At 42.1% G+C, this 141,268-nt stretch overlaps 5 protein-coding genes across 18 annotated transcripts in view; 4 read left to right on the top strand and 1 right to left on the bottom strand.

Moving 5' to 3' along the window:
• The window catches only part of susd5 (sushi domain containing 5), a gene marked incomplete at both ends in the record, with an annotated part of 8,345 nt that extends 1,525 nt beyond the window's left edge, over nucleotides 1–6,820 (bottom strand). The window contains 5 exons of the mRNA XM_080045859.1: nucleotides 1–328; nucleotides 1,774–1,962; nucleotides 2,737–2,846; nucleotides 5,486–5,663; nucleotides 6,733–6,820. The exon at nucleotides 1–328 is cut by the window's left edge and continues 1,525 nt beyond it. Coding sequence (XP_079901985.1) covers nucleotides 1–328; nucleotides 1,774–1,962; nucleotides 2,737–2,846; nucleotides 5,486–5,663; nucleotides 6,733–6,820 — 893 coding nt within the window. The remainder of the gene's footprint in view (nucleotides 329–1,773; nucleotides 1,963–2,736; nucleotides 2,847–5,485; nucleotides 5,664–6,732) is intronic.
• A 6,371-nt stretch (nucleotides 6,821–13,191) lies between these two features.
• fbxl2 (F-box and leucine-rich repeat protein 2) lies at nucleotides 13,192–29,743 on the top strand. Its single transcript, XM_080045565.1, has 14 exons — nucleotides 13,192–13,682; nucleotides 19,070–19,131; nucleotides 22,077–22,131; nucleotides 22,639–22,713; nucleotides 22,985–23,079; nucleotides 23,479–23,643; nucleotides 23,884–24,010; nucleotides 27,722–27,796; nucleotides 27,909–28,039; nucleotides 28,154–28,214; nucleotides 28,337–28,381; nucleotides 28,777–28,833; nucleotides 28,957–29,169; nucleotides 29,602–29,743. The coding sequence occupies exons 1-14, from the start codon at nucleotides 13,653–13,655 to the stop codon at nucleotides 29,707–29,709; spliced, it is 1,299 nt and encodes a 432-aa protein (XP_079901691.1). The 5' UTR covers nucleotides 13,192–13,652; the 3' UTR covers nucleotides 29,710–29,743.
• Nucleotides 29,744–32,202: 2,459 nt separating this feature from the next.
• Nucleotides 32,203–98,785, top strand: clasp2 (cytoplasmic linker associated protein 2). Of its 8 annotated transcripts, XM_080045319.1 has the most exons (40): nucleotides 32,203–33,119; nucleotides 45,802–45,880; nucleotides 49,609–49,712; nucleotides 50,273–50,364; nucleotides 52,087–52,162; nucleotides 54,485–54,582; nucleotides 59,041–59,111; nucleotides 71,367–71,498; nucleotides 74,095–74,168; nucleotides 74,340–74,432; nucleotides 74,513–74,658; nucleotides 75,210–75,345; nucleotides 75,485–75,555; nucleotides 75,749–75,808; nucleotides 75,955–76,032; nucleotides 76,194–76,361; nucleotides 76,830–76,870; nucleotides 77,271–77,423; nucleotides 79,261–79,362; nucleotides 82,252–82,425; nucleotides 82,712–82,756; nucleotides 84,049–84,156; nucleotides 84,480–84,542; nucleotides 85,060–85,166; nucleotides 85,556–85,711; nucleotides 86,170–86,261; nucleotides 86,366–86,429; nucleotides 87,116–87,175; nucleotides 88,264–88,427; nucleotides 88,755–88,833; nucleotides 91,466–91,609; nucleotides 91,776–91,919; nucleotides 92,032–92,138; nucleotides 92,586–92,727; nucleotides 94,980–95,175; nucleotides 95,275–95,468; nucleotides 95,545–95,673; nucleotides 95,803–96,009; nucleotides 96,570–96,686; nucleotides 97,343–98,785. In XM_080045319.1, exons 1-40 carry the CDS (start codon nucleotides 32,922–32,924, stop codon nucleotides 97,418–97,420), a joined length of 4,542 nt encoding a protein of 1,513 aa, XP_079901445.1. In that variant the 5' UTR covers nucleotides 32,203–32,921; the 3' UTR covers nucleotides 97,421–98,785. The 8 variants fall into 8 exon arrangements, with proteins under 8 accessions (XP_079901445.1, XP_079901438.1, XP_079901440.1 ...); XM_080045312.1 differs by lacking the exon at nucleotides 87,116–87,175; XM_080045314.1 differs by lacking the exons at nucleotides 84,480–84,542; nucleotides 87,116–87,175.
• A 1,719-nt stretch (nucleotides 98,786–100,504) lies between these two features.
• Nucleotides 100,505–113,312, top strand: ubp1 (upstream binding protein 1). Of its 4 annotated transcripts, XM_080045746.1 has the most exons (17): nucleotides 100,505–100,679; nucleotides 100,993–101,377; nucleotides 104,462–104,613; nucleotides 106,556–106,632; nucleotides 106,716–106,821; nucleotides 106,921–107,027; nucleotides 107,114–107,266; nucleotides 107,364–107,474; nucleotides 108,238–108,345; nucleotides 108,652–108,755; nucleotides 108,836–108,890; nucleotides 109,572–109,665; nucleotides 109,770–109,860; nucleotides 110,125–110,243; nucleotides 110,365–110,507; nucleotides 110,844–110,895; nucleotides 111,004–113,312. In XM_080045746.1, exons 2-17 carry the CDS (start codon nucleotides 101,262–101,264, stop codon nucleotides 111,039–111,041), a joined length of 1,626 nt encoding a protein of 541 aa, XP_079901872.1. In that variant the 5' UTR covers nucleotides 100,505–100,679; nucleotides 100,993–101,261; the 3' UTR covers nucleotides 111,042–113,312. The 4 variants fall into 4 exon arrangements, with proteins under 4 accessions (XP_079901872.1, XP_079901871.1, XP_079901873.1 ...); XM_080045745.1 differs by having other exon boundaries at nucleotides 100,505–101,377; XM_080045747.1 differs by having other exon boundaries at nucleotides 100,505–101,377; nucleotides 109,575–109,665.
• A 1,062-nt stretch (nucleotides 113,313–114,374) lies between these two features.
• Nucleotides 114,375–130,503, top strand: pdcd6ip (programmed cell death 6 interacting protein). 4 transcript variants are annotated; one of them, XM_080045643.1, is made up of 18 exons: nucleotides 114,375–114,670; nucleotides 118,783–118,837; nucleotides 118,928–118,997; nucleotides 119,691–119,818; nucleotides 120,988–121,141; nucleotides 121,811–121,911; nucleotides 123,191–123,322; nucleotides 123,546–123,768; nucleotides 123,996–124,119; nucleotides 124,483–124,660; nucleotides 125,430–125,541; nucleotides 125,724–125,893; nucleotides 126,338–126,586; nucleotides 126,966–127,100; nucleotides 127,275–127,369; nucleotides 127,555–127,669; nucleotides 127,780–127,976; nucleotides 129,375–130,503. In XM_080045643.1, exons 1-18 carry the CDS (start codon nucleotides 114,465–114,467, stop codon nucleotides 129,586–129,588), a joined length of 2,658 nt encoding a protein of 885 aa, XP_079901769.1. In that variant the 5' UTR covers nucleotides 114,375–114,464; the 3' UTR covers nucleotides 129,589–130,503. The 4 variants fall into 4 exon arrangements, with proteins under 4 accessions (XP_079901769.1, XP_079901770.1, XP_079901771.1 ...); XM_080045644.1 differs by having other exon boundaries at nucleotides 127,783–127,976; XM_080045645.1 differs by having other exon boundaries at nucleotides 123,206–123,322.
• The last annotated feature ends 10,765 nt before the right edge of the window (nucleotides 130,504–141,268 follow it).

Raw genomic sequence — 141,268 nt, forward strand, 5'->3', positions numbered from 1 at the left:
TCCTGCTCCCACCTCGGATGACCAACAAAGTCCTCAACAGCCCGTTCCTCTGCTTTTTGTTCTACTTCTGCAGCTCCTTCAAATTTTCTACTGATAACTTCTCCTCCTCCTCCATGCTGTCCATGTTGGTCTTGATGTCCATCCTGAACTTTAACATGGAAGCTCGTTTCTTGACTCTCGGGACTCGTTTTCCCCCCCGGATATGCGGCTCCATGCACCTGCTCGTACACCTCACCATGAGCCTCCTCTGGTCTCTCGTGGTTGTGCTCTGTCTCTCCATAGGAATCTGTGAACTTCTCTTCATAGTCGACATGACTTTCAGTTTCATCTGCAGAAACAAAACCAGGACATGTATTTGATAAGGTGTCAAAGTTAAATCATCTCTCCACATTCATGTTCATATAACTCAACCCAAAAAAATCAAAGAGGCATCGTATATAGTATTTTAAATCAATGGTTCCCAAAAGTTTTGGATTATGAGCTCTTATTAGAATAGACATTTTGGGAACTACAATTGATTTCTTTTTATTCGGGACACAGATAAGAAGATTGATGCCATTTGTCAATACTCGAAATACAAAGCAATAGCCATCAACTAGTTAGCTTATTTAAGCAGGGGACAAATCTAGTCCAAAGGTCAGTAAATCAGCCTACCAGCACCTCTTAATTCCATTATTCCAGAAAACCAACACACACTTCAGGAATTCACTTGTCCTAGCCAACAAATAGTCTAATCCGTAACACTGCAACATTTTTGGTGTTGGTGTAGGAGTAGCTAGGCTTGGGATAGCTGTGTGTTTATGTGTGTGTGTGTGTGTGTGTGTGTGTGTGTGTGTGTGTGTGTGTGTGTGTGTGTGTGTGTGTGTGTGTGTGTGTGTGTGTGTGTGTGTGTGTGTGTGTGTGTGTGTGTGTGTGTGTGTGTGTGTGTGTGTGTGTGTGTGCGTATGTGTGTGTCTGTGCGTATGTGTGTGTGTTTTAATGAACCCCTTGAAAATGACATGCTTTTTCTCAAGGAGTTTATCCTTGTAACAAACTAATAATTGAGTTTTTGTAAGGATAACCAGATATAACTTTAACGGTTACATTATTATTATTATTATTATTATTATTGTTATTATTATTATTATTATTATTATTATTATTATTATTATTATTATTATTATTATTATTATTATTATTATTATTATTATTATTATTATTATCATTATTATTGTTGTAGTTGTTGTTGTGGTCAATCGTTCACTAACATTCTCAGCAACCTTCTTTTATCTCGACCGGGTAAAAGTATCCAGTATATTAAACGGTTGTGTGAAAAGTTATTATTATTTTTTTTTTACAGAAATCAGTTTGTTTTCTCTCTGAAGTCTTTAAATCATAGATTAGGTCAGAAACCACTGCTGTAGATCACAAAAATGACCACAACACTAGTAGCTAACCATGAACATAGGCTTAGCGTCTTGCATACATAGACAACTCTTGCCCCTTTCTCCCTCCGCTATGAGCTGGGCAACACTGTGGCATGTCACACTGGGGTGTCATAGCAGACTTTTTCGTCCCAACTCACAACTGATGCTGTTTTCTCAAAGCCAGGAATCAAACCCATAATAACACTGAAAGCTAACAAGCAAGACGTGAGGAGGTTGACCTCAGAGTGGTCTCCTGTCTGGGTCAAAGCTCAAAGCTTTGAAGAGGGTGAGTAAAGAGTGGCTTCTTCTTTCTGCCTCTTCCCAGTTCTGTCCCACTCACATATGAACAGTTAAAACACCTTCTTACCTTTGACACATATCTCCACCAGTCCATACCACTCTCCACAGCTGTCGCACAGCAGACTGAAGGCTCTGTGCCCACTGGGCATTAAATAACCGGGCACACATGTGTACAGCAGCTCATCTCCCATCTCATACCCAGAGTGCCCTTGTATACGAGAATTAGGAAAGGATGGAGGGTCCCCACACGGCACATCTGTCAACCATAATCACAGAGATGCATGTTATCTTAAAAGACTACACTTAACATACAAAGTGTAAGATTCATTATGAAACAAACTATAACATGAAGTAAATGCAATCCCTATTAAATATTTCAGTGTTCAGTGTAAAACAAGTCTTTATTCTCATGCAGCTTAACAGAGTCAAAATCCTGTTTTTAAACAGAAATAGATAAGAATGACTCTAGGGACAGGAAGCAGTGGGGTTGTTGGAAAATGTGTATGCAATTTTGAGAAATGCGACCACAATGCCACTGGGATGAGATAAAGGGTGATGCATTGTCATGACTCTGGTCTAATCTTTTATGGTAATTACTGCAACAAAACACAGTTTATTTTACCATTATAGCATGCCTGTAAAACCATGTCATTGCTTTCCAATGCTTTAAGGGGATATGTTCTTTTCGTTTTTCCCACATCAGAGAGTTTGTTCCAGCTTTAGGGTGTTTAGTAAACAGCCACAGTAGCTCTACTGTTTATGAGGAAGGACTAGATCTCCTCTGGGTGGCAACCAAAACCAGCCACAGACTGGCCCCCTTCCCCTCCTTAGATCCAGGCTAGTGCAATAGGTGTGTGGAATTTAGCTTCAGCTCCATTTGGGCTTGTGTATATTCATGGATCAAGTTAAATCATCAGAAGGCAAAGATTGGTATATCACAGTAGATATGAGTAAAGAAGACAATGAGGTGGCACATCGTTACGTACGGGTTTAAAAAAGTGTATGAATCTGTGTTTGTGTGTTAACTGACCTTTGTCTTTGATACAGAAGGCATCCATATGTGCAGCGTCCTCTGTACCATTTTCTGTTCTCACACCCACTGCTTTCAGTGTGCTGCCCACAACGTTACACACTGTGGTCCTAAAAAAACAATAAACTAATGGATAAGATTGATCAAATCACGATAGAGAATTTAACATTCACATACCTCATGGTATATATAAAATAAATCAGACTGGCCCCACGCTACGAAAGTAAAATGCTGCTTACACATTAATGCATCAAAATGAACAATTTAATAATGTTTAATATATTGTTATATCAGTCAAAGGGGCATTTTTTTCTGCTGGACAAGTACTTTTACTTTTGATACTATAAGTACATTTAGCTTTTACTTAGAATGGAGTATTGTTAGATTGTATATTGGTGATTTCACAAATACACAACAAATAAGAGAGATTTCTGTTGAGTAATATCACAAGTAAAGCTGCAGCTCTGGTTTATATATGAACATCATGGTTTATATATAATTATCATGACGACAAACAAAGACAGATATGTTCAGTACTCGCTGTTCTCTCCGTCACTGATTTGTTGGTTAATCAAATATTATTATAGCATGACATCAGAGTCCAGGAACACATATCATGGCTCAGACATGCTGCAGTATCAGTGGTTGTAGCCTCTGGCAGAGTATTATCACACTATAGCACATTACGCATAGAGGTTCCCATGCAGAAGCACTAAGTTACAGCCAGCTTCATATAGAACAATCACAACATTAGGGACTTGGTATAATACGCATTCCACAGGGACCAAATGAATATGATGTGGTCAGTGCAGAACGCCTACAATCTGCAGTGGCAAAAAATGCTGAGTAAATAGTCTATTTTTGTCATCCAAATGCACCAGATAAGACCGACTCAAGCTTCTGACTGATTCAAGCTTCCCAGGCCTATCAAATTGTGTTCCCATAGCAGCTCCCGACACCAGTCAAAGTTTGAGGTCAGACACATCAATAAAGTCTGACACACTTTTCATTAAAAACATGTTTGAACATTAATATAATTAATAAGGCTTCATAAAATAGAAAAGGTATCTGTGTGTGTGTGTGTGTGTGTGTGTGTGTGTGTGTGTGTGTGTGTGTGTGTGTGTGTGTGTGTGTGTGTGTGTGTGTGTGTGTGTGTTAGCGCACTCCCGTAACAAAGTTAATCAAAGCATAAGTGATTGGAAATAATTTTGACTGCCAGCACAGGCAGACTGAGAAGCGGTGTGAGTCATACTGTGTGATTATACCACACGAACTTCAGCTTATAAGGACAAAAGTCTAAGGGGGACAGAAAAGCAGGCAAAAAAGCAGCTCAGAGGACTATATGGTGGTTGATTAGCACTCTCACTAGAGCGTTACCTTCCTGAAAAAGTGTAAAATAAATAAATGAATAAAAAACACAATTTACACCATGTAGAAATAAGTAAAAGAAACAATTATTCTTCGAACATTCATTGTGTTCTTCAATACCTGCTCTTAACCTCCTGTATTTCTGTGATATGTTCTGCTCGCTTGTGATTGTTGTGTTTAAGTTGAGTGGGAGAGGGAGTGGGTGTTGTGGAAGAGAGGGACAGAAAAAGAGAAACGAGGATGGATGGAAAATTGAACTTTTAAATTCAAAATGTTAAATCAGAAAACCCCCTGCACAGCTTGCTCACTTGTTTGCCTTCAATTGAAGGATGCCACAAAGGTGTTGCATGAAAGGCATTACGGCCTCCACACACATCCTGCGTCTACCTCTGGAGCGCGTCGCGTTCCGTTACTGCTGCCTCTCTCTGACTTTTCTCGGCCACACATGGAACGTCTCAGCAGCTGCTGCTGCTGCAGCGCTGCTTCTAAAAGCCCTATCTTTCTACATAGAGTTTTCATAGATAATTCCAATTAAGTTCTTTCATGTCATTTATGATGCATATGAAAAAAATAGGCGAGTCTCCTGAGGTAAAGGGGAGCGTCGCTGCAGACGTGCCTCCGACGGGCATCAGCAGTGCGTCTGAGGTTGGATGTGTGGCCGCTCTAGGTTGATTACACGGTCGGTGAAAAAAAGTCAGACGCAGACGCACAGTAGACGCGCAGTAGACGCGCAGTAGACGCGCAGTAGACGCGCAGTAGAGGTAGGATTTGTGTTACTCTTTATGAACTAAATTCTCTCAATGTTTTAAAAACAGACTGTTCACCTTTGACAAATTAGCAAGCACCGCACCTCCATCCATGCTTAAAATCACCTTACATTTAAAACCACTTAGGTCAGCAGCACGACTGCAATACTTCTTCTGCGATTAATGCTAGTGGTACAAGTTGTCAATCAAACCTTTGACTGTCGGTGCACCTATCTTTCTCCAGGGCCAAATCAGCTGTCTCTCTGCCTGCCTTTCTGTCACTTTCTGTCTCTACTAGGTGCTGAAGCTGTGTGCCATGTTACCATGGAGATGAGAGTTGTAAATGGAGGCGGTTGTCGAGATGACACCCCGGCTCAGAATTCCCTCCTCCTCCAGGAAGGAACAGAGGAGTCTTTCTCCGTCTCTTCCTCTCTCTTTTTTCTCTTCCCCCCTAAAATGTGTCACTCTCTTCCCACTCTCTCTATAACTGCCACCGCTGCCTTAACTTCCTGTCTCTTTCCCCCATTCCCGCAACCTCAGTCGCTTGACACACAGAAGCACACACCGAAAATGACCTTTGACATCTCTCAAATCTCCCTACACATCCCTTTAAACAAATACTCCTCTACTCTTACCCCACTGTGCCACCATAGAGCCACCCACGGGTGCATGAAGAGAAGAAGCACTCCACCACGGAGTGACGGAGCTCCTCTGCTGATGCCAGGCGGGCATGTCGTGAGGCACACGCCTGTTCAGCGTCCCTGAAGCCCTGCAGGCCAGAGGAGTTCCTCATGTCCAACACGAACACTCGACCTGGAAAGACAGAGGGAGAGATAGAGCAGGGAGTCAGAAGAAAACTTCATTTTACCTGTTATTAACATTTCGATATTGCATAAAAGGTTTCATGATCACTGCTGTACTGTATGAAGCCACTTGGTAGTGGCAGGGCCTACACAATTGGTTACAATAAAATCCAAACAATGTTCATTTGTCTTCCCTGTATTATGAACTAAAGAGATATAAGATGACTGGGAGGTGATAGAATGCTAATCTTAAGGGCCAGTTATTGATCTCAGGGGAACTAGACTCCAGCTGCCATCGGCCCCAAGTTGAGATGATGGATCAGTTTTATTTAAGGGATATGCACTTTAGAGTTACAATGCACAAATATGAACTTTGAGGCTGATAAATCTGTATCCTAATTTTGTTTGCCAAGACACAGACTTTCATTCCAGTACAAAAATGCAGGTTTAAATAATCAATTAATCAATACACGTTTACCCTAATTAAGGAAAATAATTATTAACACATCAAATGCCAGTTACTAATGTTGCACAATAAAATAGAATAAATATTAATAATAAAGCAATTTTTTTCCACTCTATCTGCAGTGTTACACTTGCATAAGCGGAGAGGTTTGATACTGTATATGTGGTCATTTGATTGCTAAATTGGCCACAAGTGTGATCCATTTACAGCATCACAGGAGCACACTGTCCCGCACATTATCACACATTAGCTGGAGTTCGAAAACATGCAAGAAAAGCTACTTTTATGTTTAAAATCTTCTATTTTGGACGCATAGCCATTACCCATAGCTCTACTAAACGTTTGAGGCTTGATAGATATCAAACAAAATAATTATTTTAGAGGAATAAAGAAATACTAAGAGGAAACGCGCTCTCTGCGATTATTTCGAGACGCACGAGACTGCAACGCAGGTGCCAATATCCGCGCGCGCTCCGAGTAACGGTCAGTGCGTCACCCTGTGAAACCTATTTTATACTGCATTAAAAACGTATAAACCGTGAATTTATAATGAAGTTTATAGTTGTGTTGTCACATTTGTTTAAGTATCTCAAACTTAGAAAAGTTGACTTACCGTCTGCGTCTACAACAGTGGTCACCACAAGACAAGCCAGGCATCCAAAGAACAACGATGGAACAATGTGGTTAAAACGATCAACCATTATTTATTTTTTTCCTGCGCCTTCGGCTATGGGTGTCCAAAGAAACTTCCACACGACTCAGTGTTCACAGTCCAGCGGGTCAAAGTGACGGTGGAAAGCAAACTCCGCTATTTCCCTCCTGGTGGACAGAGGTGGACTGAGCAGGAGGAAGGTGAGGCTTGTTGACAAGTGCGGGAAGATGACGGGAAGAAAACTCCGACAAGGCACAAGAGCAGTTTATCTCCCCCAAATAGTCGCCCTCGCAACCAGATGAAGCACCGGTGTGAAAACTCGCGTGTCCCCGTTAGCAAATACGTCACAGCTCAAACTCTTGAGGCTGGGCAAAGACGGTCAGATATACACAGCAGGACTGCTCCTTTATAGGGAGCCAGAGTAATAGAGAGAGAGGGGGGGAGAAAAGCTGCTGCTTAAGTGTTCTCATAACTTGGGAGCTTGCATGGATCTAAAGCTCCTGCTAAATGTTAAAAAGTGTGTGTTTGTGATTAAGGATAACATACTGCCACTGCATTGCTATTTAAAGACAATTTTAACACCAAGTGCCTAATAAGGAACCTCAGGTTCAGTACATCCAAAACTGAGCCGATCCTCTGAGCATTTAAATCTTAATTAAGGTTTACCGTCCCCTCTGCTTTGGGCCAAACATACCTCTGGCCTTGTGTGTGTGTGTGTGTGTGTGTGTGTGTGTGTGTGTGTGTGTGTGTGTGTGTGTGTGTGTGTGTGTGTGTGCAACCGGGTTGCAGTGTGTGTGTGTGTGTGTGTGTGTGTGTGTGTGTGTGTGTGTGTGTGTCCCATTTGCTGAGAGAGATAAAGGCTTAATACACACAGAGAGCTTGTGCATTGTTCCAGTGAGTCTGCAGGTGAAGATAACCCAACCCACATACTGCCAGAACATCAGGAGCAGAACCACTAAACCATGAAGCATCTTTATAACCTGTGAACACATGTAAAAACACAAAAAATAAGAGTTATCACTGTGTGCACATGCTTTTTTGATATAAATAAATGCAGTTAGGGCCTGTCATTTCCCTCTCATCCGTGCATCTCACATGCAAAAGGATGGAGTGCTAGATTTGCAGTGTGACAGTTGTCCTCCTCATGAGTGACTGTTTGGGGCATTTTCTCAAATGCAAGTGACAAGAATGGAATGTTTAAATTATATATTAATATTTATTTATTCATTCATTCATGGCCATGGAAACAGTAAATGATTGAGCAATCTCACCACAATGCCAGTTTAGTTTCTATAATATACAAGTAATCTCAATCAGTAGATGGATTTTCTCATGGAACTTTAGGAAATTTCACAGATTTTTCTCTTCAACATTTCAAAATCAGTGGAATTTGATCAAGTAAACCCGGGCTGGGCAAATCCAGAGCAGCCACACCATTAACCCTTGTAGTAAGGTTGTCGTTGCTGTAAGAAACATTCACATCCTTTACGTAAGTTAACGTAAGCAGAACAACCCTGTAAAAATACAGCAAGTCTTGAAAGAACACCTATGAAAATGTTGCTTAAGTAAAAGCGCAGAAATATTATCAGCAGCATTACACTGTTTTACTGAATTTGACGCAGGACTTTGTCATCATAGATTAACCTGCTGATTATTTCCCACTCAATTAATTGATAGATTGTTTTTTCTGTAAAATAGCAGAAAGTAATGTGTACCACAATTTCCCAGAGCAAAAACTGACATCTTCCAAACCCCCAAATTATTCAATTTACAGTCTTTCTAGACGAGGAAAAACATAAAATCCTCACATTATAGAAGCTGAAATAGTTTAGGCTTTAATTGTTTTTAGCCTACTGTTAGATCATTTAATCTATAAATGTGAAATCTATATTTCAGTGTTTTACTACTGAAGTACAGTCGTTGCATAAATGCACTTAGTTACACTCCATAACTGGAGAATGTTTCGTCAAAAACGTGAGTTCTTCTGTTTGCACCAAAGAGATGAAATAAGTGCAAAAGGATGAGAGGAAGATAAAGAGTCAGCAGACAAAAATGAAAACACAGGGAGAAAGGGACAGAGAGAAAGATGAAGGGTCTGATTTCAAACAGTGGTCAGCTGGGGGACTATGTGTGTGTGAATTCAGGATGTTTTCTTCAATTTGAATGAGATAAACCAAATACTGATATAGAAATTCCTTAAGGAGTGACATTTAATGAGAATTCACACTTACTCATCCCTCTCCACTTTATGTCTCCCACACCCCACCTTTTACAGTTCCATAATTCTCCATGTTCCCTCCGGCCCAGTGGAGTCCTCCATACTACTGCTTTTGCAGCATTGTGGATTTAAATCCTCCGAAGTCTTCTTTTTTTTCATTTCTGTCCTCCTCCTCACTTTCCCTGTAACATTTTCCCCCCTGCTCTGACACCTCTTCCACCTGGTGGTAAGGTAGACTGGGATCATGACTCGTGGAATATGGGGGGCTATTTCTTGAGAGAGAGAGGGGGGGGGGGGGGTGTAGTGAGATGTGGAGGGGACTGGCGAGCAGCAGCGAGACAGTGATTCACACCTGCACCATTTTGAGCGAGGCTGGTGAGAATGATGTTCGCTCCAGGTGTCCTGCTCCGCTAGAGGACGGACACACATCCAGACTTCACACAGGTGTGTAATCTCTCAGGACTTCCAGTACACACCCCATCAGACAATCTGTGCCGTGGACGCAAACACATACACACGCACACACACGCACACACACACACACACACACACACACACACACACACACACACACACACACACACACACACACACACACACACACACACACACACACACACACACACACGTATACCACAGTTGCTCTGACTATGTGCGATACCAGTGACTTCCCCCTGTGAGACATGTGCTGTCAGAATGAGGTGTAGTGCAGGTATGTGACTGACTCAGAGGAACACATTGGTCATACCAGTGTAGCCTGGGGACAAGAGAGGAACTATGACATTGTCTCCATGGCAACAGCCTCCTTTAAATCCTACATGAGTAATGGAGCCCACAGATCAACAATAAAATGACTTCGAAAGCCAAGAGTTGAATCTGCATTCAGGGAAAAAAATATTTTTAGAGTGATGACTAATGTGTGTGTTGAGTTGTTCTGTGAAAACCACGTATCTCCAAAATGTAAATTATCTTTTTAGATAAATCATTGTATTTTAAGAGGGTTTGTTTGGGTTTTCCACATTTTAAAAGCAACACTTTATCACAGAGGAGAGTGGAGCAGTGTAAATACTCACAGTCAAGGTTATGAAACAGGCATAAGCCAAAGAAAATCAGATTACTACAAAGTTGGAAGAGGATTTAAATAATGACCATGAGAACAGGGCCATCACTACGTAATAAGTATTCAATTACATTGGATGAGGCACAGAAGGTCATAGTGTGTTTAAACCCATTATATCTTCATAAACATACCGGATCAATCGTTTCCGTTTGGAAGACAGAAACATTATGTGTTTAACAGAGATGACCTCGCTTGGCATCCATGCCACTGCCGTCATCAGGACACATTCAACACCAAGTTGTCAGCCACCACAGAGCCAGGACGAGAAGGGCACAGAGCTATTCCAGGAGCTGAGATAATTAATTTGAATTTTGATGAGGGATTGTTAATTACTGTGCAATTCAGTGAGATTGGGTGGCACAAGGATAAAAAATGTGTGGCACGCAGATGAAAGACACACATTTTAGCACCAGCATCATAAAACCTTGTGTATTCGTGCCAACACGCACAAACAAAGTGTTTCCTCTATCAGAGTTCATATTTATGTTGCATGTTAACAGATGTAGTCATCTACAGTCATAAATGATTCCTGAGGCGCATACACTGGGTTAACATCAGGCGGCAAAGGGCCTGAGTCGGAGTCAAACCCTGGCCGCTGTAAGAAGGACTCAGCCTTAATGGAATGCACTCTACCCTGTGAGCCACCAGGGTGCCCAGGTCGCAGTTACCTTTGACCTTTGAGCTCCAAGTAAAGGTTGTGCTCACAAGATTTCAGATCAGTGACCTTTGACCTATGACCTCAAAAATCAATGTATCCTTGAGTCAGAGATGACATTTGTGCAAGCTTTTAAGATAAACCCTCAAAGTGTTCTTGAGATATTGCGCTCACAATACGTGAAATCTCAGTGGCATTGACCTTTGACCTCCAAAATCCAAACAGTTCATCCCTGAGTCCAAGTTTGAGTTTGTGCCAAATTTGATGGAAAATCCCTCAAAGCATTCTATAGATATTGTGTTCACAAGAATGACCTGGATGGATGTAGGGATGGACGCAACCCGAAAACATAATGCCTTCGGCTATCGCCGGCGGGACAAAAGGTAAATATGTTATGCCATCAATACATCTCTCAACTTATTCTCTTGTGATGAGAAACAGTTAGGCCCTACATATCAGGATTTGTTCATGCACTACTTAACATAAGTATGACATTCCTGTTCAAATATCCATCCACTAACATTCCTCACTTTTAACAAAACAGTCTAATAACAACCCTGTGAAAGTTCAGTGGCTGGCAGGCCGACCAAGCAGTCAGGCTGCACAAAGAGCTCCACATATCAATAAATAAACAGCAAGGTTATTATTTCTGCTATGGTTAGGTTTATTGTTTATATGTTGATAGCGAAATAGAAGGGGTTTGAGTCCTTGACATGTGTCACTAAAACATTCTAGTGAACCAGCAATCACAACACTAGGGCCCCAAAACCAGCACACCTGAATATAATTCAGACAATAATGTTTTAAACTTTTGTACCTTAAGTAAGCTAAATATACTATCTATAAATTTACTTTCTCCATCACTGATTATTGGACTATCATACTGATGTGTTTACTCAAAAGCAGCATTTTAATGTCATAGGTGGTCGAGGTGGAACCATAGACTGAATATAAAAAGTGGAACTCATTTTGACAGTTTTTTTGCACCGATTAGTAACTCAATCTATAGCTATGTATGTATCATACCGAAATATAAGTGTTTACTTGTAAGTAAAAATTGTATTTGCAAAGTAGCTCTAGCTGTCAGATAACTGTAAAAAGTTAAATGTTCCCCCTGTGAGTAGAAGTAGTCGTATAGTAGTATAAAGTTGAAGAGAATGAAAACCACAGAGAAATGTGCAAAAAAGAAAACCTTCACACTAGTACAGTACAAGGGCATGCATAGTGCTATAATACAAGGGTAAACGTGTGTGTACTGTTCATTGTGCTGTAACAGGATGAACAGAGATGAGGCTGCTTGCATAAGAGCGCCCCCTAGCTGTGGATGTTGAGAACGACTGTAAAGATATTTCACTGGATGTGTAACTCACACTACTCACATATGTCTGCTGCCTGAGGCCAACCCCTGCAATAAGTGTTATAAGTTTTTTCTGTCTATAATTGAGTCTATAAAACCTTAATAACAAGTACAACAAATCTGTTACCCTATTTCCAATATAAATTGAGCTTTTCAAAAAAAGGAAATGCATGTCGGTATCTTGAAACAATATGCGCAGATGGATGCATTAAAATGATTAGAAATTAAATATTGTTTTACAAAATAAGTCAATTTGTATTAGAAGCAGGTCAGACCATTTTAGTTAAATATTTAATATTGTTTTAGTGGAACAAAACAACCTGTTTTAAAAGCTGGTTAGGGCCTTTCCCTTTTTTTATTAAACCATTGCTGTATAATAAATTAATTGCAGAAGTAGCCTACAATATTTCCCTTTGAAAAGTAGCAGAGTAGAAATATTTAATACAATTACAACATAATGAAAGGGGAAATTTGTGATAGCCAAAGTAGTAACTAGGCCTAGTCTATTTTTACTTTTGTTACTTTAAGTAGCTAGCTTACATTTTGCTGATAACACTTCAATGCAGGACTGTGTGTTAGGCCTACGTGTATTTTAACATTGTTTATGCCTACTGCTGCCTACATACGGCAGGAGTGACAGAGAAGTCAGCCCAGCAATTAATTTGGGGTCAAGGTGTGTTTCTACAGGCTGAAGCCACACTGTGACGGTGTTACACATCTCCAGTGTGGAGAAACTCAATTGGCTCCTTGATGAGTCGTTCACCGACGCAGAGGTGTTTCCTTCCCTTAACCAGACTGACCCGCGCAGGGTTCGTGTCAGGTCACGTCCCGCTTGAGGGTTGTACCCGAGGCCACTGTGAACGCGGCCAGTAGAAATAAAAGACCCCTTTGTCGGTGATTCCCTAAAGATTTGTCCTCAGAGACCACCGACAATCAAAACAAATCGACCACGCGTGCTTTTCCCGCAGCAATGACGTCACATAAGCCCTCCCATTTCTCCGCAAGTAAACACAGAGAACCGAGGAACAAAACGTCTGTGTGTGCGTGCGATGCGGGGGCGACACGCCGCGAGACATGATAGTGGACGCTAACTTCGCGTTTCCCGGGGTGTTTCTTTTGCTCAAGCAAACTTGAGAGATTTGGGGAGCCAGCTGACTCGCTCTCGAGCGATGAAGGGAAAGGCGGAAGTGAAGTCACTTGACAGACCGTCCATGCTATTATTGTTATTTTGGTAGCCCTGCTGTGATGAGACGGGCTGCGGAGCCGCTACTCTCAGAGACACCGAGCGTTCGCGGTACCGAAGGCCGTCCCGGACCAACAACACCCTCGCTGACCCGGAGACGGGAGCCTCGCTGACGGCTGGGGGTTGGGGGGGAGTCGGCGTAGGAGGAGGGTGTGAGGACCCAGCTCCCAGCTCTCGGCTCCTACACTCTGGCCGACCAAAAATAAAACGGCGACAAAAACAACGGTGTTCGTCAAACGGCTCGACTGGTGCACGCGTGGCGTGTAGCAGGGACGTGCCGCCGCAGACATGAACGGTATCACCAAGGGCCGGTTCGAGGTAAGTAGGGAGTGGACCACCAGTGGTTAAACTGTTTGTCTCTATTAGATGTGTGTGTGTGTGTGTGTGTGTGTGTGTGTGTGTGTGTGTGTGTGTGTGTGTGTGTGTGTGTGTGTGTGTGTGTGTGTGTGTGTGTGTGTGTGTGTGTGTGTGGTCAACCGTGCTCCTAATTTTACATGGAGCCAAGGCGTTTTGTTGGTCAAGGGTAATCCAAAATCCTGTTATTGTCCTGCCGCACCAGCAGACAGCGACATCATGGGAGCTCACTCAGCTCAGGACTGCGGGGCAGGAGGCTGTGGCTCAGGATAGTCTATTTATCAGGGCCGAGGCTTGCTGGCTCTGTCGCCTCAGGTTACAGGCTTTCAGGAGTGTGTTTGTGTGTGTGTGTGGGGGGGGGGGGGGGGCTGGGTCTGCAGATGGAGAGTAATGTAAATACAAAGACTACCATCAGCGTATAGCAGCATTCATTGCAGACACATGTAAATGGCAGGTGCCACTGGGGGGTAGGGTAGGGTAGGGGGCACACTGCAGCTGGTCATTTTGTTTTTGTGTCCAAGAATCATTAGTAGGCTAATAGGCCTAATGCATGTAGCCTACCTAACATGATGGCCGTGAATTGAAAGTCCCACACCCTTTCCATAGTTCCTTAATGCTGATGATTGTGCAGGAATGTAGTGAACACACACAACCTTTCATACGTGTTGTAGAGCTCCGTGCTGAGTGGTGGGGGATCAGATCTTTAACCTAAGTGTACAATTGCAATATTTTAAGCTGCAAATGAAAAATACGTCAGTGTGAGTATGCATTTCAAATGTAGTGCAAGAGTATGTAGAGCAAAATATACTCACCGTATCAAAAGTAATAATAGTCAGAAAGAATCATCCCTGCAGTGTTTAACTAAGTGAATGATTTTACTGCTGTATTATAGTATGTAGAATTGTATGTTGTAGCAGGGGGAGGTAAAGCGATTCTCTAGGCTACTGCTTTACATAGCCTACTCTGGGGTAGTTTAATCTATGTCGGTACATCATATTTTATAATATGATTATCTGCTTGTGCTTTGTATTTAAAACCCTTCATTTTCAAAAATAATGACTACAGCATAAATTAGCATTTAGGGGAGAACGGGGTTATATGTCACACGTGTTGGTTGTCACAATCGTTATATCGCGGAACCAGAAGGCGCTGTCTGTGAAATTTTGGTATGTAAATATCCAGAATTATGATCAGAGGTCACCGACATAGTCTTCCTTGGAGTTAGACTGCTGAATTTGAGGTGAGAGGACTCTGTTTGTGTTTTTCATGTCTAATTGAAAATATTTAGCTCCTCTGTATTTTTCTTCTAGGCTTTTACACAATGGGTTTATAACAAAACACTTGTTACCCTAAAAAGTGTGAAGAGTAAGCTATAGTTTAGATTGTTGTTAGCAAGCTAGTTAGTTGTCAGATGGTTGTTGGCCTTGATGCTAGCAAGAAATTCAAGTTGGGGTTGGTCGTCACATTTTTTGGGGGGTTGGTTGGTTGTCACATGTTATCCAAACACTGCAGCCAGAAAAGGAACCCAATAACGAAATAAATTGTGAAGCTGTTTCCTCACTGACACCCCAGAGAAGGAAAGAATATAGCAGGAAAAGGCAGCTAGCATGCAAAAGAAAAAAGGGCAGCAAAATCAAAATAACCCAGTGCATTCCAAACTAGACCAGCTGCCAAGGCTACTGCACATCGGTGCACTCCACCCCAGCTGGAGAAGAAACGGTTAGTTATGTAGGCCTATTTGTCAACTAATTAAACTTTCAAATTTAGTTCTGCCTTCTTGCCTTCTTTTTAAGATTATTCCCATTAAGATAACATTGTTACAAACAACCCCATAGTGTGTGACCCCTTGATTGGGTTGGTTGTCACAATGTGTAACTTTGATGGGTGTCTTTGATGATTAATTTTTTCTTTATGACAATAAGTTGGAAAATGAGAGGGATACACATTTCAAGCCAACACATTTCAAGCCAAACCTTCAATTTAATGTAGGAATGACTATTGGAAGATGTTTAGGTGATGAGCAATTCTCACTAGAATAAAAACTGTGCCTACTAGCCCCGGTGTCCCCTACATGTAGACCTACCTCAAAAATTTTTTTAAGTACACAACTTGAATGAACATACTTGGTTACGCTCCACCACTGCTCACTCACCCGCGTGCAGCTTTACAGGTTTCTTTGAAGTGCGACTCGGTTCCCAAACCTTTGATTCATGCTTAACACTTGTGTTAAAACAATGACCATGTTTTGCTGTGTCAACGTTTCCTTGACTACAGCTGTTTATCAGCTCTCGTCGAACTGGTTCCCCTCAGCTTTGAGCATTGCTTATCTGAAATATCACTCACGCATTGTTGAGATTCTTTGGAGGTTCGACTTGATTGTACTTGACTTCCAAAGTCAGATGGTTGGCCGCTTTGAGCTTGTCAGTACAGTACAAGAAAATATGCGTCTCTACCTGTGAGCTAATGAGAGCAAAAGGCGGAAGTGGTGCTGATGTGGGTTGCCATGTCATTGGATTTCTCAACAGAGTTGTAAGCTTCTTAGATGCAGATGAAATGCAGTGTATGGTGGGAAACAGGCTGCTGTGTGTCAGAGAGCGAGAGACTGAAGAGTAAGGGGTAACAGAGTAAGACTGCTGGCCCTGAGATGATGCTTAAAAACGAAATACCTGGCACAAGCCCCTTGTTGCATTGCAGGCAAGGAATTGAACGCATAATATGAACAGGATCTAATTTCCCCATAGCTGCTTAAATGTGGCAAAGAAACTCGAAACCTGAGCCGTGAATGTTCAAAAACCAGATTTGAATATCCACCCTGTTGCACACTGCCTAGGAATAGGAGTATGACAGCAGAGAGGAACTCCCTGCTTGGGAATGCTGCCCTGCTGCCAAACAGAACGAGAGCACCAGAACGCTGAGGTGATACTCTAACGAAGCGTTCATACCAGAGGCCGCTTTGAACCTTGCTGTCATAATGCAATATTATCATCTCAGATTAGTAACATAATACTGCACTCGCCACATTATCATAGACTACTGTAAATTGGGGTTCTTTTGTGTTCTGCAACAACAACTTTATGCCCATTAACAAGGAAATTAAATTTTCACTGGAAATGTGTTAATATTTGGTCAAATTGCGTGTTTTGTATGTGCAGGAGTCATTTTAGAAAAGTTTTTAGAATTAGTCGGTTTGTCAAGCGACAGAAATTTTATAAGCAACTATTTTCATAATACACTAGGACATAGGCTTGACAGCTTTTACAGTTTTATGGTGTTTTGTAGACCCAAAAGTTATAAATCAATTGAAAAAATAATCAGCAAAATATATTAATAAAGAAAATTATTATTAAACAGCCTAAACCATATAAAAGAGAACAGGCTTTGACCAGCAGATATTTGGCAATTTTTGCTAATAAATGATTATTTAAAGCAATTACTCAATTATGAAAATGCAGTTTCCCTTGATGGCCTTATTGATAAACTGTTGCCATTATACAGTTAAACTTGCATTTCAGTTTGTAAGTTTAGACCCAAAAATTATGTTGCCAGGTTTGATTCCAGCATGTTAAGTAATGAAAATATGTGTCTTTTGAATGAAAGGTCAGAGGTGAGTGATGTGTTACAGAGGTGGTTTGGAATTAAATCTATATTTAGTCCTAAATCCTAAGCCACCTCTGGCTTTAAAGAGACACTGAGTTAATGTACTATGCACCCCGTCTGTTGACTGGTTCAGGTTCTTACCATTCAAAGTTTACTCAATTGACAGCTCTACAAAAAAATAAACGACTGACACTGAATCCCATGTTAGGGCTTTATTATTCGTGTGTTAATTCAGACTATTTGTATTGCCTTCATTGAGCTTCTCATAGACGTAGCTGCCTTCAACCCTCATGGGCAGATTTTGAAAATGTGTTATTCACTACAAGGGTTTGTGGGAACCCATGATGGAACACAATTGAACTTTATCCTGGAGCTATTATAGGATATACAGTTAACCAATAGGTTCAGCTCTGTGTTTAAAAACACTCGGTCTGTGCTATCGTTACCTGGGCGTGAACATTCATACCACCTTAGTTAATCTTTCTCTGGACTAACTGTCATTTTGACCCCATTTCCTCTCAAATGGCCTTGACTTCCTCACTCTCCGTTGTTATAGCACTTTTTGTTCATATTTTCCCTGTAGGCTTTGATTGTAGGACAATTTCTTTATTTGTATCCTTCTCTTTCATCCACCCTCTCCTCCCTTTCCCCCCCTTTTCTCATATCTTCCCTTCTCCTTCATTGCTTCCTCTTTCGGGTAGCTTGCATCTGTTTGTGGAGCTAGTTGGATGCGTTTTCCTTATCAAGCTTTGGCTCCTGGTGTGCCTTTCCTTGCTCCTCTTAGTCTGTTTGTTTTTCACATTTCAGCATTTGAGTTTGCATGTGACACAGCAGGGTGTCCCCCTCATTAGGTAGTATACATTTTGAGGATACAAGTGTATCACCGGCAGGACGCGTGTCTGCAGAGGCACTGGGTGTTTTGCCGTGATTTATATTCATAGCTGAATCCAGCCCACTTGATCTACAATGTTCTGCCTCTGTTCTTCACACAGAGAGGTCTGACTTGAATCACCTGTAAATGTGCAAGTGTGTGTGTGTGTGTGTGTGTCTGTGTGTGTGCGCGTGTCCCACTTAGCAGATGGCAAGACATTCAGCAAGTAGCCTAATTGAGCTAAGCGTGCCAACAAGCTGACCAGACTAACAGAATTATAAGCTTGTAAGGAGACTAAAACAGCCCAAAGTGGCTCTGGCTGGTTTAGTAGCATAGCTTAAGAAAGCAATATCTTTCCTAATAGTAGTAAGAGAATAGCCAAATATATTTTTTTAGAGTAATAAACCAAAAGCCATGTGCTTTTACATACATTTTTTTGAAGTTACCATTCCCCTTGTACTGGCTAAAAGGAGATCCCTCTCTAAAGTGACTAAAGAGACTGACTCTGAAAGAGACCCATTTCCATTTTTACTAACTTATACTTATTTTTCCAGCCAGTATGTACAGAAGGAACCAATAAAGTGACTAAAAGTGCTTTGAATGTATACAGTATATGTGGATATTAGGCATGTTTTGAGATTTACTTGAAAAAATGTTAACTTATCTTTTGAATTAATTTTGAGTTGAAACAAAATAATGATGTAATGTTCTTGTGACGGTGATAATGATGCTCTGTGCTTTGTTTTGCTCTATCTTTCCATTGTTACCGCTTGGGTCTTGTTTTTGTCTCCTTGCTCTTGACCACCTCAAACACACACATGCAACTTCTCATGCACAAATACACACGCTAATTGTTGTTGTTGTGTATCTTGTGTCTCCGCAGGTGTTCTCAAACAGTGATGAAGCCCCCATTAACAAGAAGCTCCCCAAAGAGCTTCTTCTTAGGTAAGATTAATAATAAAGAACATCCCAATCCTACACACACACACACACACACACACACACACACACACACACACACACACACACACACACACACACACACACACACACACACACACACACACACACACACACACACACACACACACACACACACACACACACACACACACACACACACACACACACACACACACACACACTGTTTTATTTCTGCATGTTTGTGTGTGTGCGCGTGTGTGAAATGCTCCTGGGCCTATGCAAACTGTACGTCTGTGTATGTGTGCTATAAATAGCTTGTCGTAGCTGGTGGGGAATTCCGCAGTGCTGTGCTCTTCTGCTGCTCCAGCTGTGCTCCACAGACACTACCAGTACACCCATTAACACCAGCAATCATTTCACCGGTGGACAGAGAAACATATACACTCGCATTCACTCGCTTGCTGCAACACATGATCTGATACTGTCACACGTGTCATGTTGAGACACTTGCACAACATCGGTTGGGAGAATTGAATGCTCATTGTCACCACAGTAAATCTTGTTTTTAAACCATGGAAAGTGGTTTGGCTAGAGTCCTTTTTTTGTAACTATAATTTTGTTGTTCCCCGTCACCTTGGTACTCACACACATTGAGGGAGATTATGTTGTTCCAGTGCATTTATATTATGCAAGGATAAATCTGTGTGCAGACATTTTGAAACACAATATAGACATAGATATAGACATAGAAAACCAGTTCATACCAATTTCAGATTGTGGATTGAATTAAAATATAGAGTAAATCAGAGGAGTGGGGCCCTTGCAAGAGGTTCCTCAGATGTATTATGGGACAGAAATGAAGAACAATAATTAGATACTTTCTTTCCTGAAGTTTCTCTGATCAGTGCTTTAAGTTTCACCTCTTCAGTCGATACACTTATTTTTTTAAATGCAAAAAAGAGTGAAAGGATTATTTTTATGGATGAATCTGTTGATTATTGTCTTGATGAATCAATTCATCATTTTGTCAATAAACAACAAAGACAAACTAAGGAAATAGTGAAAAGTGCATGCTATGAATTCCCTTAGCCAACATCTAACATAATGAAATAATCGATTAATCGACTAATTGTGTAATGAAGCGATTGGAGAGTTTTACAGGATAAACTTATTCTTTGTTTAAACTGTTTACAACTCATACATATAGTGACCGGTGAAGAGAGAAGAGCTTTTGGAAACTCTGGAGTACATCAACCATGATGTCTATTTTGCAAAACAAATACTTGCTTATTAATCTGTTAATAAGATTTACTAGTTTTGTCATCAGAATTAGCGTTAAAGTTTCCTGTATCGTTGTGGCAGAGCCCGAGTACCTGCCTTGTTTTCGAGTGTGTCTGCCTTTTCGGTGCTGCATTGTAAACAGCTGTTATGTAGGGCAATGCAGCACGGATATAGGCGGTGAAAACTGTGCCGTGATGTAGTCAGACCTCACCTGACAGACAGACGAGCCACAGAGAGAGAGTTCAGCGTGGTTCAGGGTCTCCTTACCCAGAAGCACTGACTCAGCACCTTCCATACCACCACTCAAATTCATGTCTAACTGGTGTTACTATGGCAACCAGTCCTAGACTCATGGTGAGGCTTGACTCTCTCTTATCTAACCGTGCTCGACGGGCCAGGTGAACATTTTGTCAACAAATAGAACTGTGCACCATTTAAAATCCCATTATGCACCTATCAAAAAAACAAGCATACCCGGCAAGATTTGATGGAACAATCACAGGCTTCTAAAATATTTTCTGTTGGGTCTGCGTTCAGAGGCAACATTTTGACTTCCTCTTGTGAAGCAGAATGAAACACATACTCTTGCTGTTTTCAGCTCTAATATATCATCTCCTCCCATTATTTATGGTTGTTAGCTATAGTCCATCATGGATGTATTCAACAAACTGTATTTATCTAAGACAGCAGGGCAGTTCTCAACTATAATGCTTTTATTATGAAGTGCAAATATCAAATAGGTTAGCAGGATTCAAAAGACGGCTCACCAAATCAGATTCCCTGTGAGTATGATTAAGATGAGGGGCCTTTTAGCAACCACAGAAGAATTATGCTGTGGTCAGGAAAAGGCCTCTCTCTCACACATAATGGAAAACCTCATTGTGTTTGATTAAAACAGACAGTCAATCAATGATCAGCGTCACCAGCCATTAACCAGTTCTTAGAAAGGAGATCGATGGGCAGGCTGCTTGATTGGTCAGCTTTTGTGGTGGTATGCGATCACTCCAAGAACTGAGCCTGTCTGTGGGTGTCTTCGCATCACTTTGTCGATTGTATGGATGTCCTCCCTTACACAAGACTCCTGTATAGATTACACAGGGCCATGTCCCAACATGCCCTGGCCGAACTCACATCAAAACACACAGCCTTTGTCTGCGTCTATATGAAGGAAACAATGGCCGGCTCCTGTTTCCTAGGGTTAAAAGGACATTCAGACCCCAGCTGCAAAGCTTTGGCACCATGACAATTCTCTAAATACCTCACTTTTTCCATAGGTTGGCCCTTTAAGGCACGTCTATGAGAGTAACAGGGGCCATTTAAGCAATGGTAACCCAGACGGTGTATACATGTCTGGATGAATGTATGTGTGTCCGTCTGTATACGGTATATGTTTGTCTGTATGTGGCCTTCACTGCCCGAGTGCCAGAGATTACTCATTGGCAGATTAATGGATTGAGCTGACCCAGTAGCCTGCTGCATGCAGCCCTTTGTGGCTGACCGGCCCACAGCTCTAACACTGCCTGTCTGTGGGGCTCTCCTGCTTCTAACCAAACACAGGGGATTGTTCTTTTTTTACACAGCAAAAAAACATTTATTGAATAATACAAAAGGAAAGATGTTAATATATAGTTCAGTGAAGAAACTGAGCTCTTTATCTAAAGGTCTTTTTTGGTCTCTCTTTGCAGAATATTCTCCTATCTAGATGTGGTTACGCTCTGTAGGTGTGCCCAGGTATCCAAGGTAAGCACTTCCCCCTCTACACCTCCACGTCACCCACTGTGGACCAACACACTCACTGTTAAATACAATAACGGATTCATGTCATTCTTAACTGTGGCATGGTTCATTTTAAACTGGTTCACCATTATTGAATTCTATAGAAATGTCTGTAATACAGTGCCACCTGCTGGTTCTGTGTAGGTGGACCGCCGTTTAGCACTGCAGCTGAAAGCCATTTATGAATGAGCTATCTGTGAATAATAGCAAGGGCTTGGCAGGTGTAATGTGATTGCAGAGCTGTGTTGATGGCTTCTCTTAAAACAGCTCTGAAGCACATCTAATAGGAGAATATTATGTTTCTTTCCCTGTGATGAATCACAAAGAACAGGTTCATCTTTTTCTATGTATTTGTTATAAAAAAAGTAAAAATAAATAAAGTTAAGTCATAAAAGTGAATTCCTTTTAATGATATAGTATTTTCTCATCTTTTGAGCTTTTCTGTCCACAACCTGTCTGTCACCCTCTCAGGCGTGGAATGTCCTGGCTTTGGATGGCAGTAACTGGCAGAAAATTGACTTGTTCAACTTCCAGACGGATATAGAGGTGAGAGTTGCCTTTTGGAGAGAAAGAAAAGGAGAAGAAAGATGTGGTAGAATGGATAGTAATTATGTGTGTGTGCGCTTGACTATTTGTGTGCTTGTTGAGGAGCATTATCCGGCCCAAAGCTTAGTGCTGGGTCAACTGGCTTTGGTGCCGACTGTGACGTCACAGCTGATCCTCTGTCCTATGGCCCAAGTCATATTACTCTCTCTCTCTCTCTCTCTCTCTCTATCTCTCTCTCTCTTTTTTTTCTCTCTGTCCCTGTGTCTCTCAGGGGCGGGTGGTAGAGAACATTTCGAAACGTTGTGGAGGCTTTCTGAGGCAGCTGAGCCTCAGGGGCTGCCTGAGCGTGGGAGATGCCTCCATGAAGTGAGATTATCTGCTTTGACTTAAACCAAAAGTCATTCTCTCATTAGTTTTTGTATACTTGCTGTGACTTATTGACAGTGTGAGCGTGTGATCACGTTTAAAATGTTAAAGGGATTGTGCCTCTTCAGCCACAGGTCTCAAGAGATCTGTTCATTTACACAAATTCACTTGAACATTTCTATCCCCTCTACAAACAACTGATTTAAAGCACTACAAGCTGTCCTTTGGAGATAAAAAAGACTAAAAAGTAAATATACAGTAGCTGTACATCAACCTCCCCAAGGGCCTGTTGACGGCTCTGTTAATTGGCTCCTGAGCAGCTCCCAGCATCTGACACTTCAATGAAGCGATTCTTGACTAATTCCCTTTCTCCCTCTCTGCTCCTTAACCGTTTCCCAGGACATTTGCTCAGAACTGCAGAAACATCGAAGTGTTAAACCTGAACGGCTGCACCAAGATCACAGACAGCACCTGTCTCAGCCTCAGCAAGTTTTGCTCCAAACTCAAACAGCTAGATCTCACCTCCTGTGTGTCCATCAGCAACCACTCCCTCAAGGCTCTCAGGTAGCACCTGAAACTTGGTATTGCCTTGGCTACTAGAACTCATACCCATAACCCCCATGAGCTCATTTAAGAAATGACTTCTCAATACTTCACACATACTATATTGTGCACACCGATTTTTTTTAAACTCTTTAAAATATAAAGGCACACAGGTTATATAATAAGACTTATTTCCATTTGGTTCACTTGTCCTGTGTGTTTTGTCTTTATCTTCACATTGTGTATTGTGTGCTTGTTCAGTGATGGCTGCAGAATGCTGGAGACGTTGAACCTGTCATGGTGTGACCAGATCACACGTGATGGCATTGAGGCTCTGGCCAGAGGCTGCAATGGTTTACGAGCACTGTTCCTCAGAGGCTGCACACAGGTAAAGAAATAATAGAATTCCAAGATTTCTGAAAGGGAGTAGATTACTTAGAAATATGTTAAGGCTGACTTATTTTACTCAGTTTGCAACAGTTACACATGTTGTGTTATCTTCTGGAAGAGGACATTGCTCTCAACCTTTCACTGTAAAGAGAGTCCTACAACTCCAAAACAAAGGCCTATTAATTCCCAGATCATTGACAATAATAACCAAAACCATTATAAACACTATACACGCCACACTTTCCAACTGCTGAAGAATGAAAGCAGGCTGTATGAAGAGAAATAGGCCCTTTTTCCAGACTTGCTGTTCCCAACACGGTCAATTTTCCATCCCATAAAATTTGAGTTTCTTACTTGTATTTGTATCTCATTGGTTGTTTTCTCCACAGATTGAATATTTAGTTTAGGCTGTGTGCTTAGTTTCCGTCTTCTTTTTTTTTCTCCCAAAGTCTTATTTTTGGCCTTCAAAAAATAACATTATACCCCTATGAATCTTCTTTTGGGGCTCACGGCAGATATAAGTGATTGAAATAATTGGAAACCAGGGTGAAAATGAGTATAGTTTCCTCCCATTTTATCTTCCAAGAGTCATACAATCTCAAGTCCTGGGGCCGGTTTCCCGATAACGTCATCTCTTAGCGAGCTACGAAGACTCCTACGTTATGACTTACCAAAGTTGTTTACCTCTGTAGTCGTGGTTCCCGAACGGTCTCTTAGGAGAAACACTCCATACGTCGTACGTACACTGCTGAAATCGATTGCTCAGAGTTAGATTTTCCATTTCCTGCTTATTTCATGCGAAGCTGCATGACAAGTCTTTGCGAATAAAAGATTACTAGAAATCCTTCTAAGCCGAAACATTTATTTAACACCTCTTGCTTTATAATCTAAGTATCTTTAAGAACAATAATCACGTTTCGTGGTGGGTCAGTAAGGAAACTGAAAGTAGAATATCGCCAATGGCCTATATCAATAAAAACAGACGGCCCAAACAGCATCCAAATGAGCTAAAATCCTAAATACAATAAACAGTAACATGGCACACTTATTTTAAGGTAAGCTTTAATTGATTATTCATTAATTTTTTCACACGTTTACATGTTTTGAGGCGGAGAATCCGACGCACACTGCGGAGCTGTCAGCTGAGCCGGCTCAGCTGACAGCTCCGCAGTGTGTGGAACACAGTGCGATGGTTCTAGTGTTAACCTTGGTCGAACGTATTACCATAGCCTATAGGCCTACTGATTTAAAAAAAGGTAGCCAAGGCTATAGAAAAATATAGAAACAGCGGAGGAGATTAAGATTGTTTCCAGCAATTATTTTCTTCATGAATGACTTGTGGCAGTTCCATGCGCAACAGGGATGTCACTCGTGTCCGTTTTACGCATGGTGCTTACGGAAGGAAATGTGGGGGTCTGTAGTAGCCAAGCCTATCTCTGGCGATGCCACAGCGATCGCAGGGACTTCACTTGTTATTAAACTTATACATCTGACTGTATTTCATATCAAAGGGACACAGCGATGACTGTATTAAATATCAAACTGATAAAAACGATCCGACTGTAGGCTGTAGTGTATCACGTATAAAGTAGCCTATTTTCATATTGACGGACATCGCATCCAATCAGTTAATGCTGATTGTCAAGTCAGTTAGATGACTATGTAGGCTACTTATAGTTTGAACACTTTGTGAATCAGAGTGAATGGTATTCTGCTAAAATATATAGCTTACTTTAAATGTGATATGTACGCTATATACAGTTATCGTTTTTAACAGTTTGTTATTTAATACAGTCATCTGTGTCCGTTTGATATGAAATACAGTCAGATTTATTAGTTAAATGACACAAATGAGAGCTGAAACATCCCTACGGTAGAGCTAAGAAGGCTCTGAGGGCGCTCCAGACCAACCTTACCAACGTAGGACGTACGAAAGAGATTCGTAGCAAAGAACGTTTCGGGAAACAGGCGAAATGTTAAGTAGGAACTCTACGTAGGGGTTACGAATGACGTAGCGTTAAGAATGCTCTACGAAGGCTTTGGGAAACCGGCCCCTGGTTGATTGTTAGCAGACACACATAAGAATACTCACATACAGTGTGTTCCAAATTATTATGCAAATTATATTTTTCTCAGATTTTCCTAAATAGTCGATGCAAATGACAGTCAGTATAATTTTCAAGTCATCAACCGTTAGAGTATGATTCAAATTTTATTGAACAAACCTCCCAATGATAACAGTATTTTTTTTTTAAATAAAAAACTCAAAATGCACCGTTCCAAATTATTATGCACAACATAGTTTCAAAACATTGCATAGGTTGTAAAGAACTACAAATGGTCATTTGTTGAATTTGCAGAATGTGGAAGTCATATTTAGTGAAATCAAAAGCTATTTCAATCAAAAACATCTTAACAGGCCAAGTTACATGTCAACATAGGACCCCCTCTTTTATTTCACCTTCACAATTATTGCATGCATTGAACTTGTGAGTTTTTGGAGAGTTTCTTCTTGAATATCTTTGCAGGATGCCAGAATAGCCTCCCATAACTGCTGTTTTGATGTCAACTGCCTCCCAACCTCATAGATCTTTTGCTCAAGGATGCTCCAAAGGTTCTCAATAGGGTTGAGGTCAGGGGTAGATTGGGGCCATACCATGAGGTTCTCTCCTTTTATGCCCATAGCAGCCAATGACACAGAGGTATTCTTTGCAGCATGAGATGGTGCATTGTCATTCATGAAGATGATTTTACTACGGAAGGCACTGTTCTTCTTTTTGTACCACGGAAGAAAGTGGTCAGTCAGAAACTCAACATACTTTGCAGAGGTCATTTTCACACCGTCAGGGACCCTGAAGGGGCCAACCTGCTCTCTCCCCATGATTCCGGCCCAAAACACTACTCCGCCACCTCCTGTCTGACGTCGCAACCTTATTGGGACATGGTGGCCATTCACCAACCATCCACTACTCCATCCATCTGGACCATCCAGGGTTGCACGGCACTCATCAGTAAACAAGACTGTTTGAAAATTAGTCTTCATGTATTTCTGAGCCTAGTGCAACCGTTTCTGCTTGTGAGCAGGGGTGGCCGAATAATAGGTTTATACACAGCTGCAAACCTCTGGAGCATCATACACCTTGAGGTTCGCGGGACTCCAGCGGCACCAGCATTCTCAAATACCTGTCTGCTGCTTTGTAATGGCATTTTAGCAGCTGCTCTCCTAATCCAATGAATTTGTCTGGCAGAAATCTTCCTCATTATGCCTTTATCTGCACAAACCCGTTTGTGCTCTGAATCAGCCACAAAACTCTTCACAGTACGATGATCACGCTTCAGTTTCTTTGAAATATCTATTGTTTTCATACCTTGTCCAAGGTATTGCACTATTTGACGCTTTTCGGCAGCAGAGAGATCCTTTTTCTTTCCCATATTGCTTGAAACATGTGGCCTGCTTAATAATGTGGAACGTCCTTCTTAAGTAGATATCCTTTGATTGGGCTCACATGGCAAACTAATTATCACAGGTGTCTGAGATTGATTTCAATGATCCAAGGCGTCCTGAGACACAATATCATACATGAGTTTAATTGAAAAACAAAACATTCATGACACTTCAATCCAATTTGCATAATAATTTGGAACACGGTGTACATACATGACTGAACAAGGTCATTCACAATATTGTGCATATTTTATTGTCACCCAGATGGAAGATGGAGCGTTGAAACACCTTCAGAAACACTGCCCAGAACTCACCACCATCAATATACAGTCCTGCACAGTAAGACAAACATTTGGTTGTGGGGACAGAGGGACTCAAAATAATGCATGAGGGATATGCCTGTATGCTTCAGTGATTATTGTAATTTGTCTTGTGTGTTTGTTGCCTCCAGCAAATAACAGATGAGGGCCTGGTTAGTATGTGCCGAGGATGCCACAATCTACAGATCCTTTGTGTGTCTGGCTGTGGTAACATCACCGATGCCTCCCTCACTGCAATGGGACTCAACTGTCCCCGACTCAAGTAAGAAAAACATACGCATATATGCACATTTATTATTTTATATCATTTCATTACCCATTCGCTAGCTGATGATTTTGATAAATCTTGGTTGTTTCTGTTTTTTTTTTTTGCCAGGATCCTTGAAGCTGCACGATGTTCCCATGTTACGGACGCTGGGTTCACTGTGCTGGCCAGGGTCAGTTTCATTTAGCTCTTTTTGTCTTGTTGTCTTTTCTGTTAAACCTTTCGTTGGGTCAAGGAACCATTCTACTACAACATCTCTGAGTTTAATTGAATGGTTTCTGTTTTTCTTCACAGAATTGTCATGAGCTTGAAAAAATGGACTTAGAAGAATGTATTTTGGTAAGACAATTTGTGGTTTTCCTATTTATTCCCAACATCATGCTCATGGTGTTACTTAGGTTGAATCTGATATAATGACAATTATATGGCTGAGCATGGTGTGTAGGGTATGTTAACTGCCAAGAGGGCAGCTCTCAAGCTAACCAATGAAGTCAGTATTGAAATTGATTTCCGAGATTGGAAAATAAGTTCTAGTAGGATATAAATGTATAAACAAACGTGCAAAAAAATGTCCGTTTCAATTAAAGACTTGCTATAAACATTTGCTATCAGCTTGTTGTGTGTTTAATGTATTTGCATTGTTTATTGTGTGGGTCATCCCTTAATTGATCTCTTGAGTATAAATAGAGTTTAAATGAAATGAAATTAGTTCATCAATATTCTCCTCTGCACAGGTGACAGATAACACTCTGGTTCAGCTGTCAATCCACTGTCCTCGCCTGCAAGCACTGGTAAACATTTACACCCCCGCAATTCTGATTGTGGGCCAGGTTCTGCCTCAGCCTCGTTCACAGAGCATTAATCCATCTACTGTACCTGTGTGTCTTCACCCCTGTCTGCTGTGCCCCTGACAGTCCCTGTCCCACTGCGAGCTGATCACAGACGATGGCATCAGAGCTCTCAGCAGCAGCACCTGTGGCCAAGAATGCCTCAACGTGGTGGAGCTGGACAACTGCCCCCTCATCACCGACGTGACCCTGGAACACCTGAAGAGCTGCCATCGTCTGGAGCACATTGAGCTCTACGACTGTCAGCAAGTCACCAGGGCTGGCATCAAACGCATCCGGGTCAGTGGCATAAATCATACAGAACTAAAGTCTGTGTTTTTTCGATCACATAGCATCTAAGTAGGTACGCCAGGTCTAGCAAAAAAAGAACAAGAAAAATGTTGAATAAGGTGGACTGGCTCCATCCAAAGGTTAAATAACTTATTCTACAAGCAACTCTAAAGCTGACTGATAAACATGTCACGTCTTTATTGTGGGTAATATTGGATTTGGATGAGGATAATGGAAATTACTATAACTGTTATACTCTTATTACATATGAGAGTGGCATTACTCTTGTCATCAAACACTCGACAAGTAGGCATAATATTGTGTATTCTAACTATCCCTTAAAGTTTAAGGACAAGTAAAATGATTCATTTAAAAAAAAAATAATAATCTTGAACTCGATCTTTTCATGCCCTTGTATTAACACATCTCTTCCCCACACAGGCCCACCTTCCAGAGATCAAGGTCCATGCCTACTTTGCCCCAGTGACACCCCCTCCCTCTGTGCATGGAGGTGGGCAGCGCTTGTGCCGCTGCTGCATCATCCTCTGACAGTGGAGGGCCAGGGGGGGCCACCTCTGTCTACAGGTCCTGCTGCTCTGAAATGGGCTGAAACAGGGTGGGGCTGGGGAGGGGACTGTGGGAGTTGTAGGGGGAGAGGAGAGGAGGGGCTGGACCCACTCGCTGCTCTTGATCACTGATCAACACATATAGACTGATCGCCACTGATCCATGATCAGTTAAGCCCACCTCTCCTCTCTCCTGTTGCTCACCAAATTGCATATTGTGAAATTGCAGCGTTTCTGGGTTGGGGTGTGAAGAGGTAGTTGGAAAGAACATCGACGGAGAAACTCGTTTTTCTTTCTTGGTCTCATCCTCTCTTTCTCACTGAAAAGACAGAAACAGGATCTCCCCTCCCTTGTGCTCCTCTCTACCCCTGACTCCCCCACCTGTGAGTGTATGGTAACTGCATCTGGACAGCTGGAGATGGGGGGAGAGGAGGAGTATGAACTCGCGGAACTAGAATGCAATATGATCAATTTAAGGGGAAAACATTTGAAAAAATATGACAATATTGGCATCCTGTACAGCAGTTTGCTCCCTGTGGATTATCAACTCAACCAATCACATGACACCTGTATGTGACCATCCTGTGATCCATTCTGCTTTGACCAATTAAACTGGCAGCATGGAGGGAGAGGAGAGCCAGGTTATGGTGGGATGCAGATCTTCTCGATATAAACATTGACGCTTAAACACAGCCGGCTCAACTCTCCAGTCTGGAGGAGTTGAAAGGACAAATTCAGAACGTGACATGTGACATAGGTGTGCATCAGAGAAACTTTTGTTAAGATTTTGATTCTGTTCGTACAGAGAAATGTTTTGCAATGGGAAAAAGAATTACACTTATGGCAACTCACTCAAAATTGGGGTAGGCCAACAATAATTATTTCTTTCAGTGCTTATTGTAATTGTCCATGCCTGTCTGTTCAGAGAGGGAGATAGGTTTGTCATTCGTTCATTCGTTTTGAAATGAAAAAGAAGAAACTGTTGCTTTTTCACACAAAAAAAGGACCTATGATTCAGACCCTGTGCGTTTCAAAGCGCTATATCGACTCTGAATGCTACTAGGATGAGTGGTCTCTCCTGTTTACTGCGTGGTTACGTTGGCCCTGATCCAATCCTGTCAGCAGCTCTGTGCACTAGCTCCTACTTGAACACTTAAGCATTTGTTTACATCCTGGATTAAGTTAGCACCACAGACACATTTGTTTACATCAGGTTGCCAATCTCCCTACTATTCAAAGAGTTAAGTTACACTAATACAACTGTGGTATACTCACTGCTTTTCACTGGACTCTGGTGTCCATTGTTCAAATGTATTGCTGTGTATATTGGATAATAATCAGGGCTCACAATGGTGCAACAGTGCTTTAAAATGAAAATTGAATTTGCTCAAAATTAGAATAATAGGTATGAGAATGTGAGCAAAGGCACCTCAACTCTTTGACAATCACTTGAATTTACATATTTGTGTAGGTCTGTGTAATTGGCAATTTACTGATGGTATAGGATATGATCAATTATATGTATTCAATATATCGCTTAATGAATCAAGAAATGATTAAGAATTATTTTATAATAGCATTTGACACATGAATGGTGTGATCTTTGTATTTAATTGATCAGCAACAAATTCCATTCCTGATGTCATATGCAGTAAAATGAGAAGCCCCAGAACCAACTTTTTGTTTTACTTTCATAGACACTCCTACAGCAGGCCCATGGTGCATGAAATACTGATCAAAGCACTGAAAACTGCTCAAAGCACTGAAAACACAACAAAGCAGCTCGCAATATTGCGCTAAACAAGAGACTAGAAAGTGCTGTGTAGTGCCAAGTGCTCAAAGACTGAGGTGATTGGCAGGACTATAGATAGGATTGAAACAAGGAGAGCAGACAGAAATACGAAAAAAGACTCAGATACATGGCTGACTTGACTGGCTGTGATACTAATGCCCTCTCTTTGACAACTGTGTTAACAATTTTATGTTTATGAAAGTAAAGAAATAAATTAAAAAATAAAACAAATTAATAAATAAATAAAAGTGACAAATAGTAAATGTGCTTTGTCTCTCCAGTCTGAGATTTTGTCTCAAAGTGTCTATGAAGTAGCCTACTTTGCTTGCTGCGGCAAACTGAATACAGGCCACACTGCTCCTGGACCGCTAGATGTCACGCAAGAGCCATGTAGACGCAGACACACCCACATAAACAGTGCGGTGTGTTTGAGTCATGACTGTTACAGAAAATTATTATGAAGCCATAAGGAATAACACAAATAAAGCTTAACTTACAACTAACGTACTACTGGTGTACTTAGTATCTCTCTCTTTAAGCACAAGGGTGGTCCACGGCGCACATGATAATTATGCATTTTAGATCAGGCATTATGCTGGCAAGCTGTGCGGTGCACGAAGACCCGTCGGCCTGATCGTTGATCGGCAGCGCCTCCTGGTGAACTGCAGTCCCCGGCATCTCCAGTTCAGCGCCACTTAACGGGTTTATCAGCAGCAGCGGAGGCGGTTATTCCTGGATTAAAAGAAAACCAGTAAACGCGGGACTGGAGCTGAGCGCTTATTGTAGAAGTCTTGGTGCAACTTTCCAGCTGAAGGAGTGTGCAGTTTAAAGCTCCGCAGAGTTCCCGTCCCGCAGGCATGGATTAAACAGCGGAGCGGAGCCCGGCGTTAGGCCTGCGGGTAACTGACGTTAGCGAACCAAGCTAGCTGAGGAGGAGGAGGAGCGGGCTAGCGTTGTTTGGGTTTCTGTGCTAACTAGCTGCGTGCTATTTTGTTAGCATAACAGATAGCCAAATATTGCTTTAATTGTGGATACATTTAAGTAGCCAGCTGGCGTCCACTATTATTCCACGGTTACTGAACTTTCCCGAAGTTTTGAGTTAACCCTCGAAGCTAACGCTGTGTGTAGTAGCTGAGCTAGCGGGCTAACGTTACGTCTTTGTCATACAAAGTTGAGCGTTTTGATTTGGACAGAAGGGTGGTTTGTGTCTTAAATTAGGCTGTATTTTATGACAAGCGGTTGCATGTTGAGAATCAAACATCAGCCAGACGCAGTCCACTCCACACCGTGTCTCTGCTCCTCCACGGGACCACAGATAAAGTATTTTCTTGACCTGGTCCTCCCACCGCTGTCTCCTGTCTGCAGCCGGCTTCAGCGGCTTGCCACACGGCGCCGAGTGCCCAATGGAGGGACATGAAAACATGGATTATTTTTACCAGCAGGTAGTTCAGAAAGACGTTAGCCGTAGGCTGCAGGTCGGTCCGGACCTCATTGACTACCTGAGCGACCCGCAGCGTTCCTCGGACGTGGACCAGGACAAATCCCGGCTGGATAAGACCGTGGACGAGCTGACGGGATGGGTGAACTCAAGCAATTTCAAGGTGAGAGATCTTGGCCTGTCACGGCAGGTCTGGTGGTATCGGCAGCATCACTGCAGCATCCACCCCTTCGCCCTGGTCATGAATTATTTGTTCACCAGTTTACCCAGTGAATAGGAGCAGAGAGGGGAGCAATGGAATTTTTAGGGCCCGAGCACCGAGTGGTGCGAAGCCCTATTGAAACCGCTAGGATTTTTATTCTTTTTATTAGGGCCCGAGCACCGAGTGGTGCGAAGCCCTATTGAAACCGCTAGGATTTTTATTCTTTTTATTATTAGGGCCCGAGCACCGAGTGGTGCGAAGCCCTATTGAAACCGCTAGGATTTTTATTCTTTTTATTATTATTATTATTCTTATTTGTAGTCATTTTTGGCACTTTTCACCCCCTTCCCATCGAAAAAAAACCGGAAAACCTTTGCAGACAGGTCAGACCTGCAAAAAATTGCAACTTATCAGTGGTTTCGGGATTTGTGCATTAAAATTGCGCCCCCTATGGCCACAAACAGTTTTTCAGGAAATGCATGCTCAAAAATTGGGCTAGAAGCCTAAAATTTTAGGACAACATGTAATGGCCCAAGGCGCACATAAATGCAATGTTATGTCATTAGCCAAAATCAACAGGAAGTCGGCCATGTTGGATTTAGTGCCTAAAATCGCCAAAACCATAATTTCGCATTTCGACGAACTCGTCCTAGAGTTTTTACGCCAGGGACGTCAAACCACTGCTCAAGTACTCAAAACGCTTGCCCGATGTTAGATTGCGAAAAGATTTCAACAGCACAGTAGTGCCAGTGTTCTATTGGGGGTCAAAGTTGACGTAAACATCATAATTAACGAACCTCATGAAACTTTAATTCATCATAACTCAGGCTGTGTTATACCTAGCTGCACCAAATTAATAACCCAAGTGTATCTTTGCAGGCCCCACAAAAAAGCCTCTTGAAGCCCCGCCCCAAAATCAACAGGATTTTTTTTAAAGTGAAATATGTGTATTTCTGGCTCTCAAATTATCAAAATGTTCAAAAATTAATAACTCCTAGCAGGAACATATTTAGCAAAACGACCACTGTAGGGACACTCATCTATCATGGAATATACACCACAAAAAATTTTGTTTGATTCCGAATAACTATGACGAGATGGGAGCCGATATTCGCCAAAATGGCGCCAAAAGTCAGAACTCCACATTACTCTGCAGGATTGCAGAGCAAAGTGGACTCATAACAACTTTTTGTGCAAAAAAAAACATGATAGGGTACGTCCTCCGACATGGAAGATGATATACCCGAAAGCTTGTTTTATCCGGATTAACCGTCTTGCAGCACCGGCTCCACATTCGCCAACAAACATCAAAAACGAACCTCATGAACCCTTTGATTGATCATAACTCAGGCTGTGTTATACTTAGAACCACACAATTGTATACAGCAATGTACAATCCCAGTACAAACAAAAGAGCCTCTTTACGCCCCGCCCCAAAATCAACAGGAAGACTTTTATCTTGAAGTATTCGCCAAAAAACATCAAAAACGGACCTCATGAACCCTTTCATTGATCATAACTCATGCTGTGTTACACCTAGATGCCCAATATTTTATACAGAAATGTATAATCCCAGGACAAACAAAAAAGCCTCTTGAAGCCCCGCCCCAAAATCAACAGGAAGACTTTTAAATGGACCTCATGAACCCTTTCATTGATCATAACTCATGCTGTGTTACACCTAGATGCCCAATATTTTATACAGAAATGTATAATCCCAGGACAAACAAAAAAGCCTCTTGAAGCCCCGCCCCAAAATTAACAGGAAGACTTTTAAATTGAAATATTCACAATTTTTTCAACTTTTCTCTACATGGACCTATAAAGAAAGGGCTGCACACTAGATGACAGTATTACATTAAGTAGGAAGACATTGCCACCTGCTGGACAATATAAATACTGCATGTTGCTGCATTTACCTACACATCCTACAAACTTGGATCAAATCAAACTCAAAGCAGCTCAGGGAGGTCTAGAGACAGCCACCATGATAGCACAGGAAGCTGGTTCCATTGGCTGAAACGCCTTCGCCGTAGCTTGGCGTCTACGCCACTAAACAGGAAGTCGCTGTAACTTCACTATTCTCCGTCTGATCATCTCAAAATTGTATATAGTTAATGAGACCCAAGGCCTGAGGATGCCCACACGCTAATATTCATATAAAGTGAGAGCGCCACCCGCTGGGCAAAGTAAATATTGCATGTTGGTTATTTAGCTATATGTCCGTCAAACTTTTATCAAATCAACCTCAAAGCAGCTCAGGGAGGTCTACAGACATCCACCGTGATAAAACTGGAAGCTGGTTTCATTGGCTGAAAGGCCTTCGCCATAGCTTGGCGTCTTATTCACTAAACAGGAAGTCGCTGTAACTTCACTGTACTTTGTCTGATCATCTCAAATTTCTTATGGTTAATGAGACCCAAGGCCTGAGGAAGCCTGCACGCTAATATTCATACAAAGTGAGAGTGCCACCTGTCAAAACGCCTTCGCCGTTGCTTGGCGTCTTCGCCAGTAAACAGGAAGTAGCTGTAACTCCAGTATACTCAGTCTGATCTTCTCAACATTTGATATGCTTAATGAGACCCAAGGCCTGAGTAAGCCCACACAATAATATTAAGAAAAAGTGAGAGCGCCAACTGCTGGGCAAAGTAAATATTGCATGCTAGTTATTTACCTTCAAGTCCTACACACTTGATCAAATCAACCTCAAAGCAGCTCAGGGAGGTCCAGAGACAACGATAACACGGGAAGCCGGTTCAATCAGCTCCATGGCCTTAGTAGGTTCAATCAGCTCCATGGCCTTAGTAGTTTCTCGGCGTCGTCGCCACGAAGCAGGAAGTCGCTGTAATTTCGCTATGCGCTGTCCCACGCGCTCCAAACTTCACCCGCCTGGTAAGAGCCCAGGCCCGAGGACTTCCTCGCATCCGCATCGAGCGCGTAGCGGCAACTTCCACGCTTCCAGCGACAGGTATTACTGTGCCGCGCACTCCGAAGAAGAGGAGACCGCAGCGCGTTCTCTCACGCGGTCGCCCGGAGCGCCGAGGACGGCCGGGACGGCGAGCAGCACGGAGGTGCGAGGGCCCGGTCATCACTGCTTGCAGTTTTAATTATTATTATTCTTATTTGTAGTCATTTTTGGCACTTTTCACCCCCTTCCCATCGAAAAAAAACGGAAAACCTTTGCAGACAGGTCAGACCTGCAAAAAATTGCAACTTATCAGTGGTTTCGGGATTTGTGCATTAAAATTGCGCCCCCTATGGCCACAAACAGTTTTTCAGGAAATGCATGCTCAAAAATTGGGCTAGAAGCCTAAAATTTTAGGACAACATGTAATGGCCCAAGGCGCACATAAATGCAATGTTATGTCATTAGCCAAAATCAACAGGAAGTCGGCCATGTTGGATTTAGTGCCTAAAATCGCCAAAACCATAATTTCGCATTTCGACGAACTCGTCCTAGAGTTTTTACGCCAGGGACGTCAAACCACTGCTCAAGTACTCAAAACGCTTGCCCGATGTTAGATTGCGAAAAGATTTCAACAGCACAGTAGTGCCAGTGTTCTATTGGGGGTCAAAGTTGACGTAAACATCATAATTAACGAACCTCATGAAACTTTAATTCATCATAACTCAGGCTGTGTTATACCTAGCTGCACCAAATTAATAACCCAAGTGTATCTTTGCAGGCCCCACAAAAAAGCCTCTTGAAGCCCCGCCCCAAAATCAACAGGATTTTTTTTAAAGTGAAATATGTGTATTTCTGGCTCTCAAATTATCAAAATGTTCAAAAATTAATAACTCCTAGCAGGAACATATTTAGAAAAACGACCACTGTAGGGACACTCATCTATCATGGAATATACACCACAAAAAATTTTGTTTGATTCCGAATAACTATGACGAGATGGGAGCCGATATTCGCCAAAATGGCGCCAAAAGTCAGAACTCCACATTACTCTGCAGGATTGCAGAGCAAAGTGGACTCATAACAACTTTTTGTGCAAAAAAAAACATGATAGGGTACGTCCTCCGACATGGAAGATGATATACCCGAAAGCTTGTTTTATCCGGATTAACCGTCTTGCAGCACCGGCTCCACATTCGCCAACAAACATCAAAAACGAACCTCATGAACCCTTTGATTGATCATAACTCAGGCTGTGTTATACTTAGAACCACACAATTGTATACAGCAATGTACAATCCCAGTACAAACAAAAGAGCCTCTTTACGCCCCGCCCCAAAATCAACAGGAAGACTTTTATCTTGAAGTATTCGCCAAAAAACATCAAAAACGGACCTCATGAACCCTTTCATTGATCATAACTCATGCTGTGTTACACCTAGATGCCCAATATTTTATACAGAAATGTATAATCCCAGGACAAACAAAAAAGCCTCTTGAAGCCCCGCCCCAAAATCAACAGGAAGACTTTTAAATTGAAATATTCACAATTTTTTCAACTTTTCTCTACATGGACCTATAAAGAAAGGGCTGCACACTAGATGACAGTATTACATTAAGTAGGAAGACATTGCCACCTGCTGGACAATATAAATACTGCATGTTGCTGCATTTACCTACACATCCTACAAACTTGGATCAAATCAAACTCAAAGCAGCTCAGGGAGGTCTAGAGACAGCCACCATGATAGCACAGGAAGCTGGTTCCATTGGCTGAAACGCCTTCGCCGTAGCTTGGCGTCTACGCCACTAAACAGGAAGTCGCTGTAACTTCACTATTCTCCGTCTGATCATCTCAAAATTGTATATAGTTAATGAGACCCAAGGCCTGAGGATGCCCACACGCTAATATTCATATAAAGTGAGAGCGCCACCCGCTGGGCAAAGTAAATATTGCATGTTGGTTATTTAGCTATATGTCCGTCAAACTTTTATCAAATCAACCTCAAAGCAGCTCAGGGAGGTCTACAGACATCCACCGTGATAAAACTGGAAGCTGGTTTCATTGGCTGAAAGGCCTTCGCCATAGCTTGGCGTCTTATTCACTAAACAGGAAGTCGCTGTAACTTCACTGTACTTTGTCTGATCATCTCAAATTTCTTATGGTTAATGAGACCCAAGGCCTGAGGAAGCCTGCACGCTAATATTCATACAAAGTGAGAGTGCCACCTGTCAAAACGCCTTCGCCGTTGCTTGGCGTCTTCGCCAGTAAACAGGAAGTAGCTGTAACTCCAGTATACTCAGTCTGATCTTCTCAACATTTGATATGCTTAATGAGACCCAAGGCCTGAGTAAGCCCACACAATAATATTAAGAAAAAGTGAGAGCGCCAACTGCTGGGCAAAGTAAATATTGCATGCTAGTTATTTACCTTCAAGTCCTACACACTTGATCAAATCAACCTCAAAGCAGCTCAGGGAGGTCTAGAGACAACGATAACACGGGAAGCCGGTTCAATCAGCTCCATGGCCTTAGTAGGTTCAATCAGCTCCATGGCCTTAGTAGTTTCTCGGCGTCGTCGCCACGAAGCAGGAAGTCGCTGTAATTTCGCTATGCGCTGTCCCACGCGCTCCAAACTTCACCCGCCTGGTAAGAGCCCAGGCCCGAGGACTTCCTCGCATCCGCATCGAGCGCGTAGCGGCAACTTCCACGCTTCCAGCGACAGGTATCGCTGTGCCGCGCACTCCGAAGAAGAGGAGACCGCAGCGCGTTCTCTCACGCGGTCGCCCGGAGCGCCGAGGACGGCCGGGACGGCGAGCAGCACGGAGGTGCGAGGGCCCGGTCATCACTGCTTGCAGTTTTAATTATTATTATTATTCTTATTTGTAGTCATTTTTGGCACTTTTCACCCCCTTCCCATCGAAAAAAACCGGAAAACCTTTGCAGACAGGTCAGACCTGCAAAAAATTGCAACTTATCAGTGGTTTCGGGATTTGTGCATTAAAATTGCGCCCCCTATGGCCACAAACAGTTTTTCAGGAAATGCATGCTCAAAAATTGGGCTAGAAGCCTAAAATTTTAGGACAACATGTAATGGCCCAAGGCGCACATAAATGCAATGTTATGTCATTAGCCAAAATCAACAGGAAGTCGGCCATGTTGGATTTAGTGCCTAAAATCGCCAAAACCATAATTTCGCATTTCGACGAACTCGTCCTAGAGTTTTTACGCCAGGGACGTCAAACCACTGCTCAAGTACTCAAAACGCTTGCCCGATGTTAGATTGCGAAAAGATTTCAACAGCACAGTAGTGCCAGTGTTCTATTGGGGGTCAAAGTTGACGTAAACATCATAATTAACGAACCTCATGAAACTTTAATTCATCATAACTCAGGCTGTGTTATACCTAGCTGCACCAAATTAATAACCCAAGTGTATCTTTGCAGGCCCCACAAAAAAGCCTCTTGAAGCCCCGCCCCAAAATCAACAGGATTTTTTTTAAAGTGAAATATGTGTATTTCTGGCTCTCAAATTATCAAAATGTTCAAAAATTAATAACTCCTAGCAGGAACATATTTAGCAAAACGACCACTGTAGGGACACTCATCTATCATGGAATATACACCACAAAAAATTTTGTTTGATTCCGAATAACTATGACGAGATGGGAGCCGATATTCGCCAAAATGGCGCCAAAAGTCAGAACTCCACATTACTCTGCAGGATTGCAGAGCAAAGTGGACTCATAACAACTTTTTGTGCAAAAAAAAACATGATAGGGTACGTCCTCCGACATGGAAGATGATATACCCGAAAGCTTGTTTTATCCGGATTAACCGTCTTGCAGCACCGGCTCCACATTCGCCAACAAACATCAAAAACGAACCTCATGAACCCTTTGATTGATCATAACTCAGGCTGTGTTATACTTAGAACCACACAATTGTATACAGCAATGTACAATCCCAGTACAAACAAAAGAGCCTCTTTACGCCCCGCCCCAAAATCAACAGGAAGACTTTTATCTTGAAGTATTCGCCAAAAAACATCAAAAACGGACCTCATGAACCCTTTCATTGATCATAACTCATGCTGTGTTACACCTAGATGCCCAATATTTTATACAGAAATGTATAATCCCAGGACAAACAAAAAAGCCTCTTGAAGCCCCGCCCCAAAATCAACAGGAAGACTTTTAAATGGACCTCATGAACCCTTTCATTGATCATAACTCATGCTGTGTTACACCTAGATGCCCAATATTTTATACAGAAATGTATAATCCCAGGACAAACAAAAAAGCCTCTTGAAGCCCCGCCCCAAAATCAACAGGAAGACTTTTAAATTGAAATATTCACAATTTTTTCAACTTTTCTCTACATGGACCTATAAAGAAAGGGCTGCACACTAGATGACAGTATTACATTAAGTAGGAAGACATTGCCACCTGCTGGACAATATAAATACTGCATGTTGCTGCATTTACCTACACATCCTACAAACTTGGATCAAATCAAACTCAAAGCAGCTCAGGGAGGTCTAGAGACAGCCACCATGATAGCACAGGAAGCTGGTTCCATTGGCTGAAACGCCTTCGCCGTAGCTTGGCGTCTACGCCACTAAACAGGAAGTCGCTGTAACTTCACTATTCTCCGTCTGATCATCTCAAAATTGTATATAGTTAATGAGACCCAAGGCCTGAGGATGCCCACACGCTAATATTCATATAAAGTGAGAGCGCCACCCGCTGGGCAAAGTAAATATTGCATGTTGGTTATTTAGCTATATGTCTGTCAAACTTTTATCAAATCAACCTCAAAGCAGCTCAGGGAGGTCTACAGACATCCACCGTGATAAAACTGGAAGCTGGTTTCATTGGCTGAAAGGCCTTCGCCATAGCTTGGCGTCTTATTCACTAAACAGGAAGTCGCTGTAACTTCACTGTACTTTGTCTGATCATCTCAAATTTCTTATGGTTAATGAGACCCAAGGCCTGAGGAAGCCTGCACGCTAATATTCATACAAAGTGAGAGTGCCACCTGTCAAAACGCCTTCGCCGTTGCTTGGCGTCTTCGCCAGTAAACAGGAAGTAGCTGTAACTCCAGTATACTCAGTCTGATCTTCTCAACATTTGATATGCTTAATGAGACCCAAGGCCTGAGTAAGCCCACACAATAATATTAAGAAAAAGTGAGAGCGCCAACTGCTGGGCAAAGTAAATATTGCATGCTAGTTATTTACCTTCAAGTCCTACACACTTGATCAAATCAACCTCAAAGCAGCTCAGGGAGGTCTAGAGACAACGATAACACGGGAAGCCGGTTCAATCGGCTCCATGGCCTTAGTAGGTTCAATCAGCTCCATGGCCTTAGTAGTTTCTCGGCGTCGTCGCCACGAAGCAGGAAGTCGCTGTAATTTCGCTATGCACTGTCCCACGCGCTCCAAACTTCACCCGCCTGGTAAGAGCCCAGGCCCGAGGACTTCCTCGCATCCGCATCGAGCGCGTAGCGGCAACTTCCACGCTTCCAGCGACAGGTATTACTGTGCCGCGCACTCCGAAGAAGAGGAGACCGCAGCGCGTTCTCTCACGCGGTCGCCCGGAGCGCCGAGGACGGCCGGGACGGCGAGCAGCACGGAGGTGCGAGGGCCCGGTCATCACTGCTTGCAGTTTTAATTTTGTTTTGTTTTTTCTGCCGACAAGGTGGTTATCTCTAGCAGAGACGAGGCTTTTCAAACGAGATGTCTTCGCCTTTAATGGTGTGAAGAGGATTATGTAGTGTCCTTTAAAACAGAGCTAATAAAGCTGTTATCTCCTTTTCTTATCTGGCCTCAATCCTGTCCGAATAATATATTTAAACTTTAATTTGCTTTTTCATATAGGCTACAGCACATGATCTCACTTAACCTAAAAAACGCTTAATGATACGAGTTACCCTTCGACAACATTGCAATCTATCTCTGAATACTTTTTTTTTAATTTTTTTTTTAACTTTCATCCCAGTGATGGAGTAGCACATTTGCAGGGCATTCCTGTAGGTTTCTGGAGTTCATATTGTTTTGGCTGAGTCTGTGTGAAGGGGACCCATTGTCAGCAGCACTGTACACTACTGGAGCCTTGGTGGGGAAGGGGTTAGATGACTCATTGTTATGACCTATGCTTTTTCTTCATCTCTTCCACTCATTTTCTCTATCTTCCTTCTCTCACTAACACTGACCCACAGACACACGCTCTTGTGTCTCTTAAGTGTTTCCAGCCGGTCAAAACAGTCGGGAAACTTCTTTTGGGATATGCTCGGATTAGACTCCCTTGCCCTTTTTAAACTCGTTAACATGGTCTGCACTGAAACACAGGACTCAGCAAGATTGTAACAGTGGGTAAAGTGTGCGTTCAGCATAATCAAAGCATCTCTTCTCTTCTTTTGTAGTTGTAGAACATACTTATTCAACTATGTAGTCATTTTGTTGTCATAGTCTTTTCAAATACAACTTATGTACTACATATAAGTTGATAAGAATGCACACATACTACGGTATTTCAATTAATTATAGCAATATGAAGCAGAACATTCATCTCAATTCAAACTCAAGTTTGATACAAAGTACATTTCATTTCCTTTTTTTAGAATTTATTCATGAGGTAGAAATGTTAACAAAACAACCATTTTCATTTTTGAATAGCTGCATTACAAATTCTGCACAGTCCCATGATGTTAAAATAAGGTGTCAGTAGTGCATTTAAAGTGATTTTAGAAAAGAGAACTGTAATAGGGGCACAAGATGTTTTGAGGAGTGCTGATTAAAGTTTAGATCCTTCTCCATTGTAAATGTTTAGAAAGAATAGAACATCAACTTCCTCCTTTTCCCCTAAATTATGAATAATGTTGGCTTCTTTTATTTTTCTGCATCCTTTTTAAATGAAATAACATGTTTGATGTGAAAACCACCACCATCTCTAAGTCTGCCTACTGCTTTAACAAGCCTAATGCGTCCCTCTTTGTTCAGATTAGATCCTTTTATGTGGATGAGATGTATAGTAGTAACTTGAGCTCGGATCAGTATCTGGCATTGATAAAGCAAGCGAGTTATGCCCGTAAGAGGACTTCACATAGCAGACTTTATAGTGATGCCGATAAGCTCGCTGTGCAAAAGGATGAAAGACTTGGCTTTAAGGAAGATGCTGAGTCAGCACAGACAGAGAGAAGACTGGAGAGGTGATGCAGAGTTGACAAACGGCAGTAATGAAGGATTTCAAGGGGGGGATAGAGAACTAGAGTGACAAATGTGGTAGGTGAGTGGAAAACACAAGTCACAACTCAAAAATACATTAAATGTTCAGACATGGTGGCTGTTGTCGCGCCCAGGTTTCACTTTTAGGACTGGATAAAATAGCGCATTTTTCGGTACCCTTTGCGCTCTTTTTATCTTTGCTTTATTAGCGTGACTTTGTCCGTGTTTTATTTTTGGACAATGATGAGTCAATTTCACCATCTTCTTCTTTCTTTTCCGCTTTTAGTGTCGGTAGAACAGCCGATTTGCCTCTTAAGCTCTGCTCTCATGCGCCTGTTGTGAGACAGGAAAAGCAGAGGGCATTAATATTGCATGTTGCGTCTATGGGCAGAAGGGCGAGTCAAGATGACTGGACACTGACTGTGTTCATCGAAGGTTGATACCGCTACCACCCTCAGTTGCACCAACCAGAAACACTTTTAGATGGAGGATGGTGAAATATGCTTAATCATTCCATTTCTGTCCTGTTATAATTTAAATGTAACTAGGCAAATATACAGCATTGGAATGGGTTCTTGTCATTTGGCTTTACATGAAACAAAAGCACACTCTGCCATTTTTATCATCAATTTATCCAACCATCTTTGCACATTTTGTCCACTCCAAATGTTGCTGTGTTAGCCTTGTCCCCCTTATTTTCTGTCCAGAAATCCTATTAAGCCTCTCTAGAATCCAGACTAAACCCTACATGGTATGCGAATTAACGTTATGTGTTAAGCCACCATACGCACCCACCTGAGTCTTCACAAAGAGCCATTCATACTGGGCTAAATATTTTCTGCTTACTTTTTCCCCCCACAGACGTCAGTCACACGGATTTTATGATGCTTGCAGTGTAGAGATACAGCCGTGTGTTGTAGAACGTGAGTGTGGGACTATCCTTTAGAAACTGCTGACATGTTCACAACGTCATGCCCAATATTTTCCAATGTTTTTCCCCCCCTCTATCTATCTCTTCTTTCCTCCATCATTCCCTCTTTAACCAGTAACCACTAGCCAGACTTTTCACTGCAGGAGGCCTTACGAGCATAAAGAGAAAGCCTTCCCTTATCCTCCATGTTTCTCCTTTCTGAGGTAGACATACAATCCCAGTCCTTTCCATCTCCTCTCCTCTGTACCCAAGTGAAGATGCCATATGGTTGTGGGCGCTGATCTTGTTGGGGTGCTGATGGATGGAGGAGGGGGAGGCCTCGGGCCGTTTCCTTCCTGTGCTGTTTCTTCTTTCAACTGCTGTTTTTCCTCTCTTCCTCACCCTAAATTAGGTCAGTATGAGGGAGTCATCATAGTGACCCAGCGCTCAGGTTTCTGCTCAAGGTGATATTTGTTTTCGGTGGGTTTTACTTGGCCTTCTTGCGTGAATTTTTCCTCATCACCCCCCCCCCCCACACACACACACACACACACACACACACTCCCAATTGTTTTTTCATTTTTTCTGTGGTTACCTGGCTCTGCTCTTCCTTTGACTAAATAGGGAAGAAAGTGCAGTCAACACAGGACGGTGGAGTCTGGAGAATAAACGTTTGAATGGATTTTCTTTTTTGGACGGTTCAGTGTTACCGCTGCACTGCCAAAACAAGCATTCCAGGAGCATAGCGCAGTGTGGGATGTGATCCTAATCAAAAACACAGTGGAAAACTCAACTTTGCAACTAGACAAAAATCCAGTCTACCTCCCCCATACGAGTCAAATCGCAAGACAACTTTTATTTTATGACCGAGCCAAATCACAGTGTGGTGGTGGTGGTAGACTGGAGAGATGAATAAGGGGACGCCGGTCATGGGTCATTTTAAACAAACATGAATGTGTGCATAGTATACATCTTTACATCATCACGTCGCTTCACTTCAAAATTTATTCTATAGTTGATCAAATTCATCAGAAAATGATTAGATGTCCCCAACAAAGGTGAATACTAGTGTAGTGTGTGATTATATTAGCTGTTGTGCAGATGGTGTACAAATGGCACAACCAGGTTACACAAGCCATATGGCCACAGCTTGATTATCATCTCAGTACAGTATGTCAGTGTCTCATACTACAAGGCTCATCCACACTCCCTCATTCTGGTTAAAAAATCTGTGGGAATTTTAAATACAGACAAGCAGAGTCAGTCTCTAATTCCTTGAAGATGGCAAAATTGACTTTCATGATCTCGGCTGTTTGCGAAGTCAGCTAAACTCTAGAGCCATCATGATTCAGCTTTTTTTAAAGCAGACTGATCAGACTTGAAGGTTTGGTAAACCTTCTGCAATATAACAAAATCTAATTCAATCCATGTGTCTTCCTGTCACTGCGGCAAATGTAGGTGAAGGAGACAGTGACACTGATTTGAAATGTTTTCAAATCACATACATGAAGCCATGCAGATTCATTGTGTAATATGTGTGTAAAACTGTTACCATAATACCTACTTTAACCTTTACCTCTGTCCCACTCTGTTTTTTGTAGGTGGCATTGATGGGGATAGACATCTGTGGTGCTTTTGTGGACCGCTTAGGAGAGCGGTTTAAAGGGTACCTGGGTACAGGTGAGATATCTTGCATCATTCATGAGCTAGTTAGTGTTTCCCGCAGCGCTTTATAGTTAAGGCGGCCGGCCGTCTAAACAACGCAAGCCGGCCACCTTAACTATAATGCGCTGGGGTAAACACTGGATTGTTCGGCCATTGTTTGTTTACTACACCAGGCTTCAAATGTTAAATATCTTCTGCTAAGTTCATATCCTTCCATAATTCTAAGCAGTGCTAGTCTGAGGATGAGTTTACCCTCTTGGTTTTAGTGTGAGCATTTCCTGATAGCACTCAACAGAACAACTCTGTAGTGTTACACAAAGTGGCTTATATCCTTCCATTTTGTCTCATACTTCCACTTTGTGGCTCCGCTGGGACGGACCAGCACAGTGCTCTAAAGCCTGGCACCACCCACTCTATTATACATCCTCTAGTCTCTAAATTTAGGCTCAGTCATACTGTAGCCCTGTCCATTACACCCCAAAACCACACCTACAATTCATATGACCTCACACACTGAATCGTGTGTCAGATTTCATGCCGTCTGTGTGATGTCAGTGCCAGCTCTTGTGTGTGTGGCCGGTTAAGGTGTCACCAGCTGTCTTTGTCTGCCACTGGCTTGTGTCCCCAACAAACTCACTCAGTCCTGCAGTGTAGCTCTGGGATGACTGAACCTGTCTCACTGTGCAAAGTCTGCCAACAGACACACTCACACTCACTCTTAATACTTCACTCACTGCCTAGGCTCTTGGGTATGAGACCCCGTTTCCACCTGGCATTAACATGTAGTTTTTGTGATCCGATCACATGAATACAGCTCTAACTACAGGTGAGAACACTCTCAAGACGCATTGAGATCGGATCACAAAAACCACATTCGGAGGTGGTTTACGTCGCTTTTGTCGCTTGTATCCACATTCATTTTGTAGTGGAAACACCTATGTGGTTTTTGATCACATTAGGGACCTCCTACTCAACTGCTGCCCCCTGCCTGAGCGGAAATACGTTGAAAATGCATCACTGGCATTCATGCAGCTTTTATAGAAGCCTCATGAACGAGTTGCAAATAACTCCTCTGTTTTCATTTCACTGCGTAAATCTGAAAACACGGAAATCGCTGCTATTGACTGGAGAGCTGCAAGGCAACGACTTCCTGTTCTTATCTGCTTAAGAATAAAAGTCAACTCGCGTTTGGGTAGTAACAGGCTTTTAATGTGAAGGCGCACAGGAAATATTCTGTTCGCATACAGTATCTTAACTTCATACAGAAAGCCGCCCGTGTAGCCTACTGGTGTTGGTGACAATAGTGTAGCAGACGTTAGAAAAGGCGCCCCGCAAACACACATCTTTCACCAGCCAAAGAGGCGTAATAACTTACTCGCCTAAGAGTTTTTACTTTTATATACTATCTATGATATTTCCCGCATTTGGCGAGAGCCCTCTAAGCAGTGTTGTGCATCGCGCCTCCTTGTCTAAATGAGACAGTAGCATATCTCGTCAACCTAGACTGGTAATTATCTTCGCATGTAATGCATTTTAATAGCAAATGCGATTAAAACTGTGGCACTGTACAGCCCTGTATGTTTACTTGTTTGAACCCCACCGGTTAAAAACACCAATGCAAACGGAAATGATGAACGTGTTGATTTAAATACAGCGCGGGTAAATGGAATCCGATCACAAGTAGACAGAGAAGTCACATTTGAAAATACAAGTGGGAACACACGGACTGAGAGCTGTCCACTTGTAACCAGATTCAAAAAGTCAGATGTTAATGCCAGGTGGAAACAGGGTCTGAGTTTGTGTGTGTTTCAGACTGATGGTAAAATCATCTCACTGAGCCACTGCTGGCTCTGGAATCTCCCTCCCTCCATCTGACTTCCATATATCCTTTCCTTTTCTCTCTCTCCTTCTCCCTGTACACACCCTCCTCCACACACACACACACACACACACACACACACACACACACACACACACACACACACACACACACACACACACACACACACACACACACACTCACACTCACACTCACACTCACACTCACACTCACACTCTCTCTCACACACACACACACACACACACACACACACACACACTCAGAGGACGGGAAGATGAGGTAATTGAGACAGAGTGATTGTATTGAGGATTGACTCTTAAACAGTAGTGTGCATGCATATCTCACAGATGACATAGGGCTGCACTTTGACTTCATACAACTTTCTTGTAAACAATGTGGTGGATGAAATAAAGTGATGTCATTGGCCAGCCAGCAGCTGTTGAAAAAGATTTAAAAAAAATTAGTCAACTTGCCAGGTGTGTGTGTGTGTGTGTGTGTGTGTGTGTGTGTGTGTGTGTGTGTGTGTGTTCGTCCTTACTACAGCAGATGACGTTGTGTGCAACAATGCGACCCCTGTCAATCTATCTGTTTGAGGGCATTGTCCTTGTTGCCATGACAACCATCTGTTATGGTAACATGATGTACGCACAGTCGTGTGCACACATACAAACACACACAGCAGAGGAAAAGGACAGATGACATCACTCCCCTCGCTGAAGTTTTAGACAAGGAATGTGGGTAGTAGTGTGGTGTGTGTTTTCAACATTCTTTGTGTATTTGTGTTTATCTCATTGTCAGAGGCAGTGTTTGAGTTAAACGTAACTCAGACAGTTTAATCTTTTCCATTTGGTGGTCAAACGGAGACGAATTGACCAAATTTGGCATTTTGTCTGTTGAAAAGAGTTAGTGTTTTGCTGACTAAGACGAGCCATTTAAACTTTTGTACGTTGTGGATTCTAGATTTAGTGGGTTAAAGATAAGGCTGACACCATTTTAGTTTCTGCTAACAAACCTCAAAACAATGTATTTGTCCACCTTCTGATACTGTCTGACTTCTCTGCCCCGGCGTCTATGTCTCTCATCCAGAAGATGTCCTTCTTATATAGATAATCTTAATTTTAAGGAAATGCTAAATCATTTCTTAAAACAGCTGGATATCAAAGTAATTCATAGACGGCACTCCAACAGGAAATGTTTGATTTGTAGGGGACTATTTTCAGCTGAGAATTTGGCACTAGTGAGCGCTGATTGACTTAAAATAAACTACGGTGCTTGTGTCATCAGAATGAATGCATGCCGGGCGGCCAGTACAACTTTTTGGCTCATGTTTTTAAACAAATGGGATTTGTTAATAATTAGAAAAATATAGATTATCATCAGACTCATGGTCAATCATTGATCTCTTTATTGAACAGATATAAAGATTTAGGCAACTATACTCAGCCTTGATATTTTCATATGCCAGCATTTAAAGGCCCTTTACGCTGTACGTCAGTGATCAAAAGAGGCCGCGGTACTGGAGAAGTTGTGTGTTAAACAAAGTGGAACTGACATGAACGCGTTTGAGGATCTTGACATTATTCTAGCCACGGCCCATTACTCATTTCATGACCTCTCTTTTCCCTCGTCTTGCCAGAACCCTGGTGTTGACGATGGTGTACGCTTCCATGTTACTCGGCTTTGCTCTCTTTCTCTCAAACACCAACAGAATGTAACTAGTGATAAACATGTACATTTGTATATTTCTAACTCCACTTGGGTGTGTAATTTATTGTCTTTGGCATTTATTTTTGATAGACACAGTGTTATGTGTGGCCTCTTTTTACTGAAATTTATGTAAATATGCTCTCTCTCTCTCTCTCTCTCTCTCCTTCCCTCTGTCGATCTCTTTTTCTGTCTGTAGTTCTGCCATCTTTGGTGGACAGACTGGGTGATTCGAAGGACCAGGTCAGGGAGAACAGCCAAGCTCTCATCCTTCGCTGTATGGAGCAGACTGCCTCGTCCACGGTGAGACACACACACACACACACACACACACACACTCACACTCACACTCACACTCGGATGTTGATTAGTACTAAACATTTCTTGTTCCATAAAATAGTTTCAAGACTGTTGTAATTCAAGTTCAGCACAAACGGTTAGAAGATGGTATGAAAAGTCGCATCTGTTAAAATGAAATGTGTTGTATTGTGTGTGTTGGTGTAGTTAGTGGTGTTGTTATTATCCCAGTTATTTGGAACAATGCATAATGGAGATGTAAAACACACAGCAGACAATTCACAGCTACCTCCTCCACATAAATAGAGAATATCTACAGCTGAGAGGTTATATGTGTTTGGGGCTCCCTCTTGTGGATATTATAAGTATAACACAGGTGACATCCCCACTCTGCTTTGTCTTATCTGCATAGTACAACATACATCTCCCACAGCCTTAAAACCTTCTCTGAACTCTGTAATCTGATCAACTCCCTAAGGGGCTGGCATTACCTTCCTCTGCTCGTTCTTACTGACAATCTCTTTCCCTCACTGTCTCTCTCCATCTTCTCCTTTGCCATCGTCCAGTTTGTTTGGGAAAGGCTACTTCCTGGTTTTAAACACAAGAACTACCGCAGTCGAGAAGGGATCTGCCTCTGTCTCAGTGCCACGCTCAACACGTGAGTAACTTCCCCTTTTTCATGTTCAGCACTTCCAGGGTGAAATGTTACAGGATACGTTTGTATAGTGTAGAGCTATTAAATGTAGGCACACATTCTCTCATCTTGTGAACAGAAGCAGGACACACGTTAGTCCTTACAATAAATTCAAAATGTAAATTTAAGGAATTTTCCATTGTCCTTACTACAAATCAAGTAATTGATATCTTAATTGGGTACAGAATACATTTTTATGACAGATTCGGCATCTTAATCCTATACTGACACCATCATTTAGTTAATGTTTGACGCACACTGAGGTAGATGTTGTTTCTGACCCTTAATTCCCCCTTTTGTTTGTTCAAGAAATCCTGGACTAATCTTCTTAGCGGTAGAGGCGGCACACATGCTACATGCCATTTGTTGCTTTCATAAGGTCTTAAAACCTGCTCTCAATTCTCCCCGGCCTGAACTCTTATATGGTCTCATGCTCTGATGTCAGGGCTGATGGAGGACTTGTTCTTTTTAAGTCAACCTGAATTGGATTGTGTCTAACTACTGTGTGCCAAAGGAAATATGCTGCTTTAGCGATGTCCAGCAGGTCTCTGTGATCATATCTTGGGAAAATAAAATAAAATAGTTTATATACTGGAAATACAATCCAAATGGTTCTGTTTGCACAAGGGCTTTCAGGTAAAACTCTACAAAAATGTTCTCCCAGTTTATCAATCTCTCTGAATAAATTCAGATATGCAAATGGTCTCCATGGTTAGCTGCTATTAGCACGGTATGGTGGCCTTATATTCATTGTATTTGATGCAAATATCCCTCCAGTTGGTTATGAAAGGAGTTCTGCAATTGTAGAATCCCACACACTCTCGCTTTGCAGACACACAGCTGTCGCGGTGAACCTGCATTTTACAAGCTCAAAGTGTAATTAAACGAACACACCTATAGACATAAGACTAAACAGTTGAATGCTTGCTTCCCCTTGTTTAACATCAGTTGATGTAGGTCGTATTGTGTTTTCCACCCACACAGCAAATCTCGGCTGTTGGAATGGCACTGCCAATTTTAGCATCTTTTTGCTAATGGAAAGTGACTCTATGGTGCTAGATGCTAATCTGTTACCTGATGGTAAGGATATAGATGTCGTTGGTCAGATTGCTAAGAAATACAAAGGACATCTTTACCTCTTTGACAACACTTATATTATGTTTAAATTAGAGTATACTTTGCTGCAAGTAAATAATCCACTAGTGGAAAAACTTGAGGTCTGCTGCAACCCTCAGTTCTTTTAAATCGAGTCTGAAGACTTTTCTGTTTCCATTTTAACCTGTACTTTTAATTTAATTTAAATGTTTTACTTCTTTTCATTCGCTTTTAAATGTCTTCTAATGTGTTTTATGTATTTTAATCTTGCCCCTGTAAAGCACTTTGAGTGACCTTGTGTTTGAATTGTGCTATATAAATAAACTTGCCTTGCCTTGCCTTGCCTAGTGGGTTGAGAAATGTGATAACAAGGCATGCGTAGAAGAAACACTACAAAGAAATAAAGAAGGGTATAAAACCTACATGCAATTTAGACTCCTTCCTGAGAACGTAATGCACTTCCTGATTGTGATATGAATGACGGACAATGTTTTCATTACACGGCAATATCAGATATTTTCTACTTGCTTTACAATGTTATATATAAATAACAATCCTCTGATTTCCTGGTCTTCTTGTGGCTTTTTTCAGCTATGGAGTTCAGCAACTAAGCCTCAGTAAACTGGTTCCTCACCTCTGCTCTCTGACTGGAGACCAGAACCCACAGGTAAGAGACTGAGCTTCAGCGATATGATGCATCGTCAACATGTCTGCATATCTATTTATACTATAACATCTGTGTGTGTGTGTGTGTGTGCGTGCAATGCATGCGTGCGTAAGTGGGTAGAGGTCATTGAGTCTTTCTTGTATCAGACTGTAGTAGGGCCCGACCGATATGGGTTTTTGGGTGCCGATGCCGATTATTTCCTGAGAAAAATTACGATAACGATTATATATTTTTTTAAATCCCATGAATATATATTGAAAAAAATTACTTTTTTGAACCCTTAAATATATATAAATACTTGTTACTGTCAATAGGTGAACAGGAACTTTTTATTTATTGAAATATGCATTATCTAAAAAAAAAAAAAAAGTGTTACAAATATGTCTAAAGTGACATGACGCATTTTTAAACTCAGAACATTAAGCATTTTATGTAACTGCACCCAACCCTCTGGAACTCCCTCTCTCCAAACATCAGCATCTCAGACTAAATAAACTAATTCAAAAGTCAACTCAAAACTCACCTCTTTAACCCATTGATGACGGCTGCTGCGCGATGCCACATTGGCTCTCCTGCCTGATGCTGCGTCGCGCAGCATTATTACTTTATCTATTTTTCATGGCATTCCCAGCATAGAATGCACCGTCATTGGTTCAAATACACGAGGTGGGTTTTGTTGATTTTTTTAAGACCACGTGACCACCCAAAAGTTGTGTGGTTTGCCGAAAATAACGTCAATCAAAAAAATAGAAAATAAAAAAATAAAACAAAATAATAAAAAAAATACGCCGGCTATGTCGGCGACAGAACAGTTAGTGGCGTTTGGTGCGCAGAATCAAGGTCTACTATAGACTACTGACGAAAATCACACAACACATTGCATCTATTTATTAACAATATTTAATAATTTTCTAATTCATCTAATTTTGACGATTTTTAGAAATATTTTTTGGTTTGTAAGCGCTAAGGGAGCATGTTTAAATGAAACCTGTGAACCTTAACTTTTAAATGTATTTTATTTCATGTTTCTATGTGCTACACAGGCTTAGATATTAAGGTTTTGGTAGACTTGACAATTCGTACTATTTTTTCAGAAAACCCTCAGGCATTAAGGACATGCATCCTAGATTGCCATAGTCATCAATGGGTTAAGAAAGCATAATTACACCGGACTCCACTCCAAACCTTATCTTTAATTTGTCTGTATTTTGTTTTCTTTTTCTATAAGTATGATTGTCCATATGTTTGATGTAAAGTGTCTTTGAATGACCTCCAATAAAGCACTATATAAATTCTATATAATAACTATAGTAATATCAACTACTATTAACAGTCAAGAGATGACCAATGACTCTGCTATTGGTGTCAGGGGGAACTGTCAAGTGTGAATTAATATAATGTATTACAACACACCTGCTGCTGCTGTTAATATGCTATAAGGCTACCTCCGGGGCAGCAATGCATCTTACTCAACATGATTGCTGAAAAAAAATAAAATAAAAAAATCGGCGGCCATTTTGCCGATTGCCGATTTTCGGAGATGTGCTATAATCGGCCGATATATCGGTCGGGCCCTAGACTGTAGCCAAGCCTGTGGTTTAGCTCTCAGCATCCACAGTGTGTTGGCAGGCATTTTAAGGGCAGCTCTGTGAATTATTACTGTTATTAGTGAGGATATGGTGCTATGTCTTGTCCCCCTCTTAGCTTCACTGCAGAATCATGAACACCTACACGTTACAAGCTCTGTGTGTGTGTGTGTGTGTGTGTGTGTGTGTGTGTGTGTGTCACAAACGGATAGAGAGGTTTATATGACCTCATGTGGAGTTGCACACTAAAGCTGAAATCTGCTGCTATTGTCTGCCCAATGATTATCTACTCACATACTGTTCCGACCAATCAACGCCCTCAAGAGTCCCCTCACCCTCAGTTGCACAGAATCCCTTTAACAGCATCCCACTACCCAATCACAACAGTGCTCAAAACTTAACTAGCAAATCAGATGTCTCCCATTAGTGAGATCATGAGAGTGGGCCCTTAAGGGTTCTTTTTGTGTGGTTACTTGCAACATTAAATCTGTGTAATCCCAAACAGAGGAGTAGTAATCTGTATGGAATTATAAAGAGAAATAAACCATTATTTTACCAAACAAACACACACACCGGTTTTACATGGTATACTAATGCAAGTGTGTGGGACTTTTAAATTGGTTAATGTCAGCTCTCTAATTACTTTGAATTGATGTATGTTTATGCCAGTGTAAGCACTTTGAATTGCATTGTTCCTGAATGGTGCTATATAAATAAACTGGCCTCGCCTTTGTAGGTACGTGAGGCCTCCATAAACACATTGGTGGATGTTTATCGTCACGCCGGAGAGAGGGTCAGAGCCGACCTGGGAAAGAGAGGACTGCCTGCTGCACGGTGAGTTGCTTTTTATGTGGCAGTTATTGATTAGCTCTCTATGTGAGCACTGGTAATATTTTTATTTGTGAGTGTGTGTGTTTGTGTCTGTGTTCGTTTGTTCGCCCCCTCTGCACAGCAGGGATGAATTGTGTGGATGGGTCCCGTGGCCTTGGCACTCAGTCTGTCCCAGGCCACACCATGCACCACTCTGTGTCCTTCACACACACACAGAGGCACTTTCATCCAGAGCACAATGCTGACTGACTGGGGTGGGTGGGGGTCACAGATGGCTTACAAAGGCGTTGGGTGGAGTAACAGAGTTGGGGAAAAATTGGAGAAAGTGTGTCTATGTGTGTGTGTTTGTTCATGTCATCTGAAGAGATCCATTGAGTGGTTTCGACCTTCTTTGGTCGTCCTGGTTACATGTGCTTGGTTTAGGGTTATTTTAAGCACAGTGACCCTCTCTGGCTCCACCCCTTTCCCTTCTTTCTCCAATGAGTGAGATCCGAGCAGCAGCCAGTGTTGTGTGCTGACTGCTCAGTATGAGTCTTGTGTCTGTGAATGCTGGCTGTAGCTATGTGTCATCATGTGTTGTGCATATTAAGCCTGTTAGTCGGGGCGCTCCTGGTGTAATGGTTAGAGCGTCCCCCTATGAGGATCAGTTCTCTTCACAGCAGACTGGTTCCAATCCGACCCGTGGTCGTTCTCTGCCCCATATCATCTCGGTCTCTCCGCACTATAAATAAAAGCATTGAAAATTCCCTCCCCCCCCCAAAAAAAAGTTTAACTCTAACCACGTCACAACGTGCACCCCCAGAAACTTTGGGTTGTCCCGAATAAAATTGTACAGGCTTCGAAAACTCGTCTGTGATTCTGAGCCATTATTCGAATACTCGTTCTAAAATGTACTCCCTGAAACCGAGTTTGTGGCAGGAGACAGTAATCTGCGTAATTTGTTGATGATTTATTAACTTTGTAAGTCGGAGTTCCTTACTTTTTCCCCTTGGAAGCGAACAGCTGTGTTGTTCCAAATCAGCTGTCCTCTGTGTCATCGTAACCCTTACAGGAGCGTTTCATTTAATCCCGGAAACTGCATCTTTTCTGGGACTTATACATCCATACAATTACAAAGATCCAATATTGATAGTCTTTTGTGTCCATATTATATCCATTATTGATCGGTTATTCCCATGATGCAAGCCAGTCACCGTTGATGCGCACAGCGCTGCATAGCGAACATAAAAACAAACAGCTATGCTAAGGTTTGCATTTCGCCAAGCATTGCTTTTCTTTCCGAGATTGCGCTATTGTGTAAAAAATGTAAGGGAAAGAAAATATTATATTCTTCCGCCATCTCTCTCTCTCTCTCCCTCTAATGTGCTTGGTGTTGCTTTTAGTTTGCCTCTGGTAATGTAACGCATCCTACAGCTGGTATTATACTGGTTGCGCTTTGAAAGGTCAGCGGTAAACCATTTAATTTAGCGTTTAATTTGTATTTTACATATACAGTACATATATTACATACATTGTATTTTTACATAAAACTTCTATATTTTTATATTATTATTTACTGAAATTATTATTTGCAACAACAACAAAAAAATAATATTCGAATAATTCGGGCCAGCCTTACAAGGAATAATGGAGGTTTTTGACATCAGCCACTCACCCTTCTCAAGGGTGACAGACAGCTGTTCAATTAACACAAATCTCCAAGTGTTTTAAATGTTCTCAACTAATTCACAATACCATAATGATTGATCAAGGTTCACAGTGTGGTTGTGATCTCACTATTATTCAAGCTGGCATTCCTCCCACCCACTATATAAAAATAATGCTGATTTTATCCTGTTGAACCTACATGAAAACGATTGTTGTTCACTAGGTTCAGATTGTCAGTTGGCCTTGTGTAGACGGTTTGGTCCGCTGTTGTCCTTCAAGCTCGTCAGGAGCTGCTGCTGACAGCTGGTTCTAACAACAGACAAGGTTGAACAGCGGTCTAATTTGTTGCGCATTGAACAAACTAAATGCTTCATTAGAACATATGTACCACTTGCATTTATTGTCAATTACGTTTTTTTTTGTCATTCTTTACAAGCAAATGCAATGCTGTAATTTAGCCAAATAAAGAACCAGGAGACATGTTAGAATTATTTCCCCATGCTGCATCTACATGTATGTGCAGGTTCTCATGTCAGGTCTGGAGGCTATTGAATTTGAATTTTGCAGTCTGGGAGTAAAGGTCAAAATATGTTGTTTACAGACAGTTTGTTGAATGATAGGAGACACTCTTATCAGCCAAAATTAGGTTTGTCCCTAGAGGCGTCCCAAAATCTTCAGAATGGTCGGTTCACTTCAGTGCAACTGTGCGCTTTGTAGTGGCAACAGTCGGATGGATCACTCATGCGACAGGGACCCTGATAACTGACTTAATGACCTAGGTTACGGTAATGTGCTTTGGAACTCCGTCCGAATGGGTCAGTGAACCAACTGACCTGGCTGTTTGACCCAGCCCCTCCTGTCCTGCCATGTCAGGCATTACCTGGATTTACGTGTTGATACTTTTGGAATCCCACGACTCGATTCCGATTCTTGGGTTCACGATTCGATCTTCATTTCAGTCTATTCTATGTGAAACTTGTAATTCATGGGATATGAAGGTGAGTCAACATGACCCGCGGCCAAAAAATACATAAATAAAATAATAATTAAACAATTAAATATAAATTGTTTTTTGCATTTCATGAATCGATTTAAAATCGCAGAAGATAGAATTCGCAATTTTTTTCACCACCCCTACATGGATGATCTGTTACAGATGGCAGTTAATGATCACTATTGTTATTTTGCGTATTTCTAAAGCCTATCAGCGATATGTAAAAAGTACAGTGGTAGACTTGTATCTCTGTTAACATTAGCGTGGGATTAACCTCATTACAGTCTCCAATTAGTAAGTCAAATGCTGGTTGAATGAGCAGTCAGTCAGTAGATCTACTTTAGCGCCAAGGTGGAGATAACTTCCTGAAAGGAAGTCATCGCCACTGGAAGTGCGAGTAAAAAAGGGGTATGATGGGGGGAGGGAGTATAGGCAAGTGGGGTGAGAAGGAGAGATGTATAGGGGGGGAGGAGCAGCCTTGCTTTCTGTCTGCCTCTAGCTGCAGCCCCTCCCCCTCTGACGAGTTTATGTGTGTGTGTGTGTGTGTGTGTGTCTGGGGTATGGGAGGGAGGTTATGTAAAGGGTAACTACTGAATCTCTTTGCTGTCCGTCACAGAAACTGGCCCTCTTGTCCCTCTCTCAAACACGCATGCACTAAATAAATACCCTGCCTATGATTTAACTATTTGTGCCACTGTGGAGATTGTTGTGCAATCTGGGAGTGTGTGTGCTTAGCATACAGTTCATATGTGCGACAGTAGGTGGTGCTTTGTCATATGCCTGTAGCGTGCTTTGGTCCCCCCCTGTTTGGCTCCTTCTCTCTCTCTCACCCCCTCCCTCCTCCCGTCTTCCTCCCTCCCTTCCTCCCGGAGCCACTGCACCATGTTGGATACAAAGAGCTGAGGGAAGCCGAGGACGGTAGTGTGTCACTAGCATGGGAGCTAAGGCAACGTTGCGCAGCAACGCAGCAACCTATTGAACAGTCCTCTGGGAAATACTGAAGCGATTGCGTGTCAAAGACAACAGACTGGGCTGTTTACAAACCGAATGGGCAAATTAAAATGCAAATGAAACGAAAGGAACCACGTGAATACGCTGCATGGCTGAGGAGCCCAGTGCAACGCTAATCATCACTTATCTGGAGCTGCTAAGCTGTCTGTTAGTTGTGGACAAACACCAAAATACAGACACAGAGGACGGTGTGTATGACTCTTATTCTATGTGCTCACATCCATGTCTCCCCTTTCAGCAAGGAGACAGGGCATGTTACTGGATGTCTGTGGTGTGTTATTGTAACACAAGTCAGGTGTATCGACACGGAACAGTGTGCAGGAACTGTTTGATGATATTTTTTGTGTAAAGGTGTTGGGTGTGGGACTGAGCATTGCGTTATTAACATGCGGACGGTCTTACCTGTTCATCTCATGACTAGGCAGGTCTGGTTTGTTTTTATTGATGAGCAGGATTTTAACTGACTCTTGTTGTGTGGTTGCTGCAGCTTCATGAGTGTGACGGGTATGACAGACACACCCACACAAAGGCAGACAGTCCATATGTTGCTGCTGACCATACTTTCACTTGGGATTCACAGCACCTTATCCGGCTCTAGGTCAAAACTAAATATGTGTGTTTGTGTGTGCATCCATCTTTGTGTGCATTTTCTTTGTCCTCTGTCTGTAGTAAAGATGATTGAGTAAAGTTCTCTTAAAAACAGCCTTAATGTGATGTATCCAATTCTACAATAATAGTGATTACAAAATAACCATACTTTGCATGTCCGTGTTTTGCTCTAACCTTTCTTATTCTCTCTCTTTCCCCAGGTTACAGACGTTATTCGCTCGTTTTGATGAAGCGTTGAATTCAGGCAACATGGCTCTCAGCCCGAGTCACGGTCAGTGCTATTTTTTCATTAGTTTTTTTCTTATTTGGGTTTGAAAGCAACCACGTTTTGTCATGATGTCAAGATGATCTTACTGTTGTCAGGTAGAAAAACAAGTGTGTGTGCGTGTCTGGGTTGCATGTGCTCTTGTGGCTCTGTCAGTCTGTTGCCATGTGCGCCTGTAAGAGGACCTAACAGGATTAATTGTTTAATCTGAGTGTGTGTGATGCTTTGGGTTTTTTTTTTCTCAAATGGGTCTTAAACCAGACTTGGCCTGAAGGCTGCTGCTCCTGTTGAGTGTTTTGCAGTCCAGTAGTAAATTGGGCAGTGGATCTCTGGGAGCCACAGGCTCAGCCACTGTGTAAAGCGACAGTGATATTGATGATCACCCTAACAGCAAATTTTCACTTTGTTGTTGTTAGTTTTCAGAATATGAAAGTTGGTGCAGTCGATTTACCTACCATCGAAGTAGAGAAATAGTTCACGTTAATATGTTTTGGAATTCGAGTTTTCAGACTTGATGATTGTTAAGTGTTTGTGTGTGAAAAGTGTTCACATAGTATTGGTCAAAAAAGTGGTATCATTTGTAGAATAGAAGATGTTTGCTTATATTGTTTGCCATATTTTTATATGGGGGTAAAAATCTTATCAACAACAACACTGGTTTTAGCAAGAGGATTGGGGAGCGGCTATTATGTGATGGATTTAAATAATTTCAGTGTGTTAAAATTAGGGCTGTCAAACGATTAAAAATTTTAATCAGATTAATCACAGGATTCTGTGGATTAATCACGATTAATTTTACCATTCGAAATATGCCCGAAAAATTCGAATTTTCTCTGTATATTGTTGTATGAACAGATAAGATAAATGACAGAAGGTGGATATGTACATTTAAAATGAGTATGTTTATTAATTGAAAATCCAAATGATGGTTTTAATACTGAAAGTAAATTTAAATCAAACTAAAATATATAGGCCTACCTACCAAACCATAATTCAATTGGTCTGTCTCTTTACTAGGTCTTTGGACAAATATAGGATAGGCTATAGAACGGCATTTATTTGGTGAATCTATAGGTTGTGCATTCTTGAATACAACTTGATTACAGTGTGTGTGTGCGTGCGTGCTCGCGTGTGTGGGTGCGTTTGTACGCTCGACCGCTTCCTAGGGGACTGTTCATGTGTGCCAGGAAGCCGACGTTATGTTGATGTCTGATCACACACACCTCTGAAAACTGCAGACGTTTGTGTCCTCGCGGGCTCTGAACAGAGCGGACAATGTTTCTCCTCCTGTTGCTCCCGACATCAACTGTCACCCGCGGCAGTTGATTTTATATATTACCTATGCCCCCGACACAGACGTGACCGTTAGCAGTTTAAAACCTTAAAACACGGCATGGGCTAACGTGCTGCTATGTTTGGCTGCGCGCAGCTACTGATCCTGGGTCAGCCACAACGATAGAGTGACTGTAGGACAGAGCCAGTGGGATGTACGGGGCGGATCATTCTGCACATGCGTTAAATGCGTTAAAAAAATTACGTCGATAATTCCAGAAATTAATCACCCTGCGTTAACGCGATAATTTTGACAGCCCTAGTTAAAATGTTAAAGTTTCCATTATCAGTAACATTCAACCACGGCTGATTGCCGACCCCTGGCCAATGTTACCATAATAGAAATTAGTCCAATGTTGAGTTTTTATGACAGATTTAGGTTAAAAAAAGAATGTGACCTTACGTAGATGGTGTCTGCGAAGTGCGAACATCACAAAGCAGAATAATTTCAATATCATAAAACTTTAAAAAGCACAAATATGTGCCTGCTTTCACAAATGTATTCAAGCCTTTGGTCAAATTTTAATCTTGACTGCTTGGCTTTCAGCTGAGTTTGTGCTCTCTCTGAGGTCAATTAGCTGCATTGTTGGTGTCTAGCAGAGCTTCCATTTGACTGTTGGTACCTCTAGGCTGCCCTGTCACTGTATCTGTCTGTCTATGAGCAACAGTGGCGGTGCCTGTTCCTCTGTTGCAGTCTGTTGACTGGGAAAGAGGGACGTGGAGATGAGCTCAGGGCGTGTAGTGGGTGTAGTTGCCATGATGCTGTCTCTGGTGTCAGCAGAGGGAGTTTGACTTAGAACTCCCACCCTCCAGGGCTTAGAGCACAGCTGTGTTTTTGGCTTCATGACAGTGTACTTATGATCAGATGATGATCTTTATTTGTATTTCTTACTGCTTGTTATTATCCAGATGGAACATTTTTGGGATTTAGGATCATCACCTCGTATTACAATAGTTGGAAAACGATAATGGGAGCAAACATTGTAACAGACCAGTGAAAAGGTTTGATAAGAAATTCTGGTGTAGATATTCAACAACATAAGTGTTGTCATGGTTGTGTTTATCGTAACTATTATTATCTATTATCCCTGCATTAATCTTGCCATACACAGCTTAGAAAGTGATTAAGTTACTTTGTTTATTAAATTTACTTTTAGATGTATTTAACTTGTCAACCACTGCTTCTTTTGGCAGATCCTTTAGTAGCTCTAAAACAATCTGACTATTAGTTGACCATATATCCTAATTCCATGTGTAAAGGGAAGTGAAAGTGACTACAGATGCCCAGGAGGTTGAACGTTGGCTGTGTGCCTAGCCGTTTGGCCTCGAGTGCCACCAGAAGTGTACTTAAGCTTCTTTCTTTTGTATTTCTCAGCTACTGCAGCTTGTCATGCCATGCCAAAGTTGGATACTCAGAGTAACACATTAATACATGTTGGTGCCTTCCCATCCTTTTGTAGAAGGGCTGCAGCTAATGTTTTCATCTCCCTATCCATCAATCTATTTCTTTGATTAATAATTGGACAAAATTAGTAAGGCTGGCCCGAATGCCATTTTTCAGGCTTCGAATATTTGTTGGTTTTTCCGAGCGAATATTCGGATATTTGTTCCAGAAAAAAACACCATCAAACCAACATTAATAATGTACTAACTGAAACCGAGTGTGTGAGCCGAGACAGCAAGCTGTGTATTTCGTTGATGCTTTAATAACTTTCGAACGGTAGTAAAGTGGGAGTTCCTTACTTCTTCCCCGTGGAGGCAAACAGCTTTTGTTCCGTTGAATGTAAACAAACAGCTTAGCTAAGCTAACGTTAGCATTAGGCTACGCTAAGCATTACCTTTCCTTCCGAAATCGTGCTAATGTTGTGGTAGCCTATAGAGTTATTAGGAACACTATCTATTCTTCCTCCATCTCTCTCTCCCTCCTGCGCTTGGTGCCGCTTTTAGTTTGCCTCACTCTGGTAACATCACGTAGCCTACTACAGCTGATATCACCGGTTGCGCTTTGAAAGGGCAGCGGCCAACTAGGTCAAAGTTCAAATAATTCGATACTATATTTTAAATTAACGTCTAATTTGTATTTTACAATTGTTTTATAACTTGTGTATCCAAATATGATTTGCTGACAAAATATACTGCAGTTTGAGCTACCTTTGCAATGTAAAAATATTCAGAATACTGAATTGAGCTCCGAATACTAATTTAACAAACAAATACTCGGATATTCGAATAATTCGGGCCAGCCCTAAAAATTTGTGATTTGAAGATATCGTCTTCAGAAGGATAAAAGATTCACTGAAAATATTAGTTTTTTCTACTGTTTTCAGCAAATAAAAAAAAATGTTGGGATGTGTAAGTTACCCCAAGTTGTTTGCTCCTTCCAAATTCATGTTTGGCATTCAACAAATAACACTTGTTAGCTCGAGGATCACAGTTAAGGGCCCGTGTCCACCTAACGCCTTTTTCCAGCGTTAAACGCTGGCTGTGCGCTCGGGAGTGTGTCTACTGAGCGTTTTTTACAACCGGTTTTTTCGACCGCTTTTTTCAAGCGTTTTATGAGCTGGGAGAGAGAGTGCTGTGATCGGGGGAGAGAAAATGCTGATCGTCACCTGTCAGTCAGACCTATCAACACTGGTTTAACTGTTTAGGTTTGCTGTTTTCTATTTAAATCGTTACATTTTAATATGAGTAGTCTTATGAAACAGAGAATACTTTCCACCATCCTCTGTTTGGATGAGGAGTTATCACGGCTCCTGCAAACACACACGGAGCAAGTTGTAGGCTGATGTGTGCGCATGAAACGATCCGTAGGAGATAAAAAATACAGAGAATCAAGTGTTCGCCTAATCTGCTCCCACAAACAGGCTCTCCTCCCTCTGTTCTGGTCATTTTAAGTCACTATTTTCGTACAGTTTCGGGTAAACAGAGACGGAAAAAGCAGTTTCTCTTCCGTCTTCTTTGTTGCCAAGGCGACGAGTCCCGACGATCTACTATCTGATTGGCCCTTTGAAAAAAGCGGCGGTGACGTCCCCACCGCCTTTCTGAAAAGTTAAACTTTTTTCAACTTGCAAATCTCGAAGCGGCCGCACAAAAAGACAAAAAGCGCTCGAAAAAAAACGCTGGGCGCTGCGCCTTTTCTCAGAGCGGCCGCCTTTTCCCGAGGCGGCCGCTTCTCATTGGGAATCAATTGAAAAAAGGCGCTTGCGGTGGGAAAAAGGCGTTAGGTGGACACGGGCCCTAACTCCATTATTGGCACAGCAATCTACCAAATGGGTCAGAAACTGACTTTGATGAGCTTGAACTTGGGTGTTTCTCTAAACACTCACCAACATTTCAACCTCTCAGTACAGGGCACAAACTCACAACACCTGCTCAAACACACATAGAATTTAGTTCTTAGTCGCCCTTGCCCCACATCTCTTTTAGACTGGCTCTTGGCGTTTGCTCCAAAGGGTTTAAGGCAGCTGTTGCCGAGAAAGAGAGGGAGGGAGGATAGAGGGAGTGAGGGAGGATAGAGGGAGGAAGCTGACAGAGATCTCTCGTAGTAGGTCGAGTCACAGCGCTGTGCCTATCACTGCCTCTCCCTGATTCATCATGACGGAGACAGAGAGAGATTGAACAAACGAGGGCAAAGGAGAGAGAAGAGAAAACAAAGGAGTGAACACAAGGAGAGGAGAGAATACAGACAAAGACAACAGGAGGTTTCTATCCGTAACACACTGTTACCATGGCAGTTGGGGATGAGGGCAATGGTAAGTGTGTGTGTGTGTTTAATCTCATCTGACTTTGGATGCTGGCACTCAGACAAAAGGCTTGTCAACATATGATTGTAAATTGAAATCAGCTTAAACTCAAAGCACTTTCACCCCAAGTATTCAGGCTCAGGCTTAAACATCATCAGCGTATGTGTGTGGTAAAACTGGGGCGTGTCATCCTAAAATGTCTCTAATATGTTGCACTGTATGTGTTTTTGTATCTAGGTAATATACTATTATTTTTATTTTTTTGTTGCTTTCAAAAATTTAATATGAATGAAAGCCGTGACATATCTGGCCAAGGTTGTTGTTGTGATACAGCCTGCGGCCTGACTTGATCCCATCAGTCACAGTTACATGGCACAGTCTGTACCTCAGCTACACAAACCAACTGAATGCTCTCACAGTGAATACTATTTTGCGATTCGCTGACAATTTTTTCATTTAATGGAAGGTTTAGAAACTGAATAAAAGATTTGCTTTGGACTGTTGCTCATAAGTACAGTGACAAAAACATTTTTTAAGTAAGTTCCACTGCACTCTTGCTGACTTCAGTCTTCAAGAGGGGGTTTCATACCACATTAAACCAGAATACCTTATGTTATTTAGTATGGCAGTAGAGCATGTGCAGACGAAATTATACAACCTGTGCTTGTGCCGTCTTACAATAACCTCTTACACAGTAACTTTGTATTTCAGTTTCATACAAAACATTAAAACAGGTAACATACAGAAATGTTGAAGAGAAAATACTAGAAAGTAATTCAATTTAAAAAAACTATGCATCAAACAGAAGAGAAGTTTGTAATATCCATGGCTTTCTCCAAGCACAACTGGGAACTTGGCAACCCTTTAGGCAAAGTCTTGGAGCCTTATCCAAGTTTGATAAAATCAATTCTTCAAGGTATAATCTTTTATCCAAGCAAAATTGCATGCTTCCCACTAGAAAAAAAGATAACTATTTTTGCTCATAGAACAAATCCTTTCTTTCAAACTGACATACCGTCCAGGTTCAGTATGTATTGAAATACCAGGTTTGTAGAGGACACATAAAGACATACTCTCCTTGGATAAATAAATGAAAGACATTCTATCACTCCTTCAAAATCCAAACCTTAACTCCCTGACAATCCAAAATACCTGACACAGACTCAACTTACTAAAACTGAACCAAAACTGATCAACATCATATCAATCAGTTGCATTATTTAATTAGACAGCTAATAGATTTTTAATTATCTCTGTAATTCTTTAGTTCCTGTGTGTGGGTGTGTAAATGAGCAAAGTGTTCATGCGTTAAAAAAAAAAAAAAAAGATAAAGTAAAGCATGTCAGTGCCGCTGGCGCCTTGCTCAGCTCTTACTTAATGTTATTTTGTCCTGTCTGGAAATGTGCTTGTGTGAATACAACAACACAAATACACATGCATACCATACACGCATACCGTAGAAGCCCAGAGATATTGGGTGCTTTGCAAACTGACCATCAGTAGCAGCTTTCATTGCTTGCATAGTACTTCAGTGTTGACACAGGGACTGACACACATACACACACACACTCACTCGCTCTTGCTCTCTCTCTCTCGCAGACATGCTCATTCTGCTTCAGTGCATCTCTGGCTCAGCAAAGGACATCCATGACCCCGTTTCCTAGGCTAGGCTGGTTGCCATGGCAAAGCTTTCCCTCTGAATATTATGGTTTATCCCTCCCCCCTAACTTGGAAATTGGTCCTGAAATTATACCTATGGGTGTGTGTAGTTTTCTTTTAAGAAGTTCATTTTCACTGAGAGAGGGTGGAAATGGAGCAGTCAGTCTGACTCCTATTAGAGAATCTAGGCCTTGAACCTCAGGTCTGTCTCTCACTCTCCCTTCCGTCCTTCTTCCACTGGCATTCTCCATCCCAGAAACAACTGTGTGGATGAAAGTGAAAGATGGGATCGTCGGCCATTTAAATGTTTTCATATCAATGGCGCCAAATGAACTGTATAATCATGTTAATAAGAACACTTGAAGTGTCATCTTTGGAAGTATAAAACACACATTTCTCTTTCTGAGTTTGTCGATTTGGTCTTAGCTTTTGTTTACTCCTAAACTATATTGTTTTATATGTATCAGTAAATTTCAGACACAATTTATCTCAAGCATCGCAATATTTAAAGAGTTATCAATATATCCTTTTTATTCTACTAGCCTGTAAACTGTAGTTGGATAAAACAAGTTTCTGCAGAAGCAGCTGTGGGTAATCAAGTTTCCTAGTATTGACACACATACCTTCTCTAGTTTTCTTTGGAGCTGGTGCAGTCATGAGCATTTTAACAGCTTTGGGCCCAGTTCTTGAATTGCTACTCGTGTTCTTATTATTCTAATATCGGGGGGGGAGGGGGTGCAGTGTCATAAAATGTTCTGTGTGTCATGTCTAACATGGGATTCTGCGCACTGTCACACGGTCCTGAGTGGGGATATGTGACGTGGCCCATTTCCCCACGGCTTACACAGGCTCTCTGTGTAGTTAGTCTTAACTCCTCAGAAGATATCTGGTTATGCTCTGAGACGCATGTTTGAGATTTTCAGCAGTAATGCGCATGTTGATGTCCCAATGCTTTGAAACCGCTTAACCCAACTCGACCTTTCTACACTTTGTGTTACTGACTTTAAGCAGGGATTGCATAGAATAATGTGACCATACTTGAGGACAACTAGTGGGTCTAGTGCACATTTTTGGCTTTTGGCTAAAACGTGCACTAGACTTGGTTGCTCAAATACATTTTTGCGCACCACCACCTGAACTTCTGTGATTGGCTCTACATATCATAGAGTGTGAATCTTCTTCCTGTGGTTCAAGACATCTTACATCCTTATCCTTACTGTTCATACTTTGGTCAGAAATACCTATATTTTTCACTGGTTTCTGTCAGTTTGGTCTTTCTATTAATGCAGGGAAGCAAGCAAAAGGACAGTTTAAATGTGCCCCATATTCAATTTCACCTTGTGTTGGTATACATTATGGCTGATTTTAGCGGGTTGGTACTTTTTGGCTTTACTTTGACTTCAGTGTGGTAAATCAGCTTTTAGGAATTTTTATATTGACTATTAATTACAAAATATGTTTATTCAATGCATCACACGTCATGGTTGAATTGTTTCTGTTGAATTGGGGAAGTTTAATTTTAATGTGATTATTTTATTCTGTATTATTAAATACACACACACACACACACACACACTCTCACTCTTGTGATGGATATAATATATATATAATAATTTCCTTTACACTCTCTTTTCCTTTAATGCAGTGGGATGCCATGTCCTTCCTTATTTAGTTTTTTTGTTTGTTAATTTATACAAGTACAACCATACAAATGATTGTGAGAACAGAGCCAGTGCTGCCACCATGTGGTCACAGTTTTTTTTAAGGTGTGTTTGTTTGTGTTCACAGATCTGTGATTTACCACCAAATTACTTTTTCCCAAGACTAATCAGCTCAGATCGGCATGTTTCAGTTGGTCTTCGGCTCACCTTTCCTTCTGTCCCTTTCTGTTTGGATAGGGACGGACAAACATAGCAACAGTGCATGTGCGTTACTTCACCTTCTCCATCTCTCCCTACATGTAGATTATATAAAAAGTATTTGATCGTTCCCCCATTGTCCCACTGATTATTTACTGACAACTATCAGATATGTATACAGTATTTAAGCCAGTTGCCTTCTCTCTTTCTGCCTCTTCTGAAAATGGAGAGGGGAGGGAAGTCTCTGCCTAGAGTTTCCATGGCAATGCTGCCTGGTACATAGTGGAGCTAATGTGTCTCTACAAGTGTGTCTATTTTTCTTTCTGTACGTGTGATTAGACGTGTTATTTGCATGCTGTGCCATATTATTTGGTAATGTGTTGTATCCTTGGATAAACCGATTCTGAAAGTATTTATTCCCCATTAAACCACAATCCATCATAATTTAATAAACCGTCATGAAGTCAGGGGATCAACCATAAATCTTACTGTTAATTAGACTAAATTGGATATGTTTATGTATGCAAGTGGGCTTACTGAAATTTACTCTGTTTTGTTGGGATAATTTTTCTATTTGCGGCTCTATTCATTGGAGAAGCTGGTCTGCACATGTCGCCATGGCAACAGCATGGTGATTCTCTCTCTCTCTCTCTCTCTCTCTCTCTCTCTCTCTCTCTCTCTCTCTCTCTCTCTCTCTCTCTCTCTCTCTCTCTCTCTCTCTCTCTCTCTCTCTCTCTCTCTCTCTCTCTCTCTCTCTCTCTCTCTCTCTCTCTCTCTCTCTCTCTCTCTCTCTCTCTCTCTCTCTCTCTCTCTCTCTCTCTCTCTCTCTCTCTCTCTCTCTCTCTCTCTCTCTCTCTGGTGTCTTTGCTCTGCCCTTCACCCAGAGACCCTTTTTTCTCCCGTGGGGCCTGACTAGATGCAAATCATGCTAACAACAGTGACGCTAATCAATGTTAAAGCCCTTGATGCATGAATGAGTATTGCTAATGGACCCATGGCTTTGGTTGGATAGCAATTACATTTACCAAACTGGTGTGTAATACTGTTTATTTTTAGATTTTTTTTTTTTTTTTTTTTTTTTAACCTTTATTTATACAGGTATATCCCATTGAGGCCTAAGACTCTTTTGCAAGGGAGACCTGTTTTCCTTTCCCACGTTACCATTCACACACACATTCATACACCGATAGCAGGCTAACTATCGACATTTCCTTTGGCATTTATTAAATCCTTTGGAAACCTTCATTATTTATGTTGTTTATTCTGCAAAGAAAGGTCTTGAAGTCCTCCTGGCCCTGACCTTTGATCCCTGATGTGACATATTACATTATTTATTTCCCTTTGAAAACAAATAACTCGTTATCTGATTTAAAGACCAATACCCATTTAAAATCTAATTTCACTTTACATCGAGCGATCCAGGCAGTTTTGTGTGCTAGTATGTAGAATGATGTGTAATATAGTACATTTACTTTTTTTCTGTATTCCATAACATTACATTTTATACAGTATTTGGGAGGTTCAAGGAAATTGTTGCTCTTTTTTAAAAACTAAGACTTTCTTTGGGGTCATATTAAATTTTTCTCCACTGCTCATCTGAAGTGGATGCAAACAAGCTCAAATTTGCTAAAAATAAGTTGAAAGTTGGAAATTGAACATCTCACTTCTTGTTTCATTTTAAACCAAGTGTCCTGGACTACAGAGTCAAAACAAACCACAACATGTCCCTCAACTGTGAAAGCGGGAGGGTCATGGCCTCAGATGGAGGGGAGTGGTCTCCGCCCCCCCCCCCTTCACCCTCTCCATTCCCTCTCCTTTGATCCTTGCTCCATCATCCTTTGTGTTTGTGTGTGTGTGTGTATGTGCGCGCGTGTGCGGAGAGGGAAATGGAATAAATATGCTTCTTGTCTCACAGGTAAATGCAGCAGCATAAAAAGTGTGTTAAAAGGTTGTTGACAATTGTGTGCATGATGGAGCTAGAGAAATGGAGAGAGGATGGAGAGTGTGTTGTCAATGGTAATGAGTTTAGGTTAGATGGTCGGGCAGGGACACAGAGAAACCCTGTTAATATTCCTGGGGTGTTTGTGTGTCTCTCTCCCATCACACACACACACACACACACACACACACACACACACACACACACACACACACACACACACACACACACACACACACACACACACACACACACACACACACACACAGTCCTGCCTCCGCACTGGTTGCAACACTATGATGTAACCTCTCATCTGATTGGCTATGAGGCTGCAGTGGGATGGAGGAGAGATGCTGGGAGAGAGGGAGGGATAGGAAAGGGAGCGAGTGAAAGAAAATGCCGGCACTTGTATGGGTGGAGGGATTCTCTGATAGCAATGTAAGGTGTGTTTGTGTGTGCGGCTGTAGCCCCACTATGAAGTGTGTGTGAAGTGTGTGTGCATGTGTCTTGGGTTACGTCTTGGAGAAGAGGGGGGACCCTAATACCACGCCCTCCCAGAAGCATGAGGCGCCTGATCTGCCAGCGGATCTGTGACTGTGAGTGCAGGGATGGACCTGGGTGTGTTGGAGTGTGTGTGTGTATGTGTCGATGACTGTGTGTGCAGGTCTTCCTATGGTAAACATTGTTACACGGTAAAAGGATGTATATGCGTCTTTGCACGTCTTCCACTTAACATTTCCAGAGCTTGACACAATAGGCTCTGCAGCCAGTGAACATGTGGTTGTCTAATCATGCCTGTCAATTGATGTTGCATGTAGACTGTGTGTAGGTAAGGTAATGTGTGAGTCAAGGTATAGGGTGGTGGCTGTGGCGCATTTCTCCGCGGCTTGTTCGTCAGAGCGACCGGAGCGCAACTGCATTCCTATGCCAACAGTTTCATCTCCACTGTCATATGTGTGTCTGTGTGTCTGTGTGTGCGCCCTTGCACATTTTCATCCACAAGTGTTTTTGCTGAACATTCATAAATCCTGCACTATTGTTGCAAGTTTATCTCAAGTTTCAACGCTAGCTTTACGAGCTAGCTTAATGTCTGCTAGCATGCAGATTGAGTGTTTGTGCTTCAGATAGATCCGTCAGTCACTGGTTGCATGGGTGGACATCTTGATGTTTTTCGGACACCTAGAAGTGATTTTATAAATGTGTGTGAGTTTGCCTTTTTCTACCAACCAATGCTGTTTGTAATTAGTATTGATTTAGTGATTCTTGCCCACGCTCTGTTCTTTGCTTCTTGTCTTTACTTTTCTGCATAGCATTCATTGTCTATAAATGGCCTCAAGCTTTTTGAGCTCAGCATAAAAGGGGCAGATAAAATCTAACGTGATGTGTAATGCTTTTTAAAGGACCTGGTTTGAATAAATTATGTTTTAATTTAACATTCTAGAAAACCTGAATTCAAACTAGAAATCGTCTTTGTCTTCAAGTGAATACTCTAATTATCTGATATCTTCAGCTGTGATTCTGTATTTGCTTCTGGTTCATAATGATTATCCTGCAGGATGTTGATCATCATTCCACTGTGACTATTTGTGCTCTTTTTTTTTGATGATCACGATTTGCAATATTGTGTATTTGCTTTGAGACTTTGAAAAGAGTTTGAACAGTGCCCCCTCCCCCCTCTCTCCTGCCATTAGTGGATGCTTACACTCTCCTCTCTGTTCTCTCTTCTCAGATCGTAGTTTTGATGATGACGACAGTGTGGATGGGAATCGGGCTTCCTCGGCCGCCTTCAAGGTCCCAAAAGTTCCCAAGAAGCCAGAGTCCTCCTCTGCGCGCAGGCCCAGCGCTACCGGTAGCAAGCTGGGTACTTATCTTCCTTTACATTTACACTCACAGTTCATATGTTTTCTCTGAATTTGGAGAAAACGCATTTCTATATTAAAAAAAAAGTAGGGTCAATTTAATTTATTCATTACTAGTATTTTTGTGGTGCCTGTAGGCCAGTCGAAAATGAATACAATCAGTATCTCTACAATTGGCATACCTCTACCATGTGGAAATCACCCAAACCAATTTTAATATGTGCTCTATGTTCAGTGGTGTCACAATTTGTCTACTAAATGCAGAAACTCTTGACAATCCACTTCCTGACAGAAAAAAAGGCCCATAGAGTCCAAGGTTGTAAGGCATCATTAAGGATTGATCTCTATGCTCCTTTTGGGAAGAAACTATGACTGAAGAAACTAGCACAAATGACTGGTGGTGTCTCAATACAAAGCTAAAGCTAACTGTAACAGGAATTCATGTTGGTTATTTGTATAGCTATTAGCTACACACCTGAACAACAGTCTAACCATCTACTGGGGGATTTTGTGTCTGACAGTTAAATTAATTCTGGCAGGACATTTTAGTGAAAGAATAACTCCTTAACATTTTACAGTTATTAGATGTTTTTATCTAACTAGTCTTTCAAAAAGATGTTTGTTTATTGTGTTTATAATATACAAGTGTAAAGTGAACTGACCCCTAAACCCAGGGTTCCGTAGCCTTTTTGTTTCTTCTTTTTGGCCTAAATGCATGTGAAACTATTTAAGTGAAATCATTTAACAGTAAAGAAAACCCCCCAAAAAATGCCTTCTAACCCTTAACGTCCCTATTCTGTGGCCACCAGTAATGGCTGTTTGAAGAAGCAAAAGGGATTGAATAAGAAAAAGATTGCAGTGCACACACTCGGTCTGCGTCTCCTCAGAAATCTGATACACTCTCATGTATCATCCTTCTCTGACTATGTCGCTGCACATGATCTGCCTTTGAAACATTTTATATCGTCCTTCCCGTAAAGAGAACCTCCTCTTCTCTGCCAGTCTCCCTCCTGCTGTAGATGTCTGGAGTTTTATGTTTGCTTCCTCTTTGCATGTATTGATCTCCCTCTCCGTCTCTTTCTCTGCGTTCCCACGACCATGCGTCGATTTCCTGCTGCCCGCTAATGTGTCGTGTCAGCAATTTGGCATTCACTTGCATATGCACACGTACACATGTAGGTGGAAGTGTTTTATTATCAAGCATTCTGTCTGCGTCCTGTTACATTGCTCCATTGAAATACAAAACTGAACTCTTGTCATTTGGATCATTACAGTGTTATTGATCGTTGAGCCGCTGTGAATGGCTGATGTCAAGGGCATACTGGGTATCTTACACACACAGAAGACCCACAGCTGTAAAAACCTTTACCTTTGCCACGGATTTAGGATAATCCCTCTCTAGTTACCAAGGGTTAGCTGCTATAAATATGTTCTCTTGTTTGTTTTTTCATGTTTTAGGAATAAGTTTGTCAGGGTTTTATTTTGCTATACGAGACCAGCGTTCATAATGGCATCGATGGGAGGGCTCCTTTGTCTCCATTTGCATTTAGATGACAGAGCACGCCCACACACTCTGGCAACCCTCAGACGGAAGACAGATATTTCAAATTTGCAATTAACTGACAAAAGAAAAAGCTAGAACATTTCTTAAGTTGCATCTGGGAGAACCAGGGAATGATTTCAACATACCCTTACATTACATAAAGCTAAGTAATACAAATAGTTATAAAATTGTGATGGTACACAGTTAGGTCTGTTTTATCCTTCATCTTTTTTTCTTTGTTGGACCAGCTGGCTACATCCATGTTCCCCAGCTTAAGGGCCATGTACAGTTTTTACATGACATGTCTTTTTGGCACAGCCAGATATTACATACATTTATACTGCCTCTCTCTGTTTATAACCAAATCCATGCTTACACCCTCCCCTTAGCCTCCTTTTCTCGCTAACCTAAATGTTTCTAATATTTTTTTTCTATTTTGCATATTTTATTTGACATGGACATGACCATTTCAACGGACGAACCAGATGCATTGTTTTAAGTGTATTAGCATAAATGCTAGTTTTCAACACCTGTATAAATATTCTCATTTTAGTGGATTGCTCTCAGCTCCTCCTTTCTGGCTTTTTTTCTCCTTCTTTGTCTCGTCTTTCCCTCATATCATATCACTGCTTCCCCATTAAGGAGAAGTAGGAGGTGTGGTCCACAGAGCCTCCAGCACCCAGAGCAATATGATTGACGTGCCCATTACTGCCAGGAAGTCCATTAGAAACACAGGCTGCTCCCTTCGACTAGACTATATGTGTTGGTTGGGGAATTGTTAAACAAGAATAACTGAACAAACCCTTGCTTAAAAAAATAAAATCCTTAAATACTAGAGGCAAACTTGCCATTGTATAGATTAGAGCCTGTGTAGCAGCTTGGATTTTGATGAACGGTAGCAGCACACTCTCAGATTTTGATCCAACAACTTCACACTATGCACTGCACCCTTCAAGTGGCTGTGAAACTCGAAGGACAGACACACAGAGATGTATTCCCTCTATAGTATGATTCACACATGTGTACATAAATTGACTCTTGCTCTGATTTTCTAGTGTCAAAGGACAGTGCCGGGGGAATTGATGAAGATGACTTCGTTAAAGCCTTCACAGATGTCCCTTCTGTCCAGGTTCGTTACAAACCTGAGCATAAATGCAGACAATCGCACACATTCATCAAATTATTATCAATCATACAAGTTTTCAAGGCCAGACTGTCTGAGGCTTTTTTTTCTGTCCTTGATATATTTGCTCTGTTCCCTCTCTTCTCTCCTGTCTTCCTTCACCGTGTCTTCATTCAGATCTACTCAGCGAGGGACCTCGAGGACAACCTGAATAAGATCCGTGAGATCTGCTCTGATGACAAACACGACTGGGACCAGAGAGCCGCTGCTGTCAGTAGAGCGACCTAAACTCTCTTTTTTTTTTATCAATGAAATGACCTTGTTTGACTGTTCTTTTGTTTTATTTGCAGATGAAGAAGGTCCGCTCATTGTTAGTGGCGGGCGCAACCAGCTATGACTGTTTCTACCAGCACCTACGGCTCCTGGATGGAGCCTTCAAACTGTCAGCTAAAGACCTGCGCTCACAGGTTGTCCGAGAGGCCTGCATCACTGTGGCGTAAGTATTTATTACAGATGCAGATTCAGGTTTATGAAACAGTCAGATTTTTCTTTTGAGGATCATAAAACTGTAACAGCAAAGACAATACTATTTTATTATACTTCTATTAATGCCTTTGCTCGGGAACAGTCTTATAGGAACTTGATGAAACGGTTTATGGCAGGCAGACCAGAACATCCTGTGTTTATGAACTGTACTAACTCAAAGTTTACTTTGCTTCACCATCGTCATATTACCATTATTAATCTCACATATAAATGCATAACCTCATCGCGATGCATCCTGTGGTCTGTCTTTCACTAGCTTCCTAAATAAATGAAAGCGCCAACGGCACGCGCTTGGGTGCTGGTTTCATAAAAACACTACTTTGTCCAAAGGTGCCGCTAGAATCAACACAAGCTGAAAGTATCTCGTAGCTACTTTTACAATCAAGATTAAGTGAAAGGAGTCACTTTAAAATATATATTTTTAGAGAATTAACTGCAGACGCCAATTGTTCAAACTGGTCTCGATAGCCCTAATAATTCGATGTCTGTGTGTTCTTGTAGCCACCTTTCCACAGTGCTGGGCAATAAATTTGACCATGGAGCGGAAGCCATCGTTCCTGTTCTGTTCAACCTCATCCCCAACTGTGCCAAAGTCATGGCCTCCTCTGGTGTGTCCGCTATCCGCATCATTATACGAGTGAGTTTTGCAAACAACATATAAATAGGCTTTTTTAGATTCTTTGTTGTCAGTGTTAGTGCTACGTCTGCCGTCTGATTATTGAATTTTTTTTTTTCCATTCTCCCCTTTCACATCTTTCACTCTGTCCTCTCTGCAGCACACCCACGTCCCCAGGCTCATCCCCCTGATAGCCAGTAACTGCACATGCAAGTCTGTGTCTGTTCGAAGGTGAGATTAACAAAAGCGCTTATGTTGACACCACAGTGATTTGATAAGTGTCGCGAAGAGCAGATCGCTAATAGTCAAAACTAATATGTACTACAAATGGATAGTAAACAGCTTCAGGATCATGAAATGCTTAGGACCATGCTGCTGACGTTTTTGTTTGATTCTGAGAATGTTGAAATTGTGTCATCTCCAGGCGCTGTTTTGATTTCTTGGACCTTCTACTACAGGAATGGCAAACTCACTCTCTTGAGAGGTGAGGATCGATTCTGACGTGCTCAGAAATGCATTAACACACCGTATCATCTTCTTTAGTCTTGTTTACAAAGGAAGACATTTTGTTTTAAACTTGTTTGTTCACACTTCATTCACCTTTGGTTTCCCTTTCTCTTTGCCTGACAGGCACACATCAGTTCTGGTTGAGAGCATCAAGAAGGGACTTCGAGATGCAGACTCGGAGGCTAGAGTGGAGGCCCGCAAGTAAGACCCTCACGCAGAAGCAACTCTGAAAAAGGAATTTATTTGAAAGACGAGCACTGTTAAATATCACACCGCCCTGATTTTCCCTGTCACAATCTCTTTAGTTTTCTCTTTTGCCTCCTCTATCCCTCCTGACTCTTCTTTTTTTTTGTCTCTTCTAGGGCCTACTGGGGTCTGAGGAACCACTTTCCCGGGGAATGCGACGCTCTCTTCAACTCGCTGGAGCCGTCGTACCAGAAGACCCTTTCGTCCTACCTGAAGAGCTCTGGCAGCGTGGCATCACTTCCCCAGAGTGACCGCTCCTCGTCCTCATCTCAGGAGAGCCTTAAGTAATCAACGCTCTTCACTGCTCCTCCATAGTTCGCTTTAGACATCTGGGTCTACTTGAAGTCGTAATGACAGGAATAATTTTAAGATTTTAATTTTTTTTGTAAGACCCCATCTGTGGACCATCAAATTCCTATTGGACAACCTTAGGGATTTGGTACCATTCATATTTCATACGATACCAGTACCGGTACCCAACCATACATTTTTCTAGACTTAACTGTCTTTGAAATAACAACATTGTCATATCAGTTTTTAGAAAATAAGTCCAAATCTGTGTGATATGTGTATTTACCACATCACTCTCTCCACTTGAGCTGTTCATATTTGGTCATTGAAAAAAGATTCATGATTATGATTTTTTTTTTGATTTTTTTTTTCATTGTCCAGCATTCAATTACCATTGTGATTTGTTTTTGTTTATAGTTTTTGTGTTGTGAGCTGACCTACTTTTATCCCTCTTATTGCAGTCGGCCTCTCACTACTAAATGGTCTGCAGCTCCAGGGCGAGGTGAGTCAAACACACAAAGACAGACAATCACACACACACACACACACATGCGCGTGCCCTCTCGAACACATAATCTCATGCTCCCTCCTGTGAAAAAACACATACACTTCGACAAACCGCTCCTACAGAACCATTTCCCATCATTCTCATTTACATCTGCCTGTGTCCAGCCCTGTATTACAGCCACTTCCTGTTATGTTTTTATGTGACAACACACATTGTGCGCACACATATGCGTAGATGTGTCTAGCTGTTTGTGTATTTCTCCATGATTTCAGTATTGTGTTTGTGTAGTGTGGTGCCTGCATGGGTTTGTGATGTGTGTATGTATATATATATATATATCCCTTCATCTCCTCCCATCCCTTCTCCAACGCACCTCCTCCTCCTGTCCTGTCAGTCCCTGCGGGTTCAAAGGGTGGGTTGTCGTCGGCCTCCCTGCAGCGTTCCCGTAGTGACGTGGATGTAAACGCAGCAGCCGTCGCTAAGCATCGGAACGTCGGACAGACCAGGGCAGCTGGGCGTCTGAACCCTGGCTCCTACTCCTCACTGGGTAAGGCCGCTGTCAATCAAGCTAGACGACTAATCAGACACCGGTCAGTGTGCAGTCGGCAAGATGTCAGGCAGAGATGTTGGGAGACTCCACATCACATCAGCTTAGACAGTTTGAAGAAAAAGTAATCGTTTAGAAAGGCTTACCACTTCTACACAATCGTGTAAAAGGAAGGACCCACACAATCACACACAGCAGTGCTTGGACTGGCCTTTCTCCTGTCTCTCTCTCCTCATTGCCTGTTAATGTTTCCTGTGTACGTCTCCATCTGGTTATTCTCTGTCTGTGTGCATGCTCAGTAGATGAATATCGTCCTTTGTACCAGTTTGTGTCTCTCTGTTTCAACGTCGACCACTGCATCTGCATGGTTCCGTGTTAAACAGATGTTCTGACTAATGCCCACTGTGCTCCTCTCCTCTTTTCTCCTATCTTGTCTCTTCTCTTCTTTCTCTTTTCTATCTTACATTCTTTATTCCTTTTTTATTATTTTGTGTCTCCTTGTAACTGACACTTTCTATCAACATTCATTTTCCCCTTCCTGGATTCCTTTTCCTTTTGTATCTCCTATTTTTAATATTCATTTGTATCACTCCTATGCCTTTTGTTTCCTCCCTTTTATGTCTTCCACTCCCTCCTTTCTCTCTCTCTCCGTCTCTCTCTCTCTCTCTCTCCCTCTTTGCCACTAAAGATGATGCCTCTGATAAAACGGATGGTAAGATCATCTCACTCTACCTCACCAGCGACAGCCGACTCATACTTTTCTATTATTCTTTCTCTTCTTTTCACTTTCCTCAAGTCATTCCAGTCCATGTCAACTTCTTTTGTTGCAGTGTGCGGGCAAAGCGCCCCCTGCTGTCAGCATTACATTCAACCCCTCATTTGTATCACCATGCTAAAAGCACCATGAATCGAATTATTTACACACTTAAAATCATCTTCTGCTGTACTACAGTTTAATTATGTTATTAATATGGAACACCTTTATTCAACTGTGTCAATTGAGGTTTTGTTATCACTTAGGATGAGCTATTACACACACATCAGGTTAAACTATGTCGTTTACAACCTGCTCCTTTTTTTATTTGTCTGTAGGGACCAGGTCAGACAATGGTAAGATTGCGCTTAGGTGGACGTGTGTGTGGGCACTTGGCATAGTTTCAGGGATGTTCTAGTCAGGAATGTTAACTAAATTGACACCTAGAATTCAAGTGTTTTGTCTTGTGCCAAAGAACCACCAGGAATACCTTCATTTAAATTCCTCTAATGTGGTGACTGCTACTTCAATTTAAAATGCCCCAAAAAAATAAAAAGTTTTCCAAATCTTGAAATTTGCCATCCTAGATCCCTTATCAATTTGAGCATTACTACTTTAATTGAAGAATGACTCAACATTAAAACAAAATTGCACTTCTAAAGGGATAAGTAGTTGATGCAGTGCTGGAATTAAAGTGAATGATAAGAAGGAATTGGGTTTGCAATGATATCTCACAATGACTCACAAAATGTTGGCTGATTATTTTCAGCCACTCAATCAAATAGATTACTAGTTGAGTCATGACCAGCTTCCGATTATAAAGTATGTGTTTCCTAATCCACTAAAGCATCCCTGGTGTATTTATCTGTAGGCCTATGTGCACCTGTTTGAGTGTTTAGTTAAGGATCTGCAGCTTCCAGCCTTAGTAGCTTTCCGTCAGCTGTAGTGCTTCTTAGGCTTTGAGCTTCATTCAGTTGCAAACAGTTTGTCAGTAGATGTGTTAGCAGAAGAAGTGCAGCAGTTTTAATTTTAATTGAATTCAAATAGATTTTTTAACATATTTTCCCCTTTGCATACATCCAGGCCGAGTACGCACCAAGCAGCCCTTGTCCACTGCCAGCAGCATCTCCAGCCAGGTGGACTCACGAGGACGCAGCCGCACCAAGATGGTCTCCCAGTCACAACGTATGTACCCCCCCCTTTCACCTGACACAAATCAAGTCACCTTACGACATCACATGAACACGTACACACCGTAACAGAAATGGTGTGTGAGAGGTTCTTGGCGTGTGTGTTCATAGTTTCTCAGGCTCTTTTTGTAGAGTTTCATTATTCGTTGCCGTCGCGGTGACAATAAGCTCCATGTAAATGTTCTTGTGCCTTCAGGTTCCGAAGAATCCGATTGCACACCAGGTATTATGTTTGTGTGTCAGAGTCACAGAGTGTGTGTCTACCTGTGTACCACAGTGGGAATAATGGCACACCTGCTTTCATTCTGTTCAAGGTGTTTCATCTTACAACAACAGAGTGTGTTTTTAGTGTGTGTTTTTTCTCTATGCATGCTGTGTCGCATCACTGATGGATGGTGTAGTGGACAGTTTATTTGCGCTGCTCTAGGCCGGCTCTGGCTTTGATTTAGGTTATTTTAGAAACACCTCACAAAGGAACACACCCCACTGAGTTAGCTACTGTTGCAACACATGAAGCAGGTGTGTGTGTACCTGCTTTCCAATAATATGTGCTGATCTGGACATTTAGATAAAATACTACATATATATAATTTTTTTAGGAAGAATTATTAAAAAATAAGGTCTTCTGGTCAGGAGCTCAAAGCCTTAATCTTAAAATAACAAACAGAAACTGAGGAAATGGCAGCTGAATTGAGGCTTAGAAAGATTTCTACATATGTTTGTGTGAGAGTGTGTGGATATTTTTGAGCATATTTACTTTGAGGCATTTTCTTTCCTCATTGTGAACGAGCCTTGCTTCATACATAATCCAGATGTCCCAACATGCACTGCTTTTGAAGGCTCCATTATCTGCAGCTGGTTCAATGTGTCTGTTTGTTTGAGCAATGTATATTTCTAGTTGTCAGTTATCCTCAATAAATGTATTTAACTACTTGAGCTTCGCCATCATTTTGGATATGGAACACTAGGATGCGCTCCCATCGTACTCTGTGTCCTGACTCCCATGCCACTCTTTTTTTTTTTGGCGCTAACACCCATAATTCATCTGGTTTAATCTGCTATTCCTCCCCCCCCCCCCCCCCCCCACCCTCCGCCTCTGCTTTCCCCCTCCTCCCAACCAATGGGCTTAATGGTTCAGGATCTCAGTCTGCTACCCCTGTCGGTGGTAAGATTACAACAATACTTCTTCTTTTTACCCGCTCTCTTTATCTTTACTGCTTTCCTTCTGTTGCCCCCTGACCTTTTCCCCTCCTTTCACATTCACCCAGAAAAAGGTCACTTATCGCCCACTCTGGCTGAGGCATGCTGGGATTTGTAGTCACAGACGGTTGACCATGGCTGTTATATGATCACGCTAAACACACTGCTTTGGGATCCTTCTTTTTTCTGCACTCTTCGGGTCGTATCGGCACGGATCGGGTGTAGTCAAAACGTTAATAAAACATTTTTATTTTAAAATGATACATTTTTGGGGGCGCCCTTAGTTCAGTTGGTAGGGCGTTGTCGTCCCCCCGGGCCAGGCCCAGCAGCAGACCCGGGTTCGATTCCTGCCCTCTCTGCCCCATTTCACCTCTGTCTCTCTGCACTGTCAATAAAGCATACAAATGCCCAAAAAATATATAAAAATAAAAATAAAAAATTATAAATTTTTATGGAGGGACTAGCAAATTAAAGATTATACACATTTAAATCACAGTTGTGTTCCACTTTTAACCCTTTACTTGACATTTCATTAAATTCTTATTTTTCAATAAGGCAATTTATTTATCTCTGTATAAGAAAAAACACCTTCCCTATTGTAGTTACATTAAAAAAAATTGGGGTGCTGTAATAACAGCTTTTGGATAACTATAAAAAAAATTAAAAAGTTATGTTTTTTGTAATACTGTCAGGCATTTATCGCAGCCACATTAGCTGTATATATTTGTAGATATAAGAAGGTTATACATATAAGAAGATGAAGAAATAAATGAAGAGAGAGTTGACCGAAAATGATGGGCAAACATTGGGGTTAAATATTTTAAAGTCTTCTTTACATGGTAAAAAGTGTAAACATTTATAAATTATCAGCTTCTCTATGTCTGTAAAGTCACAAGTGATTATCAAGGCCTCAAATATCAAAATAATCTCTTTAGCTTTTTTCCTTCCATTTAAATGTGTTTGTTTGGCTCTGTGTCACTACGTGCTAGCACATAGAATAGACTGTTCATGTGGTGTGTAATGTATGTGTGATTTTAGCTGAGATTGTGTGTATCAATGAGAGAGGCAGAGGAGTCTGGTCTGCGTGCTTATTTCCACTCACGTTTGAAATCAGTTGAGGTCCAGCTTCATGTGTTGAGCCGTGGAGCTTTCCCCAGAAAGTTCAGCAGCTTCTCCTCAATATTATTTCTGTAGATAAAAAAAAGATCTGTCTGGACATTATTTATATTTGTCACTTTATATTTACCTTTTTTATTAAATGTATTTTAAATATAATGATAATTTCTTTATATGAAAGATGTGCAAATAGGGGTCATCAAAGTAATAATCAAATTAACTGAAAATCATTGAACGTTATAAAATGCACACACCTCTTTTACTGTGTTTTTAACTCTCTGATCCCTAAGAATCCTCTTTCCAATGACAAAAAACACTATAAAGCTGTCTGCTGTTAGTAAGCATACTGTTTGTGTACAACATTTAGCATAAAGTGCCTGGAAACTAGTGCCACTAAATGAAGGGCAGATGCGGATGTATGGTTGTCTGTTGTATTTGTACAACATATTGTTTTTTAAAGTAAGATACTACAGTTATCCCCACTATAGAGGGGGATATCACTGTTAAATGCCACTTGTTTTCTGAGAGAAGTGCTGACTTTCCTTTCTTTGTGTTTGGTCCCCTGAAGCGGGCAGTCGTAGTGGCTCCCCGGGTCGCGTGCTGACCACTACAGCCCTGAGCACCATGAGCACAGGGGCCCACCGTGTGCTGGCCGGGGCCAGCGGGGACGGACACAGACGCAGCCGCATCCCCCGCAGCCAGGGCTGCTCCAGAGACTCTTCCCCCACTCGCCTGTCAGTGGGTGAGAAAAACAACAACTGTTTAACAAACCTTTCACTGTCCTCCCCTTTGGAATTGGGGTTGATTATATTCATTATAACTGAAGTACATTTTTTATTTACAATAAAATGTGTCTTTCTGCCTCAGTTTTATTACAACTGCTCAAAGGTTCAATGTTTTGTTGTTTTTGTTGCCTTAGACACAAGCAGCACACACCACTACACCCAATCGTCCATTTACTCTTTGATTCCAAACTTTCTGCCCCCTCTCCTCCTTTTCTACCCGCCCCTGCGGCTTCTGTTATCTAGCTCCTTCCAGCATTAGTTCCATCTACAACGGCGCGAGCAGAGGAGGTAAGGCTCCGACCTCGACCTGACCATCATTGCTATCAACCTCATCCTATTCTCTCCGTCCTCCGAAAATCATCCCTCCGTCCATCATTCTCTTATCTCCATCTAACACTACACATTTCACAACCTATCCTGCATTCCCAATCCCTCCATAAAGCTGCAGCATCACTGCCTGAGCATCATAGAGCCCACATCTCTAACTTGTCTTTGACTTGATGGCTGTGTGTACTGTGATGGGTTGCACATAATCAGCCGATGTCCCACACATTGTGAACACACCACCTTCCTCTCTCTACTAACCTGTTGTTGGCTGCTTCCGTTGATCGAATCTCGCAGCAGGTTCAGTGAAGCTTCATCGGGGCTTTGCAACCCTTTGGTAGGCTGTGATTAACCCTGATTGGCTGTTTAGACGCTGAATCTGATCAACGGCCAAGTTTGATTGTGATTGCTATTGGATGAAAATGCAGATCCTGTCCCTACCCTCCCCCGAATGCTAAAATCAACTCAAATCACTTCCTTGCAAAAACCACTGCAATAAATAGCCAATTAATCTGGAACAATTCCGATATTAATTGTTTAAAGTCAATTTTAATGCAAATTATGCCCTTAATACTGTATGCTTCTGAAATTAAATTTTTTCATGATAAACAATAATATTAAACTCTGTTTGTCTTCAGTATATAGACGCTGATTGGTTCATAGACACAGAATTAATCTGTAACTATTTTGATAATAAATTACTTAACTTCATAAGCAAAAAATTACAGACATTTTCAAATTCCAGATTCAATAATGGTAGAAATTTCTATTTTATCTCATTGTAAACTTAGTATCCTTTTTGTTTTGATTTGTGGTGGCCCAAAACAAGACATTTGAAGTTGTTATTTTGGATTTGGAAATTGTGATGGACAATCTTTTTGTTTTATGGAATTGTTTTATGATAATCGATAAAGAGAACGATCTCTGGTTGCAGCACCAATCAGGACAATAATTGTCAGAACAATTATTGTTGATTGTTCACTCGGTCCTTTTATTTGACTGAAATCTGTTGAGGTGCTCCCTCAGAGCCAGCAGTGCTGTGCTCATATTCTTTCTTGTTTCTGTCACTTTTGTCTGTTCGGCCTTATATTTGTCTATATCAATGTTATTTCACCCCTCTCTTCTTTGTCACTGCTCACGTTTGTCTTTTCTTCTTCATGTCTCCTCCCCTTGTCCCTTGTGTTCTTACTACCACCTTTCTTCCCTCTGCTGCTCTTCCTCCCCTCCAATCCCCCTCCATTGTTGTAAACCGTTAGCTCGGGGCAGTCGTATCCCTCGGCCCAGTATGAGTCAGGGCTGCAGCAGAGAGGCCAGCAGGGAGAGCAGCCGGGACACCAGCCCCATACGCTCCTTCACACCCCTTGGTGAGTAGCAGTAGTGGACATATACCCGCGAGGGGTGACTAGTCAAAACAGGGGTTAAATAACGAGGAAACCTTTCCTGTCCACATAAAGTAATCCCAAACCAATGAATATTAGACCGATAAGAATCAGTTTATAAGCTTGAGGGTGATTATTATTGTTAAAAAAGAAAAGGCAATTACTTGCATGTCTTTCAGCCTTTATTTTTTCTTTTCTCACACTTTGTTCGATCAGTGTTAGGGTTGTGTGTGTTTGTTACTCGCGTTTGTGTGTGTGTGCGTGTGCAAGAGTTAAACTCTGTATGTGTGTTTTAATCTTGGTTGCAGCACCGCGGAGCTACTCTCGCTCTACCGGAGCTCTCCACGCTCCTGACACTTTTGGGGCTGCAGGTGAAGGCTGAGTACTAGTATTTCACCGTACCTCACCCACCCACTTTGCCTTAAATTTTCTTTTATTCGTTCCCTTTTTTTGGTGACGAGCATCTTCTTCCGTCAGCCAGTTTCTTTCTTTTGTCCATCAGCCTCATTGTTTTTCATTCTGCTCAAGGATGTCGAAACCCTTCGTTGGAATCGCATGTTTCCGCTCGTTCAGTTTCCAGTCCACAACCATTCTGCCAATTGTACCCATTTGTTTTTCTTTATTTAGCTCTGTCCCTTCTCTGCAGGGACACCAACGCCTTTTCCTGTGTTTTTATTTTTTTCCATAATACTTTCTCCCCCAGTGGCATCTAACAAGTCATCACATCAACTTACAGGGTTGAACGAGCGTGTGGATTGAATAAATGTAAAGAGAATGGATGATGAGGAGGATGGTGGTTCATCAGTGGACAAATGAGAAAAGGCGAGTTATGTCTAAAGTTTTCTCTCCCCCTCTCCCTCTGTCTATCCTTCCACTCTTTCCTCTCAGGATCAGGTTTGGGCATCAGTCCGTCCAGCCGTCTCTCGTCTTCAGTCAGTGCCATGCGAGTCCTGAACACAGGCTCCGATGTAGAAGAAGCTCTCGCAGACGCACTGGTATGAAAACATGTACCATAACTCTTTTCAACACATAAACCTGCACCACTTGGAGCTTGCACCTCCCCGGAGTGTGCGTATGTATGTGTGTGTTGTTCACTAACCCCTGGTTCTGCCTCTGTTTAATGCTGTCAGCTGTTGGGAGACATGCGGTCCAAGGTCAGCTTCTCCTCCTGCCACTTGCCTGTGTGTTGTGTTGTGTGTCTAGCTGTCTTTTTTTGTTTGTAGCTAGGTGTGCTTAGTGCCCGTTTTCCTGCCTGTGACTAGTCTTATTACTCTTAATCATAATCATAATAATAGATGAAACTTATATAGCGCTTTTCAAGAACTCAAAGTTGCTCTTGTCCTCATTTTCATTTTAATTTCATGTCCGATCCATTCCTCCACAGAAGAAACCAGCGCGGCGGCGTTACGAAAATTACAACATGTACTCTGACGACGACGCCAACAGCGACGCGTCTAGCGCCTGTTCGGAGCGCTCTTACAGCTCCAGGAACGGAGGTGCCATCCCCACCTACATGAGACAGACAGAAGACGTAGCTGAGGTAAGCCGCAACAGCATTACACATTTAGCCAAGTAACAAGTATCAAAAGGCAAACGTATAACATATTGTACATATAAGTCCTAGCCTGGTCCTACCAGACCATCGTACTTCATTTCATTTGTACAGAAGGTCTGGAATCGCTCAATTGACAAACGTTAATTTACTTGAAGGCGGGTGTCTGTTGAAGTTTAAAACTATTGGATCTGCCCAGTGCCACTGTGGATCTGCCAACCAATCGCATAACGTTTGGTCGTGACGTATGTCATGCGCCGGCTTCTGAGCCACTCCTTCTGTTCACTGATTGGACCGGCAGAAATCTGGCTGGAGAAAACCCACTAATATACCGCACACCCAGACTGACTACTGAAGGGAAATGAAAATTGAGACCTTGTATGTACTGTATGTAGGAATCTCAACGGGCCTTCTTGTTTTTCGTCTGTGTTTGTGGTTCATGTCAGGTGCTGAATCGTTGTGCCAGTGCAAACTGGTCTGAAAGGAAGGAGGGGCTGCTGGGCCTTCAGGCGCTGCTCAAGAACCAGCGTACCCTCAGGTCAGCCCCAGAAAAGGCAAATGTGTTTTTCACAGAAAGAATTGATGATTGTTGATTTTCGTCTAAACTGTGTTTTTGTTTGTGTGTGTTTTTTGAATGTGCAGTCGGGTAGAGCTGAAGAGGCTGTGTGAAATCTTCACTAGGATGTTTGCAGACCCCCACAGTAAGGTATGGATGCATGCAGCGCACAAGTGCTTGCGCAAATACCAACAGCAGCCACTCGTGTACAATATCATTTCAAATAGATTCATTATTCACCCACTTTATTTTGACTTTGGTTTCAAACACTTTGTTTATCCCACCATCCTTCACTGTACCGGATTCTGCCAGAACCAAGACAAGGATCTTTCACACACAGACACAATTGAACAGTTGTAGCGTAGAGATAAAGAAGGGATAAGCAGGCCACAATGTTTCCTCAGATATAACCAGACACAGACACTCAAACCCAAACACAGGCATGCCGAGTGTGCGACGGACTGTTCTCTAACGGCATGCCACGCCTGAGTTTCTGCGTGTTTCCTCACACTTTCCGCCGTCGTGTTGGATTGCTCTGTCACTGTTCAGTAGCCAATCCGCTGGCTGCGCTCACAGCACTCAATGCCACTCCCTCCCTCCCCTGCTATCTGAAGCAATGACACTGACCGCACACACGCTCAGACGCACTTAAATATACACACAAAAATATTTGGGCTGCCAGCTCTTCTCTCTGACTAACCAGCTGCGTTTCGACCCCCTCTAACACTGCCAGTCCTTTAGGCGTTTCTTTTTTTTTACGTTGACGACTCACACATGTCGTAAGGTGTGTGAGCCCCTCCCCTCGTTTTGACGTTTGACGATTTAATGAATTTCAGCGAGACTCCGGCAGGGTGTACGGCACTGCAGAATCCGGTATAAGCTCAGCCTCCTTCAAGGTACTGCATCTCGCCATGGATTCTGCCTTCATCTCTCTGTCCCACACCATTTCCACTTATTTTTTCTCATATCACATGTTTTTCAACGTCAAGTCTCATTTCTAAAGTTTGTTTGTGCACATCACGTGTTTAAAGATCTTGTTACTCTTGACTCTGTTTGACTCTTTTTGCATTTTGCAAATGTCGGATTTAAAGTCAAGATTGTGAGCGCCAGCACTCAGGGACTATTACTTTCAGGTATTGTGTGTCCGGATGCTAACAGATGTGTCTCTCTCTCCCCCCATGCCTCTCCACTCTGGAACTCTCTGTAGAGAGTAAGTTTGGTCACTGTATTTAGACATTGTGTTTGGATGAAAATGTGCTTCATTAATCTGAATTGGATTAACCAGTTATCAGAGCATCAATATAACAATTACTCACTCACCTGCCTGTAATAACACTATCCTGCTGAAATCAACCACTGGCATGTAGAGATGGTTACCATGCAGTCCGATTGCTGTTGAACTGTCTTGTTGTTGTCGTCTTCTAATATTAAAGGTGGAGTCTGGAGAACGTTTGTTGTCAAAATCACTTTTTGTCAAAATCAGAGAATATCTCCTAATGAATAAAAGAAAAAAACAAGTTTTAATACACAACCTAGGCTCTGTAAATGCCTGGGTATTTAAACATAGGGGCTCACCATAGCTAGCAACATGTGAGTTTTCTAGGCTTTGTATAAACACTTTTTTTTTGAGCACACACAGTATGGAAAGATACTGAATCCAATGGAGATATTCACTGATTTTGACAAAGTGATTTTGACAACAAGCATTCTCCAGAATCACTATCTCCACCTTGTGTTAATATAATTAATTTGGGTGATTAAAGTTTATGTGGTGATCTGGAATGAAGGTGGGCTGCTGCAATAACAAGTTAAAAGCTTCTAACTTCAGAATGGGAACTAATACTACTCTCATTTGATACTCCTTCAGCATAACCGCATCCTGTAAACACTCTGTAAATGCAGGACTATTTGTATGGATGCATGTGTGCATGAAACGTGCTGGGCGACCAAGTCCCTGCTTGACCCCGAACTGTGTGTGTTTTAGGTGTTCAGTATGTTCCTGGAAACACTGGTGGACTTCATCTTGGTCCACAAGGAGGACCTGCAGGACTGGCTGTTTGTCCTGCTCACGCAGCTGCTGAAGAAGATGGGAGCTGACCTGCTGGGCTCTGTGCAGGCCAAAGTCCAGAGAGCCCTGGATATCACACGGTGGGTAACATAAGATTAAGTATGTAGTAAAAATATGTTGGCCTGCAAGTTCACTCTTCAGTCTTTGGAAATATAATTTATAAAACCATATTTTAAGCTAAAAGGTCCACTTACTAGGAGATTAGGTGTTGTGTTTGTAAAGTTCAGAAATGCTAGTTTGCCTAGTTACATTTTCCTTCTCTCTTGCTTCCTCACATTCACAAATAATAGTTTTTCAATGGAGAGGTTGAGAACACCAATCACTGTTTTAATACAGTGTTAATACAGTTATTTATTTTGCTGACTGGGGGTTTAATGTTTTTTGTTTTGTTTGTTTTTTTCTGACAGAGAGTCGTTCCCTAATGACCTGCAGTTTACTATTCTCATGAGGTTCACTGTGGACCAGACTCAGACGCCCAACCTCAAGGTAGTGTGTGTGTGTGTGTGTGTGTGTGTGTGTGTGTGTGTGTGTGTGTGTGTGTGTGTGTGTGTGTGTGTGTGTGTGTGTGTGTGTGTGTGTGTGTGTGTGTGTGTGTGTGTGTGTGTGTGTGTGTGTGTGTGTGTGTGTGTGCGCGTGCAGAGCTAGGTGTGTGAAAGTCTGAGTAAGGGAAGGAAAAGATGGACACGCAAGGTTGGAGAGAAACTGAGACTGTGTAACCATGGTAACTGCTGTTCTGATATGACCTCATGCCTGCCCATGCTGGTGCTGCCTCCCAAAACACATGAATCCTGGGTAGCGATTGAGGCCCTGTTCTCACGGTGAAAACGTGACAGTTTTCCCGTTTTTTTTTTTTTTTTTTTTTTAAACCCCGTTCAGACACAATTTATCTGACATCTTCACCCGTACACATGTTTTCAGAGGAAACGGGACGAAATCGATGTAGTAAGCATGCCAGGCCAGCAGTTGGCGGTATAAGGTAGTAGTAAATAGCATTTCCGGTGCATCCGGTGTCGGCTGTAAGAATTGAATAAATAGCTTTATTATACTATCTATGATAAAAAAGCGCGCCTGCGCAAGAACGATAATTTTTCTCAGCTCTGTGAAAAACAACAACAAACATGGCGTGTCCGCTGTTCACAGCATTGGTGCAGCAATTCCATATTTTGTTGTAGGAGCGATTGTCGGCACGATAACAAACTCATCAGCAACAGCACAGCGAATACAGCTCGGTGATCCGCCATTGTTGTTGTTGTTTTCCAACTAGCGCACATGGACCTACAAAGACGGCGCATGCCCATTTATCTCCAAACGCAATGCGCATGTGTGAGGGTGGAGCCGTGGCGTCAGCGTTACCAGGGGAAATGGTTTCGGTGTTTACAAGAAACCAAAACCGTTGTGTTTTCCAAAAAATCCTCCCTGGGAGGTGATCTCAAAAACTTGCGGTTTCATGCCTGCGTTTGCTGTTTTCATGTACATGATATAGTGCAACCGCGGGAATTTTTCCACGTTTGCACCGTTTCGTGTTGCCGTGAGAACAGGGCCTCAATGTAGCCACTCCACCGGCTCTTTTTCCCCTTCTGCTTCAGTGTGGATACTCCCTTCAATCGTTCGTCCCCTTAACTCCTTATCCATCAGACTCTTCCTTCTCCCTCTCTCTCACGAAACCCTTCTGTTAAAGCAACGTCTTGCCTCACCAGTATCACCGCGCCCACCCATCCTAACCTCCCTCTCAATTTCTGCAACCTCATTCCTCACTACTCGCTCTCCTTACGCCTTTAAATCTCCTCCACTCCCACATCCTTTCTTGCTGTTTCACCCAATTATCTCGACTACTTCCCTCCATCTCAGTCAGCCTCTTCCATCCAGTGTGTTATCACCACAATGTCACGCTCTTGCCCCAAATATATATATAACTTTTCATTTGACAAAATTTGCTGAAATGTCATGCTTCAATTCCCATCTAGTTATTTTATCTTTTTAAAGAGTTTCTCAGTTGAATTTCCAGAAAACTATTACTATTCATATCCCGCAATAAAAACATGTCTAACTGCCTAAAGATACTGCCTGTGTATGCAGAGGAGACTGGCACGATCAACTCATTCACTTTCCTTGCAACTATCATAAAAGTGTAGACGCCATAAAGATGTTAATACTATGTTTCCCAGTCATTATCCAGCTCATAAACCACAGATTAATGTTTGTTAGCAGGACAGCGTAGCTCTTTGCTGCCATCATGTGGCCCAAACCGTTACATCGTGCATTGCCAGATATTCAGAATAACATCATAAAACTTTAATACGGCCCAAGCTTAATTCAAAATATATTTTTTTCCTCTTAAACTCTGCATTCTCCCTCACTCCCTCCCTCCTTCCCTTCCTTCCTCCTCCTTGCTCTTCCTTTTTCTCTCTTGTCTCTCCCTGCCCTCCCCTGTCTTAGTCTCCCCTTCCTCTCTCCGTTGATTTGATGCGGTGCTTCTCCTCTCTCTCTCTGAAGCCTGTGCGGAGCTCGTGTTGCGGGCGAGGGCGAGGCAGGGGAGGGTCCGCGGTTATATTGTTCCCCCCCAGAGCGCGGCGCCACGCCTGCTCTCTAGACGAGCAGGCCGCAGCCTGGAGCCAGTCCTCCCAGGTCAGTGCGCTCCGGGGGGAGCAATTATATAGCGCGCACCACGCTGCTAAGTGATTTGGAGGAAGGTCTGGTCCTTGAGGTGCAGATGTAGAGAGACGGGGAAGGAAAGAGCGATGCAGGGAAATTTAGAGCTGGAGTCAGTTGTTGTGGTGTTTCGGAGTCTGCGATGAATGGATGATTAGTTCCTTTGTTTGGTCATTTTCTGTTTTTATTTTATTTATTTGCTTTAGACGTTACAACGCATGATGACGAATGCACTGTGATATTCTCTCTCATATTCATTAGATAATTTTATTTTCAGAACTGCAGAAAATGCACAATCTGCTGTGGTTGTACATGCTGACTGGGAAGTGTTGTTGGTTACGTTTTCGTGTGTGTGTGTGTTTTTGTAGTGTTGTTATTACTGTATTTTTGTTTTTGCAGGTGAATAATGGCCATGCAGCTTCTGTGTTATCTTTGAACATACTAATCCATAATTGTTTTACTCTTGCAGGTGAAGGTGGCCATTCTGAAGTATATCGAGACGCTGACGTTACAGATGGAGGCCCCAGACTTTGTTAACCTCAGTGAGACTCGGCTGGCCGTCTCCCGCATCATCACCTGGACGACTGAACCCAAGAGCTCTGATGTCAGAAAGGTCCTGACTCAATCTCTGACATAGTTTTGAGATTAGTGCACTGCATTAGTCAATAAATACACATAAAAAGATCATTATTGGAAACAATTGCCGCCCTCGCCCTTTGACTCGGTATTACACATATTCACACAGTCTTTCTAACTAAGTGATAATCTGTGTGTTACAGGCAGCCCAGTCGGTGCTGATCTCTCTGTTCCAGCTCAACACTCCAGAGTTCACCATGCTGCTGGCAGCTCTGCCCAAGACCTTTCAGGACGGAGCCACCAGGCTGCTTCAAAACCATCTGAAGAACACTGGAAACATTGCACAGGTAAAACACACACTCACACACTCATGGTGCAATATGGTTGTCAATCATTATTCCATGAGATTTAACTCTTTCTAACTTAACTGAACCTGTGTGTTTTTTGACTCTTCCTCAGGCACCAATGGGCAGCCCTCTAACCCGCCACACCCCTCGCTCTCCAGCCAACTGGTCCAGCCCAGTCACTTCCCCCACCAACACCTCCCAGAACACCCCCTCACCAAGGTATCACACACAAGCGCGCACAAAATCCATCTTACAATCATTGACATATTAGCATGAACATTAGGACAGGGTATAGACAGACAGTAGAAAAGAGTAAAGCCTACAGACTTTCATATGAATTAAACTCCATTAGTTAGCCAAAGTATTATTTGGTGTGTTTCCTCTCCTCCTTTTATGTCTCTAGTTAACCATGCAAAAATATATAGTCTCAGCATGCACATCAATGGTGGTTTTGCAGATTTTTTTGTGGTTATCAAATGATTGTAGTCTCATTAAATGTGTCTCATACGGATTTAATTGTAAATGTGTTGTAAAAAAAAAGATTGCGTTCCTCAAAAGCAACATGTAATATATAAAATATGGGGTATTATTATATATGTATCCAGATATTTTGAGGACTCCCTCCAGCTTGCCTCAGTGTTGTTTGTTTTCTCTGTTTGTTTGCAGTGCTTTTGACTACGACACGGAGAACATGAACTCAGAAGATATCTACAGCTCACTGAAAGGTGTCACTGAGGCCATCCAGAACTTCAGCATCCGCAGCCAAGAAGACTTGAATGAACCAGTCCAACGGCGCGACGGAGACGAGGTCAGTTGAGCACATGGTCAGATGTTGTATGTGTAGATTCAAGTGTATGTCAGTGAGTGTCAAGGCTGATATGTAGAAAATATTTAAAATGTTCTTATTAGGCAAAGACACACCGGGCCGAATGCCAATCGTTGCCAGGAGATGTAGTAGGACAAGTCAGTCAGCTCCAGTCTCCTCGACACGCTCAAAAAAGTGCGAAGAAGTTAAGAACACACAGAGCCGAATACCGACTTGCCATACTTTCTGTGCTGTCATTAAAACGGAGAGAGTGCATGCTGCAGACACACACTGACACACACACCTGTGGCCGCTCCTAGCCCAAACTACCTGGACTATTTCTGAAAACATGTGAAAACGTTGTGCACGTACCATCTAATGCTGTGTGCTGATTGTGTCTAGCCTACATGAAAATCCGAACATTCTCCAATTTTATCGATAGCTTCCTAAATCATGTTTGACAAAAGTGAAACTAATATCTGCTCCGCGGCAGAGCTGAGACGGGGTAGCCCTCCACCAATAAGATTGATTAGACTGAAAGACTGGACGACGCAATTACACATGTTGAATCGGGTGAAAAGAACGCCGACGACGGACAAAGTCACACACCAAACAGACTCATGTCTCCGCCCCCTCCAGACTCTCCGACGATGTCCGACGCCCGATTTTTGGCCCAGTGTGAAAAGAGTTTTCTTTTTCTATAATTGTAAACATGTTTGGTTTTAAGTAATTGAGTGAGAGTTTCTTACTGAGGCATGGTGACATGACTTTAACAGTGAACACAAGTGAAATATTGATAGACCTTTTTGTAAAGGGTCGCAGCCTCGATTCTCAAGTATTGTGTTGTTGAAGAAAAGGTTTAAAAATTACCAAGCTGATCACTTCTGGGGAAAACACTTCATTAAACATCATACAACTGGTTTCACACTTCCACCCGCGGTAACTCTCTTGTTGTGGTTACACATTGATATGAGTAAAGGTGTTTTAGCTAGAATGCATTTTAATGTTAAATCCTCAGAAATCCTTTAATATTAACTTTGAGTTCCTGTTGTGGGCAATGTTTCCTTTTCAGTGTTGTACAACAGGGGGGAGATGTTCAACACTTACTGAGACTATGAACTGTTCACACTGAACACATTGAGGGAATGTTCTGGGAATGTTTTGAAATTTTCATTTGATTCTGCTTTTAGTAAAACACAAATTATTATTCTATTTCTTTAATTGAAGAAAATGTCATGTCTAAAAAAAACGGAACGTCACAAGTTTTAAAATCGTTTTTTTTTTATTACAGGATAAGTAAGCAAGTGTATTATACCTGGTATTTAAAAAGTAATGGGTTTTGATACTGAAGCAGAGTTTTTTTCCGTGGAGCATGTTTACCAAGACTTGGTCTAAACACACACACAAACACACACACACAGCTACCCACATGTACTGTATGTGACCCTGTTATCTGATCCTGCCCATCGCTTCTCCTGCTGCGTGGGAACTGAGAGGCATCATTGAGTGTTAATGAGACTGATGTCTGTGAACATAATCTTCTTCAGCCACTGATAACCGTGTGTTTATTGTTAGTTATGAAAATCATTCTGAGAGGATTCTCAACCAGATCCACCCCAAACTATTTTCACAAGTGCTTATCTCCACACTCTGCCTCTTCAGTCCAAATTTACGACTTCGGACCTCATGTCAGCTCTTATTGCAGTCCCTCCCAAAATTCCCAGCCCCCTTTTTATGTTTAAAGACATGGTGTCCTCTAGTACAGAGGTGTGACCCCCTGGCATTTTCCACATTTGGTGCATCTGAAATCCAACCAGCCCACATGTCGTCAGTCCACCACCCGGTTGTTTTTACAACATGCTGACAACAAAGAAGATGTCACCCAAATGATCCTTGTCAAGTTATCCAGATAATAAAATAGGAGTATGTTTGCTTCCTTCCTGTGTTTAGCCTATCTAGTCTTAGTTTTATTTCTAACGCATTTGGTCAGGTTGCAGTGTCGACTAATTGAGTTCATGATCAATTATTTCAACAATGAGCTCTTTATAACTTCTTTATGACCGTCAGTCAAATGGAATAAAAAAAATTTGGTCCGCATGGGTTCAATGCTTCAGGCAAAAAAACATTTCTCTGTTAAAAGCTGTTTGTTTTGCTGTAAAAACCGTCTGTGTGAACAGAAAAAACAGAAAAAATGAAACACCACAGGGAATATGATAAAGTGTGAATCTCAACAGTTTTTTATTACATCTCTGCAGGGGGACAGCGGGACAGACGGCAGAACGTCAGACTCGATAGACGGAGGCCGCATGGCTCTGGACAATAAGACTTCGCTCCTCAACACCTCCCTCCTCTCCTCCAGCCCCCGGGGAGCCCGTGATCACTTCTCAGACTCTGTCTTCAAACACAGTCGCAAAGACACCAGCATGGACGACTCCGAACTCCTCACCGATGGTACACAAACACATTCTGACAAAAAGAAAAGTTGAAGCGCACAAATTAAATCATATCATAATAGAACCATTCTTGTTTTTCTTTGTCTCCTAACAACAGACAGCAGCCTGGACCAATCAGAGCTGGTAGCCGAGCTGCTGAAAGAGTTGTCCAATCACAACGAGCGCGTTGAGGAGAGGAAGGCGGCACTGTGCGAACTGATGAAGCTGATTCGCGAAAACACACTGCAGGTGTGGGATGAACATTTCAAGACCATCCTGCTGCTCCTGCTGGAAACCATGGGTGACAGAGAGGTACGCACGCCTGTCTTATTTAGGTGATAGATCTGTGCAAATAGGCAGAGTTAAATTCCTCTTTCCTCTTTTTCAGCATGTGATCCGAACGCTGGCTCTGCGGGTGCTGAGGGAGATTCTACAAAAGCAGCCCTGGAGGTTCAAAAACTACGCAGAGCTCACCATCATGAAGGCCCTGGAGTCTCACAAAGACCCCCATAAGGAAGTATGTGTATTCAAGCACAAAAATGAGTTAAATGGAAAAAAATATATTTTTCAAGAATGAACACGGAGGAGTCCAATTTATTGTTTGTCCAGCCGCAATACCACTAATGTTTTTGTGGGTTCTCGGCAGGTGGTACGAGCGGCAGAGGAGACAGCTGCCATGTTGGCATTGTCCATCAGTCCGGACCAGTGCATCAAGGTGTTGTGTCCGATCATCCAGTCAGCTGATTATCCCATCAACCTAGCCGCCATCAAGATGCAGACCAAAGTAGTAGAGAGGATTCCCCGCGAGGGCCTGATGAGCCTGCTGCCGGAGATAGTGCCAGGACTTGTACAGGTAACACACACACACACGCACATATACACACTGGGGTGACTGTGGCTCAGTTGGTAGAGCGGGTTGGCCAATGATCAGCGGGTTTGAGGTTCAATTCCCGCCCTGCCGCTTGTGTCATGGTCGTTGTGTCCTTGGGCAAAACACTTCACCCACCTTGCCTTGTGTGAATGTGTATGACTGCTGTATGTTTGTGGTGGTCGGAGGGCCCGTAGGCGCAAAATGGCAGCCACGCTTCCGCCACCGGTATGACTGTGTGAATGAATGGAACCTGGAACCCTGTAAAGCGCTTTCAGTGCCTAGAAAAACGCTATATAAATCCAATCCATTATTATTATTATTATTATTATTATTATTATTATTATTATTATTACACACACACACACACACACAATGGGTGTGTATTATTTATTACAGGTAAGACTAATAGTTATTTGGATCTATAATCGAAGGCATCTCCTGTCCTCACATCATCCACACATTCATACATGAATACTTAGACTCCTTTGTTTCAAACAGAGTCTCACACAGGTTTGTAATCTATTTTTAAACTGGTTGAACAGGGTTACGACAACTCTGAGAGCAGTGTGAGGAAAGCCTGTGTGTTCTGCTTGGTGGCCATTTACGCGGTGATAGGAGAGGACCTCAAGCCGCATCTCAACCAACTCTCCAGCAGCAAGGTAACATATACACAGAGAAAATGTCTAGTTTCTCATCCGTGTTAACACATAAAGAGGGTTACGATGTCATCACAGATTGACATCTGGCATCTTAAGATCATTTTCAACGTGGTTTCCCCTTTCTTGTGATATTGTTTTTTTCTCTCTCTCCCTTTTCAGGAGTCCTTAGTTTTCCTTCCATCTAATCTTACCAATGCATAATTCTTTATTTTCACATTCAAACTTCTCTAATACATTAGACAAATAAGTGAATATGCATAAAAAGGAAACGCAGTGGAAACTAAAAATAACTAAAATAGTTTTAGTAGATCAGTACATTCTCATTGTTTGATGTTGATCTATATACCATAACAAGCAGTGGTGAACTTGGCATGGACCGTCCACCGCTAAGCTCATAGTCATGTGAAAGGCAGCCTGAGTAGATGCAACAGCCATACAATATATACCATATACAATATGAGACGGAGGTAATAGGATCAGCACCAGTTAATACTGGTAAATTTCAACATATAACCATGCTTGCAATGGTAAATTTTGATCTCCTACAATGCAATAACTGGAAAAACTATATTTTAACCAAGAGGGTTCTGACTCCAGTTTAAACAGTGACGCTACATTTAACATGTCTGTCCTTTGTCTGTTTTTTACATCTGCAGCTGAAGCTGTTGAATCTGTACATCAAGCGCGCCCAGTCCGGCTCCAGCGGCAGTGAACCCCCGACTGACAGCCTATAGGAGCCGCGGTGCCCTCCGTCAGGGCAAACACAGAACTGCAACATAAACATGTGTTCATGAGCTCACACCCACACAGGCCAAAAACAAAACACACATCCTAACAATTTTTCACCGGAGAAAACTTGCTTACATCTACATCTACATTTGCATTTGCAAACACACACGCACTGTTATCATACATTTCCTGTCCCACTACAAGATTGGAGTTGTGATGCAGAAGAGAGGAGCATTGTAGGTCTCATGACCATCGCTGAACCCTTGAATTTGGATTAAGCATAAACACACAACACACATTCAGTCTCGTTGTCCACCCAGGTTTTGCCACCCAAGGATGAAGATACGAAACGTCCGTCCACTCCATCTCCATTAAATCCTGAACACTCTCACCCCTCTGATTAACACTTTGATGTCAACGGGAAAGTGGTGCAACTGCATGGTTCTCATATTGTGGGGGGAAAGGTTCATAGAACTAGGCTGAGACCAACGAGTGGCAGCGCCTTGTGTCTTTCTTGAACAGCGTGTAACTGGGGGGCCAGGTAGACAGGAATGTACAATTTAATTGTGTCATAGTTTGGATTTGTTTTAAGCATTAAGGTTTTACTGCAGCGGTTTTTAATGTCCTTTTTTCTTTTTCTCACACACAAACACACACTTTCTCTTTTCAAAAAGGTGCTGACGAGCTTAAAAGGTACGACCGTCCAACCCCGCGCAGCACTAACACACAGGCAAAGTGGGTCGCGGCTGCTCATAGAAAATACAGTCCGTAGTAAGATTCCAAAGTATAGGAGGTGTTGTGTGCTTGGCTATGCATGAGACTACAATTTTAAAAGAACCTTTATCAGGGTTCCATTGGCAGTCAAGATGGTGTGAATGGGGTTTTAAATTAATGTGAACGATGTCCGCCCCTTTCATAAAAATCCAAATCTCCCCGCTCATCTTGGAACAGCCCACTTCTGGGCAACGAGGGGAGGACGATTGGTGCGTGATGCTTACTACATGAAGTATGACCGGACATGGCTTATTATCACATAGTGGATATGTATCTATATATGAAATTAAAATGGATTATCCAATAACTGTGTCATTTAGAAGAGTCCCCCCGGGAGGGTGCACGCATGCACCTGTGCCCATCCATGTCCCCCTCTCTCTCTCTCTTGCCTGTGCTGTAGTTTCTCCCTCTCTCACGCACTTATGTTTTCTCTGCTGAGAAATTTGTAGAAATGTATTATTTACAGTTCAGAATAAATGTCACGTCACCCCTTTCTCTTCCCCATTGTGTCTTTCTTTCCCTCTTGTAACATTCTAGTTCTCACTGTTGTTTCCTCCGTGCATTTACAAAGCTGTGCTTACAATTAAATAAAGAACTTGTACAGATCATGATAATCCCTGCCTCTTTTGATTCTTGAATTGGAGAAATGTCCCAGTCCAAATATAAAAGCAAAGTTAAATTTGTGTCGATGGACTAATTGATTAATCGACTTGTATTGTTTCTGCTCTTTGGTTGTGTTAGCAGATGGGATTGTTGATTAATTTGTAGAGCAGGAGAGCTGTGGCGAGAAAAACAGCTGGAAAATGTGGACAGCAAGAGTTCTTAAAGTGGACTAATCCAGACATGCATTGTGAAATATAACATTCATGTCTTGTCCGACTTGTCTATTTGAGAAACCGGTGTTGAATTTCATGCATGCAAACTGTTTTCTAGGCTTTAAATTTAGGTGCAGCTAAAGAGGGTCCCAGAAAGAGCAGCAGCCTGCCCTGTAACTCTCCTGACTGCCAAGCCACTGCAGTTCATATGCCTTTGAAAAGGTTCCCTCACTTAGCAGACACTTAAATTATATCACAAAGACACTGTATTTGAGTTTCTTAGTTTACATGTTTGGTTTATAAAGTATGATTCATTGTCAATAAGAACCCAAATGTATTTAAAGTACTTACGATTAACTCCAGCTGAAACTGAAAAATTCCCTTTAAACATTCAAGCATTCCAATAGTATGTATGAAATGGGACATTCTGCACATTTGGTACTTTTATTTTTGATACTTTATGTCATTAGCTGATAATACTTAAAGAATAAAAATAAATTTTATTTATAAGGGTGTATAAAAATTAAACGTTTGCAAAGTGCCAAATGTAATTGTGAAAGCTTACCTAGTTTAACATACATTTGGCAATTTGCAGTCTGAATATTATTTATTGACGTCCATAAACAAATATCCTCAGCAGTCAAGACAGGGTGACAGTAATTTAGTCACGAGGTGGGTCGTGGTCTTCCCCCCTGTTACACTCTCACGGTCCAAAATAGCGCGTGTATTCTGCGCTGAAAAATAAACTTGGCAGCGTGCACCGTCCAGGGTTCGACCGGTGGACAATAATTGACCAAACAACTTAAGCCTGTAACCAACTCCAGCGGAGCAAACACCTCTTCAACAACGACATGCAACAAACTTGAGTTTCCGTGTGGACCTACTGTGTACCGGGCGTGTGAGTCTTGTTTACTTGTTGCAGCAGGAGTGAGACGCAGTGCAGCGACGGTAGGACAGTGCAAGGGGGACACGATGTTGTTCTGGCAGCCCTACACAGAAAACTTCCGAAACTCTTCGCAGAGACACGGCGACAACACTTACACACGGTATACATTTCTCACACCTGAAAATGAAATGTTTGTTTATGGTCTCAAAGACGTCGACGGTGTTTAAAATTATCTATAAGACATGTCAATAAATAACTTTGGTGATTGCTTTCTTTCACTTTTGGACCAATAACCCTGTCGCTGTGTATTTTATGTGTGTGTACATGGAGTGTGTTTTTTTTACGTGTGAAAAGGAGGCGCCTAGTTACATATACCTGCAGTATTTCTGTAGTTGTTGACAGTAATGACATTGTAGGTGCATTATAGTTTCTGAGGCAGGAACTACAGTTGGGCACAATGACGGAAGCTCGGAGGCCTCTGATTGGACAATCCCTAAACGCTGGGCACAGAAGCAGGGCTCTGATAGGCTGCGCGTCGTTCCTGGCATCCTTCCTGAGGTTGGCGGTGGCAGCGCTGCGGGCTGCACAGAGCGAGCCACAGTCCGTCTGCCGAGGGAGCCATGTTGATGCCTGGTTTTGTGTCAACCGCTGCACTTTGGATGGTTACAGGACTGCGTCTTGAGGACCGGGAGCCTTAGCGGGGTTTCCAGCACCGCGATGAGAGCGGGTTGTGCTGGTACAGGGAGCCGCTCTTAGGTCACCGGACATCACACGGTGGATTCAAAGCAAGTGAAGTTGATGCTAGTTAGCCCGATAGCTAGGTAGCAACAGCTGTGCGGACGCTGCGTGGGATGCGGCGTGTGGACTAAAACCAAATCATACCCTCTGCTTGTTGCATTTTGTTAGGCTAACGTTAGCTAGACTGCTTGCCGGCTGGGTTAACAGTGGGGCTGCCGGATTCACGCTAGCTTTGCTTAAGTTGCCTTTGTGAAGCTAGCTAGCTGCTGGCTAACGTTAGCATGCTGACAATCAGCTTGCATCTTCAGTCACGACTAACATTTGCTAGCTGAGTGGATCCTAACTTATTGTTACTTTTAGACAGTCTGCCAGTTGTGGAGCTTCGTGTTGTTTGGCTAAAGACCTCCGAAAAGAACCTGAGTGGAGATATGGCGATACACCCAGTCTCTGTGAAAAGCTACCAATTCTCCTGCCCATCTCGCCAAGGAGCGGCTAGCGGGCTAGCAGCATAACTTTCCCCCTCCTTACGGTGTTTGCAAGCTGCGGAGCCCACTTCTTCGCTAGCAGACCTCTCGAACCTGCTGCAAGCTGGCGGCCCTCCAAGTAGAAGCCGAGGACAAGGAGCTCGGGCCCATGGCCTGGGTGCTGAAGATGGACGACGCCTCCATCGAGTCGGGGTTGGTGCACGACTTCGATGCCAGCCTGTCAGGCATCGGGCAGGAGCTGGGGGCTGGAGCCTACAGCATGAGGTTAGAGACAGGGTCAACCTGCCCAACACTGGTGGGGTCGTTAGATAGAAAAACACACAGTCCCTATGCCTGGAAGAGTTAACATTACCCCCCCCCCCCCCTTGCCTGCGTGTGTTATTCCCTTTCACACCGAGTGCGATGGCTTGTCTTTGTTTTGGGATTTGGAGCAGGACAGTCACTGCAGGGTGCCACGACGAGGGACAAAGATTAATTTCACTAAACTCACACAAGAGCAAAATAAAGGGCATATGGTAGATGCTGGGAGGGAGAAAAACATATTATATTACCTCTTCCTGTCCAAATCCTGGATGTGTTCCCAAATAGAGACCTTAACGTTGTGTACATTTCAAGATAACATGGTGGAGGTGTGCAAGGGAGTCCCTGTTCTGGCCCCTCTGACCAGCACAGTTGGGTTCCATTAGAACCAGTGGTGTGTGGAAACATGCCTGTACATCAGTGTGATGGGTCTGATTTGAGTGTTTTTGATAAGGAAAGTTCCTAGAAGGGTACTTGTATAGTAAATGTATACATGTCTTAAAGTTCAGAACGTATTTTCATTTCTAAGTCAGCCAAATAAACACTTGGCCATAATTTAATGAATAAAATTAGATATTTTGCTTAACCTTTTTTTTTTTACTACGGTGACGATGTCTGACATGAGTGTTTCTGACTAATGAGCCATTATTTTCAAAGTCCTGTCAGGTTGCTTTAAGCTCTATTGTCTTTGCCTAACTTCGCCTTTATTGGATAGTTTAAGCACAGAGTTGAAATGGGTAGAAACTAGAGTGGGGTGAGACACGTAGTTAGGACCCTGGCCAGAGATGAATCCAGGTCCACTACAACAAGGACCTAGTCTTTATGGTATGCACTCTTACTGGTGACCCTCCAAGGTGCCCCGGCTTTGCCTAACTTCTAACAAAATAGTATAATATACCAGTGTTACATGAGGATCTCTACATGAACATGGTCCATGATTAAGTTGCTGTTTATAGATCTCTTGATCAACTCATGCAATCTACCTCAGAGACAAACTCTCTATTTCTGTGACAGAATTTAAATGTTTTGAATTTCCATTTTTAAATCTTGTTCAAACTTGTTTATATTCCCCAAACTATTGCGTTGGTATCACCATCCAAACAAAGAGAAAGTGCCCCCCCACAAACAGTGAAGCTCGTTACATTTTATTTTAATCACCAATGGTACTTTCGATATATTGTCTTCATTGACCATGTTCTCTGAAACCAGTGCAACAAATGTTTAAATGGCAGATACCCTGAGGAAGGCAATATGTTGTAGCTTTGGTGATTAACAGGAAATGTATAGAGCTTTACTTGGCACATTGTGCAATACTTTTTCTATGTTTGGATCTTGCTGCCAGTATCAGCACCTCACATAAGACGGGTGTGCGTTTGCCCACCTTCTTTTTTTGTATCACTATCAACAGCACAGGTAATTAATTAGAACCGAAATATAAGTAGCTACCCCCATTGATTTTATGACTAAGGCGATTCCAACATCTGCTCCTAAATGTGCCATCTTATAAAACAGGGAACCACTGTTTAGTCAGTACCACTTGTTGATGATGTGTCCGCGGAGGATGGATTTGTCTCCTGTATCCGTAGTTCTTTCTGCGTTAGAATTACTGTGTTATTGTTGTAAAACCACCTGTTCAATTGGTTACTCTTGGTATGTGTGCTGTGCACTGCATTATGTAATAGGTTATGGGGGCTGATGATATACGTGTGTCAAATGCAAGCAGCTCCCCATTCTTTCTTATCAGTGTGCTCTTCTGCCATCTGCTTTTAGCGTGCGTTTATCTGAGTGTGACGCAGGTGAGTGCCCAGTCCTTTTTTTATTTGGGTGAGTAGAGTTTACCAAGACCCAGGTGATCATCCTGGTGTCAGCGGCTGCAGGAGGAGCTGGTCACTGGTGCTATCTGTGGTATTGGGGTGGGGACGGGGGACATGTTTGGAGTCAGCAGCTGGCAAGAACAGAATGTCTCAGTGTGTATCAGTGGAACCAGCTCCTCAGATTTCAGGATGTAGCCCATGTAGTTTTCCTCGGCAGTGGGGGGGGGCTTAACAGGGCTGTGGCACCCAGGCTGGCACGGTCTGGGGGCGCCCACTCTGCAGAGAAAAAAACAAGCCAGTGATCGCAAGAGTGAAGTGATTTGAGACTGAATAAATCTAGCGGGCTGATGTTTGGGAAAAGTTGTTTTGGAGGAAGGTGGTGAAGGAATGTCTTGAAATGTTCAGGTTATTTTTTTTTCTCTTTAGTTTGGCTCAAGTTTAGAGCTGAGTCATGGCTTGCCAAAAAAGTGTTGCAGGTTAATGAGATGCATTTTCTTGCACGGATAAGTCTCCCATTACTGCACAGGCACTGAGGTCTACACATACACACACTAACACTCCTGTTGACAGTGCACCCGCTGACACTCCCCGCAGCATTTTGTAAGGGTGAGCTGAGGACGTGTTGGTCGTCTAGAGTGGCTGCCAAGTGTGAGAGATAGTGTGTGTGTGTCAGCAGCAGCACAGGCTATCTCTGAGGGTTTTAGTTCATTTATCCTGCTGCGGTCTCTCGCATACATAATAAAAGAGCCATTTTGATCGATGAAGAGCCCTTGTCACTAGTTCAAAAAAAAAGGCCAATCCATTTATTAATAATTCCACACTATGAGGAGGTGAAGTATTGTGTTACCAAAGGTGAAACGTGGAACAGTTTAAAGGGCACACATTAGTTGTGTTTTCTGTGGAAATAATTGCTAAGTCGTTAAACAAGAACATCCAGACTGAAGGCAGGGTGTCACTTTGCTTTTACAGAGGTCACAGTGATTGTTGCCAATAGTATCCATCCCACATGGTATTGGGGATTTGATAAAAGTTTAGACTTTGAATAAATAAGCAATTTTGAAACCATTGAGAGGTCACACACAAGAAAAATACACCTATAAAACTTTTTATGGAAAATGTTAAAGCTGCCTACACTGTCCTTTTTTTATGACGGTTCTTCATTCTCGCGTCTTTTCTGCATCACATTTGTGCTGACTTTCTGTTTTTGTGTTCCTCTTTCTTCCGTCTCTCTCAGCGATGTGCTAGCTCTGCCCATCTTTAAACAGGAGGACTCCAGCCTTCCTCCAGAAAGCGAGACCAAAAATACCCCATTCCAGTATGTGCTGTGTACCCCCACCTCGCCTGCTATCAAGCTGCATGATGAGACGCTCACATACCTAAACCAAGGTGACCACATGCACTGTAGAGAAAGGTTTGGTTTTGCTAGCACCTCGATTTTGCCATTTTTATAAATTAATATTTGTTTTACTTAGTCTAAAGAAACTGCACACAAATACTAATATCTTCAATGTGGTTTGTACACACACTCGACTTATAGTCAATTTATAAATTATTATTACCGCATACATATTTTGCACCTTTTGAGTATAATTACTTTAAAATGAAACCAATGCTGATGTGAATGGCAGCCTCCTCTGGCCTCCACTCAACACTATAGTTACACTCCACCAGTTTGGCATCGACTCCAATCCGAGATTTACTTTAATTTATGGCATATATAGAGATTAAATTAAAAGGAGGATCAAGCAACATCCTCATTTTGATAAACAGCAACAAACATCTCTAATATGTCAATTATTGAGTTATATTGAATCACAGGATCTAACAGAATTTATACATAAAAGAGCAATTACTTGTGTAAAATCCTATTGAATTTACGATGCAAAATATTTAACAAACTTCTTTGCGGGCCATGGTCCACACCAGACTGAATAACTTCAGTTTTAGACATATTAGGTGCTGCGATGAATATAAATTATGGAGGGAAAAGATTACACAGATACAAGCAAGAAAATGACATCAACATGCAACATTCATCCACACATATATATATATATATATATATATATATATATATATATACACACACACACACACACACACACACACACACACACACACACACACACACACACACAACTTGATTACTATATATATATATATTAGGGCTGTCAAAATTATCGCGTTAACGCAGAGTGATTAATTTTTTTATCGCAATTAACGCATGTGCAGAAGGATCCGCCCCGTGCATCCCACCGGCTCTGTACTACAGTCACTCTAAGTTGTGGCTGACCCAGGATCAGTAGCTGCGCGCAGCCAAACATAACAGCACGCTAGCCCATGCCGTGTTTTAAACTGCTAACGGTCACGTCTGTGTCGGGGGCATAGATAGTATATAAAATCAACTGCCGCGGGTGACGGTTGATGTCGGGAGCAACAGGAGGAGAAACATTGTCCGCTCTGTTCAGAGCCCGCGAGGACACAAACGTCTGCAGTTTTCAGAGGTGTGTGAGTAGACATCAACATAACGTCGGCTTCCTGGTACAAATGAACAGTCCCCTACGACGTGGTCGCGCTCACACACACACACACGCACACACACACACACACACACACACACACACACACACACCGCGGACTGTAATCAAGTTGTATTCAAGAATGCACAACCTATAGATTCACAAAATAAATGCCATTATATAGCCTATATTTGCCCAAAGACATAGTAAAGAGACAGACCAATTGAATTATGGTGTGGTAGGTATATATTTTAGTTTGATTTAAATTTATTTTCAGTATTAAAACCATCATTTGGATTTTTAATTAATAACAATACTAATTTTAAATGTACATATCCACCTTCTGTCCTTTATCTTTCCGTTCATACAACAATATATAGAGAAAATTTGAATTTTTTGGGCATATTTCGAATGGTAAAATTAATCGTGATTAATCCACAGAATCCTGTGATTAATCTGATTAAAAATGTTAATCGTTTGACAGCCCATATATATATATATATATAGTAAAAAAAAAAGGACAATGACAAATAACTGTCGTCATAGTTCTGCACATCTATGAATTAAAAAAACTGAAAAGAGGAGAATATTATCATGGCGAGTGATATCAGCTGTTGGTGGACTGAGAGAACCAAGTTCAGACTGAGTGACAACCACTGATTTCTATGGTCTGTTACCACCAAAATATGTCAGCAGAAACTTCATACAAAAAAGGACAGACTTTAAAAGCTATAACAAGCAATAAAACATAAAATTGACATGTTTCTTTCTCTCTTTTGATCTAGTCTTTTCTCTACCCTCTCTTTTAGGCCAGTCTTACGAGGTGCGTATGTTGGACAACAGGAAGCCGGGGGAGTTGTCAGAGCTCAACAATAAGATGGTGAAGGTGAGAAGATGCTCACAGCTGCAGGGGGAAACATGTACTCTTTACATCACCTACACTTCCTAACATGTGTTCTCTGTTGGTAGAGCATAGTGCGAGTGGTGTTCCATGACCGCCGGCTGCAGTACACAGAGCACCAGCAGCTGGAGGGCTGGAAGTGGAATCGTCCTGGCGATCGTCTCCTTGACATCGGTAATGAATGATACATGGTGACAAATGTTTGCCTAAAGCGTGCCATATTTGTGATTTGGAGTTCAAATGTCTGTCTGTGTGTGTGTGTCTGTTTGACAGATATCCCCATGTCAGTGGGCATTGTGGAGCCGAAGACTCACCTCTCCCAGCTTAACGCTGCAGAGTTCCTGTGGGACTTGAGCAAAAGAGCCTCTGTTTTTGTGCAGGTAACAACACAGACTAGCCCTTTGTGCCATCTGTTCCAGTTTCCACATCAAACACATATTTTGATCACACCCTTTGCTGTCAACAGGTGCACTGCATTAGCACAGAGTTCACTCCCAGGAAGCACGGTGGAGAGAAGGGCGTCCCCTTCAGGATCCAGTTCGACACGTTTGCCCAGGGAGAAGGTGGAGAGTACACAGAGCATCTCCACTCTGCCTCCTGCCAAATCAAAGTCTTTAAGGTACACAATCATGCAACCACACAAGGGGTGGGAGGGTTTTTCACCTCATTTGTCAGCACTCACAGCAGTGACATCTGTCTGTCTTCTTCCTGTTTAGCCAAAGGGGGCGGACCGTAAGCAAAAGACAGACAGGGAGAAGATGGAAAAACGCACAGCTCAAGAGAAGGAAAAGTACCAGCCTTCTTATGATACCACTATCCTGTCAGAGGTCAGTATGTAGCTGGTGCAACTGTGTGGCTTTAGCATCAGCTAGGCTAAATCATTTTATCAGAGCTCAACGTGACGTCTTAAAATTGTTTGCTTTTCTGAATGACGTCATGATGTCAGAAACTCTAAATTGAAATTATTCCTTTTTAAAATTAATTTTTCCAAATGTATTTTTTTATATATCTCCAATTAAAGTGCCGTGTGGCAACAGACTCACAGGAACATCAAGAAACAACCACAGAAAAGGTTTTTACAATAATCTGCTCTTCAACTGCACCAAAATATGGCGATAGATAGACTTTCTTGAGCAAGTTTGACGTCACTAATACCGCATTTTAAATCTGCAGTCACATTGAACTGGAACCAGCATGATGTCTGGTATGCTTTAGTTGCCAGTGATGTTAAGATACACAATAGGGTTGCCCAAAGTACTGTACATTGTTTGGGTGAGGTGGTAAGTCACCAAGGCAGACTAAACAATAGAAGCAGTCACTAAATATAAAGTTTTTGTTGTGTAATGGAATTTCTGGGGGTTTTTTCCGCCAGAAATGTCTTATGTCTAGAAGGTGAAGTGGCCTACATCCACTACTGTAGAAAAAAAACTGAGGAAATCTGCATAGTTTGTAAAATATGGTCTAAAATGGACAGGACACACTCGTCCTTGGATTGGACGTTTTTTTTAATTTTTTTTAATCATTAAGTTATTGGTTGTGTTTGTGTGTCGGTTACTGGCTGGCTAACCTCTGCTGTGTGTCTGTATGTAGACGAGGCTTGAACCCATCATAGAAGATGCGGGTGACCACGAGCTGAAAAAGTCCAGCAAGCGTACACTTCCCGCTGACTGTGGCGACTCCTTGGCCAAGAGAGGCAGTGTAAGCACCCTGCTCTTCTCCACTCCTCCTCCTCCTCCTCCTCCCCCCATCACTCAGCCCACAGTAGACACCAGAGCCTCAGCTGCTAGGAAGGAGAGATGTTTTACTGCCATATATTTGACATTGGGTGGGGTGTAAACCGTGCACAAGCTAAATTCCCAATATTCTCAATCCACCCTTGACTTCTTCAACCTTTTTTTTTACCTTTTGTTTACTAGACAGTTGGAGTTGGCCCACAGTACAGTGCAAATTAACCCAGCATGTCAGATGTAATTGTGTAATTATATGCATGTCTCTCCACCTCAGTGCTCTCCATGGCCAGACGCCTACGTCAGCACCAACCAGGCAGCTACTCCCTCCTTCACCTCCACCCCGCTGTCCACCTACGCAACCTCCTCAGTACCGGACAGGTAACTGTCTGTGTGTCCTTGGACTTTTTAACGTGTGTGTGTGGGTTCTCACTTCTTAACCGTTGTCTCTTGTGTTGTAGTGAATCGTCCTCACCCAATCACCAGGCAGAACCTGGCAGCCATGGCAACTTAGAGGTTAGTCTGCACTTTTATCACTTATGTGAATTTCTGAAAAGTTAAAAGAACTAAATGTTTGTCACTGCAGACCATTTTAAGACACATTCAGAGAAGTTATAGGACAGGTGTAAATAACTCAATTTATGCTTGTTGTCAAAATCACTACCTGTGTGTGCGATGAAAAAAAGCTGGTGTTTATACACAGCCTAGGCTGTGTTAACTGGCATGTTGCTTGTTAAGGTGGGCCCCATTCTGTTTACAAACCTGTTTACAGACCATAGACTGTATATTAACAAAAAAAAATGCAGCACACTTGCATAGGGTACAGGTAACAGGTGAGGAGATATTCACAGATTTTGACAAAAAAGTGATTTTTGACTGCAAACGTTCTCCAGAATCGCTGACTCTAATAAATGGTGTATTCCATTTAGCTGCTTCAGGTTCAGGGTCCTCGGGGAAAAAAAAGCAACTTCACATAGTAACTTGAGGTTCTCGTAGTCTAAGGTGGTGAAACATATCTTATTATATGCTTAACAAATAATTGATGGATCAGTGGTAGAAGAAAATTATCACAAGTGGCAGCCTTGGTTACATCAAGCAATTGTATGACTGCTAAACCTAATTGTTGGGGGCAGTGACACTTGAGATCCAGGTGTAGAAGTGAGCTAACATTGTGTGTGTCTCTGTCTTCCACTGCAGCAGTTGAGCCCCACAGCCTCCATACAGGACGCACAGAAGTGGCTGCTGAAAAATCGCTTCAACTCCTACACACGGCTCTTCACTCACTTCTCAGGTACACACACAAGCGCACACACATTGTCAAACACCTCACTAAGAATGTTATGTTGTAACAACAGCTGCAGTACAAGTGAGTGGTCGTCTTGACTTGTCGCGTAGGTTCAGATTTGTTGAAGCTAACCCGGGACGACCTGGTCCAGATTTGTGGGCCAGCAGATGGGATCAGACTCTTCAATGCACTTAAATCCAGGTTTGTACAAAGTGTCTGTTTTTGTGGTTGTGATCGTATGTGTGAGCATTATCAAGGGGCCAGATATTGTCATTGCATTAATTATTTTCTGTGTGTGTGTGTGTGTGTGTGTGTGTGTGTGTGTGTGTGTGTGTGTGTGTGTGTGTGTGTGTGTGTGTGTGTGTGTGTGTGTGTGTGTGTGTGTGTGTGTGTGTGTGTGTGTGTGTGTGTGTGTGTGTGTGTGTGTGTGTGTGTGTGTGTGTGTGTGTGTGTGTGTGTGTGTAGGTCAGTGCGTCCCAGGTTGACAGTATACGTCTGTCAGGAGTCGCCTCGAGAGAGCCCCCTGCTGGAGACACACGGCACAGACGAAAACGGAGAACACTGCATTTCACCTAGTTTACATGGTAAACAAGCTCCATGTTTAACAGCTACGCCAAAACCAACATTATTCCATGAAATAATGCATTGTGTGTGTGAAAGTTGAGCATGAATTTTAAACCTCTCCTCTGGTCTGTTTCTGCGTAGTGTATCATGCTCTGTACCTAGAGGAGCTCACAGCTGCAGAGCTTGTCCGCAAGATGGCGTGTGTGTGCTGCCTTCCACTGGGGACGATCAACCAGGTGTACAGACAGGGTCCTACAGGCATACACATTCTGCTCAGTGACCAGGTACACACACACACACACACACACACACACACACACACACACACACACACACACACACACACACACACACAATAACGTCTATTCAGTCTATATATAATCATAATTTTTCAACTCTTAAATATTCATCTGCTTCAAATGTTAAACTATGCGTCATTTGAACAACAACCCTACTGTCTGTGGCGTCACTAATTTGCATGTAATTTACATAGTCACACAGATACTGAGCTATATTGTTCCTCCTCTCCTAACTCAGAACAGTCTGTAAAACGATTTACTTCTACAGGTTTTGATGAACAGACACATTTCACCATGTGTGTGTGTTTTGTCTTTTTCCAGATGGTTTACAACTTGCCTGACGAGAGCTGTTTTTTGATCAGCACTGTCAAAGGTGAGCTCATAATTTGTCCCCGGTTTTGTAATTTAAGCTCAGTGGATCCTTATTTAACAAGGATTTAATGTTGTACTTCTTTCATCAACTTCCTCTTCATCTTCTCAGATGAACTGGGCGAGGGACTCCATCTAATCCTGAAGTAGTGATGAGGACAGATGGCATCCCAAATACTCCACCCTCTGTTTTGGAGCAGAAGCCTCCCGCTGTTACCCTCTCTGCCTGCCTCCACTCTTTCCTCGTACTTCTTCCCGTTCTCTCCAAACACTCGCTTGATGATGGAAAGCAGAGACTGCGCTTAAAAAAAGCCATGTAAATGTTAGAATCTGACATGGGTGTGTCCACTGTTTCATATTGAAAACACTATTAACGGAGGAGATTAGTTAAAAGAGGAGAGACTGGGGGAGCGGGTGGGGGATATGGGATTAGAGGAAACATAATGATGTATGTATTCAGGTTTTATTGTTTTATTTTGTTGTCTTTTATATGGTTTCTGCAGGAGAAGGGAGGGCTCTAGTAGAAAGGGGGGGGGGGTTAGAGTTGGCAGGAGAAAGAAAGAAAGAAAGCAGACTTTCCTTATTGCTCATTGCCCTTCTCACACAACGTGCACAACCAGCACTTGGCCAGTATTTGATAACCTGTACTGCTGAACAGCATGCGATCTAAACATACTAACTTGCTTGAAGGAGAATCCCAGACTTACTTCTGCTTGTTTAAAACTCCTGACGGGGGTGGTCTTAATGAACCATTTAATGATCAGCTATGCTTGATAACCCTTGAAATATCCAAACTTGTGGAAGTGGCCTCATTTGTGGATGTTGACACAAACATTTAGGGTTTTGGGATTTTTTATTTTTGGACTTTGACAGATGGACTGATTTCATTATCTTTTGTCAGGGAGTCACTCTATGTGATGTTAGACTTCCAGCCATAACTCTAGTCTGTCTAAACAACGTCACAACTCGGCTCAACTCCCCTAACGTACGTCCTGTTTGGCCTGCGCTTTTTACTGTTTTTAGTTGATGCTTTATTTATGGGTCCGCTGTTTCTCATGCCCTTATTGCATTAACTTGTTTCTGGTGCCATATTGGCTTTTTAACTTGCTCTTTTACTCACATTCACACACACACGGTTCACATGCTTCTTTGACTCCTCTACTTTCTGTGCTGACTTAAACACTGGTCTAGAGGAGTGTGGTTTACGCCTTCTGGGATATTGGCCATAAATGTGCAACAACAAACTAAAAAATGGGGACGAAACCTCTATAGAAGACGTTCAGAGCAGTAACGTCTATTCACAAACCTACTATAATGTGGACCAAACAGGTTTCAGATTGATAGGCATTTTTTTGAAGCCTCGTATCTTCTCTGTATGTCGTGTTCATTAGAAGCATTTACAGAATTAACCACATGGAAAATGATACATTCATATAATGGAGTTGCATGTACATAGTCAGCAACCCTCTATTCCAGGATCTGCCCTTTGTGGAACAACCCAACACACAGCAGGCTGGTTATAATGTTTCACTGCTGTAGCCTGGTTTCAATGGCTACACTCCCGTCATCAAAATCCTCTGTTTTTAATGTAGCTGAACACCGGAAATGCAGGACATCTGTTTTCAAGCACCCTTACCTTTGGAAAAGAGAGAGTAGATCTCAAACTGGTCCTTAGAATTGCTGTTGGTTTAGCTGACCCCCCTTTTTGATTCTGGTGCACAATGTCTGACAGTGTAAAGAGCACAGTTTGCACACCTAAGTGTCAGACGGTGTATGTATGTCTGGGTGCATGTGCATTCTTTTTCGTTGCGCAAAGAAAACTTAATTATGTCGGTAGTCGTCATTAAAAAGTTTCCCGTCGGTATGATGAAACTGTGTTTAGCTTGCTGTTTAGTAAAGAGCATGGGGGAGATGGGGAAACGAGGGAGGGAGAGATAATTTGGTTCTTGGTGAGGGTTACCTCGCCTTCTTTTTCCAGATGTAAGAGACCAAGTCTGCACTGAAAAATCACAAAACTCAAGCTCGATGTTTAGTTGGTAGTCCTACAGCCACACCCTCTTCTTGTCCGCCTATAAGAAGAACAAAAAAAAAGAGACTCGAGACCGTGCGCCAGAGCCAGGACTGTAGCTCTTGTGGTGTTTACAAAGACACAAGTACCACAGCAGAGTAAACTGTTCAATCGACTCAAAATAATTAGTAACGGAGCGGATGTGATACCAAGTCAGGCAAACTCTTGTGACAGTAACGATCCTCTGAAGGCCTGACCAGTCATCCGTCTGTCCGTATGACTGTGTGTGTGTGTGTGTGTGTCTGTGTGAGTGAGCAGGAGAGGTGACCACTGTTCATGTACAGCCTAAAGTCAATGATTATGCTTCTCATGTGCACAGTATCGTATGCTGGAGATGTACACAACCACATGTGCTGGGAATAAATGATTTCATAACTTTATCCAGTGTCCTGCTTCATTATAGATGGAGACTATTAATTTTCTTATTTTTTTTTATAACAGCCAGTAGTGTGTTTTTGGTTATACCCTGTGTGTCCTTTAGTATATTAACCTGCATATCTCCATCCATATTGTAGTATTTGTTATATAATCTCCAAGACAATCCTGATCATTTCATCTGAATTACTCTCTCAGACTTGGAGAGCTCCTCCTAACTGCCTAAAGCACCTTATAATCAAAGTTGATGTCCAAAACCATGGCCTTTTGTTTCAGGGCAATAAGATGAATCTTCAGTGATTCATGAGAATTAAAGGGAGCATGCAACACCTGCCAAAGTGCTCTCAAAACTGATATTCAACCACACCAGAATGTACTAACTGGGGAGCAGCTGAATAAGGGTGATTTGATCACAATCTTTAAAATAAATGTATGGATACTTAAAATGTTCACATTCAAATAAATAAATGTATTTTTAAGTTAAAGTACAGACAATATTAAATGCATGGCTGTTGCTTTAGTCTGAACCAGCAAACAACATACAGTTCCAATAAAAATAATTCATCCCCTTTAAAATTTGCTTTTTTAAAGGGGATGAATGTCAAATCAAATGTGGCTTTTTTACAGTGATCAACAGAAAGAGACCCATTACAGTCAAAGAAAAAAAAATATTATTGTAAATTATTATTTGAATGGGAGTAGGCCTATTGTGAATAAGCCCATATTGTTAAATTATTTGTGTTAATGCAGATTGCTATAATAGGCCAACCAGTGGCCATGTTATCTGCTGGCATATGAATACACACTAAACAAAGTTGAGGAGCATGCCGTTTACAGGAGCCTATTAGCTATATGTTTGCCCTTTGGGCACCTAAGTAGGTTAATTCGGCCGTGATGTAAATAATACCCTGTGGCAGTGAGAAGAATGGCATATTTTCTCTTCAGTCTTGTAACTTCTCATTAAATCGATACTGAGTTTGCGCGGTGCGCGTCTCCGCTACCCATGACGTAATTCGACGTGCCCTGTCAGAATCCAGGAAGTGGTCGCTAGCTGTTGTTTGTGTTCGTTGGTCGCTAGCAGTCGACTCCTGTTTTTCTGATTCAATAAATCGCATTTTTTACGGGCCGAAATGGCTACGTTTATTTCAGTCCCGTTAAAGAAGTCTTCAGAGGTGGACCTGGTGAAACCGCTGTCGAAGTTTGTGACTGTCACGTATCCGGCGGGCGAGGAGCAGGGAGAGTATCTCCGCTCTGTGGAGGAGCTCAGCAAGCTCCGCAAGAACGCGCTGGGGAGGCCGCTGGACAAGCACGAGAGCTCCCTGGAGATCCTGCTCAGGTACAATTACAAACTGTCTCTTTATAACACACCTGAACTACGTACCGCACTACTAACACTTAGAGAAGCCATCTTACCTGTGACGGTGAGTGAGCCCAGTCATTGCCGCCGCACCCAAATGTTAGCTTTTCGCTGCTAGCTTTGCTTGGAGCTAAACCTAGTCAAGCTAAAATGCTAGCTGGCATTTCTGATTATAACTGACTCATGTGTTGTCCATGCCAAGTTTCCCCTCGGAGGCTAACGCAGACTTGACTCGTCACCTTGTACAACTGCACTGTCAGATAGCCTACGTATACAATTTAATTATCCATGTAAACACGAGCTAGTTATTATCTTTAGCTGTGGCTTGTTTACCTAAATTACTTAACGAAACTCTTTAGCATGGTTTGCCTCAAAGTTCAGCTGAATATTTGTTGTCCCCACACAGAAAGCAGAAACATATCAGACGCATGCTTAATCCCACGACAAGAACAAAATATTATGTCGACAGGATCAAAGCTACCAATGAGTTATGAAAATGAGCAGCCTGCCTTACAGATCTGTACATACATATTTAATCTCGAAACTCACTAACGCTATAGCTACAGCCAGCTCTCCTGTCAAATGTCATTCACGAACAAGCAGAAGCCCTCAGTTTACTGGTGGACACATGATCAGACATGTGGCTGGGAAAGAGAACTGCGGCTTTATCAGCAAACAGATCTAAACGATGAAAGCACAACATAAGCAAGAAAACATGTGGCTACAGCAAAGTTGTATATATAAATAGGCTTAGGCATATATTCATATATAATATATATGCCTGCAGAGTTCATTTTTGGATAGCTTTTCTGGCTGTCTAAAACATTGGACCTACATACACATATCCTTCTGATAATAAAAAAAAAATGTGTCACTGTGCTGACCACTTTGAATAGAGGAAGTGTGATGGAAATGGATTTATGTTTGTTATGTCTGTGGCCCATCTTCCCCTTCACCACGCCTGGATGTTGATTGCCGCCGCTGCTGTCTTGATCTTGTGAATTTTTTAAACCACTGAGCCCTAATGGAGATGGCCACTGAGGTGTTGCCTGAGGCCCAGGTCATTATCCTTGACATTATGAATACAAACCTCAATTTTATTGCGCGGCTTAATAATAAGCAACGTACTGAATCCCTAGGTGACATAGATGCAAACTTTGCCCTTTGTCATTTCCGTCTTTGTTCTCTATGACTCATGAGTTATTTAATGCCCATTGTTTGCCCAGATTACCTGAGTAGCCAGGTATGCAGTGCACTGTATGCTATGGACTTGCAGGGTGTGGGCTGCCTTCCTTTTTCTGCACTTTGAGCTACTTTCTAGTCACATAGCTAACTGGAATTGTCTGGGGAGTTCCAAGATTCGTGAAGCTTATAAAATATATGTAAATTTAAGCAGCTCTAGAGGTGCCGATGAGTTTTAGTAGGCAACATGTGGAGTAATACAGAACATATAGTTATCTTGAACACATTAGGTTCCTTTTACTCATGTGACTTTGTAATGCTTTTTTGAGACGCGCTCATCATTACGCCAATAATTAGTGATCATCAATCATCAATGGTCATGTCTGTTGACCAGTTTGAGTCAGTTTATGATCCAATTAGGCCAGCTTCTGTAAGCCAGGTAGCCAGGGCGACGGGTCCTATCCTTTACAAAGCTGCACAGACACACAGCTAGTGTGTCGCCATGGTAACCATTGTTTTGCCTAGGACGTTGTCGTCTTCTCTTTCTTTGGTCAACAGGGAGGCACACCTCATCTCATCTTTCCTCCGTGAACACGTGTTTCCTTGTGTGTCTGAATGGGAAATATTAGGATTAACAAACTTACTGTGGGTGGTTCTTCATATAAAACCATTCCTTGTTTATGCATAGTACCATTTGAAGTTCAGTCTTACCGGACACTCAAAAATCAGTGTGGATGAACTGGTAACAGGATTCCTAAACCGGTCTCTCTGCATGTTGTCATTTCTTATAATAAACAGTTGACATCATTGACACACAGATGGTGATAAGTCGGAAGAGTTGAAGAGCCGCTCGTCGTCACTGACTCTGTTGACACTTTGACTACAGTGCAGTTTGCCTGCCCTGATCATTTTTTCCTGACTCATTGTTAAGTGTCTCTGAAATGACAGTGCTTGCTCTGACCTACATATCTGTAGTTATGTAATAATAATCACTACCCCTTAGCATGATTTCTCAATTTGGTTTTATTGTACAGTCTTATCTCTATTCCCCTTTTTTGTTATTCTCTTCTTATTAAGTTTGACAATCAGAATAAAGGCAGTTCAGTCATTACAATAAAAAGGTGACATGTGATCCGTGGAAAACAATAGGTTTAATACAGGTCCTTCTCATATAATTAGCATATTGTGATAAAGTTGATTATTTTCCATAATGTAATGATAATAATTGAACTTTCATATATTTTAGATTCATTGCACACCAACTGAAATATTTCAGGTCTTTTGTTGTTTTAATACTGATGATTTTGGCATACAGCTCATGAAAACCCCAAATTCCTATCTCAAAAAATTAGCATATCATGAAAAGGTACTCTAAACGAGCTCTTAACCTAATCATCTGAATCAGCTAATTAACTCTAAACACCTGCAAAAGATTCCTGAGGCTTTTAAAAACTCCCAGCCTGGTTCATTACTCAAAACCGCAATCATGGGTAAGACTGCCGACCTGACTGCTGTCCAGAAGGCCATCATTGACACCCTCAAGCAAGAGGGTAAGACACAGAAAGAAATTTCTGAGCGAATAGGCTGTTCCCAGAGTGCTGTATCAAGGCACCTCAGTGGGAAGTCTGTGGGAAGGAAAAAGTGTGGCAGAAAACGCTGCACAACCAGAAGAGGTGACCGGACCCTGAGGAGGATTGTGGAGAAGGGCCGATTCCAGACCTTGGGGGACCTGCGGAAGCAGTGGACTGAGTCTGGAGTAGAAACATCCAGAGCCACCGTGCACAGGCGTGTGCAGGAAATGGGCTACAGGTGCCGCACTCCCCAGGTCAAGCCACTTTTGAACCAGAAACAGCGGCAGAAGCGCCTGACCTGGGCTACAGAGAAGCAGCACTGGACTGTTGCTCAGTGGTCCAAAATACTTTTTTCGAATGAAAGCAAATTTTGCATGTCATTCGGAAATCAAGGTGCCAGAGTCTGGAGGAAGACTGGGGAGAAGGAAATGCCTGAAGTCCAGTGTCAAGTACCCACAGTCAGTGATGGTCTGGGGTGCCATGTCAGCTGCTGGTGTTGGTCCACTGTGTTTTATCAAAGGCAGGGTCAATGCAGCTAGCTATCAGGAGATTTTGGAGCACTTCATGCTTCCATCTGCTGAAAAGCTTTATGGAGATGAAGATTTCATTTTTCAACAAGACCTGGCACCTGCTCACAGTGCCAAAACCACTGGTAAATGGTTTACTGACCATGGTATTACTGTGCTCAATTGGCCTGCCAACTCTCCTGACTTGAACCCCATAGAGAATCTGTGGGATATTGTGAAGAGGAAGTTGAGAGACACCAGACCCAACACTGTGGATGAGCTTAAGGCCGCTATCGAAGCATCCTGGGCCTCCATAACACCTCAGCAGTGCCACAGGCTGATTGCCTCCATGCCACGCCGCATTGAAGCAGTCATTTCTGCGAAAGGATTCCCGACCAAGTATTGAGTGCATAACTGAACATAATTATTTGAAGGTTGACTTTTTTGTATTAAAAACACTTTTCTTTTATTGGTCGGATGAAATATGCTAATTTTTTGAGATAGGAATTTGGGGTTTTCATGAGCTGTATGCCAAAATCATCAGTATTAAAACAACAAAAGACCTGAAATATTTCAGTTGGTGTGCAATGAATCTACAATATATGAAAGTTCAATTATTATCATTACATTATGGAAAATAATCAACTTTATCACAATATGCTAATTATATGAGAAGGACCTGTATAAGTTGTAATCATGCCTTGTGGCGTTTGTATTTATTGTATGTTTTTTTATTTCTTTACTATTTATTCTGAAGCACTTTGGGAATTTTATATATGTGAAAGGTGGTTTACTAAATGAACTTTTCATTTTTATTTATTTCTCTCTGCAGATACTATGATCAACTGTGTGCTGTTGAGCCCAAGTTTCCCTTCTCTGAAAACCAGGTAACTGATTAGACTGCACGCATGTTTGTGGGTTAGACTTACTTCCTTGACAGAAGAACTTGAACACAATGCTTCTCTCTGTTTCCACAGCTCTGCTTAACATTCACATGGAAGGATGCCTTTGATAAGGGATCGCTGTTCGGTGGCTCGGTGAAGCTAGGTAAGTGCAGCCTCTTATCAAGTGCATTGTTGTCGGTTGACGGGACTACATGTAACTGAGTGTGTTTACAGGTAGCTGCAGAAGGGGAAATGATTATAAGAAAAGTTCAAGCCAATATCTCTCTCATACTATCTCCTAATCCATCTTTCTCGCATGTGTGAGCGACACACACACAGTGAGAAACAAAGTTAGCCTAAGACTAAATAGGTCCCCAACTCCCCGTTTTAAATTGTGTCCATCCAGAAAGAGGTGTGACAGTAGGCTTTATAAGAATATAAAGACTTTAAAAGTAAAGAATCCAAAGACTTTCTCTTTGTGGGGTTCAGTCTTCACATTCATTCCGTTCACGCTTGAATTCTTTTGTCCTGTGTGGTGTATTGTGGGAGCTCATGAACTCTTTTCAGTTTACTCATGCGAGGAAAAAATGTGGAACGAAGCAGCAGAAAGTGTTTGTTGGAGGGGGAAAAAATTGTTTAAACAAACAAGCGAGCAGCCAATGTCCGACCTACATGGTATAAAAGATGGATGTCAGAGTGTCATCACTTTCTAGCTGTGGGAAAGAAATTCAAATCTCTCTCATTGTTACAGATTCAATGGCATCTTCTCAGTGAGCTATGGAAGTATGTTATTCTGTGGTCAAGACAGAGTATTTCCGGTATTTTATTCTCACTTTGTTGTGTTTGTGTATTGCAGCTTTGGCCAGTTTGGGCTACGAGAAGACATGTGTGTTGTTCAATGCGGCAGCGCTGGCCAGTCAGATCGCCTCAGAGCAGAACCTGGACAACGACGAGGGACTGAAGGCTGCAGCCAAATACTATCAGGTGTGCTTCCAACCACACGCTGATACAGTAACACGTACAGCTTGATTTCAGAAAAACCTGGTGAAAATTACTGTACGACACAGATGTCCACTGGAAGCAGTTTATTCCCACTCGTAGTATTGTTTAGAGATGTTTAGTCTACACATCTTGTGTTTTGAATACAAATTTGATGCCCATTAGTGTGAATGCTGGAGCGTCCAGCATCATTGTTATCCTAATTTATGATTGTTATGGTTAATTGAGACTACAGTGCTTTATGTGTTTCTCAATGCAGTATGCAGCACACCATGTAATTATAATCTTTATGTCTGTGTTTTCGGAATATTTATCAGAACGATAACTGTAATACTCATTCCTTTGCTGCTCAGACTTGAGGCAGGGCCGTGACATATACAAAAGTCAAATGTATTTGGTAGATATATATTGGCAACAATAAATATTCGCACAAAAGTTAAAGGTGAAGTAAGCGATTTATTTATGTTAATTTAAGTGTTAAATCGCTCTTCATTCATACAGTGATCCCTTACATATTGTGCGCGTTTCATAAAGCCGATCTCTCAGCCGCTCTGCATGTAATCGTCAAATACACTTTTCGGGGATCCCACTATTAATAACCAATCAGAAGAGAGAACGCTACAAACCGGCACCCGTCTCACTGCCGGTGCACATTCAGAGCGACAGATGGGTGAATGTTTATGCGCCTACAATAGCGGAGCAGGTAAAAATCCTTTACAACGTCTGTTTTGATGGTTTTTATCGCGTTTTTAACTTTTTATCACACTTACGGATCTGAGATGATGCTAGATAACTCACTGCTTGAAGACCGCAGTGCATTAATGTGATGACGAGGGAGGGGACTGCTAACTACAGTCACTGACAGGAAGTTAGCCAAACTGACCATTCCGCTTACAGCACCTTTAACTTCACACTTAAGAAATCTAAGTTCTGCTGAAAAGTAAAAAAATGTCATCATGTTGCAACATGATCATGAGATCATTTCATGTCATTGATTGTTCTTTTGAGACCTAGGAATGAGCGTGGGAGAGGCCTGCAGGATATGCATTTTTAGAGAGTTAGGACTTTTTCTAAGTACAAAAAACGAAATCAGGATATGTGCTTTCTTGACCTAAGTGTCTCATGCGTTTATCTCTTTATCTGTCTCTATCCAGCTGGCCAGTGGCGCGTTCGGCCACATCAAGGACACAGTGTTGTCAGCGCTGAACAGGGAGCCCACCATGGACATCTCCCCTGAGACCGTGGGCACACTGAGCCTCATCATGCTGGCCCAGGCCCAGGAGGTCTTCTTCTTGAAGGCCACTTCAGGTACTAAAGGACCGACACCTCATTGCTCCAAATACACATATCATCTTCAGTTTGACACTTAAACTTTCTCAGTGTTCTATCATTATGGTTTATCTCTGTTTATGAGATGATGATGATCCTCTGAAAAAATTGACCCATTTTTTAAAGTCCCACTTCGTAGTTTACAAAGTTCATCGTAGACATGGGCCACTACTTAGTCTTTTGTTCAGTATGTGAGCTAGCAAGTCAGTTATGTCACCCAGATACAAAGGAGTAGTTGCACTTGATATATGGCTTATTTAATTTTACACTCGCACACATTATTTCCCTTAAGATTCCTTTGAGATGGCAGTATGCAGATTTGATCCCAGTTGCACACGGCCTCTGTCCCAGTTCTGTCTACTGAGCTGCGTATATAGTTAGTTTTGAAGCACAACCGTTTTGAAGGGTACATTATAAATGAAGTCCTATATTTTCTGCTGAGAGGGTGGCTTTTGTCGTTAATTAGTTTTCATACTTATTAAATTTGTAAGTGTAATTTCATCAGGTTGATATACAGAGTTTGAAACTTGAAAACCTTTTAAGTGTTTTTAACGTAGGATTAAATGATGGCCAGATGAGGTTGTGATATGTGGTTATCAAGAACGTGACTTCTTCTGTGCACTTAAAAGTGGCTTGTTCACCCAACAGATAAGATGAAAGATGCTGTCATCGCAAAGCTGGCCAATCAGGCAGCGGATTTCTACGGCGACGCCTTCAAGCAGTGCCAGTACAAGGACAACCTCCCCAAGGTATGTGAAGGACGCACACAAGGTTGCTCTCCAGTGTGTTGAATATGCATATACAGTTTGTAGTCTGTGTGGTTTGGCGTGTGTACTGTCTGTCTGATTGTGTGTATTTCTGGAAAATTTAAAAAAAGTGACGCTCCATTCATTTTCATCCTGTTTTCACTCTGATCGGTTTGTTACTACTAAGCCGCAGTTTGACCTGTTCTAATTCTGATTGGTCTCTCAGCATCTAATCATGGGCATCTGAAGTATTTTACTGTGTGTCTAACACTTTGACTGAAATGCACGCACATACAGAAACACGCACTACCTCAGGTTCAAGCGACAGGTTATAATAAATAACATAGCGTTGAGTCAAGTGAAGATTTTGAAATAAGTAGCTCTGGTGAAACCAGCTGTTTGTAAGTTCAAAAACGAATCAGTAGTCGCAGCCCATTTAAACTAATCACAGTCAGAGTTGCATTAATAAAGGATTGTCAGGTAAGTTTAATATATTGATTGAAATTGTACAATACAAACTGTAAAATTTGGATGTTATGTTTCAGCTTGTGATTCTACACTGAGAACAACTGCTTGCCTTTAATTTAGCAGTGCTGTTGAAGTTTCCTAGCAACTGATACACACATTTCTGAGCTAAGAAATTCCTTGAGTTTAAAACTAGCTACAGGTTACTAAGGACTTCGGAGAGCTTTTACACACAAAACTAGAAATGGATTTATGGGTCGCTGATGCAACCCATATTGCTTAAACATTGTCAAATATACTCTGTTTTAAAGATTGTAGTTCTACTTGTAGTTCTACCCTTTTTTCAAGGCAGAGCTGTAGTTTTGTAATTGTTTAGAATTGAGTGAATTAATGCATGAAATATAAAATACACATGCATCGTTATTGACACACACACACACACACTCTCTCTCACACATAAGCACACACATGGCTATGGGACGTATGATGAAGGTGTAGCCGCTTTTGCTGGAAGGTTAAACATTCATGGCCTGTTCTGTTTTCTCTCTCGTTGTCTTCCTTTCTTTTCTGCATCCCTCGTGATGGTGGCGTTGGCATTGATTGTGATTGTGTGTGTGTGTGTGCGCTTGTGTCGTGTTTGCACACCTCTGACCGCTTGCGGCTGTTTGTGATTGGCTTATTCGTCATTTGTGATTCTACCTTGCTGGCCTGCATCTGCCATGTTGTGGTTTTGCCTTGCCATCGTGTGTGTGTGCTTGTGTGTACATACCCTTTTGCGTGCCTGCGTGTTGCTCTGTGGTTGCCTCTCCCTGGTTAGTATTTTTATTTTCAGGAAGTGCTGCCGGTGCTGGCGGCCAAGCACTGCATCATGCAGGCCAACGCCGAGCTGCACCAGAGCATGCTGTCCAAGCAGAAGAAGCGCTTTGGAGAAGAGATTGCTCGCCTACAGGTACGCAGCTTTCACATCACTTAAGGTTTTGTACAACTCAAATACAATTCCTATGTCAGAGCTTGAAATAACTACTCATTCGTTATCACTGGACAAATTCCTACCTTTCAATGTCTCATGTTATCCTCAAAAACTGAACAGCTTTGAACAGAGATTTGTGCCTTGAATTTCTTCGTTATTCACATTTGAATTTTTCTCTCCTCTGGCTTGTCCGTCCCTGTAGCACGCCGCAGAGCTGGTGAAGACGGTAGCGTCTCGCTACGACGAATATGTCAGTGTAAAGGACCTGACTGACAAGATCAACCGAGCGCTCACTGCAGCCAAGAAGGACAATGACTTTATCTACCACGACCGCGTGCCTGAGGTCAAGGATCTGGAGCACATCGGCAAGGCGGCGCTGGTCAAAGCCACCTCCATCACACCTCCACTCAGCCAGAAATTCACAGGTGAGACACATGGACACTCAACACAGTTTGTTATTATACTTGTAGATTGTTTTATGTCACACTATATCCGAATATAATAAACCATGAAAGTGTTTTGGCATTGTGTCAACGTCTGTGTCAGTTTTAAATCTGGTTTACTTTAGGAACTTAAAAGGTGTAATTTGACACTTTAGGAAATACTCTTATTGACTTACTTTAACATTTGTGCGTTGTTTCTTTCTCTTCAGACTTGTTTGAGAAGATGGTCCCCATGGCGGTGCAGCAGTCTATGAGCATTTACGGCCAGAGGAAGGCAGATACCGTCAACAGACTGGTGGGAACCATGAGGGAGGCCACCAATCTCTGCAATGGGTACGTCAGTGACATTGCAGCTGAAATGATCTTCCCAGGAATGAGGCCATGAGTGCTTGTGTGTCCATGGATGTATTTAATATTCATAACCTAATGGTTTTCCAGGAACTGTTACAATATCGATAAAGTACTTAGTTTAGTGTCCTTAATTGTAGTCAAATACTTGTATTCAACTGTTTGATGACAGTAATATTTTGCGGAATGAGAAAAGTACAGTGCACTTCAAATAAAATAAAAAAGCGATAGAATTTTTTTTTTTAATCGACAATGTGGAAATGTGATTTTGATGGTGAGATTAAAAAAAATCAATATTGGCTCAAGTTGATTACAATTCTAACTGACCACTGTATACTGTATCATCAGAGTGTTGGCGTCCCTAAACCTGCCAGCTGCTCTGGAGGATCTGTCAGGAGATTCCATCCCACAATCCATCGCTGAGAAGGCCCGAGCCGTCGTGCAGCTGGGAGGACTACAGAGCATCGAGCAGCTGATCAGAGACCTGCCAGAGCTTCTGACCCGCAACAGAGAGATCCTGGATGAGGTGGGACACACACAAACACACTTGTTTATACATGTGTTGCTGAACTTTGTAGATCCCATAATTAGAGATCTGAACACTGTCCCTTACTCTAGTTTTTACTTTGAACCATAACCACGCTTTATTTCAAAAGTAAAGATGGCACTATTAAATCTACAGCCTTCATAACAGCTTGTTTGTAATGTGGCTTTGTTTTAATGAAAAAGAAGCATATGAATGGATTACTGTCCAGCAGTTGACTTGGACTTCCTCAATGCTGGACTTCTACCAGCTCTACCCCAAGAGCATATAAATCCTTCAAATTCATTATCGTCCCTAATGGCGTAAATCCCAGATCACGATCATCACTGAGATCTAATCCACTGATCTATGGGCCAAGGACGGTCTGTCCTCCAGCTTCAGCCAGCCCTCATTTTTTTAGACATCTTGCTGACAAACAAAATAAACAGAAAACAGAAGGGAGTAAAAAAACAACATAAAATACAAACTGCTTCCAAATTTTGTTGGCAGATTTGAAAAGTCTCCACCAAAAATATCCTGATTTCCCTCCTAAAAGTTGTTTGTTGTGTTGTATAAAGACAAAGACAAAAAAAGAATTCAGCTGGCCAAAAACAGATATCGATATATTTTGTATAGGTGCAATGAGGTGGTTGAGTAATTATATAGTTCTGAAGTCAAATAATACTTGCACACAGCCTAAAGGATACATTAATATTAAAGATAATAATAATGTGTTCATCATCTGAGTATGTAATCTGTGTGTTGTCCTCAGGCTCTGAAGATGCTGAATGATGAAGAGACGACAGACAACGAGCTTAGAACAAAGTTCAACCAGCGCTGGAACAGAACCCCCTCTGGAGACCTGTACAAGCCCCTTCGTACAGGTACACACACACACACACACACACACACACACACACACACACACACACACACACACACACAATTTATGAAGTCTGTCTCCGTTCAACCGACGTTGACAAAGCTCCTACTCTCCTCGTCTTTACTATCCTCCTTCTCTCCTGTCACCTATAACCTCCCTCCCTCCCTTCCTTGTCTTCTTCAGAGGGAGCAAACTTCCGCAGCATCCTGGACAAGGCAGTACAGGCAGACCAGGTGGTGAAGGACCGCTACAACACCCACTGTGAGATGATCGCCCTGCTCTGTAAACCAGAGAACGAGCTCACCGCTGCCATCCCCTCTGCCAACCCTACCAAGACACTGCAGGGCAGCGAGGTCTGTCCGCCTCTGCTGATGCCTTTATGTGTTTCTCTGTATGACCACATTATGTCAAACTTTACTTTTCATTTAGGTTACGTGAGGGTGCGTCACGTCATCCCTAGGTATTTCTTGTGCCACATAAACTTAGACTACTGCTGTATGGAAACGGCCAGTGGACATAATATGCTTTATGGCCCTGTCCCTCCTCCCCACTGTGGCTCCATTTTTCATTTTATATGCAAACTCTGCATTGTATGTCACTGGGGAACTGAAAAAACTAAGCTAGCAGAACTAGGGAAGAGTGAAGAAGAAAAGATGTCTCTTCACAGTAACTCTGTATTAAAGTGGACAAAACAACCGCCTACTGCAGTCACTGTAAAGGCAAGAGGTCAGGGGAGAGGACTAGCTGGACTGCTCTATTCACTAACTGTTTCCGCATTCTCCATCCTCCTCACCCAGGTGGTGAACGTGCTGCGCTCCCAGCTCACCCAGCTGGATGAGATAAAGAAGGAGAGGGAGACCATGGAGGGAGAGATCAAGGCCGTGACCTTTGACATGTCCACTGCCTTCCTGACGGCGCTGGCCCAGGACGGAGCCATCAATGAGGAGGCCCTGTCGGTCACCCAACTGGACCAGCTGTATGGCGCCTACAACCAGAGGGTGGGGGCCAGCCTCAGCACGCAGGAACAGCTGCTGGGACAAGTTCAGGTACACAAAACATCTGAGGAGAGTCTGAGGGGATAATGGTCATTTAAAAAAAAGAGAGATGTTGTACTTGTTAAAGAAGTTAAACACACTTTCTTAATAGGGTCCACAAGCTAAAAGAGTGTTATTTTGTAGCTTATAATGATGTTTGAGCTCTCCTTACTGGAATCAATGAAGTGTTGCCTACAGTATATCAAACAAAAAAACACAACAAGCAGATCCCACAGTATTTGCAGTCAAAAGTCAAAAGGGCAAGTAAAAACCGTGCCTCCTTCTGTTTAGTGGCTTCTGTGTGAAGAAATAATGTATAGTTAAATGTACTTCTATGTGTTCTAAAGAGGTGTCGGTGATAAAACCTCCTTAACCTGTGATCTACTTTCAGACGTCCCACCAGGAGTTCAGCAGTCTGAAGCAGTCCAACACGGAGGGCAACCAGAGGGAGGAGGTCCTGAAAAAGCTAGCTTCAGCCCATGACAGCTACGTTGAGATCAGCAGCAACCTGCGCGAAGGCACCAAGGTACTTGCTCAGCAAAACCCAAGCCGCTCGCACTCGGCAAGGAGGAAATGTGCTGCAGTAGTGCATATCTTGTCGAAACTTTCCACTATTGTTTGTTTTGGGTTGTTTTCTGCATCAAGGTGTTTTGCAAGCCAGGTGATTTATTTTTGTCCCCTTATGTTTCTCCCTTTTCAGTTCTACAACGACTTGACAGAAATCCTGCTGAAGTTCCAGAACAAATGCAGCGACATTGTTTTCGCCCGCAAGACAGAACGGGATGAACTACTCAAGTATTTATTTTCCACGTATTTGTCTGTTCTGATTGTTTTGTGTGACAGGCATATGGGCTCGGGGGTCAGGGTCAGCCAATCAGATGGATTTTATGAACACTTTTTTTTCCCTCTAGGCCAATTCCAGCATTAGCTAGAGAATATGCTGCAGCACAGTCTAAGTTTGTGGTGAATTCTTGTTTCAGGGAGCTGCAGCAGAGCATCGCCCGAGAGCCCAGCGCTCCTAACTTCAACGTTCCGGCCTACCAGAGCACCCCGGCTGCACCCGGTGGCCCAACCCCGGCACCCAGGACTGTCTTTGTAAGCTGTCGCTCTCCCAAAGTCAAGAGTGGAAAACCACTGCAGTAGATTTGAGGCTGGTGATGGTTGTGTATTGATCTGTACGTCATCTCTATATCTACCTTCTCAAGCAGCCGCAACAACCCGAGCAGGCGAAGCCCGGGCCCCCAGCCAGGCCTCCTCCTCCGAGCTTCACCCCTGTCGCAGCCTCCCCCATGCCGCCCAACGCACCAGCCACTGGCCCCCCAATCGCCGGCAACCCACCACCTGTGGCCCCACCATCCCAGGCCCAGGGACCACCTTACCCCACCTACCAGGGCTACCCAGGGTGAGTTCCCCATTACAACATCCTGATTCCTGAGTACAAATTGATCCACATAACTAAGTATAGTGATGTCAGGATTATGTCATCCTCTTTCTTAGAAGTCCTCCATTTAGCATGTATTGATGGTTAAAGCAAGTCATTGAATCTATTTATTTATCACTTATGTTGATCTGAAAACACAGGTCTCTCTACTGGACCTTCTCGGATACTTGTAGTGGCCAGAAATGCCTTATTATAAATTTAAAGGAATAGAAATTGGTTTTCCTGCAAAAGATGGATGAGAAGTTGGATACTACTCTCGCTTTTGTACAGTCAATCTGACAAAGCTAGGGATGTGAACAATGTGTCGATTTTCGGCTCGATTTTCGACTCGTGCTCAAGACGACTCTAAAAATCGAAATCGGTAAATCGGGTGTTTTACTTTATTAGATGTTTTGGGGACATGGGAGACGTCCGTGATGCGAGTTCACGTGTGGTCGTGAGCGCGCTGCAGGCGCTTCATTTCTGCAATGTGCATTAAATGTCCTGTGTGGGTCAACAGTGCAGTGCAACATATGCAGCATAACGTTATAACATTCGTCTACGACCGTGATGTTAAATCACCTTCACACAAAGTCTCCGCCCGGGCAAAGCAGTGAGTAGCGCTGTGACGGTGACGATCACCGGGAGACCTCGCAAGTATGAGTGAGTGAGCTGCCGTGCAGAAAAACTCTGTGGTTTGATGGATAAAATGATAACCGCGGGTATCCTGCCCGTTAACGTTGTCTACAGGAACGGCTTCCGCGATCTGTTTGTATGTCTTGAGTCTATTAAATAACATAAACACACAGAGCCATGTCGGCAAACTGACAGCGCGACTAAAGGGACTGTACAGTGAGCTGCGTCCCTCCGTTGGTTTCTGTTTTCAGCCGAGTAAATTACATTCACCTCCGACGCATGGACAGCGTTTTTAAGATTAAAGCCTCTTATCATCAAAAAGGCTTAGATGCAGATGAAGTCTGAACACACACAGCGAGCGGCACCAGTGTTGTTTAAAGGAAAGCGCAGTTTATCAGCACCACAACTACGTGCTGCTGCCGCAAAAAAAATTAACACTGCCTTTTTTTATTTTGAATGGAACAGTGAATCGGTCGATTTGTCGATTCATGCCTCCGACACGTCGACACGCACATAATGAGTCGTTTAACATCCCTGCTGAAAGCATGAGGAAAAAGCTAGCATCACTTATAAACTATGCACATCTTTTTTGTTGAATCCACACAAAAACAGAAGTTTACAAAAAACTTCTTCTGGTTTTAATGCGCAATAACAATGGTATTTCCCAAAAAACAATTCCACAATTCCTTTGATGCTTTAAATTTGCTTAACACATTCTGTCCCTCTGTTGTGGTGTCCATGCAGGTACTTCCAGGTGCCTATGGGCTACAATCCCTATGGATACGGCCAGTACAACATGCCCAATATGCCCAACATGCCCAACAATATCCCCTACATGCCCTACCAGACGACTCCAGGACAGCAAGGCTACCCAGGAGCCCCTCCTGCCGGACAGCCGTCCTACCCTGGCTATCCCCAGCAACCCCCTCAGCAGCAGCCCTACTACCCTCAGCAATAACTCTAATCTCCATCCCCTCATTCCTCTTCTCACCTGTTAACACCAAATAAATAAAAAATACCCCCAGCAATAACACTTCATCTCCGTAAATTCCCTCCCCTCCCATCTTTTGTTTCCTCTCACTAACAGCAGCTAAATAAACCCAATTGAAGGGTGACCTGAGCTGTTTTTGCACTCTTTTCTGAATCATTTTATTAGTTGTCATGTCACCCTCACTAATCTCTATTCCAGATCATGTTTTCTGAATTCTGACAGCACTTTTTCTAAACTTTTTCTCACCTTTTCATCAATGCCCCCCATTACCCCCCCTCTCTTTTTCTTTCATGTAGGGTTATTTTTTATGTACTCATTTTCTAAAGGTTTTGCTAATGGTTTCATTTAAAGCCCTTACTGCTTTTCACTGATAACTGACTCTTAGTTAGGGCTGGAATGCTGTACAACACTCATGGAGGCGCAGGGTGGCTCCCCTAGGATGTGTTGGGTGGGCTTGTGGGTGGTCAGGCACGGCCACGTCCTCACTCCCCCATCCACTTAATCAACCCCCACTGCTTCTATAACAACTATATTCCTATTTTTTTAATGAATACTGTTGCCTCGCCAATGTATAAACCTATAAAAACTTATGGCCTGTAGGTTTTCTAATGCAGATGATGACTGTTGTTGAGAGTTCTGCTCTGTTTTTCTTTTCGCTCTTCTCTCTCTTTCACCCAGGGATTGTTGGTATATTTCTGTGTTACAATCAGAGGCTGTATAAGTGGGAGAAATAGTTCTATTATATAAATATATGTATAAATAAGACTGTATGTGGTTAACCAAGAGACACTCTGTGTGCTGCACTCTCATGCTCTTTGTGTTTATTTTTATTCCTCAGCTCTAATGTGATTAAAAACAACTGCCAGCCAGAATTTGTCTGTTTTTAAATGTTGGACTGTGTGTCTGTTTTCTCGTGTTTTTATTTTTTTAATCAATCTGTGTAGATTTGTATAGCAGCCAGAAGAGGGCAGTCCTGCAGCTCACACACTACACGGCACTTGTTCACTTGCTCCTTCCAGCCAATCGGGAGTGAGTTGTCCCATCCGACTAATCGGACTCCTTTTGACCTCCCGAGCATTGGGGGCAGATCCCATTTAGATGACATGCAAATTACGTTCCAGTGAGGTCCTGATCTCATCCAATCATATTTCCCCTCAGGTGATTTCTCCACAGACAGATTTCATCTCCAGATATTTATTCAGTGTCAGGAGACGCTAATGATTTCACATATCCTGTGTGTGTGTGTGTGTGTGTGTGTGTGTGTGTGTGTGTGTGTGTGTGTGTGTGTGTGTGTGTGTGTGTGTGTGTGTGTGTGTGTGTGTGTGGGGGGGGGGCAGATGGCAGCACAGTGTGATGTCTGGAAGGGTGCATGGAGATGTTGGCAGAGAGCTGCTGGTCCCCTGCCTGCATCCATCACTCCACCTCTTTCCATTTTTCCCGTCTTTTCTCCATCTAATTTGTCTTCTTGAGATCCTATCTGCTCTACACCACAAAAAAACACCATATTTCACTTCACTTTCCCACTAGTGCTATCCCATCCTTTGTTTTCATTTCTATCAGACCCTCTTAATCATATTTTCCTTTGCTCCTTAGCTTTTTATTTTATTTCTTTTGGTTATACCACCTGTCTTTTTATATCCTCAGCTGCTCTCTCCCATTTCTTTCCCGGGCTTGTCTGTTTTTGCTTACTGTACGTATGTCCTTGCCGTCCAAGCCATAAATCGTTGGCAGTGAGTTGTCTTCACTGGTCAGTATTTCTTGGCTTCTCAACGTCTCATAAACTTACCTTGTGTGTGTGTGTGTGTGTGTGTGTGTGTGAGAGAGAGAGAGAGAGAGAGAGCGTGAAACTCACAAGGTAGCATACACTCTCATAATCAGATCTAACAGCTCACATCTACTGGAAGTGACATAACACATACCCACAGCCATGTTTCTCTCTCCATATCCCTCTATCTATAAAGCATGCCGTTGCTGCCAAAGCCAATCGTAGCTCAGGATGTGTTTATCAAAGGTGTCTGTGCGTCTCAGGCGCTTAGTTTTAACAAGACGTTCTCCACTGGAGGAGTGTCATATTTTAATTGGCTTGAAACAGAATAAAGGCAGCGAACAGAGCACTGCAGTGACAGGTATTAATTACCTTCTGCCTAATGGCTCCAAAACTCAGCACTCAGCCATATTGGTGCTCACACTATTCTTACTCCCCCACTCTTTTCTCTCCTCCTCACCATGTGTTTGTAGGGCTGAATCAAGAGTTTTCTTTGGCTACTATGTTGATAATTACACAAATGCTTTCTTAATCCTTTAATTCTTAATTTTTTTTAGGGAAACGATTACAGAAATTCAATGTTCATCCCAACTAGGGGTACACTATAGGGGCTACTTCTTCACATTGGCCAAGGGAGAGGTGCAAAGATCTGGAATAGAGTAGCCTAATTAGAATTAGAATTTTTGATTTAAACATATAGATGTATCCAGCTGGACTATAGAGTCAGCTGTAAGACCTGAACAAGAGGGGTTGAGATATGGAGTCCTATCTGGAATCTCACCAATAGATCACACTAAATATTCCGATATTACACACTGCACCTTTTGAAGCAAAAATATGGACTAAACTATTCAGATATTTGAAAGTAAGATGTTGTATTGGTTGTAATAGTAAACTAATAGTAATGGATAAATGGTTGGAATATTAAGCTAAACATCCCTATGTTCCCACAGCCCGCTGGTCGCACAGCCCTATGTTCCTGAAATTGGTGATTAGGAAGGCATCACAGCTGGGTGGTTAGGGTAAGGGGACAGGTAGAGAGGTTAGAATAGGCGTGTGTGTGTGTGTGTGTGTGTGTGTGTGTGTGTGTGTGTGTGTGTGTGTGTGTGTGTGTGTGTGTGTGTGTGTGTGTGTGTGTGTGTGTGTGTGTGTGTACATATTGTGTACATATTGTGCATACACACTATTCTCCATTATAGCCTACAATTAGATTACTTAGGAATGTGGGAACGTAGACACGCTCCCGCAACGCTCCTGATAAATGGGTGGAATAATAATGGTAAGCTAAAAGTAATGGATAAATAGGACACATAGTTAGATAAAACAAAGAAAAGTATGAGTAAATTGTTTACAAACCAGGAATAAACGGTTCGGCTAATTAAAGAAATAATGGATGAAAGAGTAGCTAAATATAGCCTACGATTGGTAGGCTAATGCAAAATGGTTTAAATAGCTTAAAACAATGAATAAATGGCTGAAACGGTTAGCTAAAAGTTATTGAATAATGGATGAATTAGTTGCATAACGGTAATGAAAACCGTTAGCAAAAGTGTGGTTTTAATGATAGCCTAGCTTAAATTACGGATGATTATTGTCAACCATGCTAAAAAATATTAAATTACCTTAAAGCAATTTAAAGAGGTAAAATGGCTAACATGTACTGTATAAAAGAGCAATAACGTTAGCTAAAAGTGGTAATAAATAATTGGAAGAGTTATCTAAAATGAATAGTGAACAGTTAAAGGTGCTGTAAGCGGAATGGTTCTTTTAGCTAACTTCCTGTCAGTTAATGCAGTTAGCAGTCCCCTCGCTCGTCCCTACGTCACCACATTAATGCACTGCGGTCTTCAAGCAGCAAGTTATCTAGCATCATCTCAGATCCATAAGTGTGATAAAACATGTTAAAAGCCATCAAAACAGACATTGGGAAGGATTTTTACCTGCTCCGCCATTGTAGGTGCATAAACATTCACCCATCAGTCGCTCTGGTGTGCACCGGCAGTGAGACCATGAGTGAGACGGGTGTTGGTTTGTAGCGTTCTCTCTTGTGATTGGATATATATTTTGGGATCCTGCAATAGTTTATTTGCCGATTAGGCTACATGCAGAGCAGTTGACTGAGAGATAGGCTTTATGAGACGTGCACATTATGTAAGTGATCACGGTAAGAATAAAGAGCGATTTAACACTTATATTAACATAAATAAACCACTTACTTCCCCTTTAAATGGTTGATACAAGTCACTTTACTTACTTGGATAGGCAAATGGATTAAACTGATTTTTTACTATTATTTTTTTTATATTGGCTAAGGGTAATGAATGGCTAGTAATTGATAAACATTAATAGTTCATTCACTTCATAAAAGAATGTTAAAGGTTCAGTAAGCGGAATGGTTTAGCTAACTTCCTGTCAGTGACTGCAGTAAGCAGTCCCCTCCCTCGTCACCACATTAATGCACTGTGGTCTTCAAGCAGTGAGTTACCTAGCATCATCTCAGATCCATAAGTGTGACAAAACATGATAAAAACCATCAAAACAGACATTGAGAGACAGACATCTGTCGCTCTGCACGTGCACCGGCAGTGAGACGGATGCCGGTTTGTAGGATTCTCTTTTCTGATTGGTTATCAGTAGTGGGATCCCTGAAAAAATCTGCTGATTACATACAAAGCGAGTGACTGAGAGATTGGCTTTATAAAACGTGCATACTATATAAGTGATCACTGAATGAAAATAGAGCGATTTAACACGGATATAAACATAAATAAATAGCTTATTTCACCTTTAAAATACTTTGCACTACTTATAATTGATTGGGTTAGTTAGTATAATCCAGTTTAAAATCAATTTAAAACATGGCTGGTGGTGTTAACAAGGGAGACTTCATATGACAGAGCTGATCGAGGTATAGGCTAAGGCCAAAAGGTTGTGAAGCACTTACTGCTTTAATAGTGTAGGTGTAGTGAAAAGGAATTTTTTTTTTGTGATAATCCACCTTTGGTGCATAAAAGTGTGCAGATGCTCTGGCTGTTATTCTGCTTTTGTCTTCCTTTCAAAGAGAGCACCGTGAAGAACACATGAGAATCTTTAAAGAGTAAGAATGACATAGTGCTGAAATCTCATTTATGGTGTTAATTTGAACAGTATAACTGCTTACAAGTTGCCAGTATCAGTGCATGTGCGTTGGCTGATAATTTGCCTCAGTGAAACAGCTCTCTGGGCTTGCTATGCATGTTTTTTTTCTCTTTTTTCCCCATAGAAGCGAGATGCCTGAAATAGCTCTGATTGACAGGTATAGAGAATCAGTTACTATAACAACTACCTCCTGGCTCTCATGAGCCTTTCTCTCTCTCTCACTCTCTCTCTCTCTCTCACTCTTTCTCTCTCTCTCTTCCTCTCCGCCCCCCTTCACCTCCTCTCTTTTCATTTTCTTTTTACCAGCTCTCCCTTTTACCCCCGTCTCCCTCTCACCCCCTCACTATGTGCTTGTGTGGGTGTAGAGGAAAGAGATTATGAAAAATAACTCGACTGCAATATTCCTTCACATGGAGATGTTTGTGTTGCAAGATAGAGAGGCCTGGCACTAGCTATTGCATCTAACCTGTGTGGGTGAGGGTAGGCGAGAGTGGGAAGATGAAACATGCTTATACAACACGGGCAAATAAGCCTTTTATATTCTTTTTGTGTTTCCTTTTTGGTGCTTGTTCCTCTTGTCAGCTTGAGCTGCTCTGCTTGTATAATCAAGTCAGTCCACCGCGCAGTGCTCCTGCATGCATGTGTGCGTGCGTGGGTGTCTTTGCATGCGTGCACGCACTTTGTGTCAGCAAGCGGCACAGTGAGGCCACCCGATATGATGAGTGAATTTCAAGCACGATAGAATCTAGTGGGACTGACACCAGAGAGCACAGAACGGCAGAGAGAAAGTGTGTGTGTGTGTGTGTGTGTGTGTGTGTGTGTGTGTGTGTGTGTGTGTGTGTGTGTGTGTGTGTGTGTGTGTGTGTGTGTGTGTGTGTGTGTGTGTGTGTGTGTGTGTGTGTGTGTTTGTGGGAAGAAGACGGACGTCATTGCTGCCACCTGCTTTGGTGGGACAAAGGCCAAACACATACACACACACTTGCATATGCAGACAGCCACGCAGAGGTCAAAGCAATCTCTTTACATAGCATTAATGATATGATTTACTTAACCTTCTTATGTTCAAGCTATCTCAGGCCCTCCATCCCCTCCTGTCAGCGTCCACTGCACCTCTCCTCCCCCCCTGTCCCTGCCTCTCCTTTCATCTCCCCGTCTCTGAGTCATCACACAGGGTGAGAGGTCTGAGGAAAACAAGCTGCCAGAGTTGGACATGCCATAACAATGCAGCACCTGTCAGGGTGTGTGTGGCTTTGTGTGTGTACCTGTGTGAGAGTACATGTGCATGCAGCTGTCTCAGGGCGTCTGTCATCAGGAGGAAGGAGGGAACATTTCCAAGTCTTACTGTAAATACAGAGGCACACAGACCATCCACACGTGTGTGTGTGTGTGTGTGTGTGTGTGTGTGTGTGTGTGTGTGTGTGTATGTGTGTGTGTGCGTTTGCGTGTGTGTGTGTGTGTGTCTGCGTGTGTGTGTCTGCGTGTGTGTGTCTGTCTGTGTCTGTGTTCACTCTCAACGCTGTGGCTTTCTCTAGAAGTTGCTCTGCCGCTTTTATTGATTGGTTGTCTTGCTTTGTGGCAGGAAATTAGATGGTGGTTCTCGACACCTGTGTGACCCTAGCCATGGAGAGCTCCTCTAATGATCTGAGCTCTGCTGCCTGGGTCTTGAGCTGCAACCAGCTCCTTACTTGGCTCAGACCTGATCAATAGCACACCCATTCTTCGTGTGTGTGTGTGTGTGTGTGTGTGTGTGTGTGTGTGTGTGTGTGTGTGTGTGTGTGTGTGTGTGTGTGTGTGTCAGATCAAATAATGAGAGCACCTGTAGGCCTACTGGTCTCTAGTCCTTTCTGCTTGTTGCAGAAGTTGACCATTTATGAAACGGATCTGTGCATCAGGTTGCATGCCTAATTGTTTTAATATTAATCATCTATTTGATGCTGCAAATTGTGTTTTTTGATGTAAACTTGTGGCATCAGGCTTGGTGGTAATTTGAGGGCATTTCTGCACCGTTCACACAGCGAATGGCGATAATTCAGAATTAATTAGGCTACGATACACGAGGGAAGGCGCAGCCCATAATAAGACATTTAAAACAGGATGGGATCTGGTATCCAAGTGCAGGGTATCCATAGAGACCGTTGCTATGGCGGAGAGAAATCTCACCTCATTAGGAACAAATATAAATAGCCTTGCGACTCAGCTTATGGTCATGATGCCCACAGCTGAGAGAACAGGCTCAGAGGCTTCCAGGTCAAAGATACTGGATGAGAGTCAGGATGCGGAGAGAGAGGTGGTGATGAATGGAGCTAGACATTAAGAGAATTAGATGGAAAGATATGAAGAAAGGTTTGGAAGGAGCGAGGGGAGAAAAGATTGAGTTCCAGGGGACGGAGGAGGGTGTATGTGTGGGAAATGGAGAAGAAAAAGATGGATGAGGCTGGAAATGGAGCCAGAAACAAAGTTTATTACCGCTGTCTGACTTCTCAAATGTCAACCTGTTTGTTTTCGTACTTGGACTATTATTGTACAAGGGAGCAACATTGCCCACCCAAAAATATTTAAAACAAATGCAAGTTTTAGTGAAGGAAATGAACATTAAGTCAGCCGAAGTGTATTTATATGCAGTATGTTATACAGTGACAGAATCAGGCTGCATATGAGAAAGATGAAATCCCCAAATACAATTGAAAAGAGGAAAACATGGCTCAAATAGCATAATGAGATGGTGTGAATGACTTGAGTTTTTTTTTTTCTTTATCCCCAAGAACTGACTTTTGCAGAACCGACGTTTTCTTATTCCACAGCGACGTATAATGAGCGAAGACGGAGGACAGGAGAGGACGGCAGGAGATGTGGGAGGAAAGATTTTGGAGTGGGGGCTGTGAGAGACGGTTGACAGCCAAGTGGAGAGGAGACAGATGGGAGCAAAAAGAAAAAACAGGAGACATCCACCGCTGATTGCATCAACAGGTCTGAGCCCCTCCAGGTATGCTGCAGTGCACCGCAGTATTACTACAGTATTGACTCATCCCATTGTTGTCTGTCCGGAGGTCCTGTATAGACTTTTACTGGCTCGCTGCCTCTATGTTTCCTGTGTTTTACTTTCTCTTCGTTTCTAGAACCACTACCTCTCCTCAGTGTGTGTGTGTGTGTGTGTGTGTGTGTGTCTGTGTGTGTGTGTGTGTCTGTGTGTGTGCATCAGAGATCTTTTCAGTTTCAGCCTGTAGGCGAAATTATTGCACAGCACTGGAACACAACCGCATCTTCCTCATCTCCCCTTTCCTCAAAATAGCCCTTTAAATGTGAAATTTCATAAATCTCATATCTAAATTCTTCAGAGGTTCATTTGTATAGTGAATGCCCTCATGTCAGCTTTTTGCAAATTTCAGGCAAACCAGTGGGTCGATTAAGGCAGAAAAAGTAGGGAGACTCCCTCCTCTCGATGCAAATAAACCTTATAAGTGTTGTCGCCGTTTCTGTGCTTCAAAGCTAAATGGTTCCCTATATGCCTTTGTTGTGAACAGTGTGTTTCCAACTGGGAAACAAAGGTGGCTGCGACTGAGAGATGAAAAACTGCGACAACTGACGAAGATGGTATAGAGTTCAGGCGTATGTTTGTGTGGGCTGTCTAATTGAGGAGATTGTTTGATTCCTTTCCCTCTGCCTCTCTTTCTCTTTCTCTTTCTCTCTCTCTCTCTCTCTCTCTCTCTCTCTCTTTTTCAATTTTTCAAAGACCTGTCAAACTCGCAATCAGTGGAAAACAACACGCATAGAAGGATTGGAGGTGCATGAGGGAAAAAGAGTTAAGATGGAAAGACGGCATTTAGGAAGGGAAGGAGGGAGTTTGCGCCCACCGCCTAAAGAGATGAGAATACAGGCAGAGGATGGTGTGTGTGTGTATGTGTGCGTGTGTTTGTGTGTGCGTGTGCCTGTGCCTGTTAAACATCCGTTAGAGACCACAAACCCACACAGCCATCGAGCTGCTGAGGACTTTCACTGAACAGGTGCACTTCCTTCACCTTCACACACATTTTTTCAAACACTCTTAAACAGTATATACTATAGATGTGTGGCCACATTTACACATGTTGAACCTTGTCCACAGATTAACTACAACCATCTTGTCTGATTTCTGTGTGGCAGGGGGTAATCCAGGGTGAGTCACTCTCAGTGAACAGAAAATAAAAACCCGTCGGGTGGATTCTTCATACTAATACTTCCTTCACCCAACTCCTGAGCCCGTAACTGTTTTAGCTCAGCACTGGCACAATCTGAGTGCTCTCAGCACAACCCACGTTTAAACCCATATAAATCCTCCTGTGTTCATAGTTTTGTAATCCTGACTGCTGACACAGTGTATTTATTTATTTTTTACCACTGGATATCGATAGGTATAGTATAAACCTAAGTGTATGCATGAACATATCATTACAGAAGCCCCATCAAGTGCAGTTAATGTTCTTTCTGTTGTGGGTGGGAAATGAAGCAGCAAGTGATACCTCTAATTAGCATAGTCAATCCTCATGAAATCTGTGAAGTGCACCACTGACAAGATTCTCCAGGGGTCCCTCCTATATCCTGCACCCTAAATTGCGTTCTGTACACCAATATTGTCCTCCTTCTATTGTCCCTGCAGTGACTTCGTTAACGATTTCAACAGTTTTAGGTACATTTGCAGGCAAATTCTTGGTTTAAAATGCAAAACAGCAATGACATCTGCTTGTATCCTACCAATGAGAACTGTGAGATCTGTGTTGCTAATGTAAACCCTGTTGTGATGCAGAATTGTGACTCTGGGTAGACCACACTATTTTAGGATTTAACATTTACAGGGGATCTTTCAATAACAGTTTAACATACAAAAACGAAATGAACAAAGATCAAAAAATTTACTAGAATGTCTTGGTGTGATATAATTGTTATAACGTTCTAAAATCCAATCTAAAAATCCAGCTAATTTAAAAATGAGTATAATTTCCTTTAACTTTTTGAAGCCTTACAGAGTAATAGCTTGTCTGACTTGAGCATTACTGATGCTTCATCACAGGGAATCAAATTTTCTCGCATGCATAATATATAATCAAAGATATTTTACATCAAATACATTTGATTAGATTATATTATAATTGTAGTCATTACACAGTGAGTATCAGAACATTCCGTTAACAGTATTAAAAGTGCATGATATAAATATAAAGATAATATAGTAGGATATAGGGATAGTAAGGAAGGGATGTAGCTGGATATATTCAAAACAAAATAACACAGTAATTAAAATGACTGTAGCCATGATATGTCAGTAATGCAATTATAATCAGAGTTGAATATCACTGATTTCAAGAAAGTGCCAGCAAAATGTCGAAATACTATTTTTAAATTAAACTTTGTTGAAATGTACAGTATCTAGGACTCCATTCACTTGTCTGTATTAATATATAATCTTTATCATTTGGACGGTGTGCGGCATTTGGATTAGGAAGTCTCCACTCAGCAGGTTTACCTCATTTGAATAAAGAAGCTGGAAGTCTGTTGCAAAGCATCTGGAATACTAATAGTCTTATCCTGAGACATAGTTCACAAGAAAACAAAATCATAAAAATTATGTATTCTTAATTAGAATTAATGATGCCTAAAAGAAAGGCTGCACTGCTGTGTCTTGCTGAGGTTAAGAAGCAAAAGGAGGAGGTCTATTTGTCTGTTTCGTGTCTGCGGCTGTCTAGTCACCCGGCCACATGCTCCATCATGGTTTAAATATTCATAGCCTGCCCTCTGAATATTCATGAGGCCCCTATTCATATTTATGAGCTTCACTTGTTGAGGTGTCACTCGATCTCTTGTACACACATGCACACACAGACGTTTACACACACTGATGATCAAAGGAGATAGCTATGTCTACACGGGGGCAGATTCATAAGCGGTGGTGTGGGTTACTCTGTAGCTCTGATGTAATGGTAAATAAAAAACTCTGGCCTTCTGTTAGTAATCAAACAACAGCCATAAAACCAGTAACCATCTACTAGCAAGGTAACCGAATTGTTTTTCTGTTTGATTTATTGCTGAGAGTAACATGAGATCAATAACATCTCTTAAATGGTTATACAGGGGATATGAAGCCCGAGTTAGCAGCCCATTAGTTTAGCATAGAGGGGAAACCGTTGGAAACTGCTATCCTGGCTCCAGACATTTAAAAAAATCTAGATAGAAAGACCTCTAAAATCACTACACTTACACAATATAATGTTTAAAAATAACAATTATTTTTTATAAAAAGAGTTATGTGCCAGACAATGATTGATTAAGATTCAAGAAAGAAGTCAAACACATTATTGTGTATATTTTCTTTTTTTCTATATATAACTATATTTAGGGAATAAACAAATTACATATAGGCTAATGTGTTGATTAGTGAGTGAGAAACAGAATAACTGTTTCCTCTTCTTTCCGACTTCATGCTATTCTAAGCTAGCCAGCTGCTGGCTCAAGCTCCATATCTACAGTACAGACATTAAAGTAGCAGGCTATCAATCTTTTCATCTAACTCTTGACAAGACAGCAAATGAGCATATTTCCTTCCTACTTATATATAAATTGAGTACGACAAACCCAAATCCGTACATCCACGTAACACTGGTACAGTAGTTTTAAGGGTAATGTGTTTGTATATAAATACATTATGTCATATGGATTTTGATTATGATGGACTTACTGTGTCTACCAGAAGAGGTAGTAAGTTTACCTTTGCCC

This window comes from Ammodytes marinus, assembly GCF_949987685.1.
Source record: "Ammodytes marinus genome assembly, chromosome: 17".
Classification (NCBI taxonomy): Eukaryota; Metazoa; Chordata; class Actinopteri; order Uranoscopiformes; family Ammodytidae; genus Ammodytes; species Ammodytes marinus.

Bases quoted from the DNA above. Each gene is read 5' to 3' on its own strand.
- fbxl2 (XM_080045565.1), top strand. From the start codon at position 13,653: ATGAACGGTATCACCAAGGGCCGGTTCGAG. The intron at 24,011-27,721 runs GTAAAGAAATAA...ATTGTCACCCAG, and splicing joins TCCTCAGAGGCTGCACACAG to ATGGAAGATGGAGCGTTGAA. The intron at 28,040-28,153 runs GTAAGAAAAACA...TTTTTTTGCCAG, and splicing joins CTCAACTGTCCCCGACTCAA to GATCCTTGAAGCTGCACGAT.
- clasp2 (XM_080045319.1), top strand. From the start codon at position 32,922: ATGGAGGGACATGAAAACATGGATTATTTTTACCAGCAGGTAGTTCAG. The intron at 76,033-76,193 runs GTAAGACCCTCA...TGTCTCTTCTAG, and splicing joins GCTAGAGTGGAGGCCCGCAA to GGCCTACTGGGGTCTGAGGA. The intron at 86,262-86,365 runs GTCAGCCCCAGA...TTGAATGTGCAG, and splicing joins AAGAACCAGCGTACCCTCAG to TCGGGTAGAGCTGAAGAGGC.
- pdcd6ip (XM_080045643.1), top strand. From the start codon at position 114,465: ATGGCTACGTTTATTTCAGTCCCGTTAAAGAAGTCTTCAGAGGTGGAC. The intron at 118,838-118,927 runs GTAACTGATTAG...CTGTTTCCACAG, and splicing joins TTCCCTTCTCTGAAAACCAG to CTCTGCTTAACATTCACATG. The intron at 125,894-126,337 runs GTCTGTCCGCCT...CTCCTCACCCAG, and splicing joins AGACACTGCAGGGCAGCGAG to GTGGTGAACGTGCTGCGCTC.
- ubp1 (XM_080045745.1), top strand. From the start codon at position 101,262: ATGGCCTGGGTGCTGAAGATGGACGACGCCTCCATCGAGTCGGGGTTG. The intron at 108,346-108,651 runs GTAAGCACCCTG...TCTCCACCTCAG, and splicing joins CCTTGGCCAAGAGAGGCAGT to TGCTCTCCATGGCCAGACGC. The intron at 109,666-109,769 runs GTACACACACAA...CTTGTCGCGTAG, and splicing joins GCTCTTCACTCACTTCTCAG to GTTCAGATTTGTTGAAGCTA.